The following is a 140,826-nucleotide window of genomic DNA, read 5'->3' on the forward strand; positions in this document are numbered from 1 at the left end:
CAGAACGTACTAAAAGCACTAAACTTTTAGCCATTTTTAACTACGAACTTTCCAGGTTGGTTCATGATCAGAAAATTATTTTCTTAGTTTAAGAAGTAGGGTGTACTTTGTTTGCTAGAAGAGGAATTAATTCTTTGTGACAATATATTTACAGTTTAAACACCTTGTTTTGCAGGTAAATACAGTGAACAAGAAGTAGAATCAAATATTGATCAAAAGTTGTTCCTGCAACGAGACGTGGTTAGATTCTCAAATTAATGTTGGCTAATTCTCAACAAGACAAGAATAGATTAAACTGACGCAGGCACATGTTCTGATCTGTGAAACAAACCGACCACATAGTAGGAATGAAGACTTGACTTGCTACTTCAGGGGTGCCATTCTCAGACGCTTATTTAACCTTTTGTGCTTTCTCACCGTCCGAAATTTGACACGTATCACGTATGCTCATGCGTAGGCAATTGAATGGCATCAGAGTAGTACTGTACGCTTACACATATTTGGTCTTCCACGGTACACGTCGACTCCGCTGAAATTTGATACACCTGTAGTACTAAAATAATGCTAAATATTTGACACCGAGCTGTCACCATGATGCTCATGATGGATAAGATAGGCCATATACTACATAAGCTGTGATTAATTAGTGGGATGCTAACTGGTCACCTGTCACCGTCTTGACCCGACTTCAAGAAGTTGTTAATTCAACAAAGTGAAATTTAGCAGTCTTGAAAAGGAATAAAGTGCGTATATGATATACATTTGAAGTATCTCTTTTGTAGATATTTGAGTATCCTAGTCCTTTACCCTTGAAAGCACACACTTGCATGATTAGTCAGTGAGACTTAGTATCAGAAATCACTAAATCAGCAGCACAAGAGGAAGAGAGAACGCATAAATTTCGATGGATGGAAGCGGCGGTGAGGCGGCGACGGTGAAGCACATCCTCAGGGCGCAGAAGTCGACCAACCAGCTCAAGGTGATGGTGGCCAACCTGCTGCCGCCGGCGATGGCGAAAGGCGGCGGAGCGGGGAGTTCTGCGGGCGTCGTGGAGGTGGAGGTGATCCTGTCGGACATCGCCGACTCGCTGTCTCAAGCGCTCGCGTCTCTGCAGCTCGGCGGCCAGTCCGACGACCGGCGGCGCCTCCCGGCGCCGCTGGAGGTGAGCTTGTTGTCAGGACAGAGTGGAGTGAAGATCGGCGGCCGATCGGTCTCGAGGAGGAGCTCTCAACGGAGGAGGTATATATACATACACACACTTGATGCACCAGAAAACAAACTCATACACAAAAATCATTCTGTTCTGGTCTTGGTTAGTTTGATTGTGTTGAGCTTGTTTTATGCAATTTTATTATTGTTTCTCATCTTTTCTGACTCATGAGGTATCAAAACTCGTACTCCCTCTGTGTTTATATGTTTCAGAGCATTATAAGATGCTCTGATTTATTTTCAATCAAATTTCTGTAAGTTTGGTTAAGCTTATTAAAATAAGAGTAAATTTCACAAAACTACACGTTTTGTGGTTCAAGTTGCAGAAAACCACACACACTTTGACACTTGGCACTTAAGTACATATATTTTGGTAGTGTAGTTTCACAAAACCACACTATCAATGAATGGATTCACCCGTGAGATGACGTGGTTGTTTCACCTAGGACGAGAACATGGCATCCTCAACCCAAATTACTCTTAAAATAATATATAGTACATCTTCAACCCAAATTACATATATTATCAAAATATATTCAATGTTAGGTTTAATGAAATTAATTTGGTGTTATGGGTTATGCTAATTTTTTTATAAAATTAATCAAAATTAAAAATAATTAACAAGAAAAATGTCAAAATGACGTATTATGAAACGGAACAAGTGTTTCAAGGTTCAGTTGAAATTTCAAACGGACAAAAAGAAAATAACTTTCCTGGAATCATCCTCATCCCAAAAGTGTTGGTCTGCTGACCACAAGTTATTTCTACTCTTGAGCCCGTGATATCATGAAAAATGTCACACTTCAATGCCACTAGTTTGACATGAGCTTGTAACTTTATAAGCAGCAGGGCAGATGGTTCATCTCGTACAATTATGCTACAGTATGGAGATCGAGACCCCGGTGATGCCTATCCCTGGAGGAAGTATGGGCAGAAGGGCATCCTTGGCACAAGATTTCCAAGGTAACTCAACAAAATTCAAATCAAGGTAGTCTTTTTGGGATCATTTCGATTGGTTGGGGAAGATCTTTCCGATCAAATATGCAAATTTTATTTTTCTTTGAGGGATGAAATGTCTGTTTCTCTTTCTCCCAGAGTTTTGAGCTGAAGGTCTGAATTCTGAAACTCTTACAGGAACTACTACAGGTGCGGCCAGATATTGGGCTGCACGGCGAGGAAGCAGGTGCAGCAATCCGACGACGACCCATCCCGGGTGGAGATCACCTACATCGGCGCGCACACCTGCGGCGGCGACCGGCCGTCGTCGCCGGCGGCCACCAACCCCGCCGACGGCCCGCGTTGCGACGCAGCAACCAGTAGTCACCGTCTTCTGCCGTCAGCTCTGCAGCAGAAGCTGGAGGAACATGTCCCGGCGTGGTCGTCGGACGACGTGATGATGATGGCCTGCACGCCCTCGTGGGTGTTCATACCCTCGCCGGCGTGCTCGCAGTCGGAGCTTCTGTCGGAGGCGGCGGTTCCGGAGCTGCGGCGAGTGCGGCAGGATGCTTTTTCGCCGGATGATCCGGTGGATGTGGAGGTGGAGGAGCACAAGAAGCCGTGCGACGCCGACGACGAGTTCCTCGCCTTCCACCTCCACGACTCCGTAGTGCCAGATTTCATGTAGCAATCGCAGGAGAATTAGCTCTTCTGATCCTTGTCACCGTTTAGTCAGTCAGCGCTGTCCTACTGAAAATATATTGAGGTGCATTGTAAAATGCCTAAGATAGCATGTATATATCCTTCAACAGAAAATCTATCGCACGGCGTCCAAAACGTTTTCTCCGCCACGGCTTACAGCTTGCGGCTACTCACAGCTTCCTTCCTCTCTCTCTGCTTTTTCCCCTCAATTCACAGCCAAGGTTATCAGGATCAGGATACTAGTTAGTATCGTTTTGCTCAAAGTAATATCGTATCGTAGGGTCGTATCGTAGTATCGGGATATTATGAGATTTTCTTTTTTAAGTTTAATTAATATTTATATTAATTATATGTAGCCATTCTATATAAAAAATATAGTAATGATATATGTCATGCAAACATAGGCATTTATTAAGAGAAACCACGTTGGTTTCGATATATTTAACTGATTTTATATAAATTTGAGCATATTTATTTACATTATTTTCATACCATGTTATTTTAAATAATATTTTGTAGTATCGTAGGAATCGTAGAATCGGAATACCACCTAAAATTTTATAGGATCGTGTACTAATGAATAGTAGGATCGAGATACTATGAAAATTAGGATACTAGGTGGGATCGGTATTATTTCGGCTTGGTAGGATTATAGTATCGTAAGATACTACGATACGTATTGGGATACCGACAACCTTGTTCACAGCGCTCGCCGGCGTGCGCAGCCGCTCCCCTCCCTCCCTCCGCCTCCCCACGCCGGGGAGCCTGCGCCGCCGCTCCTCTTCCTCCCTCCATCCCCCACGCCGGCGGTGCTGCGGCGCCGCTCCCATCACATCCTTCCCCCGATCGGAATCGGCTCCTCCCCTCGGCGCACTCCACTCTGGCCGATTCCTCCATCCTCCACGCCGGCAGGGCTGCATCATCGTTTGGCTCCCTTCGTTTCTTTCCGCTGGTACCCGTCGTGCTCCGGCTGATTTCTCCCCTCTCCCCACGCTGATGGCGCTGCATCGGTGGCGAGATCCTTCGCGCGCAATCCCCTCTCGTGCAGCAGACTCAAAACTACAGGTATCTGATTCATCTTAATTTCTAAGTCCCATTTCCTATGTCTTCTCGCACCCCAACTTTGCAACTTACTGATTCAGCTCCATGTCTACATTTGTGTTATAGGGTTTACAGGTAGTGAGGCTGAAGCGGATGGGGGGAGTCATGTTTGATACCTGAGCTGTTAAAATTAACAGGTTGGTTACTCATCTCATGAAACTTTTTTGTTTGTGGTTGGAATCTATTTTTTGTGATGCGCTTGTACACTATTGACACACATACATTTTGTTTCCAGCAATTTTTTTTAGGAGTTGATACCTAAGATGCACTACTTTATTGTACTAGGTATCAGGTAGATTACAGACATACATTGTGTTTTGATTTTTCTGGTTTGATAAGAGGGGAGATGAGATGCATGAACTGCATCTACTCACTGCTTACTAGTATTGGTTTCACCAAAATTTATCTGACAGACCAATATTTTTGCCCAGTTTACATGGTCCCGGGGATACTAGTGTACTATAAACATATATCTTGCACACAATATATACTACTCTGAAGCATTGCACTAGAGGAAGCTATTGAAATGAAGCGATAAATGTACCTTCTATTACTCTGTATAGTGATAAATAGACATTTTTTTTTGTTGATACCATGGGAGGAATGGCATCTACTGATTTTTTTTAACTTGATTTTGCAACATGCATCACTATAAATCTGACATTGGATAGAGTAACAATGATTGAAAGCGGACTAATTGTCATGTTTTCCTTTATTTGTTTTGGTGCACAGAGTCTATATGGCTACATATTCAGATAATTCAGATTTGGTACATTTTGCGCCTAGTGGTCCAAGGCACTCACCACGGGTTAAGAAATCCAACCAATGTAATGCTGGAGAACAGAGGAAGAAATGTAACTCGAAACCTTGTACCAAGCTTAAATTCCTACCAGATAAATCAAATGCCATAAGTGGCAGCAACAAAAGGAAGAAGATGGAAACTGAAACGGAGGTATCATATTTTTTTCAATTGTCTTCTTTGTGATTAAGCTTTTTTTTTTTTACTATTCCTCTTTTTCATTGTCTTTTTACTAGGTATCATTCTTTTTCTTTTCATTCTTTCTTCCATATGGTTTCAGAGTAGCAATCTCCATGTTGCCCTTGACACACGAACAAACAGTAGCCCTTTTGGATTTGGTGACATCTTCACAGTTGAGTATCCTGAATCGCCTCACCAAGATACATTGTAAGTATCAACAAGTTTTTTTTTGATTTATCTCACTCACAGTCACATCCTTTTCTGTACATGTTTTTTTTTTACTTCACACTTTCATTTTTTATGTAGACACGACTGCGGGTTCTGTGTTACGAGGATGCTCGAGTGTCACAATGACAGGAGTCTTGTTGGATATACGATGGTACTGGTTTTTTTCTACCAAAAATCGGTTGTTTGTTCCATCTCTAGAGAAATGCTCATTGGTTCTCATATTGTTTCATTTTTTCCCCAGAGAGACACCATGAAATACCGCAAGCAGGTATGCCATAGGTTGATTTACCATCGCTTCAACGACCTACATCCACGTCGCGCCATCTAAAGCTAGTGATGGTGTTTGTTTTAAAATGTAAAGGCAACTCCATAGTGCTTTTGAACCATGTACTGACCTCCGCCCCCCCCCCCCCCCCCCCCAAACAACCAAGCCAACTATCTGGTGGTACCACCATTTTTTTTGTTTTAAATCATGTGAATATGTGAACAAATGTCACCATGTAATGGCTACTACAGTGTCACCATGTGAAATACATCCAGACTTATTTTTCATTTGCAGCACTCAACTTTTTTTATGCCTGTTGTGTGATAACTTTTTTAAAAAATATATACCGTGAATTTAAACCATGAAATCGAAATGTCAATAAGTATCTGAGGGGTTGGTACCTAAAATGTTTTTTTCCCTCGTATTTGAAAGGTATCAGGGTCTTGGTACCTCACAAAATGGGGTTGGTACCTACAAGCATCGGAGGCTTTGATTGGTACCTCCCAGTGAAAGTATCATGACATGGTACCTTGGTACCTCACACAATGGGGTTTGGTACCTAGTACCAAGTACCACACCTGAACCTAGGGTTACTATGAGACACCTGGTACCTGCTACCAGCACCTCGTCTAAACTAGGTAACAGACCTGGTACCTCAAAGAAAACCCAGGTATCAGGTATAAACCTAGGAACCAGACATGGCACCTCACAGGATAGGGGTACCAGCCTCACAAATACAAGTACCAGGGTCTGGTGCCTAGCAACAACCAAGGTACCAGACCTGGTACCTCACATAAAACCTAGGTACAAGGTCTAAACCTAGGAACCAGACATGGTTCCTCACAGGATAGGGGTACCAGCCTCACACAATACAATATAGGTACCAGGGTCTGGTGCCTAGAAACAACCTAGGTATCAGGTCTGGTACCTCACAAAAAACCAAGGTACCAGGTCTTAACCCAGGCACCAGACCTGATATCTTACAGCACATGGTCACTATAGGTATCATGATTGGTACCACACAGTCATGACCAATTCAGTACATGTATCAGTCATGACCAGCTCAGTACATCTCACAACAAGGTACCAAGATCACCTCACATTACAAGTATCAGATACATCTTCCTTGCCACTCTGTTGTTCTTTGATACTTCTTTCACCAAGGAAATCACTCCCTTCATTTGCTATCTTTTCTATCATTCTTCCAGCGGATCCAACCGAGGAGTCCATTTTTTAACTGAAACTGCAACTGCATGAATAATTCACACATTTTTTTCAGTAATTTTTTGGCCCCACACATAACAAGCAGAACACAAACCATTATAGCTTGAAAAAAAATAGAGACATGCTGATACCTACACTAGAGACAAGCTGATACCTAAACTAGAGAAAAAAAACTTATGCCCAAAAACTAGAGAAGATGATACATGTCTGGGAGGACGAAGGAGCACTCCTGCTCGGAGTGAGGCGTGCCGGGTTCTGGCTGGGGCCGCTTGGAGTAGTTGCGGCGTCACGGAGCGTCGCCGGTGAGGTATCGCACACCTCCGCGTGCGATACCGAGCGGGGTTCTGGCTTGGGGGAGTCCCTACTTGGAGTAGTTGCTAGCGGTGCCGGCGAGGTATCGAGGGTTCGGGGCCTCGATACGGGGCGGAGGAAGAAGCACTCCTGCTCGGAGTAGTTGCGGCGTCGCGGAGCGTCGCCGGCAAGGTATTGCGCGCAGAGGCGCGCGATACTGAGCTGGGTTCTGGCTGGGGCCGCTTAGAGTAGTTGCGGCGGCGCTCCGCGCCGCTAGCGAGGTATCGCGCGTAGCTGGGTTCTGGTTGGGGTTGCTCTGAGTAGTTGCGTATCAGCCAGGTTCTGGATGGGGAATCGAGCAGAGTTGGCCTTGGTCGGAAAAACGACGAAGTCTGGTATTAAATCTGTCGGGGTGGTTTTGTTAATTATCCCGTGACTACTGCGTTGCAACAGAATCCCGTACGGTAGCTGCCCTCATCCTTCAAATGAAGTACACGTATAGTCATCTTGCTGCCATGGGACACTTGGCATACCATTGAAAAAATAATTAGGTACGTAGTACTTTCTCTGTTTTATATGATAAGACTTTCTAGCATTGCCCATATTCTAAGGGCGAAGCCAGGATGAATGGTCACCGGGGTCAGTATTAACTAGGGTTTATGTTTTCGACCAAAACCAACCAAAAATCATGTAATTTGATGTTTCGACGTGGGACAAAAAGTATATTCTGAGTGAAATTTTGAATGTTTTTTAGAATTCACGGCAAAACTATATCAAAACTTATTAAAATTTGGTGAAAAATATCGTATCGCTACATTGGAATCCAACACTAACTCGGAAATGTCATCTAGTTTGTAATTAATGATCTAAGACTATACAAAATACAAGACAAAATAATGACAATACATTATGATAAAATGAAATGACTACAAATTTGTTAGAAACTATACATTATTAATTTGTAAAAGACACCAAATGAACCAAAGATTATCAAAACCACTAATTCTTGCCTTTCGTTCTGCTAGAAAAAAGATGATATAAGATGTCAAGATGTGCAGCGCTGGTGCGGGACAAAGTGCTCGAAGGAATACGATGGCGCAACAAGAGAATTTGTGGAGTTATTTTTGGACCCAAATCTCAATCCTATATGTATATTGGGCTGATGTATAAATCATAAGTGCTCGCTAATTTTTTATTTGTTGTTTGTTAGTATCATTCCTAGTCACTAATTGGGCTTTGACAGAACAATCAGCAATATCATAAGGGTCTAGTTTTTCTCTTCGCTGGGGTCATAGATGGTAAAATAAAGAGGGGTAGGAGAGGTTCGCAAAACATCGTTCGAGTCAACTTATCCCTATGAATGGCTGTAGCTTCGCCCCTGCCATATTCAGCAATGTTAGAAAGTCTTATAATATGAAATGGAGGAAGTATAACCATATAAATCGAAGTACTTGTGCTGGGTCGAAGACTCGACCTAAATGGATAGGTTCCACCAAAAGAAACATAACCGTCGGTAAAATGCACTCATGCTCACGCTGTGTGGATGCAAAACTGAACAACTCTTAACTCTGTCGAACATCTACAAATAACTGAAGAACAGAGAAAACAGTATGTGTGAGCAGAGTTTGCACTGCATATACTAGCGGGCTGATTCGCTTCAGATCGTATCTTCCAGCCAGCTGCTGCAAGTATACAGAATCCAGAAGAAAATTAACGTGCAGATACTACGTGCAACTAGCAAAGCAAATTTCAAAGTTACGAATCCAAAGGAACGCTTTTGGCACTGAAGATTATCAGCTCATAATCTGACAACCAACTGAGTTATTCGCTGCACACATATACAGTGACTAGCTGAGTGCCCGTGCGTTACAACGGAGAAAATAATTCACACCTAACTACGACTCAATATATAAATGATGCAAAATTGTGAAAAATGCAAAAGAGAAAGGAACAGCTTACGCCTAAATCTCTTATTCTAACATGAACATAGAAGAGAGAGAGAACCATGCATGACACTAGCTGTTTCTGAATTTTATCAGAGTCCACGAATTCCGTAGCAATTTGGCTGTCGATCAATGCAGCTTCCTGAATTCTTTTGTTATTGTTCAGAGAGTAAGCAAAGAACATGGAGTGATCTCCGGTCAGCACCATGGCGCCACCGATCACTTCTTGGCCGTCTCCTCGGCTGCCGCCTTGTTCGCCTGCGCATCCGCCGCCGCCGCGGCCGTCACCGGCGGACCAGCCGCGGCCTCCTTCTCGCCGCCGGCCGCCTTCTTCTCAATCTCTCCGGCTGCCTTCTCTGCCTCGCCGTCCTTGTTGGCGTCCGTGTCGCCGCCGGTGTCCTTCGCCGGCTGCGGCGGAGGAGGCGCCATGTGCGGCGGCGGGGTCTGCTTGAGCTTCATGAGGACCTGGCGCATCCGGGAGAGGTCGGTGGGCTTGCCGGGCTTGGGGCCCTGGACGACCACCACGCCGGGCTGCTTCGCCTTGGCGTTGGCCTCCGCCGACTGCTTCTCCCTCCTCTTGCCCCGCTTCTCCAGCCCCGGGATCTCGTGCGGCACCATCTCCGCGATCGCCTTCCAGTACTGCTTCTCCGCCTCCCCGTGGAACTTCTCCTGCTTCGCCAAGAACAGCTGCACCATCCATGGCGATGATGGCGGGTCAGTCTGATAGTTCACGAGTTGTATGATGTGCAGCTCATCAATGGCGGAGAAGAAGATGGTGACCGACCAACCTTCTCCCGGTCTCTGTTCTGAGCCCGGTTGGTGTCGCCGTTGAGCTTGCGCTTCTCGGCGAAGGATAGCTTGAACTCGTCGGCTTCCGCGATGATCTCGCCGCGCCGCTCCCTCTCCTTCCGCTCCTTCTCCTCCAGCATCAGCGCGTTTTGGCTGCAGAATTAAACCCATCGATTTCTTGATTTCTTTTTCGATCAAGCTTTGGGGGAGGCGGCAGATCAGATCAAGAAATGCGCGCGAATTGATGCTTTTTGGGAGATTATGGGATGATCGGAGTGGAGCACACTCACCGGCGCCACTCACGCCGGAGGATGCCCTCCTCCTTCATGGCCTCCGGCGGCGGCAGGACGGGCCCGTCGTCGCCGTCTCCGGCGCCGGCGAAGAGGTCGTCGTCGATGCCACCGCCGTCGCCGACCACCACGCTGCCACCCATGACGTCGCCGATCTGGTCCACGTGGCCATTCATCACGTCCCCCGACCCGCCGTACCCGTACGCGGCGCCGCCGTTCGAGCTCGAGCCCAGGGGCATGCCGGCGCCGACGCCGCCGTCGGTCCCGGCGCCGGCGCCAGCCAGGTCGTCCTCGGAGGCGGCGGTGCCGAAGGACAAGTAGGACGTGGCGAAGCGGTGGCCACGGCGCAGGGCGCCGAGGCCGCCCTGGGCGCCGTCGGCGGCGGGGTCGAAGGGAGCGGGAGGGAGCACGTCGTCGTCGTCGGCGTCGCCGTCGCCGGCGACGGCCGCGACGGAGTCGAAGGATGACATGGCGATGGCGCACGCGCGCGGTAGGATGGGATAGCGGCTTAGCGGATCTTTGGGAGGTTTTTTTGGATCCGACAAGAGTGTTGGAGAGGAAGAGGGAGGTACCGTTATTTTCTTAGAGACATTGCTCGGTTAAGTTTGACCGTTATTTTCTCGTTTTGACATTTTTTTTACATAATAATTTTTTTTGGCTTTTACTTAAAAAAACTACGACATAATTTTATGAATGAATAATGATTACAAAATTACATCTTATAACTTAAGTATAACTTAAGGAAAACTAATTACAGTGTATTGTATAAACTTTGCCCATCCTTTTTATTTCCCTAAGTTTTACTCTTTCCATTGCATACTTTGGATCACTTCCATACCCTTTTGTTAGTTGACCATAACTTTTTATGAAAAGTAATACAACATATTTGCTGTAAAAGAAATCTATTTATACGATACATAAATAATTTTTAATAACAAATAAATAATACTAGTTTAGTCATTTCTACAAATAAATAATATATCGCATAATAAACTCATATATACTATTTAAAATGTTAGTTGTGGTAATATCCATTTCCACACCATCCTTACCAGGCTACCACTGACATGTGGGCTCCATAATCTATACTATTATATTATATTATATTATATTATAATGAGTCATCTCCCGTTTCATTATTCGCTCTCCCCAAATTTCAAAATCACCTACTTGTTCAATAAAAAAAATTATAGTATTGCCTGAACTAAATAAGTGCTTATTAATTGATTTAATAAGATAGAAACTCAATTTGTTTTCTGTTACAATACATTGGCTCTAAGCTAGTAATTATAATATTCTCATATAACAAATTTCTACCCTATAACAATATACTACATAAATTTATATGTTTTTTTATACCAAAATGTAAAATGGACTTTTTGATAGAAATGAATGGTCAGCTTAAGATCAACTGACGAAAAAGGAGTAAGAGAGAAAGAGAGAATCTATTATATTCCACCGAGTTTATCACAAGTCCATGATTTACCACTAACTTTGTCACGTTCTATAATATATCATCAACTTTGGCTTAACTTCTACGATTTACCATTGTCGTCCAGTTAGCCTTCGTTAGTACTGTACAATTTTGTCCAAATGACCAAAATACCCATATGATAAAAACTTTCAAAATTTGGACAAAAATTCTGAAATATCAGATATTAAGTTTTTGGCAAAATTTTGGATTTTTCAATCTTATATTTCTAATATGATATTTTGAATTTTTGTCCAAATTATGGAAGTTTTTTCCTAGGGGTATTTTGGTCATTTGGACAAAATTATATAGTGCTAGGAGGCTAATCGGACGGTGATGGTAAATCGTAGAAGTTAAGCAAAAGTCGATGGCATTTTATAGAATGTGATAAAGTCAGTGGCAAATCGTAGAGCCGTGACAAACTTAGTAGTATATAATGGATTCTCTCTAATAAAGATCAAAACTAAAATTCGAAGATAGACAATGTAATGAGCAAAACCCCACAGTATAAAAGGGATTGAGGAATATTTCAGGAGTATATAGGGAATATTTCAGTTAGCGTGAGTATGCATAACTGTTATTTCTCCCAATAGCTTAGTAGAGCTATATATATTCCTTCTTTTTCGTAAATCAGAAAAGTAGAATCTTCGAAATCATCAGCCCATGAAGTAGAATCTTTGAAATCATCGGCTGATGATTATGTCGATCAAAGTTCACTCGTTTCACCGCCGACTGACGTCTAATCAATGTGGAAGACAACACAAGTAACTGAGCCGTAAATAAATGGTTCGTCCAAGCGAACCCAATCTGATGAGGACACCACCACAAGAGCACTATACTAATAGGGAACCTCCAGTACAACGCCTTTAAATAGATCGAGACATCTAGAATATCATAATCGCTATCCCCGAACATATAGAACAATTTTTTTTTACTTGTAGGGTCTACCGAAGACATGGAAGAGAGACGGGGCATCACAACATCGCCTCTAGGAGGATAAATAGTGCCCACATGTGTCACTGATGTCTCTCCTCAAGTGGTAGCCGGCTCTCCCACAACAGCAATGGTGGCTACCGAACGGATGAATTGGCCGAATTGGCCACAGTAGGAGAAGTCTAGAATGGATAAATTGGCCGAGCTCTCAGTATACTGGTCCTTCAATTGCTAGTCTGGCTAGTCTGAACACGGTTTTCTAAAGAGGCAATTTCGTTCTTACCCCTATTTTAATATCCAACATTAATTTTACCTCTGTTTTTTAGGTTTTTTTATTTCTTTTTTTTTAAGAAGCCAAATTTTACTCCCACTTTGGACTGGAGGATGGATATGGACATGTTGACGGTATTAAATTTTTTATGAAAATACATCCATACCTTTACTTGCTATTACACATTTCACACTTTGTTTGTCAATTGTGCATCTGCCCCCTATTTGTACATGCAGCTAGTAGTTCTGATAAATTAACTTTGACAGAATTTCAACAAAATTTTGTTTCCGGCACCGCGTTCCAGAATAGCACATTCCACCGTCGCCGTGGACAGCTTGAGCTTGCTAAGCATCAACACGAACCATGAAGTCAGAGGCTGGGACAGACGACTTCCAAGAATCAGCCTGCAAACGAATGGTTCCACGTGTTTCAATACCTTTGAATTGAATTTCTTATGACGATTGAGAAGATAGCGCATGCAAGAAAAAATAAATGCAGACATCGTCGTTTTTACAGATATGAACCATCATATTGGTTAGCCTTGTCTAGTGCACAAACCAAAATCAGTTAAACATTCCAGTAAAGTAAAATAAAGATGGCTAAGTTAGAGAACTCATTTCAAATAGAGTGAATAAAAATCGAATCCTCATGTCATTACATCTTAGGAATCAACAAGATACCTATCAAGCACAAGTTCACAACTAAAGAAAACTACTACATTCCCCTGAGAAACCTTATTTTGCTGAGAGGCCAAGACCTGAAACAAATTATTGAGACAGCCTCTAAATGGAATCTGGGACTGAAATTATTGAGGCAAAATAAACGGATCAACTGCAAAAAATGGGAATCCTTAGTTTCCAACTCTTTTCAGACTCCCAGCACGCCCAGATATATACATACAGGCATAGCAGAAATGTATGTACAGATATTCTGAAGCCACAACGTTAGAACAGCTCAAAACCACACTATGTTAGTTGGTGCCCAGAATCATTCTGTTCCAGCCCTACCCAGACTTCTCATTGTGCACCTCGATTGTACCTAAATCAACCTATTTCTAAAGTCTCAGGATTTATCTGGTCCAGGGACCTCGAAATTGCCTGTTCGTTAAGTTGGGCATTCCAGGATTCTGTTGTATCAGGTTTGTCCACTGCATGTTATTCAGAGAACCTACAGATGCTACATGACTGCTTGAACTACTGGGCAGATTCTGGGTGTAACCATATATACTAGGAGCTTGAAGATTTGTGCCTTGAGTTCTAGGAACAAAACTTCCAGACATAGGAACTTGGTTCCTTATTTCAAGGAGCTGGCTAGGGCTGGACCTACCAGATTGCATGTGTAGCGACGATGACGGTAGTCTGTACTGGGCCAAAGCACTGAAGAGGCTTCCATCTGTGTTGCTGCTTCCAACTGGCAAGGCCTGGGGCAAGCAGTTATTTGACTCCATTGCAGGCCAATTATCATGTGGCTGGTGCTCCTGAGGGAAGCGGTTATATCTATGATCCATAGAACCAGAAGAAGCGAAAGAATGCTGTTCAAGGATAGAATTGTTTCCTTTAGTTTGAAAACTCACATCAGAATACAAATTCTTGTGAAGTTCATCATAAAGGACACTGTTGCTCTGATCAACCAACTGTTGCTCCTGCAAGGGACTGGGAAAGTGAGTGGGCTGAGAGAATCGGTTGTTGTCCAAAGAATGCAAATCAGTTGACTGCCCAATGCAATCTGTATGTTCAAGGGAGTAAGGAAGCATTCCAATGTCATTTGCTACTGTCTGGACCTGACCATTGCTTTGCCGGTTTGAACAAGGTTGCATAAATGACGCTGGATTGTCCATTGGGAAGGCAGCCGCAATGGTGACTTGTGACTGCTGCTGACTTAAAATACCATTCTCCATGCAAACTACAGAACCCTGTTGTCCAGCAGGGAGATGTCTATGCCCAATCTGTAAGCCACCTGAACCATTATACACGCTACTATTCTCCAGTGGAAGGTAATAGGAATCATCAGGTTCAGGCAACTCCCATAAATCTTTAACACCTTTTGCTGCTTGACCATTTAGATGTTCTTCCACAGGAATTTGTCCCCCTGAGGTGTTGGAAAGCAATGTGGAACTGTTTGATGGTATCACTGTAGTATTCTCAACCTCTTTCGAATCCATAGTTACATCATTCATCTCTGGATAACTGTTTACTAAAGAAATATCATTTGCACTATGGCCTTTGTCTATCATAATTTTGTATCTGGTGCCTTTCAGGCCCTGATTTTGCTCATGAGCATGCATTGATGGCCCTGTGTAAGTAATGCCCTCAAGACTTTGAGCTTGTGTATTTTGGCTCTCACGAGTGTCAATGGGAGCGGTTGTATAACAGGTAGTCTTGATCTGCTGGCTCTCTGGGCTATGATCAATAATAGTTGTATCTGTATAGCTTATTTCTTTGAAATCTTCAGCTTGAACATCTGGACCATCATTACTGAATTTTGTATTCACGAAATCTTCATTCTGCTCCTCTACGTTGCTGGCACAGAATGAAATGCTTCTATCTGCACAGCTGGTGCCCTTGTAATCTTGGGCTTGCAAATCAGAGTTCTCCCTACCCTGACTATCATGATGGTCAGCAGATGTTTCAATATGCTTGGTTTCATCATCATCACAATCTTGACGAGATGGGCAATGATCATTACCACCTTGCAACATATCTTCAGACAACTGTTCTACCAGAACATCCTGCAAATCAGTGCTGCCGTCATTTTCGCAGGCACCATGTTGACCAAGCTCTTTTGTTATGCCTGCTAACTGGTCTGCCTTCTCATCATAAACAAAAATAAATAAACCATAATCATCTATTGAGTACTCAAACAATTATTTCTTTTCAAAGGAAATTATGTCCGTATAAATAAGTAGAACCCCTACAACTAATCGAGTGTTATTGTGTTAACTTTCTCTAGAAAATGACAAGGTACTACAACATATCAGTAAGAAAACACTGCACAGCAATTTCCCTTCAGTAATGACAATTTTTTAGATCTTCCACAGTAGATCCATTACAAATCAGTATTTTATACACATGGTAACAGAGTTTTAGAATGAACATCATGTCGAATAGTAACTTTGCTGCTGTGTATGATATGATACATGAAAAATACAAGACACATAGTAGTAGGAACAAAGTGATATCATCCACTATATTTTTCATACATTCAAGTAAAATACCTTGATCTGGAAAATCAAAAGACTTTCAAACAAGAATTGAAAGGATTAGTCACAGCGAACCTTTCTCATGATAGATACATTCTTTTCGCCTAGCTCAAGACCAAGTAAATTTCTCAGTTTCTCTGTTGTCACCCTATTGTTCTTAAGGACCTCGAAAGCAGCAGGTATATCATTGCAGGATATGTTCAACCTATATGCAAATAATTTACCATAAGAATCTTGAACCCAAAAACAAGATAAAAATGTTAAAATTAAAATGTTACTAACCAATGTTCACGCAGTCTCCTCTGTTCATCATCTATTAATGTTCCATATGGTTTTACATGGAATTTATCAAGGTTACCAATTACACGAGTAAGATGCTTGGTTTTAATGCCATCACCAGACTGCTTCATGCTCTTAACAAGGTTGTGCTGTGTTCTGCTGATCTGAAAAAGTTAAACAAGCATTGATATCACAGAACATCGAATTATATATTCCATATAGTAAAGTATATTACATATGATTGGTCAAAATTAGATATCTGTTATTTTCTGTAAATATTAGTCAACATTCAGAACTATATAATTGTTTAGATTAGCTACATGCGTTAACTGGAAAGAATCATCAAATATACTTTCTAAAAGCTCTGCGGCAAAATATTATTGTCTTTTTATGCTAAAGAAACAATTTGGCAGTTAGATTGCCATCTATCCAAATTTGTAATCAAATTTACACAGCTCTAGCTGCGGTTAATGTTACACAGTAAAACAAGACTATTAATTCTTCAAAAGAATTGGGAAAGAAGATAAAAATAATTTAGGAACTAAATAAGAGAAAGGGGTTATATATGTGAGATAATGGTAATTAAGCAATTTAAGATTTTTATTATAGAGCTGATATCATTCATTAAGCATTTAATTTTGCTTTGTAATATAATCCTCAAAACTAGAAGAAAAGGAAATAAAATTTTGGGAGCAAAGAAAGCAAATATACAAATAGAAGGTTAGTTTCAGCAATATATACAAGTTTGGCAGCTAAATGTCTTCTTTTTTATTTTAAGATGGGCACTGAAACTAATTGCATGATTTCCATTTGGCTATTACAGAGGTGCGCAAATACAAGACTGAGCTCATTGTTCTTTCTTAATGAAGCTCCAATACTCTCCCAAGAGAGAGAGAGAGAGAGAGAGAGAGAAGCTCAAATAGCCAATGCTGAACAAAAATACTTCATTATGGCTCACATAACATCTTACCTCAATATATGACATAAACTTCGAAACATCACTACTCTGTGCAACCTTCAAGGGCATTTCACTACTGGTAACTTTTGGTCGCGTATCTCCTTGCTTGTGTTTAGCAAGGTTATTATCCCTGCACACACATAACGGATAGAGGTTTTAGCAATTCAGAAGTCCTTTGTTGAAATTAGATAGCATCTCTCTACTTAAATATTTAATCAGATTATGTCTTTTTTTTCCCTTAAAAAAGTCAATTGGTAAAAGAAACATTGATGACTGTTTATACAATTAGAAAACTAAGCTCTTTTAATGCACAACAACGGCAGTAATTGAATATGTCGATATGATTAGCCAGAAAACTAAGGCACTTGGCAATTTTAAAGCACTGAAATGTTAGAACTACACATTGATCGTGTTACTTGGAACACCACTCAAATGTGAAAAAGGATAGTCCAACGGCAATATAATGTATGATTTGAAGAACAGAAGGATGAATAGATGATAATTTTGCAAGTGGAATTTAAAAGGAAATGAGAAACAGTAATTTATCAAGATACAGAATATAGAAGATCAAAAAATTTAAGAAGCATAACCTGAACATTATTTCTGGATCATCAGAACTTAGCCATCTCTTCTTCCATTTCTTCAAGGACTCGACCATGCTGCACAATTATCTTAGCATAAATATCATAGCCAAAATGGTACATTTATAACAGAATTGGATGGTTTGGTATACTTGGAATGGTAGTTATTCAGGTTAACACGATATGCCTTCTCGTCAGCTCTAATTTGCTTCTCCTTATTAAGTAAGGCATCTGGGTGAGTATCACCATAGCAAAGAGAGGAGGACCTGTAATTTAATAATAATTCAATCAGCAATCAACATCTTGCAGAAATTGAGAAGTATAGAAGTCTAGTGAACAATTTTAAAAGACAAAAGAAGTGCAGTGCAATATCATTTGTGAACAACTGAACAAACAGGCAGGCGTTGTCCTGGAGCAGGGCTGTCAGGACGACTGTCCTGGGCCCCGGACCCAAGCCCACATGTGCACCACGAGTTAGTTATGTATCGGTAGCCAGGAGACTAGTAGAGGCCCGTGCAAGCCAATAATTGCTCTCGTTCCGCTTCTGCCGCAAGTTACGAAAAGTTGACAACGCCTTGTTCCCTATTTTTCCAAAATGTACACTGATGCAGCTCCTAATCTCCTGTTTGGTTGCTTTCTTTCACATAATTGATTTGAAGAATTTCAACCCGGCCCATATCTAGTTTTGCAAGATCAACTCCAAAAAGTTGGATCTTTGCTTCATAGTCAAAATAAAACATCGAGGTAAGACAAGATTATTAGATCCAAACATTGTTGCTAAATCGTAAAGCCGAGTCGAGATACCGTCTACCGAATAGGAGACTAGTATTGACTAGTCATTGAGTTGACTATTCTATCATGGTGTTACTACATATATCGATTACTTCTACTGCTAGGATGTTATTACTTGCTGTGCCTAATGGACCCAGTGGAGCTCTCCTCTCATCTCCCTTTCACTCAGTAGGGCCTGATAGGCCAGGTCTCCCAAACGACTCACTGTTGCAGCCTTCACTGCACTCCTTTGCGTCTTCTGTTGCCAGCAAGTCAAGTCGTGCCGCTGAAGTGGTGCTCCATGAAAGACTTTAGGATTGGTCATAGGTAGGACACGAAAACAGTGAATCCAGAATATTCTTGTTATTTTGATTTCCTTGGTATTGCTTTATTTCTATAATACATTTGCACTAATTTTTAATGGTAATGTGTCCTTTTCTCATTTCAGCACTCCTCTCAGAGCGCTTGAGGACTGTCTTATACGTATTTTTCTTTGTTCTATTTCAGTTTATACATGATCAAAATTTAGGTGCTTTTGTTCCTTATTCCTACCAAATCTTGTATTATTGTATGGTATAAATTACTGTATTTAGCTGATGCAATATTCTCTCATGCTCCAGAGTGTATATCCTAGTAGTGTGTAATATTTTTTGAACATTACATTTGTTACTATAATAAAATTACTGTTAGCACCTGCATCATAAACAGGACTTCATGATCCTTGGACAATCATGGTAGTAAACATCTGCTGGAGGGAGGTCGCTTGGTGACAACTTCAACTAGAATGGATGGTGATGTGAGGCAGGGATTCTAGATTAATCTATAATGGAACTGGGGAAGACCAGGGCTCTGTTTAGGGACTTGTTTATTCGTCTTTGTTTGACGGAAAGAGATGCCAGCCCCATTTATAGATGAGTTGACCCACGGGATGCTTATCTCTAAAACTAAGGAAATAGATAACAACTCAATAATATCTCTAAAATAACAACTGAATACTGCTGATACAGTATCAAATGGGAAAATAGTGATTGTTCACATGCATGAACGGTCTATCGATTGTAATTCATGTACGTGACAGACAATGTGTGCAACCACATGCCTAATAGGAATTACGCATGAAATAGGATAAAAATGAACTCTAATGTCAGCAACTAGCCCACTATATCACTTTTAATGGTGTGGATCAACATGTATTGCCTACAAAATATGATGAGTGTAAAGGGAACATTCTGGGGTATCAGTGGCTTTTGGTGTTAGTATGAGCCTTCCAGAATGAGTCATAGTCCCTCAATTTGGTAGCTCTTGAAATCCAATTTAAAGGTTTTGTTTGATATGCAAAAGTACATTTTGACATTATGTTAGCTTATGCATTATTCTATTAATCATATATTCATATTGGAGCTAGTAATTGTTCGGCGTACATAAATACCAGGTAGAATATTTTAGAAAGCTGATCACATTTACGTAACACTTAGAAAGAGAGTTGGCATGTGAGCTGGAGCAACACATCCCAAGCCCCAGCTTTAGCAGGACAAACAATTATATGTTCAACAAAAACACAAAATGAATAAGGGACAAACTGCATGACTTCTATGATGGATGTAAAACATACCTAACTTGTTCCCATGAGAATATGCCAAACAAAATAAAATAAAATATTCAAATGGAGAATCACGCCACATCTATGCAAGGCAAAAAGGAGTTCTACGAGGAAAAGCATATATCCACCTGTTTCAAACCTTATTGATATTTTTTGAACATACACTAGAATGAAGATGAAACAAGTAGGCCCCTACAGAGGCAATTTCTAAAATTGTACTAGAACGCAATAAAAAATGCAGCTAAAATGTCTAGAAGTGCAAATGGAAGTGATCACAGAAATCACATCATAGAGAACTTGCCAGCTGAGGGAAGGATTTCCAAAGTGATAATTTTGGCCTTTAAGCAATAAATGAACATTTTCTTCTGCATCAATCTCAGTTGGAAGAAACTGTATGAGAAACTTTCTGTCAGCTTCTGTCAGACATGTATCCCAAACCTATAATCAATTCACAATTGTCAATATTAATATGTAATAAGAGAATATACCCCTGTAATGGGGCATCAAGATATCAAGATCATTATTCTAAAGCAATTAAAGCTTTAGCACGAAAAGGCAGGCATTGTGAAAAATAGATGGCAAAAGAACAAAGCTTACATACAAAGGATAAACTAATCACACCTTATAGGACAGCACACTTCTCAAGTTCTCCAAGGAAAATGTCTCTGGAGGAATATATGTAACATCAGCCAGCCCTGAATCATGCTTCTGTCTGGAATCTATGAATGGTGCCAAGTCTGACCACAAAATCCCAACTTGTTCCTTTTGGGGAACCACTCTCTTTTGATAGTCATCCCATTTAAGAGCAATTTGAGACTTCAAACTTATATGGCAATTAGAAGACTCAACTTTTGACTTCTTCCAGGTCCTGTTTTGATCTGAGTTAGTAGACCTTATTATACGTTTCTTTTGCTTGCCTGCTGCCATTCTGCAGGTCATCTGATCATAAAATGGAGGTTGTAAATCTTTTTACCAATATATGACTCTAATATTGCCTCTACACTAATGTATGTCCCATGTCAATGAAAAACAGGCTGCACCTGAAATGTACAATAATTTGGTTTGGTTGGTAGCTCAAAGACAATTGGTAACAGGAAAAAATATATATAGATTTTTCAGTCAACTTAACTGTGGACCTAGGTATACCAGTTAAAGACAGAAAGATGATGTAAGAAAGTAAGAAAAAAAAAAGCTTCCCGACCACCCAAAGCTTGTTACAGCAAGTTTGACACACCCAAGCAACAAGACATCCTACAAGGAAGATGATTATCATGCAATATTGTCTAGGTGACACCACACGGCCTCCAGGCACCCGGCCACCCACAGAGAGTTAACTGAGGTGATCGCAAGTTCCCCAAGTTAAGCAACCACTGCAAGCCCTCTGCAGCCTTGTTCCTCCCTCATATACCTTAAACACCTTTTTTGGATAAACATGACAGCATCAAAAGAAAACTAAATTTTACATCTTACTGTTTAGTATTCACGAGTCGTAGCAATTCATAATCCATTTTAGCATTTTAATTTTCTATTTTGCATAAATAGTACTTTATATCACAATTAAAATTTAAGCATGCAATTACATAAGAAAAGTGCCACTTTGAAGGAAAAATACCAAATCAATATATAGAATCACGAAGGATATTTGTCAGTAATGTAAATTATTTCATAAATAAGATTGTGACTGTCCACATGAGCAGTCATGTAATTCCAACGAACGCTAAAAGTTAAGATAAGTTTGTGTGTATTGACCCCGTGATGAGTATAATAACTGTCTAATAAAAATTGACCAGATTTTACACCAAAGAAAATCAAATTTTAAAATTTAAGATAACTAATATGGCTGCAGGCTGCTAGTATCTGAACAAACTGTTCCTACAAAGTTAAGATACCCAAAGGTTTTAACCCAATCCATCGTGTCATTTGGCTGGCATTGCTAACAGGTGTGCCTAATTTAAATTCATAACTTCTCCTATATCTGTGACTCAAGTATTCATCACAGCCAAATGTCATTGTCAGTAGTTCTCCTACTTTCCATATCACTTCCATGTTAAAACAAACTATAGGTTGCAGCCAATCAAAGTGTCAACAAATCTAGGGCCATCAAAGTTTAAACTTTGTCCTTAAGTTGAGAGGGCCTATTGACACAACAGCGGCCAGCAAGGGTGAATCCCCACAATAAATGTGCTCTCCCAAAAGTGCCAGCACCACGAAATCCGGAGCAACATAAAGTCAATATGAACCGCAATCCGTGCCTAGTGTTTGTTCAAGAAATACACGGAACCACAACAATTAGCTGCTACCATTATCGAATTATAACCAAATTCATGGAGTATCCCTCCCCCCAACCCCCCTCTACACGATTCTCCAAGGGTTCCATCACGAACGCAACAGGAACGGACGAGAACCCTACCGCTCCCCCCGAGGGCAAACCGACCGCATCGATCCCTAACGTGTCTACTCCCAAGTCCCAAACCACCCACCCACCCACCCACCTCACCCATCCTTCCATCCATCGGATCTAGGAGGCCAGGACCAGATGCCGCGGAACGCGCGTACACGTACCTCGCGGTCGCTGCGGGAGAGGGCTAAGCCTCTCCTCCTCCCTCGTCGTCGGTGGCGGCGGCGGCGGCGGCGGCGCGGGAGCCTCGGCACCCAGTTCTGCGGCGGGGGGAAACCCTAAACCGGCCGCGCCCCTGAGGGCTGAGGCTGAGGTCTCCGCCGAGAGGAATCTGGGGCGGCGGCGGCGGCGGCGGGGGATGGTGGGGTGGAGGTAAGCAGGGAAAGGCCCTGGATAAAGTAAGGAGCGGGGATAGGGGAGGCGACGCCACACGAGGAGGGAGGAGGGAGGAGGAAGGAGGGAGCCTTTTATGTGGAGCGGTTTTGCGCCCCGATCGGGTAACAAACGGTTATATAGGCTTACCTTCAACTTCAATGTAAAAAAGAGACGCTACAAAACGGAATGCCGTTCGAACGGGACAACATTAATATGATAGTTACGATTCGGTCCCCGTGATTTACGGTGATATCTCCTAAATATCCCAGATCCAAAAATCAAGGCGCAAAACCAGGTTCCTCCTCGGCATCGCGCGCGGAGCGCGCGGTACCTCGTCGGCGTCGATGACGGCCGGCAACCTCGTCGGCGACACCCAGATCCTCGTCGGCATCGCACGCGGAGCGCGTGATACCTCGTCGGCATCGGCGACACCCAGATCCTCCTCGGTATCGCGCGCTACCTCGTCGGTGACACCCAGATCTTCGTCGGCCACGGCCCGCAACATCGTCGGTGACACCCAGATCTTCCTCGGCATCGCACGCTACCGCGCGCGATACCTCATCGGCGACACCCAGATCCTCCTCGGTATCGCGTGCCACCTCGTTGGTGACGGCCGGCAACCTCGTCGACGACACCAAAAACATCCTCGGCATCGCGCGCTACCACGCGCGATACCTCGTCGGCGACGCCAACTACATCCTCGGCTTGCACGGGCGATACCTCATCGGCGCTGACCACAACCAGAACACTCCTCGGCGTTGATAGGTATTTTCATCTAAAATTGATACCTGATACTAGATGTTTTGAAACTTGATACCTAGTACTAGATGTTTTGAAACTTGATACTAGATGTTTTAAAACTGGATACCTTATACTAGATAGATGTTTTAAAACTTGATACCTGATACTTCTGTAGGTAGAAATGCTAAATTTGTATCAAAACTAGTGAAAAAAGAAAACTGGTACTATTGTCTATGGTAATCTTACACTTATGTTTTGTGCTCATTTATCAATGTTTGTGCTCTTGCAAAAAAGCTGATAATTATTTTTGTGGTAATCTGGTACTTCTGATTGTAGAACTGAAAAAAGTTTAATGAAAATTGGTACTAACCTGATAATGGTATGTTTGTCTAATTTAAGCTGTATAGAATTTAATTTTTTTTTTGTTTTGCACTATCAAAATGTGAAGGGGGAGTGGAAAAAAGTATGAGTTCGTCAGTTGGTTCTATTGAAAGATTAATGGAAGATCTTCAAAACATGGGTGCTGGGGCTTGTGTTTCTGCTGAAACAAGTGTGAATGAGCAGGCTACAAGTGTGGGTGAGAATGATACAGATGCTGAAGTTCTGAGGGCAGCACTGCTTGAAGCTGGAATAGTCACAGGACCCACAAGTATTTTGCAAGTTGATGCTGGGGATGGATTTGAAATAGAACCAGTAAATCGAACTGGAGGATCTGAAATGGAGGCCGAAACAAGTGTGAATGAGCAGGCTACAAGTGTGGGTGAGAAGGATATAGATGCTGAAGTTCTGAGGGCAGCACTGCTTGAAGCTGGAATAGTGGCAGGACCCACAAGTATTTTGCAAGTTGATGCTGGGGATGGACTTGAAATAGAACCAACAAATCGAACTGGAGGATCTAAAATGGAGGATGAAACAAGTGTGAATGAGCAGGCTACAAGTGTGGGTGAGAAGGATATAGATGCTGAAGTTCTGAGGGCAGCACTGCTTGAAGCTGGAATAGTGGCAGGACCCACAAGTATTTTGCAAGTTGATGCTGGGGATTGACTTGAAATAGAACCAGCAATTACAACTGAAGGATCTGAAATGGAGGGTGTCCAATCACAACCTATGGTACCATTTGTTGGTATGGAGTTCTTTTCAGAGAAAGAGGCACGGGTGTACTACAATAGGTATGCAAAAAGTTGGGGTTTCGGTACAAAGGTTTCGAGTTGCAAAAGAAGCAATGTCACCAAAGATTACAACAGATATGAGTTCGCTTGCTATTCTGAACGCACAAGTAAGGAGCAGAATGCAAAATCAAGTATTGGAAGCAGATCCAGGAAGTGCAACAGCATACGGAAAACTGATTGTAAGGCGAGAATGGTGGTCGTTAAAAGGGCTAAAAAGTGGGTGGTGACAATAGTAGACTTAGATTACAATCATCCTCCTTTGAGCCCCAATTCTCTAAGGTTCCTAGAATCACACCGTAAAGTGTCGGATGAAGACTATGAGCTAATAGAATTACTGCACAACAACAACATCCCTACTAGAAGAAGCATGTCTGTCCTGTCTGATTTGTTTGGTACCATGCGTAACATTCCATTCACAAAGAAAGATGTTAGCAATCTGAGGACATCGATGAGAAAACGGACTACTACAAACGGAGACATGGCTGAAACAATCAAGTACTTCTAGGAATTGCAAGCAGAAGATCCATCGTTTTTCTATAGCATGGAACTGGACTCGGATAATACAGTTGGTAGCTTATTTTGGGTGGATGGTGCCTCAAAAGAAGCATACAAGAAATTTGGTGATTGCATCGTCTTCGACACAACATACTGCACAAATAAGTATAACCTCCCATTTGCTCCGATAATCGGGGTAAGCAACCATGGCCAGACTGTCCTATTTGGGTGTGTATTCCTGAAAAATGAAAAGGTTGAAACTTTTGAATGAGTGTTTGAAACATTCTTGAAAGCAATGGATGGAAAAGAGCCACAATGCATCATGACTGATCAGGACAAAGCAATGGAGATTGCAATTGCAAAAGTGCTGCGAAGAACTATTCATAGGCGCTGTATGTGGCATGTGCATAGGAATGCTAGTACCAACCTTGGTGTGCTGTTAAACGGCAAGGAAGGGTTTGAAACAGACTTGAAGTCATGCATTGATAATTCTTTGAACGAAGAAGAATTTGATGCAAGTTGGGATGCAATGATTGATAGACATGAGTTGTGTGGGAACAAGTATATGCAACACCTCTATGATAACAGGAAAAAGTGGGTCCCCTATTTTTTCATGGATTACTTCTTCCCATTCATGAGCACCTCCCAAAGGAGTGAGAGCATGAACAAATTATTCAAAGATTTTGTCCACCCAGTTGATTCAATCAGGAATTTCATCTTCCAATATGAGAAACTTGCCCAATCTTGTCTTGACAGGGATGACAATCAGCGGTTTATAACAGTCCAAACAGACCCAAAAATGTGGTCTATCTATCCAATGGAAGAACAAGCCTCAAAGTTCTATACACGTGCAATGTTTGAGGACTTTCAAGAAATGCTATACAGAGCTACCAAATACAAAACAATAAATGGGCCGGAACCTGGATCATATTTTGTGCAGCTAATTTTGGATGATGACAGCAAGAAATTCTTGGTTCATTATGACGTAAACAATGAAACCTACAGTTGTGCCTGCAAAAAATTTCAAAGGGATAAGATACTGTGTGGACATGTTTTAAAAGTGATGACACAATTGAATGTGTATGTGGTACCAGAAAAATATGTGTGATCGCTGGACACTAAGAGGATCCGAACACGCTACAATTACTCTTGTACCAGCACAAAATGATGAAGGAGCAAGCAGGAAGATGAGATATATTTCACTCTGTAAAAAATCAGCAACATTGCCTCACAACATTGCCTTTCCCGGCTGTCAGCACTATGACACCGCGGTCCAAGCATGCGTCGACCAAAGGACCCGCTGGAACATCGAGCTCGATGCCGACGATGAGACCGATCCCCCGGATCTCTTTCACATGGGCGTTTCCACTCAGCTTGGTACTGAGAAGCTGCTTGAAGTTCTCTCCTTTCTTGGCCACCTCTGCTAGGAAGCCAGGTTTCTGGATCTTGTCTAATGTGGTCAATGCAGCCTGGCAAACAAGATGGCCTCCCCCGAATGTGGTACCAACCTTCTCGGTGACCAAGAAAGACTACACCGATGGGGAGACCACCCGCCAATGGCTTTGCCAAGGTCATAATGTCAGGTACTACTCCATAGGCTTCATACGCCCAGAGGTAACCAATGCGGAGACGGAGGCGACCCAGTCGGGGTCGGCGTGGCCGAGCGCGTTGACGGCGATGCCAGCGGCCATGTCGAGGTACTTGCGCCCGTCGGCGTCGTACAGCTTGCAGCCGCGGCCGGCGATGAGGACGACGCGGGAGCGGTTGTACGTCCCGAAGATGTACCTCGCCTCGTCCTCCACCACGGCGCGGCTCGCGGCGGATAGCTCGCGGCGCGCGGCCGCGGCGGGGGCGAGGGGCGCGGAGGTCGGAGGGCGGCGTCGTGGGCGTGGGCGTGGCGAGGCACGCGGTGACGCGCGACGGATGGAGGCGCGCGCCGCCGAGGCCAAGGCCGCCAAGGGCAGCGGGCGGGTTGAGGGCGAGGAAGGATTGGAGCGAGTTCATGGCGGGCGAGGAGAGGAGGATTTGGGTGGAATCGGGCTTGGATGATTTGGGAATTGGAGGGATTAAATACGGGATTGGAATTGGGGGTTAGGTGTCGAATCGGCTGCCTGCTCTGGTCCTCGTGATTGTTTGTGTGGAGGCGGCTATCGCCTATCACGCTTTGGATCAAACAAAAGGTGTTAAGAGGTGTTTTTTTTTCGTTGTTATACCACCACTGTATGTGTAACACCAAACTTACATACTTACAAATGTATTTTCTAACACATGTTAAAAGAGATGAAAAAAATGATGTAATATTCGTGAAATTTAGTTTTTAAATCTTTGTGGCATGCACCCACGTTTCCAGCACCACATCAGCGGCGTCTTTTCCGTGTCCTTTGTTTCAATAAGCTGCTAGTTTTGCTGGCAACGTTTTAATTAGTGAGAATAAATATGATGGCTAAAATTTAATACTCCCTCCGTTTCAGGTTATAAGACGTTTTGACTTTGGTCAAAGTCAAACTGCTTTAAGTTTGACCAAGTTTATAGAAAAAAAATAGCAACATTTTCAACTCAAGATAAATTTATTATGAAAATATATTCAATTATTGATTTGATGAAAGTAACTTAATATTATAAATATTACTATATTTGTCTATAAACTTAGTCAAACTTGAAATAGTTTGACTTTGACAAAAGTAAAAAATATCTTATAACCTGAAATGGAGGGAGTATTAGATTAGAGTAAATATATCTATATATAGCGGTAGTTTGAGTTTCTTTTATACGTCTAATGTTGTATAATTATATCATTTCAAGAGTTATTAATAAAAGATTAAGAACTTATAGTCAGAATTTATCAAATACCAAACAGTGACAATATCATTTTTTTGAGCAGTTGTCTTTTTATCGAGGAACCAATACTTTCTACCAGATTGATGTGTAGGATTTTGATGATATGGATAAGGCTGAAATATGGGGCATCATAGGCCTATCATGTGACTTCAACTAGAATAGAGTTCAATGACTTTACTATTGTGTCTAGGGATGTAAGTGGGTCAGCCGCGAATCCACTTATAGGTAAAAATAAACGGACTCGTGGTTTATTTTAGTCGATAAGTGGGTTTCGCGGGTTAGCCACTTACACTTCTAATTGTGTCACGTAGATAAATGGTTGATAGTGGCGAAACAAAAAACACTGAACTTTATTTGATGGAGAGGATCCACGATACTTATCTTTTTAAATCTTACAAAAACTACAACAAATGTAGTGTAGTTTTAGGGGCTTAGGGGAGGCGATCGAGACCCCTGCTCACCCCCTCCCTAACTTCTCCACCGATAGTTGATGTATCACTTGAGTTAATATGAAGAGAATACATGCGAAATATGCAAAGATTTAACTCGGATGCTACAGATAAGACATAAGACATGATATAAGAGAGTTACTACCTCCATCCCAAAATAATAACATTTGACCGTCCGTCTTATTTGAAAAGTTTATAAAAAAATAAAAAAAAAATAGTGACACATAAAATATTTTTTTTTCATGTTTTATCATCTACTAATAACAATAAAAATACTAATCTAAAAAAAATTCAAATAAAACGAACGGTCAAACGTTTGACATAAATAATGTAAAATTACATTTGTTGACGTTTGATGTTGTCATTCTGGTATTTGCATAGTATGGGGATCGTCGGTGCTAGGGTATACGCGTGACTGAGGTAAAAGAGATGGAGACGAGGACTTTTATACAGGTTCGGGCCCCTGAGCTGTCAGGTAATAACCCTACATCCTGTTGGCCGAAGCAGGAGTTGCTTTTATTCACCATAATCACACCAGTACAATATGTGGGGTAGCCTGTCTAACTGTTGTCGACATGTCGGTCTGAAGGTCTGACTCGTAGTCGACAACAGGGTAGCCTTGCTCCTCGAATCCGTGTCCGGTGAGATCAAAGATAGTGCTTTCGTCCCTCCTGACAGTATCCAGGGACACCGTAGGAGGGGAGCCATGTCTATCCCTGAAGTCGATATCCGGCGGCGTGTCTTGGCGTATATTGGCTTGTATGCTGTGGCTTCTGTTGTTCCGTATATTGTGGTGGTTGTTGACCGAGGTGGATCTTGATCGTGGTGACCGTATTGATCGTGTTGTTCCTCCGTATGTGTTGATTGTGCCCTCTTCTCCTAGAGGGCCTTGTATTTATACCCATAGGTGTCCCCTTGTCCAAGTAGAACTAGGGAAACCAATATGGATACAATCCGAGTAGTCCTTGTCGTTTCCGTGTAGAACTCTGGTTGTCTTTCCTTATCCGGAACTCCCTCGAGGTCAGTTTCCGTATAAGACATGGTATGTGGTGGATCCTGCCGAGATTTAGTCAACTACTAGTAGGATGTCCAGCAGCGTGGGCAGCCTGAGTTATCGGCGATCCTCCCAGATGTTGCGTCTGAGGAACACGCATCGTTGGACAACGCGGATGAAATTTTACCCGCGAGAACGGGGATGGCGACGACTTCCTTAGGTTGGTGGTCTCTTGATCCCTTTTAGCTCCTCTGACTTGATCAGCCGTGTTCCCGAGAGGGAAAAGCAGCTTGACTTAGTCGCTTCCGTATTGAATAGATCTCGAGAACACACTTGCCGACCAAGATCGTCGTATCCAGTACTGGAAGACAAAATTCGAAGTGGCAGAACTCGAGAAAACCATGCTGGAGGTGAAGAAGGAGCAGGCCGTGGAAACGCTCCGAGGTCGTAAGGTGTGGTTCAACTCATACTTGAAGAGTTGTTGCACATCCATGGCCCGAGTTTGTAGAGAGCTCCGAGTACCCCGTGGAGATCCCGAGGAGTCGGCGGCCGGATACATCTCGTAGCTGAACGGGGCCTGCGCTCAACTCGATGGCATCGGCAAGTGCATTGACGAAGCCCTGAAGCAAGAATGCCGTCGATCGAGCCGATATGCCGGAGGGCATGTGTTGGCTTACATACGAGATCGTCGTCCGCAACTGCACCTCGAGTTCCTACATGAAGGGTTTGCTTGTTCTCGGAGAACTCCGGCGGAGATAGAGCACCTGGCGAAGTCGATGGCGCCGCTGGCGGAGAAGGTTTTCCAGTCTATGGACTGGCGTTGGCCTTCCTAGTAGTTTTTGTACCTCTGAATGTAGTGTGTAAGAGTGCCTCCTCAGTTCCCGACTTTAGCTAGTCGTTTGAGTCGTACACTCTCCCTAGCCCCCAGCCTTGTCGTCGGGGAGGTTTTCCCCGGGGACAAGGCTCTTGGACCTTTGACCTGCCTCAGTTAAGAAAGCACTGATCCTAGCCCCCAGCCGTGAAGTTGGAAAGTTAATTTCCGATTACACGGCTTGGTTAATACGCACGGCGAGAACTCTTACACGACCAGGTCTTACATGGTCTTTCGTCTCTGAAGAATCCGACAAGGCCTTATCGGCTCTGGGCGTCCCCAGCCAAAGATCCCTTAGGTTCCTCGGAGGCCTTGTCAGAACGGCGTAAAGGGACAGTAGGATAGGTTTCAACGCTAGGTGTCATCGTGGGAGAAACGCTACATCGCTGGTCGAGGACCAGACAGTAGTCGTAACTCGACCACTTGAAGTGGAAGTAGTGGGAGAGACGCTACATCGCTGGTCGAGGACCAGGAAGTAGTCGTAACTCAACCACTTAAAGCAAATGTACGAGAGATCACTACGATCAACTGGTCGAGAACCGGTGAGTAGGTGTCTCTCGATCATTTGGAGTCGTGGTACGAGGACCGCTACGCTACCGGCCGAAGACCAGTCGTAGCTGTTCCTCAACCATCTGAAGTTAAGGTGCGAGAGATTGCTACGTACTGGTGCGAGAACCAGTGAGCGAGTAGAATTATCTCTCGGACACCAATGGAAGCTGCGGTGTGAGAGATTGCTACGTCCTGATGCGAGAACCAGTGAGCGAGCAGAATTATCTCTCGAACACCAATGGAAGCTGTGGTGTGAGAGATTGCTGCGTCCTGGTGCGAGAACCAGTGAGCGAGCATAATTGTCTCTCGAACACTAATGGAAGCTGTGGTACGAGAGATTACTGCGTCCTGGTGCGAGAACCAGTGAGCGAGCAGAATTGTCTCTCGAACACCAATGGAAGCTGCGGTGTGAGAGATTGCTACATCCTGGTGCGAGAACCAGTGAGCAAGCATAATTGTCTCTCGAACACCAATGGAAGCGCTAGAGTTGGTTTATTGCAAGTGTATCTCATGTGGTCAGCATGACTCACGTACCCAACTTATAGCATATCCGGATGTCCGTTCGCAATCATGTCGGGTGATCAAGCCGACGACATTCGCGAGGAATTATCCGTTAACAACCTTTTCTCGAGTAGTCCAGCCATGGCCGGTGCTATGAGATAGGTCGTCAGTCCTCGTTGGTGGGTCGGGTGCGATAACTCCGCATTTGTCGAGAATGTTCTCGATAATGGAGTGTAATCGACCATAACCTACTCGAGTGCTCAATTGTTCCTGAAAAATATTTTCTAGAAGGCAAGATATATAGCAGATAATATTGAGTATGTACTCAAAGAACTGCCAGGAGCAACAAGCATATGTAAATATCAGGCATTATGTAAACCGTAAACAAGCATGATTTATACAGGAGAAGACAGAGCGAGCCCCCAGCATTAGACCGTAGCTGGCTTAACATCGGGGACGCTTGCACAACGGATATTGTATAAGAAACATGCTATAGGTAAACACAATAAATTACAGATCTGACAATGCTGTATGATCTGAATAGGTATGATAAATTGCATATAAAATATTGCGTACCTTTGTAGATACATGCTGGATGTATCTACGGAATTAGTAAACCGATTTCAAAAATCAATCTACTAAATACCTGATCACGGGCGGCTGTCGATGATCACGGGTGGCGTGATCAATAATTCCCGGAACACGTGATGTCGGGATGGATGTTCTCAGTATGCGTCAGGGGTCCGAAATTTGGATCCTAATCGGGGTGTGAGAACGATCCGAGTCTCAACAAAATCCAGTGAATAGATCGAGATGTTGGTTTTGGTTCCTCGATGGCCGGTGTCCTGAGCAGGCGGCGGCATTACCGAAGGTACCAAAAATCAATTGATGATGTCGCTTCCGAAGAGATGGAGATCGGAGACCTCCTAGTTGATAATATCAAGTCACTGTTCTCCACGGCGGCGACGTCTTGAAGTTTGGTTGATCTCGAGAGATCAAATAGTTGATGACGATGATTCCAATCTCGTCGGGAGACGTACTCCAGTCGGGTTAGATCTCCTCACAGCCGAAGTCGTCGAGTAGTATGTTGTCGGAGAATCCATCTTCTTAAACCCATCTCGTCGAAATCCTAGAGCACCAAAATCCCCCTACCTGGCGTGCCACTGTCGACGTTTGATGTCATCATTCTGGTATTTGCATAGTATGGGGATCGTCGGTGCTAGGGTTACGCGAGACTGAGGTAAAAAAGATGGAGTTGAGGATTTTTATACAGGTTCGGGCCCCTGAGCTGTCAGGTAATAACCCTACATCCTGTTGACCGAAGCCGGAGTTGCTTTTATTCACCATAATCACACCAGTACAATATGTGAGGTAGCCTGTCTAACTATTGTCGACATGTCGGTCTGAAGATCTGACTCGTAGTCGACAACAGGGTAGCCTTGCTCCTCGAATCCGTGTCCGGTGAGATCAAAGATAGTGCTTTTGTCCCTCCAGTATCTGGGGACACCGTAGGAGGAGAGTCATGCCTATCCCTGAAGTCGATATCCGGCGGCGTGTCTTGGCGTATGTTGGCTTGTATGCTGTGGCTTCTGTTGTTCCGTATATTGTGGTGGTTGTTGACCGAGGTGGATCTCGATCGTGGTGACAGTGTTGATCGTGTTGTTCCTCCGTATATGTTGATTGTGCCCTCTCCTCTTAGGGGGCCTTGTATTTATACCCATAGTTGTCCCCTTGTCCAAGTAGAACTAGGGAAACCAATATGGATACAATCCGAGTAGTGCTTGTCGTTTCCATGTAGAACTCTGGTTGTCTTTCCTTATCCGGAACTCCCTCGAGGTCAGTTTCCGTATAAGACATGGTATGTGGTGGATCCTGCCGAGATTTAGTCAAATACTAGTAGGTATGTGGTATCTATAACCATGACAACATTTATTTTAGGACGGAGGGAATAGCAGTTAGTGTTGCCGTGTGCACCCTAGTTTTTAAGATGCCGTGGATGATATAGACACTACTCATAGTATGTTTCGATGGAGAAATTATTATGTGCTTTTCATTATCCTTTTTGTCTTTTTTTTTGCGGGGATTATCCTTTTTGTCTTTAATGCCTAGCTAGTAGCATTGGTATCTTTCTTTACACGCACTTATTTTTTTGGAAGCGTATTTATTTCCAGTAAAACACTATGATAAGATTAAGCACATCTTGGCCCGTTTCTTTACAACACATATGTTCCTCTTGCTTATGGGTCCCACATGTAAGTGAGAGGGAGTAGGTGCGAGTAAGGGAAATGTTCCAAACCAAGGTTGGTGGTTGGTGGTGGGTGGTGGCGTGCGTGCTTTCAGGACAGGAAGACGGGCTTGGTCAGAAGACTAGGACAGAGAGCATGCACGCCGCACACGTTTGTTTTTTGCTTATACATTAACAATGCACAAACTTGATCATGTTCTTGAGACGACGACGACGAAATTTCGTTTATGCAACATCATTCACCAGCTTGTTGATGAAAAATAAATAGAAGATGGGCATAGGCACAGGGAATAATAAGAAGAGCCATGTGATCTAAGAGAGATAAAACAAAGGAAAACCATGCAGTAATATCTGATTACTTGTCATATAACAAAATGACAGGGTGAGTACCTATCAGGATAGCATATATCGATTGATAGAGAGGTCCAAAAGGAAGGCAGCAGGAAACAACCAGTCAAGTCATATAAGTACCGAATAAAAAAGCAGGAAACAACCAGTCAAGTCATATAAGTACCGAATAAAAAGGCACTTTCATGGAGACCACCAAATACACCAGCCATTACATCTGCAAGATATTTCTTTTAGCTGGATGAACTAACTCCACGTGCTTGTCAAATACTTCTTCCAACATTTTCTGGAACCATATATATATAGTTTCCATCATGCACCAGATGGGCTTATTTTTCATACAAAAATCATCAGGAACAAAAGAGGGTCTGGTACAAACAGTGGTTTGTCCCATCTCCCTGTTGACGAGGGAAATCGGAAGTTGTAAAAGGCCCCAACAAAGACAGCACCTACAAAGGCTTCCGAACTCAAATGTTCCAGGAGGCAGAAACAATTGAGTCCGTGAAGCTGAATTGCTGCACGGCGGTTATTTTTCCCTCTTCAGGCTCAAGAAAAAACGGACGGCGGACATTAGCTGCCGAGGCATGGAATAGAATGGACATGAGTTTTTTTTCTGTATGGGGGGAGTACATCTACAGACTGTCCAGTTTTGCTGTGTAAGAGGTTTCTCAGCATCAGTATAACAACTCCTGGAAGACAGGATTGACGCTGCGTTGCCACTTCGTCTCGTACAAATTGAGCAGCCTCTCAGCTGGGGTCACTCCTGCAACAAAGTAGGCTACGAATTATTGTCTGAAAACAGAGTTAAACTCTTCATTTTTATTATCTAGAGCCCAGCAAAACCATGAAAATGTTTATATCATCATCAATGAAAAGAGATGCTGGAATGTTGAAATCTTCACCTGAACTGATCACTGCATCAACCTCTCTTAAGAAACCAACCTCCTTGTACCCTCTTCTTTCTAATCCATTCTGGAATAACAAAAAAAGGAGCATTACAGACAGGCAGATATAATCTGCATGCACTCCGTGTTATAAAAGAATGTACATTCAAGAAAGTTACTAACCTTGGACAACTGCAGAATTTCTTCAGCTAGATCTCTTACATATCCATCCCGGAAGGGTGTCTTCAAACCGGTTACAGGTACCTAATCAAATTAAATACAGTAAGGCCGAGGTGACTCTAGTAGCATGTTGTAACTTCCGAACCTGGGTTACTTTGCTAATTTACAAATTATTCTGACAAAAAAGATTGTATAATTCTGTTAAAACTGGTGTGATTGTAAGGCAAAACAAAAGTTTATTTATGGATCAACAGTATATTATATAACTTGGCAGGGACAGAGAGCACAAATAACTCAAGATACCTTTCGCCTTAGCATTTCTCTTTCTTCATTTGTCCAATCAGAGGTCATGTCCGAAATACTTTGCAGTGATTCCTCATCATACAACAGCCCAACCTGTATACAAGTACCAATTCCAAAACTGGTTCAAAATTCTTCCTATAGAACATGGAAGATATAAATTACTACAGTACCCATGTCCAAACTCTTTGTGTTTACTTCTACTTGACACCAAGACCACACTGCAAAGTGTACAGAAATACGAAAGAAGTGCAAAGGAGTAAGCTAACGAACCCAAAATGCTGGCAAAGCACACAATCTCCTCCATGGGCCACCATCAGCACCTCTCATCTCTAGATATCGCTTCAGCCTGACCTGCAAGCCAAATACAAAAGAACAAATAGTTATTACATTAAGCTTACAGTGTCAACATGCCATGATGATCAGCTATACAAATTTAAGGGCAAACCTCAGGAAATATCGTTGTTAGATGGTTCTCCCAGTCATTCAAAGTAGGCAGATCCCCGGGAGCTTGTGGGAGTTTTCCTACCATAAAATCCTGCAAAACAAATATAAATCAAGTTAGTCTAGTTAATAACCAAGTTCTGTATTCTATAGCCAAAGCTCTACCGCATATAACAGAACAAGCACTAAGGTAACAGAAACAGGAAGAGACCCGAAATGACATTCCAGTACAGTCAATGTACTTCTTATTTCGATAGACAAAATACATCGGGACATCTAATGCATAGTCCACATATCGCTCAAACCTGCATCAAAGAAACAAACTATAATCAGAATTTCAGTAACATGGAAACCTTCATTTCATGTGTAAAATATCTTTGGCCAAAATGAGGTCTTCAATCAAATTGCCAGTGTTCTGGGTGGGGGAAGAGGGTCGAATGGTATGAAATTATATATACTAACCCAAATGAGTCATCGAACACAAAAGGAAGCATCCCTGAGCGGTTGTTGTCAGTATCAGTCCAAATATGGCTGCAGATCATGAATGATGTTGGCAACTTCATACAACAAAACAATGTACTTTTAAAAGCAATAAAGCAATCACCTTCTTAAGCTAAGATACCCATTTGGTTTTCCTTCTTTGAAGGGAGAATTAGCAAATATTGCTGTTGCAATCTGTTAAATGGCAACAATCCATTAAATGAATAAACCAGGTTCATGTGAGAGAGGGCAAAGTAAATGATCAGGGAAGATAACAAAAGTACCCACAGGCTGTAATGCAAGACCAGCGCGGAATTTCCTTATCATATCTTGCTCTGAACTGAAGTCAAGATTAACCTTCATGACTCAAGTAAGTAAAGTTGTTTAGAGAAGTAACAATAAGTTTTCAAGTTTCTTTAAGATGGAATTCCAAAATTAGTACATGAACATATAATTACACTCACCTGAACAGTGCATGTTCGGAACATCATATCAAGCCCAAGAGAGCCAACTTTAGGCATGTAATTCCTCATAATTTCGTACCTTCCCTATAAAGAAAAAAAACTGAAGCATTAAAATTTATAGGAACCCTTCTTGTAAGTTAAGTTAAATATGTACGCGACACTGAATTCATACAAAAACTAAAGCTTTACAAGGTCTAAGGCCAAAACTACCTTGGGCATTATTGGTATGTCACTCAGTGCCCACTTTGGCTGAAAACCAATTCCGAGAAATCCAATCCCCATTTCCTCTCCAACTGCTTTGACCTACAAGAATAGACGTTTCGGATTGGATCAACTGCTGGCAAAAAAAAAAACTTTCGGACTGAAGATATATATGGCATGGCAATGCACAAATCATAACTGAAAATCACATAAAGCAAGAAGTTAATACAGGGATGCAGTGCGCATTACCTGGTAAAGATGTGAATTGACCTCAGCACAAGTTTGATGTAATGTTTCAAGAGGAGCACCACTAAGTTCAAACTGACCACCAGGTTCTAGTGAAATGCTTTGCTTTCCCTGCAACCATATACAAGTACCTCGAATTAAGGAACAAACTAAAATTGTCAGAACAAACTGTAATGTTTTTGTTTGTTTTTCCATTAGAGTTAATTACGGCACTCCAGTGAAGCACATGGAAATTTTCTCCACGTTAATTGTTGGTCTAAGTCATGTAAGGTGGTATTATAGGGGAAATAAGAGCAGAATACTACCTGCTTGAGACCGATAACATTATTTTCTTCAACTATCTTGTCCCAATCAAATCTCTCAGCAAGTCCATTCAGGATGTCACGGATCTGATCGTACTTTATAGGATGCAATGTATCAACTTCAAAACCGAACTTCTCATGTTCTGTGCCAATTCTGTGAAATCAGAAATTTATTTATGGCATAACCAAAATAACTAACTGGAATACTCCATATCAAACAAAGCAGGAGTAAATTGAACAAACAAGATGACATTGCCAATGCCACAAAAACTGAATGCAGGCACCAGCAGAACTTTCATGCCCAACGAATGGTGCTAGCAGATCAGGTAGAAATAACAATCACAGCTAAAATTACCAATAAAAAAATGATCAAACAGTTGCATTAACAACGCATAAGACTAAACAGTTTGTCTGCACAACATTAGAGTACTAGAGCCATATAAACCAGTTCATCAGTCATCAATAGAAAGCCCGAAATCAATCGATTTATAACTAAAACTGCAATTGCGTAGCTAAAGCAGCGAGTTAGGCTATGCCAATAGGAAATTCTCCAATTCCACATTTCCATCGAACCCGATACGATAATGATGTCTCCATGCGAACCATTCTACCAACCCCTAGTTTTTGTAGAGGAAAAAACTACCTACCACTACCACTAGTGAAGCAGTGACAAGCTATCCAATTTCGCGAAAAGAAAAAAAAAACAAACACAAGGGAATCTCCTCTCCTCACCTCCAGTTCTCCTTGGGCTTGCACCCGGAGACGAGGTAGGCCATGAGGTCCTCCTTGGTGAGCGGCTCCGTCATCTGCACCGCCTCCTCCGTCGGTGGGCTCGCTGCCACGGCCCCGCCTCGCCCCCTCCCCCTCCCCGCCGCCGTCGGGACAGCGACCACCGGCCGCCCCCTCCTCCTCCTCCTCCTCCCCGCCGCTCCCCCGTCCGGCGCCACCCGCGCCACCGCGAGCCGCGACGCCACCGCCATCAAATCCGTACACCTAAGAAAAACCTTGAGAATCCAACAAAAAAAAAAAGGGAAAAAATCAGCCGAAAATTGACGCGACAATACGTGGGCTCGGCTCACGAGGCCGCGGAATCGGGCTCACTCACCTCACCTCACCTCCCCTCCCCGCCGGCGAGAGAGGCGCCGCAGCGGCGGCGGCGGCAGCGAGGCGAGTGCGAGTGAGAGACAGCGAGAGGGAGAGGCGAGCGAGAAGATGATAGAGAGGGGGAGGCGAGGCGGCGAGGTTATAAAAGCGGTGGGGTGGGGCCCACACGTCAGTGGCTGGGTGACGCCACGTCAGCTGGGCTCTCCCCTTGAAGTGCGCGCTGTTTTTGCTGCTGCTGTTGATGATGCACGAGGGCAGTCTCAATTCATGGTGTTCATAAATAATGTCTATGATGCCATGTCAATAAGACATCACAATAGAAACTATACTTTACAATCTATGGTTTCTTAAAGTGGGCCATTAATAAATATATCATCTCTTTTCTCTACCATATTTATTCTTCATCTATTAGGAGGGAGCCTTTTATGTGGAGCGGTTTTGCGCCCCAATCCGGGTAACAAACGGTTATAGACTTACCTTCAACTTCAATATCAAAAAAGAGACGCTACAAAACGGAATGCTGTTCGAACGAGACAACATTAATATGGTAGTTACGATTCGGTCCCCGTGATTTACGGTGATATGTCCTAAATATCCCAGATCCAAAAATCAAGGCGCAAAACCAGGTTCCTCCTCGGCATCGCGCGCGATACCTCGTCGGTGTTGGCGACACCCAGATCCTCGTCGGCGACGGCCGGCAACCTCGTCGGCGACACCGAGATCCTTGTCAGCATCGCGCGCGGAGCGCGTGATACCTCGTCGGCGTCGGCGACACCCAGATCCTCCTCGGTATCGCGCGCTACCTCGTCGGTGACACCCAGATCTTCGTCGGCCACGGCCCGCAACATCGTCGGCGACACCCAGATCTTCCTCGGCATCGCGCGCACGATACCTCGTCTGCGACACCCAAATCCTCCTCGGTATCGCGCGCCACCGCGCGCGATACCTCGTCGGCGACGGCCGGCAACCTTGTCGACGACACCAAAAACATCCTCGGCATCGCGCGCTACCACGCGCGATACCTCGTCGGCGACGCCAACTACATCCTCGGCTTGCACGGGCGATACCTCATCGGCGCTGACCACAACCAGAACACTCCTCGGCGTTGATAGGTATTTTGATCTAAACTTGATACCTAATACTAGATGTTTTAAAACTTGATACCTAGTACTAGATGTTTTGAAACTTGATACTTGATACTAGATGTTTTAAAACTGGATACCTTATACTAGATAGATGTTTTAAAACTTGATACCTGATACTTCTGTAAGTAGAAATGCTAAATTTGTATCAAAATTGGTGAAAAAAGAAAGCTGGTACTATTGTCCATGGTAATCTTACACTTATGTTTTGTGCTCATTTATCAATGTTTGTGCTCTTGCAAAAAAGCTGATAACTATATTTTTAGTAATCTGGTACTTCTGATTGTAGAACTGAAAAAAGTTTGATGAAAATTGGTACTAACCTGATAATGGTATGTTTGTCTAATTTAAGCCGTATAGAATTTAATGTTTCTTTTTGTTTTGCACTATCAAAATGTGAAGGGGGAGTGGAAAAAAGTATGAGTTCATCAGTTGGTTCTATTGAAAGAAGAATGGAAGATCTTCAAAACATGGGTGTTGGGGCTTGTGTTTCTGCTGAAACAAGTGTGAATGAGCAGGCTACAAGTGTGGGTGAGAGATGCTGAAGTTCTGAGGGCAGCACTGCTTGAAGCTGGAATAGTCACAGGACCCACAAGTATTTTGCAAGTTGATGCTGGGGATGGATTTGAAATAGAACCAGTAAATCGAACTGGAGGATCTGAAATGGAGGCTGAAACAAGTGTGAATGAGCAGGCTACAAGTGTGGGTGAGAAGGATATAGATGCTGAAGTTCTGAGGGCAGCACTGCTTAAAGCTGGAATAGTGGCAGGACCCACAAGTATTTTGCAAGTTGATGCTGGGGATGGACTTGAAATAGAACCAGCAACTACAACTGAAGGATCTGAAATGGAGGGTGTCCAATCACAACATGTGGTACCATTTGTTGGTATGGAGTTCTTTTCAGAGAAAGAGGCACGCGTGTACTACAATAGGTATGCAAAAAATTGGGGTTTCGGTACAAAGGTTTCGAGTTGCAAAAGAAGCAATGTCACCAAAGATTACAACACATATGAGTTCGCTTGCTATTCTGAACGCACAAGTAAGGAGCAGAATGCAAAATCAAGTATTGGAAGCAGATCCAGGAAGTGCAACAGCATACGGAAAACTGATTGTAAGGCGAGAATGGTGGTTGTTAAAAGGGCTGAAAAGTGGGTGGTGACAATAGTAGACTTAGATCACAATCATCCTCCTTTGAGCCCCAATTCTCTAAGGTTCCTAGAATCACACCGTAACGTGTCGGATGAAGACTATGAGCTAATAGAATTACTGCACAACAACAACATCCCCACTAGAAGAATCATGTCTGTCCTGTCTGATTTGTATGGTACCATGCGTAACATACCATTCACAAAAAAAGATGTTAGCAATCTGAGGACATTGATGAGAAAACGGACTACTACAAACGGAGACATGGCTGAAACCATCAAGTACTTCCAGGAATTGCAAGCAGAAGATCCATCGTTTTTCTATAGCATGGAACTAGACTCGGATAATACGGTTGGTAGCTTATTTTGGGTGGATGGTGCCTCAAAAGAAGCATACAAGAAATTTGGTGATTGCACCGTCTTCGACACAACATACTGCACAAATAAGTATAACCTCCCATTTGCTCCGATAATCGGGGTAAGCAACCATGGCCAGACTGTCCTATTTGGGTGTGTATTCCTAAAAAATGAAAAGGTTGAAACTTTTGAATGAGTGTTTGAAACATTCTTGAAAGCAATGGATGGAAAGAGCCACAATGCATCATGACTGATCAGGACAAAGCAATGGAGATTGCAATTGCAAAAGTGCTGCCAAGAACTATTCATAGGTGCTGTATGTGGCATGTGCATAGGAATGGTAGTACCAACCTTGGTGTGCTGTTAAACGGCAAGGAAGGGTTTGAAATAGACTTGAAGTCATGCATTGATAATTCTTTGAACGAAGAAGAATTTGATGTAAGTTGGGATGCAATGATTGATAGACATGAGTTGTGTGGGAACAAGTATATGCAACACCTCTATGATAACAGGAAAAAGTGGGTCCCCTGTTTTTTCATGGATTACTTCTTCCCATTCATGAGCACCTCCCAAAGGAGTGAGAGCATGAACAAATTATTCAAAGATTTTGTCCATCCAGCTGATTCAATCAGGAATTTCATCTTCCAATATGAGAAACTTGCCCAATCTTGTCTTGACAGGGATGACAATCAGCGGTTTATAATAGTCCAAACAGACCCAAAAATGTGGTCTATCTATCCAATGGAAGAACAAGCCTCAAAGTTCTATACACGTGCAATGTTTGAGGAGTTTCAAGAAATGCTATACAGAGCTACCAAATACAAAACAATAAATGGGGCCGGAACCTGGATCATATTTTGTGCAGCTAATTTTGGATGATGACAGCAAGAAATTCTTGGTTCATTATGACATAAACAATGAAACCTACAGTTGTGCCTGCAAAAAATTTCAAAGGGATAAGATACTGTGTGGACATGTTTTAAAAGTGATGACACAATTGAATGTGTATGTGGTACCAGAAAAATATATGTGTGATCGTTGGACAGTAAGAGGATCCGAACACGCTACAAGTACTCTTGTACCAGCACAAAATGATGAAGGAGCAAGCTGGAAGATGAGATATATTTCACTCTGTAAAAAATCAGCAACAGTTGCGTCTGAAGCCTATAAAACAAAGCAAGGTTATGACCTAGCAAAGAAGACAATTGATGATTTGCAAGCAACACTAGTGATGATGAACTCAATGCCACAAGTGGTAGCAAAGATTCTGTTGCAGATGTGACTAGACTAAAGGATCCTAAAAAGAAAGTTTCGAGGGGTAGACCTAAAAATTCTACTAGATTGAAATCTGTTCTTGATGACACCAGCGGTTCGACAGGCCGTAAAAAGAAAACGCCAAGTGATAGCAGCAAGTTCTAAGAAGAAAAAACTTGATGATACCAGCTATTTGGTGAGCCATGAAAAGATATCATCTAGCAATCAAGGCTCTGCGTGCTAATATGAGGTAACAAAAAATAGTCAATTTTTATTCATGTTTGCATCGCCAAAAAAAAAAGAGAAGAAGATTGATGATTTTGGTACTGTCCTCTTTTTATATGCAGGATTGTGATGATCCCACCAGGTGGTAAAACCCCACAGTTCATGTGATTCTTCAAAAAAAATGAAACATTCCTATGCTTCTACTTTTAAAAAAACAATGGTGTTGTAATATTTGATATACTTTGTTGTGGTGTGGCTAAGAAAATTATGTTATCACTGTGATGAATGTGGGCACAAAAGTGTACTTGTGTTCTGATATGTTGCGTTTATGAATATTTGTGCTATAACATAAGTACATTGTGTTATGACATGTTGCAGTTATGCATATGAATTTGTGCTATGAGCCAAAAAAATTATTTTTCTAACTAAAAAGGATACCTGGTACACCCTGGTTTCATCTAGCTAGTACCAGGTACCAGCAATATGCTCTGCCTGATAAAAAAAGGCATGCTGGTGCCTGGTACAAAATGGGATACCCTGGTACCAGTATGGTACCTGGTACCTGATACCAATATGGTACCATGCAAGTGCCTGGTGTAAAAAAAGGTACCAAGGTGATACCCTGGTACCAGTATGGTACCTCAGTATGGTACCTAGTACCTGATACCAGGGTGATACCTTGGTACCAGTATGGTACCTGGTACCTCGTACTAGTAGTATGGTACCAGGCTGATACCTAGTATCTGGTACCTGATACCAGGGTATTACCCTGGTACACCAGTATGGACCTGATACCAGGGTGTTACGCTGGTAATAGTATGGTACCCGTTACCTAATACTAGTATGGTACCAGGCTGATACCTGGTACCAGTATGGTAGCATGCTAAATGATTAGCTAAAAAAGAATACCATGCTGATACCAGTGTGGTAAGTACCTGATAAATGGCACAGCATGGTGACTTATTGGCAAAAACATCATAGGCATCATAGTTGAATTTTTTTTTAAAAGAAGGGTTGCTGATCTAGAACATCAAGTTGGATGAAAAAGATACCTTTTCAAAGAAATATATGAGTTAGTAAGTTGAAAATCACATGTATTAGTGCAAACTACAAAATGATACTATTTGGCTAGGGAGTGTCAGTCTACAAAACACACTGCTTTAGTTTTAGTGCAAACTGTATCAAGATCAGTGAGGGAACCTATACAAAAGAGTCTACATCCTGGCATTACATCTTGGCACTTTTGCCCCCAAACAACAAAGGATAACAAAAATGACAGTTCTTCAAATGACGCGATGAGGGTGTAGATCATTGAAGCGGTGGTACAACAGCCTGTGGCAAATCATCGCACGGTATTGTCGCATGTCCTTCTGAGGAAGAGAAACATACAAACAGTCAGCTTTTAGAAGCAGAAAAAATGTATGTATAGGGTGAAAAAATTAAAAAAATGTCAAACAAAGGAATAAAATACCGTGTTGTATCTAACAAGAGTCCTGCCGTTGTGACACTCAAGCATCCTCAAAAGGCAGAAACCTTAGTCATGACTACATTGGAACAGAATAGAAAAAAACAGTGTGAAAAAAAATGGTAATTGCATCTGATTTATGTCAAGTATCACATGATTACTAGAAAAAAAATCAAAAACAAATACAGTATACTTACAACCTATCTTGGCTAGGGGACACAGGATACTGGATTTTGAAAAGGCAAAATCCAAGGTGGAGGTGACAGTCTCCGGCGAGGTCAGGTACCAGGCGCACTACACCAAGTGCAAACTCCCGCGACATGCCCGCTCAAGCTGCAGCTTGCGCCGCCGGCGGTGGTGTTCCGGAAGGTCAAGTGCAAGCTTGCCACTGCCGACAAGAACTACTAGTGCTAACCTTGTCGTGGGCATCCCCATGGCTGTGCCTAGCTTTGCTAGTGATTACACGATTGATTTGTTTGTTCCTCTGGTTGAGTTTGTGATTTAATTCCTCTCTGAATTTGTGGTGGATTTGAAGGAATTGTACTATTGTAGTGTTTGATTCAACACGGTTCTTTGATGATTGTGGAAAGGGAATTTCTCCTCTTTTATTTTCTCTCCATCATTCTCTCTCTCTCTACTATTTCTTCAAGCAAGCCTGAGGAAGAGGGAGAGCGCTGGCGCCGGCACGGCGAGGCACGGGCTGGTGCGATGCCTCGGCTGGGACGACGCTGCACGGTCGTGTGCAGGGGCCAGGGCCGGCACGACGAGTCACCGCTCCGCTGCCCCATCTAGAAACAGAGAGGGAGAGAGGGGCTTACATGTGGAGCTCCGCTCGCCTCGCCGGTGTTGTGCCCAGGGTGCTCATCCGCCCGCCAACACCAGGTGATGAATCCGACCGGGTTTGGTTCGACCAGGGACCCAAGTCTAGGATAGATGGTGAGGCACAGGGGCACTCCGGTTATTTTGAAAAAAAAAACTCACCACTTTCAGTCTGGAAATGATAAAATAATACGTCCGGTGTCCTACGGCCAATTGCACAACTTTGATAGTGTCTATGAGCAGTGTCACGTTTTTGCGGTCTCTCAGCTAATTACATGATTTTTGAGTGTCCTGTAGCAAATTTTACCTAATAATAATACGGTGATGATGGTATTTTTGTTAAAAAAAATACATTTCTACTTTTTTTATAAAAGGGAAAGGCATGTGTACTTGAATATGTTTTTTTCAAAAATTCAGTGGTTTTAAAAGCTTTTGTCTAAACCATGGGTACATATGTAAAATTATAAAACAGAAAATGTATCGGTGATAGTATTTTTTTTTGTCAGCTTGTGGACAAATAACTACATATATAGTGTGGTTCTCGAACTATAATTTATCTAAAAACATTTTACTCCAATACGACGTAGATAATATGGTCTATACTATATGGCGTCCTGACTATTCTACCGTTCCTATCACGATGTCTGGATATCGAGGTCGATCTATAGGTGAACGCAGGTCACCATCTACATCGAAGCATCTTCTCTAGTCAATGCGTTGGGGGCACAATTGCAATGCGTACGGGAGGCGGCAAAGTGCCGTGGCCAACGGACCTTTTTATATCTTATTTTGACTTTTTCCTAAGTTAACATTTTTAAGTTTAATCAAGTTTATAAAAAATATAGAAACATTTTTAACACATAACAAACATACTATCAAAATATATTCAATATTAATTTTAATGAAACTAATTTAATAATATTATTTTTTTATAAACCTTAGTCAAACATAAAAAGTAAGTTTGACTTGTAAAGAAATGGAGGGAGTATAAGATACGATAAACTGACTAAAGTATTTTTTTATTTAGATAAATATACACATATGAATTTCGTCCTATATCATTTTCTATGTAAAATTGTGTTTGATAGTAAGTTCCTTTTTTTAAAAAAAATGCATGTATGGCCTCGTTACCTAATAGGTTATTGCTTAGCTAGTATATTATAAATATCAAAATTTTAATCATATATTAAATACATTGGTTACCTTTTAACTATAATGCTTTAAACTAAATTTAGAAAAAGTTCAAATCAATTACAACTCATTGATTAGTTACATTAAAACTGAAAATTAAATTAACAAGATACTAAATTGAGAGCATAAGATGAACACAGCTTCATATCTACGATCATCACAAACCAATTCAGCCAAAATTTTCTTGAATTAACATGGCAGCCATTTTATATTAGAAACTTAGCCTATCAAATAAGAAACTTAGCTCTCAAATTTATTTTAAGATAAACGAAAGAGGCGAAAAAATTTATTTTAACCTAAACTGAAATGGCTAAAAAGTACGAATGAAGGAGTACAATTTAGGGCCTGTTTGTTTTAACTTAGGATGGTTATAATCTGGATTATTATAAGCAAGCTGAAACAAACAGATAGCTTATTATGATATATTATTACAATCTATAAAGCCATATTACTATAATCTAGTAATCCGCTTTAAAGGAGTTTATTTTAGATTATTGAGTGGCTAACAGCTAACAAGCATATAATAATCCAAACAAACAACTAACAGCTTATTTTATGTCGGTTTATTATAATCTAGCTTATAATAATCTGGTTCAATAATCTAGATTACAATAATCTTAAGTTGAAACAAACAGAGCCTTAGTGGGAAAGGTGGTACTAGTTCCCTCAGGGCAAGTCCCAAAGAATGTCACATCGGATTGAGTGATGAGGTAGATAAGAGAAGTGAGAAGAGAGATGATGAGCCACCCCTAAATCAAGTGATAACCTCCACATAAATTTCAAGAATAACGTGAGAGTATTAGAGATATTGGTATTTGTGTACTAGAGTTAACATATTGTATGAGTTGTCTCTTAATTTATCAGTGAATGATATAAATAAATTTAGAGATGGTAGTCGCATCTACCATAGCACTTGCTCTTATGGTTCTAAAGATGAATAAATGTCGCATCCAGCATGAGTAAATTATTTGATACGAATTTTTAAAGAACGCCCTTTCGTTTAGCCAGAAATAAAACAGAATTTGTGAAGCTTTACTTTGACCAGAAACTGTGATACATAGTCATATAACTCAATGTGTGCGTTAAGTCAACTAATAACACACATGACTACCATGCTACCTCCATTTTACCAGCATCTCGTATTAGTGAAGATCTGGTGACAGATTACATCAAGCAAGAGAGATGACCATGTCAGCAGGCAATAGCGCATCATCATACTAGGATACGTGTATTCCATGTTCAGAATCCAATCCAATAATCCGAATAGTGTACAACCCAACCAAGTAATCTCATACAACCTAACGGGATAGTAAACCCCAACCAATTACACCGTAACTAAGGTAATGTGTTAACAAGAACAATGCACTCCACGACCACATGCTCCACCTTGAATCCAACAAGCTCAAGGACCGGATCATCCTGTTCAGCAAGCTCCTTTTAGCTGTAAGTGCCCATGCCAATGTTGGAGCCACCGTACGGGGCACCCCCAGCAGCATCGCGGGACTTGGAGTAGCTAACGTAGTAGAATTCGCTGAGGATGGCTGTGAAGAAGGTGAAGGCCGCACCAGCAGCAAAGACACCTTTGCGCACAGTCTCGCAGGAGACGGACTCGCCAACGAACATCCCCCTGTACCGGGTGTGGTACGCATTCCGGATGGATCCGGCCATCAAGCATGCCTCAGCAATGAGGAAGGTCAACCTGCCAACGATCAGAAAACATCTTATTGAGTAATCATTTTATGGCAAGTACATTTGATTTGACTTATTAATTGGCGTATACCCTAATTTTTCCATATTACAGATTCAGGCAGTAGTAGTTAAATTCAAATAAATGCAGAAATGAGAAGCAAAACTAAACCATTTACCCTATGTACTTTGGTCAATCAAAAACCAATAGATTAGAACATGAAGAAGCACCGGGAAAAGGGAACATAACAAAAACTGTTGAACGGATGCACAGTTGCATATCAGTATATCTTTAAACCATAGGTGTTGAAACATCTGTTCATATTGGAACACCTAGAATATGATGGATATGCAGTTCTGGTTTAAGTATATGTAGTGATGGACACAACAAGCATCGTCAGAGCAGGAAGATGAAGGGAATTAGATTTGATGACATTTGGCTGTAGACTATGACAGGTGTACACTACATGAAGGTTTGGCTAGTCAAGGACACCAAGAAAGCAAGCTTTCAATTGATGTTGACTTCAGAACTTTTTTGGGATATCCCAATTGTTGATTTCAAGGAAGACCATATAACCAAGTTAATTAATTTAACAATTCATTAAAGAAACAACACAAATCAATTATAATTTGTAAAAAGATAATCACAAGTGCATGGCTACTATTAAATACTACTCCCTATGATCCCACAAAACTAGTATAGTAAGCTGTGTCAGGCCAGGTAACATGGTCTCATTACTTTATTTAAAGTCAATGAGCTAATTAATAGCACAGGTACCACCCACGGAACAAGACAGGCTGTGTTCGCTGGAGGGGGGAGTTTGGAACTAAACTCTCCGCACGGAAAACGCAGCAGTCCATTAGCACGTGATTAATTAACTATTAGCTTTTTTTTTCAAAAATGGATCAATATGATTTTTTTAAGCAACTTTCGTATAGAAACTTTTTTTAAAAAAAAAACACACCGTTTAGCAGTTTGAAAAGCGTGCGTGCGGAAAAAGAGAGGGGTGAGTTGGGAAAGGGGGATTCCGAACACACCCAAAATAGTTGTTATCAACGTCTGCGTAATGTTAAATTAAAAAATAAAAAATATTTAGTGCAAGTGTGCACCTACTGTAGGAACACTAGTTCAACTGTTAAATCCTACTCCCCCATTTCATAATGTAAGACTTTCTAGCATTACCTAGATTCATATAGATATTAATGAATCTAGACATATATAGTGTTTAGATTCATTAACATCTATATGAATGTGAGCAATGCTAGAAAGTCTTACATTGTGAAACGGAGGAAGTACCTAGTAGTAGTACAAAGCAACCAGTGACAAGCACTTTGCGCTTTGTGGGGAAAGTAAATTTGAGGCAGTTGGACATATGCAGTGACTCATGTAGCAGTTGGACATATGCAGCCACAAATGTAGGAGTAGCAATTAAACATATGCAGGCCACTCATGTAGAAGTCCAGTAGATCTACCACTTATTCAAGTAAACTATTGCAACTTTGAAAGGATAAATTCTTGAATGGGAGGTACTACCTTAAAATCCCAGAAAAGAATTGTTCAATTGTATACAGAGCTTCCGTGAGACTAATGAAATGCAAAAGCACAGCTTTAGTTCACGTCAAAATTGGAAGTTTGATTGAAATTAGAAAGATGTGAAGGAAAAATTGGAAGTTTGTGTGTAGGAAAGTTTTGATGTGATGGAATAGTTAGAAGTTTGAAGAAAAAGTTGGGAACTAAACCAAGCCTAAGAAAAGTGAACAAGTCTCCCCCACTCTTGGAGTTTTAACTGTTTAGCTTTTGTGACAGAGGAGCTGCCATAAAGTGAGGAATATTTAACCATTTGCCACATTTAGATGTGGCAATTAACTTTTTGCCACTGGACCCACATGTCATAGACACATGTGGACCCACATGTCATTGAGATAGGGGCGGCAAATACTCCCTCTGTACTCGTAAAAGAAGTTGTTTAGGACAGCGACACGGTCTCCAAAACACAACTTTGACTTCTTTTTTCTATAAAAATATTTATTGAAAAGTGATATATATATATATATACTTTTATGAAAGTATTTTTCAAGACAAATCTATTCATATAATTTTTATATTTTCAAACTCAACAACTTGAGAGTTATTTATGATTTATATTCCCAAGGTTTGACTTAAACATTGTCCTAAACGACTTCCTTTATGAGTATGGAGGGAGTAGTTATTTGCCAAATCTAAAAGTGGCAAATAGTTAAAAGCCCCCATAAAGTGAAAGCGGCCTCTTGTGCGAGCTGAAAAAAATAGTAGTACTAATTTCCTCATAAGTGGACAACAAATCACCACTTTGAGTGTGCCACAATTCAATTTGACCCTTCACCAACAATCAGCGGAATGAGGCAGCAGTCATGTGCTTAAAATATATTTTTGATTAGCATGAAAGAGATAGTAAACCTAATAGATCTGAAGGAAGAACCTCTTTGCTTCTGAATAACAGCTGCCCGAACTGATGTCAGTTTTTTCAGACTAAAATTATACTAACTGATTAGGTAGTGAATGAGCAGAACAGCTCAATAGGCCCGGTCCACTGAAGCAAAATGGTTATGAGCTCTAAATTAATAGCCAATCCAGCATAAATAAACCATCCAATAATTGTCCTCTAGATCCTCCCCTCACTAAATGCTTATGTGCAAGCATTTGTTGCAGTAGATCTGCTCAAACCACTAGATCCCATCCCCCATTAATTGCCCACCAACAACCGGATCTGAACTGAAGCTGCGCGTTCTGTGCTCAAACCACAAGTGGTAGATCTAGCTAAAAATTACCGCGGAGATTAAACTACCAGCAACCCAGATCCAGAAGCAAGCAACGAAGAGGCGCGAGATCCCAAAATATGAGTAGAAAGAAAAAAGAGGCAAAGCATTCGTAATGTTGTTTGGTTAATGTGGTGAAGCATTCGATCGAGTAGTAGCAAGCGGAGTGATGGTGATTTACCATGCGAAGAGGAAGAGGATGAGGGCGCAGGCGCGGGATCCGCCGGGCTTGAGGCCGCGGCCGCAGCAGAAGCACTTGCTGGCGAGCATGACGACGGCCTGCGCGGCGGCGAGGAGGAGGAGCGCGCCGACGCCGTAGCCGGTGGCGATGTCGGAGTCGTAGACGCAGTAGTCGTACAGCTTCTCCGAGTCGGGCGTCACCGTCGCCTGCAAAAAAAGCAACCCCCGTACGTACGTCAGCAGACGGCTCCTCCAGAGGCCGGTAGGAGAAAGGAAGGGGGTGAGTGGGAGGGGGGGGGGGGGGGCTTGCCTTGCTGCGGCGCTGCTCGGCGGCGACGGCGAGGCCGAAGGCGATGACGTCGAGGAGGAGGACGGAGGCGAGCACGATGATGGACGCCATTGCTGCCGCTGCTGCTGCGTGAGGTGGTGTGTGGTGTTCGCGGCTGCTCCTCGTGGGGAGTAGTAGTTAAAAGGAGAGGAGAGAGAGAGAGGGGCGCGGCGCTGCGGCTGGTGAGCGTGTCTTTTTTTTTTTTTTTTTGGCTTGGGGAAGAGGGAGATTAGCTGGGTGTGCGTGTCGGTGTGGTAGAGTGGAGAGGCGGTGGCGCGCGGTAGCACATCACCTCACCGATCTGGTGCGGTGGTGACTGGTGAGTGTGGAAGTGGACGGTCTAACCGAGCGAGGGATGGGGTCCACCTGTCGGGGAGTTCTTTATTGATTTTTACGTCGCCTCGGGTTGGTGGCTGCTTTCCGAGTTCCGACGGGGATGGCAGGAGTATGACTTTTTTAGAATTAAATTTTGCTAAATTTAATTAAGTTTATAAAAATAATTAATCTCTACTTTATAAAAATTATTAAGATGTTTGTTATTTTGGTACGTCATTCGAGTATGAGTAGTTTGTTCGTTTTTGAAAATATAGATGTGTATTGAGTCGGTTTTTTGAGTTCGTTTGCTTTCGTAAATACAGAAGTAATTGTATAATAATTCTCTTTAAAAAACTTGCATGCTAACCTAAGACGATCGGACTCTTAATTGCCGCTCATAATTTTCTTAAAAATATATATATCCAAACGAGTTCCCACAGTAGATTTTACCTTAACTAAAACATATAACAATAATAATATTAAAATAGCCTTACCCGTTGCAACGAACGAACATTTGTTCTAGTAATATCTAATATACCAATTTAATTTCATTATATCTAATATTAAATATATTTTAATAATATTTTTATTTTGTGTTGAAAATATTAATATTTTTTCTATAAACTTGATTACTCCTTCGGGCTGATAATATTTATCGTTTTAGATAAGAATGAGATCAAACATTAGAACCTTTGATTATAAATCAGTTTTAAAATATTTGTCTATCAAATATGATGATTACATGTATCGATTAGGCTTAAAAAGTAATGTAATAAAATCATATATATATATATACCAATACTTTTATATTATAATGAAAAATATGATTAAAATTGTTTTTAGAGACTGTGTTCTTGTCCAAATTATTAATTCGGAGCGAGTAAACTCAAACTAGTAGTTTGACTTAAAAAAGATAAAGCAATGCTCGTGATAAATTTGCTCGTGGGATACCTGTGTCAGTGGAGCATGTTGACGATGAATTGAGTTGTTTTTATTTAGTACGGCAATTTTTTCGCAGCAATTTTCTGCGAGCACTTGCGTCCGGCAGCTTTGCGTGCCGCGCCTAGTTTAGTTAGGTCGTTTCGGTGTGCGGCGCACCAGGCTGCGTTTGGTGCGTTGTGGCGGGGCATGGTTGGCCGTGCTCCTCATTAGCTCTCACCGTCTCACCCTCTCACGGGACAATCGCCCAAGCACCACGACGCGTGCCTAGTGCCCTTTACTCTTTCTTTTCTACAGTAATCTACCCTATAATTCACCAACAGTGTGTTACATCCTCATTCCTCATCGATCGGTCAGGATCGCCTCAATCAAATCCAATGCTCCACGTTACTCCCACCTCCCCCATACTCTCTCCCTGCAAACCCCGCCCCTCCCGGATCGCCCCTCTCTCTGCTTCCCAATTCCCATTCCCGTTTCCTCACGCGCAAACACAATCTGCGCTCCCTCTCTCCCGAGCACAGCCGTCGCGCAATCTCCGCTCCCTCTCTCCCATCGCTCCCTCTGTCCCGAGCGCAGCCGCCGCTGCCGCTGATCGATCATCGCCGGTGACCCCCACCCATCCCCTCATGCGCAATCCCTCTCGCCCGGAGCACAGTTCCTTGTCGCGGTGACCGATCCCCCACTACGCCGCCGCCTCCGAACCCCGACGCCGCGTGGCTTCGTACCTACCTCGCCAGCCAACTCGAGATCGACGGCGAGCCCTTCCACCAACAACGGCGCCATCCCCTACTTCGACGGAAGCTGCTCCGTCAACTTCCTCCTCGGCCCTCCCCAACGTCCTCCAGATCAACGCCACCGACGCGTCTCAATCCGACCGCTTCGCCAGACGCCGCCGGTGCCTCTCAATCCGGCAACGCCAGACGCCGCCGATGCCCCACATTGCTTCGGCATACATTTGACCAACGAAGGACATCGCTGTTAACACTGTAATTTGGCTAGTTGGGTTATTTGGTTTGCCAAATTACTGATTAGTTAGTGGTTTGCTTAATTAATTGCTTTCTTTGGAATTTGTGTGTTAAGTTAACAGGTACAGCACGTGGGCTTTGCATGCATGGAGAGGCTTTGTTGCGTCAGGATGTGTATCGTGCAGGAGTTGCATGCATGGCGATGTGTCGTTGGGCTGAGAAGATTTGCTCTGCTTGCATGATAGAGATGGAGGCCCATGCACGGCGCTGCGTTGCTGTTAGATGAGGTTTCCGTGAAGGCATATGTATTTGTTTTTGGTAGAGTTAGAGATAAACTTTTGTTAGATTTGATTCCGTATTCGGCTAGGACGGTAGGAGTAATATGTGTTGCCATATATGGTTGCTAAAAGACCGGAGCACGCCTGTATATATATCAGGTGCATGGCCGATTGGAAGGGACCAATCGAACAAAATCAATCTATTTATTTAGTTTTTCATCTATTTCTGTTTTCTCTTTCCCGTGCTTTTTCTCTCTACTGCCAAGCTCTAGGGTTTGGTGGATCTTCGTCGTTTTACGCTAGAAAACGGTCGGTTCTCCTTCACGAAAGCGAGGAATCTTTGTTGCTTTGCTCGGAAAGCATCCGGTGATCGTCACGTAAGCACGGTCAGTATCGTGTTGCTGCGCAGATCAATTTCGCGCGCCAACAATCGCGCCAACATATATAAATGTTCGTCTGAATATTTATGAATTTGGCTTTCCTCTCTGAATATTTCTGAATTTGGCGATATCATTTCTGGGTTGTTCTGAGTGAATTTTGAATATACTCATTTTTATTTTAATCATGATTGGTTTGCACACTAACTTCGTCATCTGGCAGGAGCATAAGCTACCCAATCAAAAATCGTCGTTAGCCAACGACCTGCTTCTTGGGACCCCTTGCTGTTTACCGCCGACGACGGTTCCTCCTCACTTGTAGGTTCTACTCTTTTTTTCCCCTGTTTCCCTTGTGTGTTTGCTAACTACTATGAACGACATGTCATCTTGGCATATTTCTTGCGGTAAAATGGCTAGCTTTTATTGTACATAGGATTCGTGCCACTGTGTACAGTCCCTGACTCCTACCGGCGGATACGTTCACTCAAGCTTAGCTGGTTTTATGTTGGCAAATAAAATGGGACAGTGATTAAGGTTAGTGCAAACGACGATGACATGTAGTACTTCATTTTACAGGTTGAGGCATAGGTGTTTTTTTTTTTTTGGCAAAAATACCTGTCATATAGCTGGTTTTGGACACCAATTCTGTGGTTGTATGTGTTTAATAGTGTGCCCGTGCATTGCAACGGGAAAACTAATCATTAATCAGGGTTCAGTTTTCGTGATATGAAGGGGATATTTTCATCTTTGTCTTTATATAGGAGAAAAAATTGCCCATGATTTATTTATCTCAATTGCATCATGCACATCATGGCAAGAAATAATGTCTACCTGGAAGCTGCAACATGGCAGTCTTATTATAGTACTAACCTAAAAATTATATAAAGATCAAATAAGTAGGCGTCACCGAAAAATGATCTGGTGAAATGGTGATGTCAAAATCAGTAGGCTTCTATTTAGAAAATGTGGCTACATTCCAAAGTTGCATGAATTCCAGTTTGCTTCATCCAGATAGACCACTTAACTTAATTTACGAAAATTGAGTGACTGAATTTGACCGACTCAAAGCTTATCAAACGTACTGAGTGGGAGAGGAATACAATTTACTTAATTCAGAAGACCGGTTTATTGTGGTGAGCAGCTTTTGTTTTCTTATTTACTATTTCAACCATGCTTAATTGTATTTGTTAATCTTCCAGCAGTGCACTATATTTTGCAATTTCAGTACCCTATTAAGTAGCACACCATTTCAGTACTCGTTAGTCTTCCAGCAGTGCACATTATTTTTCAATTTCAGATGTTAGCTTTACATTGACATGTGTTAGCTCTAAATTGACATTATTCGACAACTTCCAGTACTAAAGTCTTGCTCTGAATTCACATGTGTTATCTATAAATTTCAGATGTTTCATATAGATTGTCCTTGGGATACTAACAGCAACGAACCTTGTTGTTTCTATGGAAAGTTGACACATTTTATTTTATTTTTTGATGCATTTATGACGATCAAATCCCGTGCACTGAACGTTAGAACTTAGAACCATTCAGTGCCTTGTTACGAACAGAGGTGGTGCAATGCATGACATGATCTGCACTTTTATCACTGAAATTGAGGTCTGAATGTTTTAGGTCTGGAGTTGAGTTTGAGTTTTGAATCACAGTTCAGTGACTTCAGTCCTGATGATATTTTCCCAATCCATACATGTTGTATTCCTTGCATCACTAGCCATCATAGCAGAAGGGAATGAGTAACTATAATTTTGGTTGCGGCAAGTATTTCTGAAAGAACCTGTTACCCTGAATAGGATTTAAGTGTACAGCTTAATTAGGTAGAAAAGATACAGAATGCTGTTTAGTACTCCTTACTTGAAGGCCTTTGACGAAGCCATGTCCATATGGTCAAATGTCATCTGTAATATTTCAAATTCAGGATGGTGTGGGATGATGAGCTTCATATTTTAAATTTCCTTTTTATCCCAGAAATACTATTATGTTATTTGTTAGGTTTAATATGGCCAAATTTAAAATATGAGGTTTTTAGCCCTGCACTTCTTAACCTGAACACTCTTGGATATGCATAGAATCTTGTACTAACTTTCTCCATTGCAACTGAAACACTCAGTTTTTTTAGCAGATAAGCATTACGTTGTGAAAAACTGAAAAGATTACAGGTATTTATGGTAAAGTAGAAACCTAAAATAAGATGGAGGAAGGCGACCAGTACAGGTTAGTGCCAAATACAGGGAGTATGCAATGGCCACCAGTAAGGTAGTAACAAATTAAATGTTCACCAGCAGGATAAGGACTAATATCTTATATTCGCGCAAAAAGGACTAATATCTTATACTATTTTGTTGGGTTGCATTAAATAAAGGTTAGTCTTTGGGTAATGAAATGTTTTCTGGTTAACATTCAGTTATTAATATGTCAAACATGCTGGTCTGTGAATGGGATGGAAAACCCTGGTTGATTCTTTTACAACTTATTATGTTTTTAATATGATTGTAGAAACTTGTACTAAATTTTTGTACCGCTTGCTGATTGATAATCTCTATTGGACACTACATAATAGACGCGCCAGTTGGGTCGGTAAATGATTTTCACACAATTTAAGTTCGTATGAAATTTTCCCTATATCTCCCCTTTTATTCATATGAAAAGATAGAAAAAAAATAATAGGATTGTATTCCTGCGCTTTGCTTTTATAGGAAAAATAACAAGGGGTATGATCTCTTGCTAAACTTTCATTTCTTTTTCTTATGGTACTATCAAAGTGTTCCTATCCTGTTTCTTGTGTTTTTATTCCCGTATGATTGGAGAAGCATGCCACTTCAAATCTTCCGTTTTACCCATTTCCCTGTTTTTTCTACCATGTGAATCTTAGAACATAGAATTTTGCAAAAAAAAAAAAATCTATGTTCAAATGGATCATTAAAAAATTGGTGCATATCTACGGTTACTCAAGTACTACCTCAGATTATAAGACTTTCTAGCATTGCTCACGTTTAACTTTTTGCCACTTTTAAGATGTGGCAATTAATTATTTGCCACTCGTGTTCTTTGACATGTGGGCCCTCATATGTCAATGACATGCGGGTCCAGTGACAAATACTTTATCACTACTCGTAAGAGTGGCAAATTCTTAATTATTCCTTATTCTACATAGGCATCAAATGCTTTGTTTTTGTACTTGTTTACACCCGCAACAAATTAATGAAATAACTCATTTACTTTTTAAACATACTTTTAAACGTATATTGCCCTCTATATTGTATACTAAGTGATTATGTAATCAATTCTGGTCCAGATTTATTGTGCCTATATAATATCATATTATTGTACTTTTTGTGAAATATATTTGATTAAGGCATGAATTGAATTAAAGCTTAATTGTACATATCATAAAAAAATTGCTAACATGAAATTTTAAATGTTAATAAAGATAAATAGAATAGTCCCGTAGCGTATAGCACGGGCATATTACTAGTCAAAGTTAGTACGAGATTTAAAAGGTATCACGGATCTGAACAGAGTTCTTATACAGATTTTTAGCACTAGATACGTTATATTTTGTAGTATTAGATTTGTTTTGATGGAAGGTTATCATCAAACTAATAGGATAAGTCCTATAAAAAACTTAATTAGGAGTAGCAACATGTTAATGGAGCACGTTGGCTTTTCGATTCCAAGATCTGAAATATTTTACTACTCCCTCCGTTTCAGGTTACAATACTTTCTAGCATGATGTTAATGAATCTAGGTATGCAACATCTATATGAATGTCCCTGAAAAAAAAAACATCCATATGAATATGGGCAATACTAGAAAGTCTTATAAATGAAACAGAGGTAGTAGTATTTTACGTTATTGTCACTCTAAAAAAAAATTTTCTTGAAAACTCCCATTTTCCCAGACGAACCGTTTTCGCGTGCATCTACGAAAAATTGGCCTCCCATTTTTGCGTGCGGATCCTTAATAGGCCCGCATGTGAAAATCGTGTGGGCCTCTTAAGTAGACCGCACACGAAAATACCTCTCCCTCTTTTCCCTCTCACTCACTTCAAAATTTTCACCTCCTCTCTTTCTTTTTCCTTTTATTCTCCCTCAATCACTCATCTCTCCCTTCTTTTCCTCTCCTCTCCTCCCCTCCCCTCCCCACCGAGCGCACGGGCGTGGGAGGCGCCCGGCTCGCTGCTGCCGCCAACAAGGCGGTAAACGGAAGCAGGCGGGAGGCGGCACGGCGAGCGACCGGCCGATCTGCGCCACGCCAACGACGAGGAGGAGGAGGCGCCCGGGAGCGGTGACGGCGGCCAGTCGCGGTGGCGGTCGGGATCGGAGGGCTCGGAAGCGGCACGGTCAGGAGCGGCGGCGGCACAACGACGGCGATGACAAGGACGACGGTGGCCACATGCGGCAGCAGCTAGCGATTCTAGGGTTAGGGTCGTTAGGGTTTTGGATTTTTTGGATTTTATTTTTTTTGTTTTTTTTGCGTGCGGGCGGTATAATTTGACCGCAGGGGATAATTGATTATCTTGTACGGTCCACTTAACCCGACTGCACGGGAAGATGGATTATCCCGTGCGGTTGGGCCACCCGCACGCGAAAATATGGATTTTCGTAGACACCTAGGTGCAGCTAGGCGGGACCTCCGTACGGGAAAATGCATTTTGACCACACGGAAAAATATTTTGTGTATGTGTACTAGTGTGTAGTACGGCATGAGTATCACTTGCTCTGTTATTAGGAGACATTTCAGATTTTAAATAGACTAGCAAAGTGTTCGTGCGTTGCTACTGGAAAAGTTACAATATATCATATCTAGCTAGAGAAACGTGAAAGGCAAATAAGACCACGATAAAATTAAGTGAGAGGACTGGAGAGACTTAAATTAGTAACTACACCTCACTCATTTAGCTACTTACATCAAACTACACATGAAATATCAATAGTCAAATAAATCGATAACCGATCCGAAAGAGTTAGAGCTATTGATTTTTTTTTTGAAATTATGGACCTTTGTCATAGGTTGGATTTTGAAATTAAGACTTGACACTATTTGGACGACGCAAAGAGCCTAAAGGAAGTCGTTTTGGACAGCGACACGTTCTCCAAAACACAACTTTGACTTCTTGTTTCTATAAAAATATTTATTGAAAAACGATATATGTATACTTTTATGAAAGTATTTTTCAAGACAAATATATTCATATAATTTTTATATTTTCAAACTCAATAACTTGACAGTTATTTATAATTTATATTCCTAAGATTTAACTTAAATATTATTTTAAATGATTTTCTTAACGAGTAGAGAGAGTAGTTTGGTTGAACCAATTTAAATCTTATGGATAGATGCATAGAAACTTTCTCTCGCCTCGATTATCGTATGGACGATATGATAGTCGAGACTCGAGAGTACATCACGGGCTCGCGGTGATTAGCTTTGGCTGCTTGGTGGGAGCAATGAGCTAGGTGGCGAGAGGAGTTTAGGTCACGATGAGGCTTTTATTTGGCAGACTCAGCTCAAGGAAAGTTTTGTGGGCTGTGGGCATCCTATTTGATCAGCACCGATGCGGTCGATCTTTGGATGGATGTTGTCTCTACCAATGGACAAAAAAAATTCTTGAAACTTATCAAATCAAATTGTGATCACGAATTGGATATATACGTGCAGAAAAACTTGACCCAAACTGATTTAGTAACGCACGGAGGACTCCCGCGGGACTCGGGAAGTACGTCAATGCGTGCGTGAAAAAACCCAAAAAGTACATCACCGAAAAACCGATATGAAGAAGAAATTGATGAACGAAGAAAACAAATTTCGCTCTTCATAGAGATAGGATATATAGAACATTGCGGGGTGTCGAAGAGGTTTTTTTTCCGGGACGACTTTTTTTTCCTGGAATCAGATTTTAAATGTTGAGCGAAATGATTTTTTTTCACGAACCTTTTTTTAGGCTGCGTTTTTTCTTGCCATTTTTTTCCCTCGAATCGGATCGCTTTTTTTCTCGTTGCGTGGAACCGGATTTTTGTTTCTCGCGTTACGTTGTGCCAAACTTTTTCTCATGGAATCATAGAAAAATGCTTACGGTCGAACGTCCGATCCAGCGAAAAAGATCGGACCAGACGCACCATATAACACTTGCCCCAAATTAGAACCAACGTACGTGTCGTTTCTTTTTCAACAACCAATGCATTTCTCTCTTTCATCAGTTAGCTGACATACTACTTGTTGTTCATGCATGTAGCTTTTTAACAAGTTTCAAATGTTTTTTTCCAAATAACCATATATTAAAACTGTGATTCGATTCCACTATTATATTTATTGTAGTTAAATCTTTATAACAAGATCCGATATGACTATATTCCAATCAAAACATTTTTTGTAGCAATAAATCTTTGTTTATGTTTCAATTATTTTATTTAGATGTTTCAATAAGTATTTCATAATGTTTCACTAGTTTATTTGTAAATATCACATAGCATGTTTTAAGAATGTTTTAGTTGGTAATTTGTGATGTTTCAATGCTTATAGCTTGATATTTCAGACGTGGTATAAAAAGTATTAGGTATTTGTAAAATATAATACATGTTGCATATGATATTTTTTCTATGTTTCATTCATTATGACTCAAAGTTTCATATATTCATTGATGGTGTTGCGGTCCGTATATTATTAAATGTTGTATCTTCTGGAACATTTCATGTAATGAGTAGAACAATGAAACATATTTTTGGTGAAACAATATCCCATTGTTTGACAAATATTTTTTCATCCTTTTTAAATTTTTTTATGGACACGTCTTTTTGTTTTTGCTGGATTTTTTTTATTGTGACTCGGTATTTTTTCCCGTGGTGTAGAAATCGGATGATTTTTTTCTGCATTTTTTGGGATTCTTTTTCCGGCTTATTTTTCGTTGCCTACCAATGAGACGTTTTTTTCGCTGTTTTTTTATTTTCTTTACATATGCGTTGTTTTGTTTTTTCATGGCTTTTTTCCGCCACTGTTATTTTTGCGATGATTACGAATCGTACTTTTTTTGCTGTTCTTTTGGACGGCGTTTTTTTTCCTTGTATTTTTTCCGAACTTTTGTTTCGCCTTTTTTTTCGATGGTGTTTTATTATTTGGACTGTCTAGCCAACATTCGGCTGATAAAAACAAAAAAAAAAACAGCAGGCTGCTCTATAGCAAATCCCTTATTTTTTGCGTGACTTTTTTTCCGCTCTTTTTTTATTATGGACGACGGAAATATTTTATACTTTTTAAGTAAGTAGAAAAAATGCCCGTGCGTTGTAACATGTGAATTATATTTTAATTTTATTATATTTATACGGTTTAGCTAAATGAAATTCATCGTGGGAATTCGCTTAGATATTTTTTTTAGAAAATCATGAGCTGTAATTAGGCGTACGACTTTCATCTCAATTTAGCATGCGAGTTTTATTACATAGATTTCTTATACGACTTCTTTTGCATTTTTAAAAGTAAACGAAGTTAAAATTCAACTCAAACACGGATATGTATTTTCAAAAGCGAACGAATTTAAAAACCGACTCAAATACGGTTGACGTATTAAAATACTGACAAAAACAACTTCAATTTTTATAATAGATTTTTATAATAGTAGAGATAGAGAACAGACGTAGAGATTTATGCATGAGTACTTCATCGTATATGCGTCTAAATTTGTACTGATAGATAGACCAAAACATCTTAAAAAAGCTATATCTACTCGCTCCGTCATATAATATAAAGGATTTTGATTTTTTCTTGTACTATTTGACCACTCGTCTTATTCAAAAAAATTTGTGCAAATATAAAAAATAAAATGTTGTGTTTAAAATACTTTGAATAATAAAGTAAGTCACAAATAAAATAAATAATAATTTCATTTTTTTTATAAGACAGAATAGTTAAATAGTATAAGAAAAAGTTAAAATCTTTTATGTTATGGGACGAAATGTGGGTTTGGTGGTTTCGGTGTGCGCGCCGCGCACCCGGCTGCCGGCCTGCGTTGTCGGCCGTTGCTGTCCCATGCCCCGTTCCCATGCCGCGCCCGGTGATGACGCTTGGTGGCGTCGTGAAACGCAAAGGAAAATCTCGGTACGGACAGCTCGGCCCTGTACTACAAAAACAATCACCAAATCGGGCCCGGCCACACATAAGAGCGTCCTAATAAGCTCGCGGGCTTAGCACAAACAATAACAATGTTGATGTTATTATGCTACCACTAATTAATGTCGCATGTTAATATATATGCCTTTGTAGTTTGTCCTCGTATATCACCACCACATTTTATATATATTCGTCTCGTTGGACAATCAGTGTGCTATGTGCATTTGTGTGTGTTGCACATGTTTGACAACGATCGATCGCTTGCACGCACTGTTCATCACTGTTGCGTGAGAGGATCAGAGGACTCGACCAAAAGGGATGTTCAAGCTTTGGCAACCGGCTCACGTATCAAGTGCGTCAGACCATATCTGTCTCGTTTCCTTTCCTAACCTTTCTTTTTTTTTTCCCTGAAGGGTGTGCTTTCTGTGAAATCAGTAGAGGATGTAAACCATGGTTATATTCTTAATTTCTGTTTGGTATTATCGTAGATTATGATAATTTCGAACCATGTGAAACAACTTTTATTTAAAACTATGTTACATACTACTCTCCGTCTACAAATTTTGTACAGGGACTATAATATTTTTATGATCTCTCCATAAAATAAAGAAAATTATTTCAGGTACTTCCTCGAACTGATCGCTTGGCACAATTAAACCCTAAATTTTTTGGATAATTTTACCCTATTCTCGGTAATCCACTTTACTTCTTATTGATATTTCTTTTTTTCCTCCTTAAATTTGTATTTAAAGTTTCAGTCTTTTTATTCCCCCTATCTCCGTGTTGATGAGGTGACTCAAAAACGACTCATGCTTTCTCTCGGCTGACCCTTTCCTCCTCCAGTTCTGACGGCTATTAGTCACCGATTAGGAGGGAGGAGCAACCGTGGTCGGGCTTGTTCCGTGGTTGGCTTAATCTTGTTTCCCTTTCTTGTTCAAATTGAAGGACTTTTCAATGTCCACCTCCTTCATCACGGTTGTGGCTAGTTGTGGTTGGAACTTCCAAACTTCTCTCCGGCATCTACCATCCGGTCGACCGCTAACTACTACTAGGTGTGCCACCAACGCTTGCCACAGAGAGAGCAGTATATGTGCACCAGATGTGATGTCAGTCCTCCATTTTTACAAGAAGAAGGTTGTCCCAAATGATATGAACTTCTTCAATGAGTATTCCTCAATCGCCTTCCCCAAGAGGAGGGAGCTATGCAGAGACCGAGGGTAGTCTTAGAATGATTGTATCCTTTGATGTAATTATCTAAGATCAATAAAACTCTCTTTGTCAAAAAAAAAAAAAAGAGGAGGGAGCTATTGGTGGCGGAGAGAGGTGCAAATATCATGTGAAGGGCAGGCTGAACGATGGTGCTAGTCAAAGTGACGGAAGTGGGCAGTGCACTAGGCGGAGATACATACTTTCCATGGTTTATTATTGGATGACAATTTTGTATGGTTCTAGCATCATAGTTTGACTATGTAATCTAGGTAGTTCACAAATGATATCTAGAACTAAAACTTGCAATTTGTGATATTAATAAAGAGGCAATGGTTTTCGTTAATCTCTATTGAGCTTTCATAGCTATTTTTCATGTTAAACTAGGGGGATTGCCTTGCGCAAAACTGCAGTTTTGCCCGTTGCTAGATAATTCACATAGAGTTAGATTTAATATGTAACTCCAAAATTTTATTTATATAGGTACCATTATATGTGAAATTATATTTGAATTTCATATATGATTCTTAGGTTCTATTTTATAAGCTCTAGATTTCATATACAACTCTTAAATTCTATTTCTGCAGATATAATTGTATTTTATATAGAACAATATCAATTGATCTACACTTTTACAATCCGAACCCACCATGATCTAACGGTTAAGATATTTTTCTTTTTCTCCAAATAATTATGTGACAATTTCTGGTTTTCAAAATGAACGTGGTGCCTTCTTTCAAGTCTGTCTTAGTAAAATATTATAATAGATAGATACTCCCTTCCTTTCAGGTTATAAGACATTTTGACTTTGGTCAAAGTCAAATTGCTTTAAGTTTGACCAAGTTTATAGAAAAAAGTAATAACATTTTCAACCCAACACAAATTTATTATGAAAATATATTCAATTATTGATTTGATGAAACTAATTTAGTATTATAAATATTACTATATTTGTCTATAAACTTAGTTAAACTTGTAACAGTTTGTCAAAACATCTTATAACCTGAAACGGAGGGAGCAGATCATAATGTCCTTATCTGTCTTTATCTAGGCCTAAAGTTCTTCTTAGCAGTAAGTCTTCAGATGGAGGAAAAAAAAACATCACGTAGCAATTTTTTTTGCCATGTTTTAGGTTCCTCTCTGTTCTTCTCATAGATTATCTTGCAATGAGACATTTGCCTTTTATTTGAGGTCCAATTTATGAGGCTCTTGGATTGAGGGTTTACTTATGTTCTTTTGCCATATTGTAAGCATGTAAGTGCTGGCGTTAATTACTTATGTTCCTTTGGTCATATAGCTGCATTATACATTTCTTTCAAATCCATAATTGTGGTTTGAGTAAAATGCACCTGCGGTCCTTAAATTTGTCAGTAAGTTTCACTTAGGTCCACGAACTTGCATAGTGCACATCGAGGTCTCTAAACTTGGTTTATTGTATCATTCCGGTCCAAAGCCGTGTTTGACCGTGGTCTTGCCTACGTGGCACGCCACGTGAACGATGACATGGAATTTTTTTTAAAAAATTCTCCCTTCTTCTTTCTTTTTTCACCACTGCGACAACCCCTCCCCTCGTGCCGCCTCTCACCACCGAGAAAAAAGAAGGAAGAAGGGAGAAAATAAAAAAAAATTACATGTCATTGTCCACGTGGCGTGCCACGTAGACAAGACCACAGTCAAACGCGGTTTTGGACCGGGATATACAATAAACCAAGTTTAGAGACCTTGATATGCACTTTGCAAGTTCGTGGACCTAAGTGAAACCTCGAAACAAGTTTAAATACCGCTGGTGTATTTTACTCTTGTGGTTTTATCCATACGTGCTTGTGCTGCAGTCCATTTTGCTGGTGTAGTGATATTAGGGGGGCCATGCATTAGAGTTTTGGCTTTTAATTTGTACGAAATATGGTGAAGAACTTTAGATCTCTCTCTGTGGAGTATTGTATTAGCTGCAATAATTTCAAACTTTAGGGATCTCAATTCTTGTTTTGGCATTAGAAATTTGAACTGTGCACCTGTCATTTTGCTGGTTTCTTTTCCTCTCAGGGCAGGAGGATCATCCCCACTGACAACCAGAGCACGGCGTCAGTATGCTTGACCAATCAATTAATGATGGATGCCACTGACAACCGGACCACGGCGTCTTCGACACCACCATGATTTCTGACTGGTTATTGGGTTAAGCTTCGTTATGTCATCTCCTAATTTTTTTATGTCCACGTTTGCTTAGAGCAAGTTTAATAGTATAGCCGACTACTAACTCTAATTTATCTATAGCCAACCTAATAGCTCATTCATACAATAGTTACATACTACACTATTAATACCTGGTCCCACTTATCATACACACAGCGTGTCTTAGAGTCCGTGCTACAGCTGGCTATAAATCTGTAGTCCGCTGCTCTTCTCTCTTTTTATTTATCTCCTTAAAATATATTTGCAGCTGGCTTATAATTTGCTATTGTACCTGCTCTTTCGATGGTTTATCATTCTCCAGATCTATGAACTGGTTCTTGATCATTTGATCATTATGTGCTTGAAATTTTACACATTTGGTCCTGAGTCTGTATTAAATGTGTAAAATTTCAAGTGATAAGGTCTTCTCCAGTGTCATGATCAGTTTGCTGATCGTCACATTATCAATTAGTCCCCTTTAATTAATCCAAGCGTGAAGCATGCATGCTTACGTGGAACAATTAATTATATATAAGCCTTGCGGACTTGCACAAACAAAGATGTATATAGAGGCATAAGTACATAGTACTCCCTCCGTCGAAAAAAAAACAAACCCTGGGTTTTCGTGTCCAACATTTGACTGTCCGTTTTATTTAAAAAAATTATAAAAAAAAATTAAAAAATACAAGTCACGCATAAAGTATTAATCATGTTTTATCATCTAACAACAACAAAAATACTAATTATAAAAAAATTTAATATAAAGCGGACAGTCAAAAGTTAGATACGAAAACCTAAGGTTTATTTTTTTTTTGGACGGAGGGAGTATATAGTAGGAGAAGAGGAGCAAGACTAATTTGAGAGGACACAACTCTGAACTGTCTTACTCAAGCTCAGCAAGATAGATATCGATGGCAAAGGAGTGCGGCAGCAGCATTGTGATCGTCGGGGTGGTGAAGGTGAAGGTGGTGCGAGGGACCAATCTTGCCGTCCGTGATGTCTTCAGCAGCGATCCCTACGTCGTCCTCAAGCTCGGCAACCAGGTGATCTCTTTCACTCTTTCGACCTGCTAATTAAGCTTGCTAGTACGTACTATTGCCGAGTTATTACTGAAGGACCGTTCAGATTATAGTCAAAATAAATCTTACTAAAATTTGGTAATCTTGCTAAATACTGCATCAATTTAGTTTTTTACCAAACTCTAGTAAATACATAGGAAATCCTGTCAAAACTTGACAATATTACCAAATTAAAAAAATGGTATTGCTAAAATTTGGTAAGGTTTATTTTGGCTACAATTTGAACATGCCATGAGATTATTAAAAATTGCTCCGTATTTCGAACGAATTTGTACCAAATTAACTGAAATATGTTCAAATGGATCATCTGAAACCTCCGGGGTATAACATTAGCTAAGTGAAAGGAATTGATTTGCGAGATGTGCATACGTATACGTGCCATTAAAGATTTACTGGATTTGTAAAATAACATTACTATTCGACTATTCACAAACATGCCATTACAATTTCGATGAAACACCTTCCACGCCACGTTATACGCTGGAATCGCGTCTGTAGCCGTTTTTTGTGCACTGTATTTTCGTATGGACTGGAATGCCCCCAGCATATGTTGAAGAGGGACCTCATCTATTCGGTTTGACCAAACCGAGTCCCTGGAAATTAAATCACCACTCCCTGGAGTGGCCTCGGTACAGGGGCTATTATTCAAGTTGGACCATTGCAAATGCTCTTAGGTAGAGGCTTTATCATAACAATTTATGGTGTTCATCGATTGATTTGGACCAACTTAAGCTGCCGAATGGTGCGGTCGTGACTCGGTCAGAGCTAAAATATGTAGTTTTCGCTGCCAATGCATGCATTCATATTGGTTGTTTCAAATGCTTAATTAGTTGCATTATTATCTCATGACACATCGATGTGAATGTACTGACAACAATCGAGATAACTGCTACACGAGTTGGGAATTGAAAGATTAGTTACTGGAGTATATGGGTAGTCACAAATGATGCGGCATTGACGTACATCGAGTTGGTTTTTTTAGATAATGGAATAGAAAATCCCGGTCTTTGCTCAACGAGTTACAACTAATTATTACAGAGTAGCATACAAAATAAAAAGTTTCTCACACAAAAAAGAAGACACCTACCAACCCAAGATAAGGAGTACACAATTATTGAATTCTGTTTGTGAATTTTCATTCAAAATTGGTAAACAGTTACATAACCGTTGCCTCAAGATTACGACATCGAGTTGGTTTGGGGGCAAAAACTAATAGTTGGTAACAAACTACCTGTTTGGCGTGCAATTCGGTACGTAGAGAAATACGAAAATGCAGTCATATTGTTTAGCTATACGCGTAACAACAGTCATATCTTGGAAAGAGCAGTGTCATGAGTACTTCGAAAATTCTTACGACATCCTTGCCAACGAGGAACGAAGTTCTCAACCATTTAATTTAATTAATTAAAAATCATAGCAAATCAAGATTCAATCATAATTTTTTACGAGAAACAACAGGATTATTAAAATAAATATAAAAAAATGATATTTACAATTTTATTTATGAAGGATTAAAAAAAGAAAAGAATTTTGTGAACAAAGGATCGATTCAATCGTAAGTTCATAGTGTGCTGAATTAGTACGAGGGATGAGCGGATCTTTATAGTTCTGGCTTAGTTGTAGGCCAGAAGGCGACCGCTCTTGTATAGCGGCCGGGGGCCAGGTTGTGCTAGGTTTCAGTTGTGTGGTGCTGTCGTGATCAGTAGGTGGTTGGCTCATGGGTGCAGTTGCCTAGTTGGATGATTTTTTCTTGTTTCTTTTTTTTTATAGCTTCCAAGGCTTTAGTTATATATATATATTTTCTAATTTGTCAATAGAATCTTCGGTCTGGTGTTGATCGTTAAAAAAAAATTTGCCATATGTAACAAGTTATTATGGCATTGTATGTTTTGGATTGAGCGTATCGTTTATACATCAATTTTGCTATATATTTGTCGACAAATTTTCTCCTAAAAATTTGACTGATATAATTATAAGTATAATCGTAGTGTAATTGCACTGTAACTTACATATATCTATAATATAATGTAACATGTATGTAACTTTCACATAATTTTAAACCGTTAGATTTGTTTCAAGATTTATTTAAGTGAAGGAGAAAAAAAGTCACTGACAATGGAAACCTGACTGCAGGAGGTGAGAACTCGTACAGTGAGGAAAAACACCAATCCAGTGTGGAACGAGGACCTGACGCTCATCGTTCAAGATCTCAACCATCTCCTCGTCACTCTCGTTCGTACCTTCCAATCCTCCATCGATCGATCGATGTACTCCATTGTGTTCTCCTAGCTAGGCTAGAGCTCAATTAATCTCCGCTTGCTTGCTTATTTGCTCAGGAGGTCTACGACCGTGACACGTTCGTCGACGACCCCATGGGCGCGGCGTTCTTCGAGCTCCGGCCGCTGGTGGAGGCGGCCGCGGCGAGCAGCCGCCGCCGTACCCCCTCCGGCGTTGACAGTAAAGAGGACGGCACCGCCGTGGTCCCAAGGAGCGGGAGCTCCGTTGTGTGGTCGGCGTCGGAGGGGAAGGCGGCGCAGGGCCTGGTGCTGAGGCTCGCCGGCGTCGAGTCCGGCGAGGTGGAGCTGCAGCTGGAACTGGAATGGCACGGCGGCGCGGCTGGCGACACCTCAATGATCGATCGATTGATTGATCGTAACTCGTAAAGGCCTGAATTAAGACAGAATAAATCGACTGAGCTAGCTCAAGCTTGTAAGATCGAGTTCAGTCAGTACCTCTGGTTCGATCGAAAATTTAGTTTCTCGTTTCGATTTCAAGAAACAAAGCAGCTCAAGGATCTTGCATGCTTGTATTACTATTGAAGCGATTGTTGAGACAAGTTTGTCCAATGCTTTGTGATTTCTGGTAAATTGGATTATTAAAAGTTTTATTGCATGATTAGCTATATTTATAGCACCATCTTTTAAGAAAAAAAATAGGCTGTTCATTTTTTACATTCTAATTTACATACACATTATAAATACACTGTAAATTTTGTAAGTTTCAATATTTACATTTGTAATCTATACTAATAATATAAAAAAGATAGTAGTGGTGGCGAATATATCACTGCCACTCAATTATTATACGGTACCCATAAAAAATAAGATAAAACTTTACATGGCCCGTATGCCTAACTCAACAGATACCTTCAAATTAATAGAAAAAATAGCGTGATGATGATATATTAAATAATAAAAATAATTTATATATACTAATCCGTTACGACACACATGTATTATGCTACTTTTTCTAATGCACAATGTATAAGAGAATTAGGATTGGAACTAATCTATCTATCTATTATATTATTAAAACAGCCTTGAAAGGAGACACCACGTTCGCTGTGGGGGCTAGAAATTCCCACATTAATCGGAGAAAAGGAAAAAAAAGAAAAGGAGAGTCCAAGTAGAAGTATAATTTAAAAATAGCTGAAATTCGGAATTAAAAATAAGCAATATGGAAAGAGGAGTCCATATAGGAACCCAATACAACATTAATCAAAATTCGAAATAAAAATAAAATATAATTCAAAATTAGAAAAGGAAAGTAGAGTCCAAGTAGAAATACAATTTAAAAATAGCTAAATTCGGAATTAAAATAAGTAATATTGAAAGAAGTTTCTATATAAGAACCCAATACAAGATTAATCAAAATTCGAAATAAAAATAAAATAAAATCCAAAATTAGAAAAGGAAAGGAGAGTTCAAGTAGAAATACAATCTAAAAATAGCTGAAATTCGGAATTAAAAATAAGCAATATGGAAAGAGGAGTCCATATAGGAACCCAATACGAGATTAATCAAAATTCGAGATAAAAATAAAATAAAATCCAAAATTAGAAAAGGAAAGAAGAGTCCAAATAGAAATACAATTTAAAAATAGCTGAAATTCAGAATTAAAAATAAGCAACATTGAAAGAAGTTACCATATAAGAACCCAATACGAGATTAATCAAAATTCAAAATAAAAATAAAATAAAATCCAAAATTAGAAAAGGAAATGAGAGTCCAAGTAGGAATACAATTTAAAAATAGCTGAAATTAGGAACTAAAAATAAGGAATATTAAAAGAAGAGTCCATATAAGAACCCAATACGGTATTAACTATTTTTTTTAAAAAAAACTAAAATTAGAAAAAGAAAAATAAGATTTCAGTTAGGAATACAATTTATAAATAACTAACATTTGTGATAAAAATAAAGATTATTGAAATAAAATACTATCTAAAACACATGACGAGATAAATTAAGTAACATGCCTATAAAGGAGTAGAGTGGTGGCGGTTGATACGACATATAAAAATTGTTAATGAAACACCAAATAGAATCCTAATGACGATTAAAAGGAGAAACGTTAGGCAGGCTATGAAGCAAACGAGTAAGACGGTTGCCAGGACTTCTAGAAAGTAAAAAAAATAAACCCCATTGATAATCATATTCGATTTTTAAAATCTCAATGACAATAAAAAGGAGAAGCAGTGGGCGGGGTGTATAAGAGTATAGTTGCAGAGCCACCGACGGGACGGGACTTCTAGAAAATAAAAAATGAATTCCAACGACAGTTATGTTCAATTTTTAGAATCACAATGACAATAAAGAGTAGGCGGTGGACGGGCTGTAGAGGGGCATAGTGGCATCGTTTGATGGAACTTCTAAAAATTATAAAAATTAAAACTACAAGTCAAATACTTAAAGGTTCGAAAATTTTAAAAAGTAAAGAAAACAATAATAATCATGTTCAATTTTAAAATCTCAAAATCTCAATGACAATAAAGAAGGGAGGCAGCGGGCGAGCTGTAGAGGAGTACAATGGCAAAGCCGCTGACGGTTTTGCGGGACTTCTAGAAAGTAAAAATGAACCCAAACGATAATTATGTTCGATTTTTAAAATCTCAATGACAATAAAGAGAATATACAGTGGACGGGCCATAGAGGAGTATAATGGCAACGTTTGACGGGACGTCTAGAAATTATAAAAACAAAACCCAACGTGACAATAAGTTCTAAAAACTATAAGATCCAATTTTTAAAGTATCCAAGGAGAACGAATAGAAATAGTGGTAGATCAACATGACAATAAATTCTAAAAACTATAAGATCCAATTTTTAAAGGTTCCAAGGAGAATGAATAGAAATAGTGGTAGATAGAGCAAACAAATAACGAAGAAGATTGCATAAGGGGTAGCAACTGGTGTGACTTTTAAAAAAACTATGAAACATGGGGATGATAAGGTTTGGTCTTTCAAACTCTTAAGACAATGAGATAGTTATTTAATAAATTTAGAGTAAAATCATACTTAAAAAATATATGATTTTGTTTGTGTGCTAGCTGCGCAATTGCGCGGGCCACCAAGCTAGTTTATTATTTACTTAAAAGATAAAAGAACTGATAGAAAAGATAGAGGCATACTTATACGTAGAACAGGGTAAAATTGACTAAAATTAAGTGAAAAATATAGCACCATAATTTTAACAATGATGTTACAATTTCACATAGTTGCCCAAGAATAAAAAAAGAGGGGGAAATATTGAGAGGGCCTTGGGCAGTCGGGCTATCTATGAGCTAGGCTAGGCCAAGGGCGGCCCAGTGTGTGATATAAAGTTGGAATAAATCTATTTTGCCTCCCCAATCTCTTAATCCTGTATCGCTCCACCGCAAAGCCAGGTATAATGCCTCCACCATCTTCAATAATCAGTGCAAATTAACTTCTCGGTGGTTTGGAACGCGGTTTTTGTCAACAGCGCCCATATGTAAGTGAAATATGATAAAACATATGTGGTGGGCCCCACATGTCAATTTCCTTTTCTCCTTCTCCACCTCCCCCCTCTCTCTCCTCGTATTCTTCTCTATTGCAGAGGATGAGTTGGTGCCAGCACTCACAAAGGCGGTGCATGGCATGGTCACCCCGATCTCTAGGTCTGATCGGCCAGCGCTGGCACCATTGCCTCTAGGACGAGCATGCATGCGCACGCCAGGTTGGTGGGGGATCTTAGTGCCCGTTTGTCCAAGGGGAGCACCTCGGAGACCACGTCCATGACAAATCTCGCCTGATTGATGCAACGCTTGAGCACGTTAGGGAGCTCTTCATGGAGTGCGTCCACCTCCTTGCGCGCGCCTCGCGACCCGCGGAAGTGAAGAACCCCGCCAAGTCCATGCTAGCGCGGAGTGACCTAAGTCACTTAGCAATTCCATCGGTGGAGCCGGTCCTCGCGCGAAGCTCTTGGACAGGGAATCGAGCTGCAAGAGCGCGAGATGGAGCCGTCGATGGAGGCCTCCTGGAGGTAAAGCGCCTCGAGCCTATAGTTTCTGATGTGGAATACTTCTTTGTCGTGTAGTAGCTCGTAGTGAAAAGCTGCCATGGATTCGATGACGAGAAATTCATCAGAGGAATAGAAAAACAAAGAGAGAGGAAGAATGTTGCTTGCCTTGATGGCCTTTTCTATTGCTTCCTTTGCACCGCCTCCTCCTTAGTGTCATCGAGCTGGTGCGCGACGCTGCACTTTTCCCAGTCCTTCGCATGTTGAAGAACATGCACTTGGTGCGGGCCACGGAGCGTCTCGAAGCGAGCCGAGAGGCAGTGCTCCAGGGAACTGAAGTGCTCCGTGAGTTGCTGATACATGCGCGTGCAGGTCATGAGCAAGAGGAGATGACGTTGTGCTTGCGCTCCCTGCACCGCCTTTGCGAGTGCCAGCGCCAATGCATCCTCCGCAGCAGAGAAGAATGCAAGGAGAGAGAAAGAGAGAGGTGAGGAAGGAGAAAAGAAATTGACATGTGAGGTCCCTGCATATGTTTTGTCATATCTCACTAACATGTGGACCTCACATGCAGAAAACCGCTTCCCAAACAACTAAGGAGTTGATTTACACTGGTTTTCAAAAATAGGGAGATCTTATACCCGATTTTACTGTTGAGGATTGTGACTCAAGCAAGAGGGTAAAATAGGCTTATCCTATACAAAGGGCCTGTTTGGGAGAGCTTCTAATAGCTGCAGCTTCTTTTACAATCTCCAACTGCTAGAAGTTCCTCCAAACAGTTCAAATTTTCACCTAGATTCTGAGAATCTGTAATTGTAGAATTCAGAAAATAAACTAGCTAGAAGCTGGATTTCCTGGCTTCTCCCGATTCTCACCCCGCTGTTTCTCCGAATCTTAAACTCCCCAAACAGACCCAAAGTTTAGGCACAGCCCGGCCCGCTTTTGGGCCTTGCGCCTTCCGGGCCTCTCGTAAAATGCATTGGGCCGGTCCATGTCTCAGTTCTATCCGTCAACAAACCTACAATTAATACTCCGGGCCTGCACGGCTTGGACCCGGTCAAGCCTCACCACGGTCCACGCAGCAGCGGGCAGCGAGGAGGAGAAGATGCCGCCGCCCGTGCCGCCGGAGGAGCGGCGGAAGCCTTCGCCGGCGGAGTCCCGCCAGTGGACGCAGCGCTTCTTCCAGGTCCTCGGCGCCGGGGACCCCCTCCCTGCCCCCGCGGAGCTCCCCGCCGCCTACTCCGCGCTCGTCCGCGGCGTCCTCTCCTCCGCCGCCGTCTCCTCCTCCGCCTCCCCGCGCGTCTCCTGCACGCTCACCGTCTCCCCCGCCGCCGTCGTGAGCTCCCCCCCCCACCCCCACATCTCCTCCTCCGCTGAATCCTATCCTATTCCTACCCTAGCGTCGTGATGACGTCGTCGCTGCTCGATCCGCGACTTGCAGAACGGGTACAACACGCTCCACGGCGGCATGGTGGCGGCCGTGGCGGAGGCCGTCGGGATGGCGTGCGCGCGCGCCGCGGCCGGCGACAAGGAGATGTTCCTCGGCGAGCTCAGCACCGCCTATCTCTCCGCCGCCCGACTCAATGTGAGCACACACACAACATCGACCTCCTCCCAACCCCAACAGGCGAACCTACGTTTTTCTTTTTTCAGAAAAAAAATTGCATCGTTAAATAAAATTTGTTTCACTTATTGGATTATTCCTATCTTGGGTATTGGAGGGAAATTGATTACAGCGACCGATCTGTGGTTGGGGTAATTGGTGCTGGGTAATCTAGCAAGAGATGAGCTTTGTTTTCTTTAGGATTGTAATCTGGAAACAGCTAGTCCACCATCTGAGATGAAGTAGTTTATCTAGGACTGGTGGTAAATATATTTCAGGACTGCAAGAGGGTGGGTGATCCAGCTGTAGAAGGTGTATTTATTTCTAGGATGAATCAAAATCATCCAAACAGGGAAACAACTGTTCTAAACAGATGGTGAAATGAACATAGTTTATTCTTTTGTCACTTAAATAGTTCCAGTGATATATTTGAACCCTTTGCTATTCTCTTGATATATATGCATGTAATAATTTACCAATGAAAGCTGATTTTGCACAGGAACAATCCAGATTACAGAATTCAGTCCTTCTGGACATGGTGCCAGTTTAATAATGTGCAGACATTCCACAGCATAAAAATGTCATTGCACTACCACTTTACCGCACTGTGTTGCTAGCCTGGTGCCCAAACTCACAACATCATATACCCTGTATGAAAGCACAAATTAACCATTTCAACCACAACATACAAATGCAACTCCTCGTTTTCAGAAACTTCCATTTTATTAGAGGTTTAGAGTGAAGTGTGTATTCTTTTCCCTGATGTTCCCGTTGTTTGTTGATGCAGTCCGAAGTGGAAGTTGAAGCGCAGATACTCAGGAAGGGCAGATCCGTGGTGGTTACTACGGTTGAGTTTAGGCTCAAGGATACCAAGAAGCTCTGCTATTCATCTCGAGCCACCATCTACATCATGCCTGTGGTGAGCCTGTGAAAAACCACATGGTACGTGGATGACCAAGTGTTTGTTTACACAACAATTACTGTGTAGTATATATATGTGCATATATAGCAAATCTATATATGCCACATTCACAAACATAGATGAGAACATTATCATATGCCTATCCAGCAACCTTCCAAAGCTCAGATGCCTTGAAAGGCTTCCCTTTAAGTTCCGCATCCTTGTTATTTTCACTTGGAACTTCAGCCAACAATGAATGTATGTTAGTCAGGACATCCAGACAAGAAGTATATAAAAGATTAAACCATGCGAGCTAGTATATGATACAGTTCTGTTTTCACGCTTTGACCTTCAAGTCTTATTGCTCCGCAGTATTCATCCATGTCCTATTTAAACTGTGGTTTCCGTTGAATCAGATTCCTCGCAATTCAGATCCCAGCATACTCTTGTTCACGTTCGTGAGGTTTTTACGGAATAAATTAAATCTTAAAATGCTGATATTTAGGACACTTTCTTGCAGCAATAAATAGATATTTATCCAGTTTATACATGCCCACATACGCCAGTTTATACACGGCATCTCCCAGATGTTGGGCCATATATTTTCCTGTTCTATTCACTGCATTTCGTTCGTCATCCTGAGCTTCTAAACGGTACGATTTTTGTAAAACCTATATTTATATATAAATTTCTTAGAAAATTGTTTTAAATTTATTCACCCTTAAATAATTATCATAAATCATTCCACTATTCAGCCACTGCTTGCCTAGACGTCATATATTCTGTCAGAGTAACAATGTCACCCAAATACTCTTACATGTCCAACCATACCATTGCCACCTCTATTGACACGCCGACGGCATAACCATGATACTGTCTTATTGGGTCATCTATCTAGCTGTATATCCCTGCTGCATTTGTTGCATTTTGCATTCCACTGCCTGGACACCATTCTGTCTGTCAGAGGCACAAATTCTCTGAATTCTATCATGTCTTTTAACGATTTATGGTAGTTCCTTCGGCCCTCGGCATGAATAGGCCTGTACCCCCTCCATTTCATATTATAAGATATTTTAACCTTTTCATAATCAAACTTATTTAAGTTTGACTAAGTTTATAAAAGAATTAGCAATATCTATAATACTAAAATAGTTTCATTAAATCTAATATTGAATATATTTTGATAGTATGTTTGTTTTGGGTTAAAAATGTTACTATACTTTCTTAGAAACTTAGTCTTAAAAATGTTTGACTAGAAAAAAAAAAAGACAGTGTAGGGAGTAGAATTCATACATGTCCAAGCAGACCATTGCTTTCTAGTTACTGGAAGAAGGCACGGATACACATGCCATCATATACATGCATAGCACATACACGCAATGACAATGCAAGATTTTAATACAATGGGGTTGAAATGGGATATGATATCCATGACAATGCAAGATTTTAATACAATGGGATTGAAATGGGATATGATATCCATGTGGCCAAATACTCAGTTGGCCAGACCATTATAATTTAAGTTTTGATCCTGTGGTTGAATATTTTGAATGGACAAATCATTGAAGTATGGTACTTATAATTGGTTAGTTTGGTTAGCTAGTTAAGTTCGACAATTGAAAAGATTAGTTGCTACTTAGCTGAGTAATTGGAAGCTGACGTGGTCACATGAGCTTGCTTCATTAATATTCAGACATTCAGTTGATGGCAACAAAGTAAATCACGTAATTGAATTAAGAGTAGGAAATTTACATGATTTCTTTGTTAGTTACATAGAGAGAATACTCAGATAAGCCAGGGAACAGGGCAGCGGTGCCCTGTAAAAGGTGCAGTGGACACATCAATTTATACTTCCTCCCTATAAATCACCAATACAAGTGCATGACTTTCTTTTTCCGATTGATAATCTGTGGCTGGTCAGAGAAAACATGCCGAATAGCTATATTTATATTTTGAGTAAAGTTCATCACCGGTCCCTAAACTTGTACCGCTGTGTCATCCCGGTCCTTAAACTCCGCTGTGTCATCTCCGTCCCTAAACTCGCAAATCGACCGTTCAGGTCCTCAAACTTCTCCGACTGTGTCATCCTGGTCCCTAAACTTACAGATCACTCGTTTAGGTCCTCCAACCTGTTCAGTTATGTCACCCTGGTTCCTAAACTTGAATGTAAATATCATCTGGGTTAAATATGACTGTCTAAAGACTTTATATTTAAAAATAATTCATAACTTTTCCATGTGAAATCTAATGAAGACAAACTTTATATTAAACTTGTAGCCCTCGACCCGATCTATACAACTTTGTAGTTGATTTTTTTTATTTTAAGTCATTTTTTGGTCCCAAAATGTAATTTTAAAATTAAAATTCAAAATCTATAAACATGCAACAATATTTTGGGACCCTAAACATTTTTAATTCAAAAACTTTTCAACTAGAAAGTTGTAGGTCGCGTCGAGGGCTACAATTTTGATATAAAGTTTGTCTTCATTAGAGTTCACATGAAAAAGTTATGAATTATTTTTTGATATAAAGTTTTTAGACCGTCCTGTTTAGGGACCGGGGTAACACATCTGAACAAGTTGGAGGATCTAAACGAGTGATCTGCAAGTTTAGGGACCGGGATGACACAGTCGAACAAGTTTGAGAACCTGAACGGTCGATTTGCGAGTTTAGGGACCGGGATGACACAACGGTACAAGTTTAGAGACCGGTGATGGACTCTACTCAAAATATAAATATAGCTATTCGACATGTTTTCTCTGACCAGCCACAGATTATCAATCGGAAAAAGAAAGTCATGCACTTGTATTGGTGATTTTAACATGCTAGCTGTCACAAATCTCAGCACCTCGGTACTCGGGTGGTCGAGTATAATGAATCTGAGCGCTTTTGGACTGATTGATCGGGTCTATGATACTGTTTGGGAAACTTAAGATTATGATTATGAGAATTTGTTGGCTGACAGTCAGTTTATGAGAGTATGAAAGAGCTGAGTTTTTTGCTTATGGTTTCTAGTTAGTTTTCTGGATTGTACAATTATATATTCGTAGAATCTAGATCACAATTGAGAAGCTACAGAATTCTCTTAAATAGTTCCTATATACTATGGTAATACTCCTGTAGCTAGTGATCCTGATCCCGGCGCACTGAATCAACTCGAATTAGCGAATTTCTCTCAACATACTCGAAAGAGAGAGAGATTTGGCGAAACATAATGACTTGTTTCTCTATTTTCTTTCTTTTACTTAGGCCGTGTTTAGTTGCTTGTCAAAAATTTTTTTTGACGTATACGGATACAAATTTAAAGTATTAAACGTAGACTAATAACAAAACAAATTACAGATTCCAACGATAAACTGTGAGACGAATCTTTTAAGCCTAATTAATCCATCATTAGTACATGTGGGTTACTGTAGCATTTATAGCTAATTATGACGTAATTAGGCTCAAAAGATTCATCTCGCGATTTACAGGCGGACTGTACAATTAGTTTTTCTTTTTGTCCATATTTGATGCACCATACATGTGTCCAAACATTTGATGTGACAGAAAAGTTGGAAGTTTGAATAAAAAAGTTAGAATCTAAACACAGCCTTATTGTAAGTAAAATGAGTGGCTGACGATTGTGCCCCTCGATAAAAAACATCCTGTACCATCCCACACGATCGATCGTGACAAGTATGGAGAAAAGAAACAGCGCAATAAATTTGTCCGCTGAAAGCACACATCTCAGGATCATAAGCGAAAAGCGCCCTCTCCCCACGTAGTGCAGCCACGTGGCGCGCGCGGAAAGGGGAGATAGCGGAGCACGTGGGTATGCGACAGTTTTTCCTTTTTCTCGTGTTTTAAGGTATTTTTAGTTTTTACTAGAAAACTACCCGTGCGTTGCAACGGGGTAAAAACGTTTTTTATTCTATACATTATACTCCCTTTGGTTTGGGACCGAAGGCTCATTCCTTCCTTTCTAGCTCCAGTCCTAACCTAGTCCACTACCTCCCTCTACTCAACCTATCTTCGGCTCAGCCCACAAGTGGAACTGTATGCCCAGCTCGAACAATCTCGTGCCTGTACCATAATGCCGATCCTCCCATCAAATTCGATACTCCGGTCAAGCTCGGATAGTAGCCGATCCTCCCATCAAATTCTGTAATCCAGTCAAGCTTATATAGTCTCGTGTCCGTACGATGACGGAGCCGATCCTCTCCATCAAATCTGGTCCAATCTTTCTCGATCTCCAAAATTTAATCTGGTTGAGCTTGTATAGTCTGCATAGTCCTGTGCCCGTGCGATGACAGAGCCGATCCTCTCCATCAAATCCGGTCCAATCTTTCTCGATCTCCAAAATTTAATTCGTTTGAGCTAGCATAGTCCTGTGCCCGTGCGATGACAGAGCCGATCCTCTCCATCAAATCCGGACAGAGCCAATCCTCTCCATCAAATCCGGTCCAATCTTTCTCGATCTCCAAAATTTAATCCGGTTGAGCTCACATAATCTCGTGTCTGTACGATGATAGAGCCGATCCTCTCCATCAAATCCAGTCGAATCTTTCTTGATCTCCAAAATTGTTGAGGGATTTTAATCCACTCGATCTCCTTTTTCTTTTTTTTATTAAAATCTCTAAAATTGTTGAGGGAAAATGATGAGAGAGTAGTGAGGAATTAGTTTTTGCAATTAATTGGAGAAAGAAACACATGGGGAGGCAAAACAACATGGCGGTGACGCTGGGTTTGACACGACGAAATAAACCGCAAAAAAAAGCGACAAAAGAAAAAAAAGGGAAAACGGTGAAAAAAAAGAAAATCGGCGAAAAGAAAATAAAACGGAAAAAAACGAAAAAAAGGAAATGGAAACGAAAAAAAAAGGAGACGGACAGCGAAAGGAAAATAAAACCGAAAAAAGGAAAAAAAAAAGAAACAGACGGAAATTGTTGGCAGAAGCCTTATGTATTTTTTAATTATATGTAGTATACATACGTATATAAAGTTTGTACATATGTATATATTTTTTATACATCAAAAGTGTATGCGTATAAATACATATATATTGTATATATATGTGTTGTACTTTACATATGCGTATAAAAATTTATACATATGTATATAAAGTATATACTACGTATACACGTAGAGAGGAGAGACCAGGGTTTTAAATTTCGAAAATGACATTTCTGCCGCAGGTGGGTGATAGAACCGAAATTTCGGAAATTTTGGAAAAATTTCGTATGAAATTTTTTAAATTTTTGACAGATTTTGAATAAAATTTGACCAAATTCACAAAAAATTAAAAAAAAAACGAAATTTTTGGTCGAGATGTTAGGATTTCGGTGAGGGGCGAAATTTCTGAAATTTCAAGCCCTGGGTGACACTGGAGGGGGGAAATCCACTGCGCGGGAGTGCAACTACCCGTGTAGTATCCCCCACACAATGTCTTATAAGTCGGACTCACTCAAGAATAGTGAAAAAGAAACAACGACTGAAAACCTATGCGGTACAGTAACTTTGAACATTGAAGAAATCAAGAAAATGCCAACAACTCCCATTACACAAATATAAGTATTTCTAAGATAAATATAAGTATTTTTAGGTTATTTAGTACATGGTAGGGATTAATAGTTAGAAGAAAATATTTTAGGTTGCGTTCTGTAGCTGGTGAGAGAAGTTTTCTCTAGTTCTCTATGTGCACGCTTCCTCTTCCTTAATTACTAAACAATGTGTTTTGCAAAAAACAATCTATAGGAAAGTTGCTTTAAAAATCACATTAATTTGTTTTTAAAATTTAAAATAGTTAATACTCAATTAATAACACACTAATGGTTCACTTCATTTTACATATGTTCTCAATCTTCCATTTTCATGTCAAATCAAACATAGCCAGTGTCCGTTGTCAAGGAGATATGTTAGGGCATTAGGGGGTGAGAGATGGTTAAAGTGCGACAGTGTTTGGAGGTAAAATATGAAAAAGATATAAATAAGAAGTGATTTGATGTGATAAGTAATACCGTATATATTTTTTATATTTGTGAATAAATTCCAAATACTTTAAAATATAGGTACAGCCATATGGCGGATTCCCTACAAAAGAGAGAATACTCAGATAGGCCAGGGTACAGGGGTTCCCTATAAAGGTATGGCGCATTAAAGACGCACAATCGACACAAATCAAATTTATACTTCTCCAAATTAAAATATGAGAAAAATCAAAGAATTGCACAAACGTCCTAATCCAAGAAATACCATCGATGAACCCAACTTGAAAATGTCATCGTACAAACGCTTTTGTCACAGAAATACTGTCACCGTTAGATTTCCGTTAATAAAATTCCACTAAGTGCTATAAAAGACTATTTTACCTATATGAATTGTTGAAAACCAATTAAAACTTTTGCTCTTTCCATCAACTTACAATAATTTAGAGCAACCTACAAATTGTAAGCTGACGGAAAAAGAAAAACTTTTAATTAACTTTTAACAATTTGTTGAGATAGAATCGTCTTTTTATAGCACTTAATTAAGCATTGCTGACGGAAACCTAACGGCGATTGTATGGTTATTGTACTTGATGTGATTTGATGATATAAGTAGTACTGTATAATTTTTTAATATTTGTGAATAAATTCCAAATACTTTGAAATACAGATACAGGTAGAGTTATTTGTTTTTAACTTTCAGGTACAGGTAGAGTAGATTCGATTTGATGATGTGAGGCTGAGATCCAAAGAACAGCCCTATTTTTTTTTTGTCTAGTGATAAGCCTCCGCAGCCCTCGGTCCTATATATATCCATGCATGGTACGGTAATAATCAAGGAAGCAGCAAGCTAGCTAAAGCTAGCCCAGTCATGGAGAAAGAGCAGCAAGCCGGCCATGGCAAGCTCCCTCACGAGCAGCTGTTGCTGCAAGCCAGCACGGAGCTCATGAACCTCAGCCTGGGCTACGCCAGGTCCATGGCCCTCGGGTGCGCCGCCAAGCTCGGCGTCGCCGACGCTATCCACCGCGCCGGCGGCCGCGCCACCCTCCACGACCTGCACGCCGCGCTGTCCCTCCACCCGACCAAGCTCCCCTTCCTGCGCCGCGTCATGCGCGTGCTGGTCGCCTCGGGCGTCTTCGCGCAGGTCGAGGAGGAGGAGGAGGAGGATCACTACCGCCTCACGCCCGTGTCGTCCCTGCTCGTCACCGCCGGCGACGGCGGAGGCAGGAGCCTCCTGCCGCTGGTGCTCTTCCAGCTCTCGCCGCTATGCGTGACGCCGGCGACGAGCATGGCCGAGTGGCTCAGGAGCGGCGGCGAGGAGGAGACGGCGTTCGAGATGGTGCACGGCGTGGGATTGTGGGGCGCCTGCAGCCGCGCCCCGGATCTCGGTGAGCTCTTCAACGACGCCATGGCGGCTGACTCGCGGTTTATCATGGACATGGCCATCAACGGCTCGGGCCGCCAGGTGTTCGACAAGATCACCTCGATGGTGGATGTCGCGGGTGGCACCGGCGCGGCGGCCAGGGCGGTGGCCGCCGCGTTCCCGCATATCAAGTGCACCGTGCTGGACCTTCCTCACGTGATCGATTCCATCCCGGCTGATCATGGCGATGTTGTTCAGTTTGTTGCAGGTGATATGATGGATTTCATCCCCAAAGCAGATGCCCTCCTGCTTAAGGTCAGTTATATCCAATATATATAATGTAGTGTTGCTGACAACTTTTCATGGCGGACGCAGCTTCAAAATATAGATGGGGCGGAGAATGGAAATGTTCACTCGATAAAAGCAATCAAACACAACACATATCGTATTTATAGTTTAATCACATAACTGCCTCGATCATTATTTGTGGTGTGCGTGCATTATGAAGAGACGGACTAATTTGTTGGACGTTCACACCTACACCTTGTCATACCTAATTTTGATGGCCAATGACTACTATAAGAGGGTAGAGGGTTCTTGGGGATGTAGAGCGACACGGGTTGTAGCTGGATCGGTCGATCCACCCTGCCTAATGGGTAGATCCGCCCCTGTTTTCATGTATTGGATAGCAAGCTAAGTTAGTACAAAATTTAAGATATTTTAGATTATAACATTAATTCTTGATGATTACAGTTTGTGCTACATGATTGGAGTGATGAGGACTGCATAAAGATACTAAAACGATGCAAGGAAGCAATTATTCCTTCTAGAGCTGCAAGAGGAAAGATCATCATTATAGATGTTGTAGTTGGATCTGCTTCTGAAGCAATATGCCAAGGAACCCAACAATTGTTTGATCTGATTATTTCGGTTCTAACACCAGGGAAGGAAAGGGACGAGGAAGAGTGGCGCAAGATATTCAAGGAGGCAGGATTCACTAAATACAAGATTAGCCCAGTGTTAGGTTTTCGATCCATTATCGAAGTATTTCTATAGGTTTCCCAGTATATGGGAACTCCACTTTATATATATTCTTGCACTCTTGGGTGTGGTTGTCTTCTTTTATCATTGTCTTATGCTTCATGGACGCGCTATATATCGTTATTTTCTCTGTAATATATATGCGAGGATGTCCTTTCCCCTTTTTTTCAAGAAATCTACTAGCTAAATACCCGTGCTTTGCTACGAATTAAAGTAAATTATATGTATGCTAATATTGTTTAGAATAAATTAATTGTGATGTTTTTGCACATTTTTGTTCTTGTTGATGTTTTTGTATGATAAACTTGTATTATAGGAATAATTGTTAAGAACTATTTTGTAATATTAAAGCACATGAAGTAGTAATTGGTTAAAAAAACATGTAGGAGTAGTTGGTTAAAAAAAATCTATACAAGAGTTATTGGAGTGACCTATTCACTGCCGCCACCATTGCCTTTTTTTAAAAGGAGCCTACAACTAATATTAAAGTAAATCATGCCCTTTTCCATCTCCTTATAAAATTATCTTTTTACCCTTTCTATCTAAGTACATGTATCAATACTTAAATATTTTTTACGTGATACCTTTTATTCTAGAGCATTATATCTTTACTATTTCTGAAGTGCAAACACCGTAAAACTTCTCTTTATTCATTTCAAATGGAGAGTCTTTTGTTTGGTACCTTGGAATATAATGGCCCTGCTCGAATCTCCAACAAAAGTTGGATAAACTTTTGGATAAAAGTGGCACGCTCTTCAAACTGCTAAACGTGTGTTTCGTGCGAAAACTTTTTATATGAAAGTTGTTCTAGAATATCGGATTAATCCATTTTCAAGTTTATAATAATTAAAACTCAATTAATCACACGTTATTACCACCTCAGTTTACGTGAAACACTTGATTTTTATCTTTATCTTCAGAAGATTCAAACACCACCAATATCGTAATCAGGACATCGCGGTCATGTCCACATTATGAAGATTTGTGAAATCTGAAATCGGAACTTTACCTCAAGTGGATCAGTCTCCCCATCAAGCTCGACCATAACAAGAGCATTCATGCTGCATAACAATAGATAAGCTCGAATTTATATGATTAATTAACTTAATTGATGATATACATGTTACATTTTATAAAAAGCATACCTTATCTGTAAGGTAGTGTACCAAGGATGCGTGCACGCTCGTATTTTGTCATATACATTGATGTTTTCTGTGGGCGAGCCGTCTTTTTCATATTCCTTGTCATATACAGCATCCTCAATGTTACTATTTCTGGAATACAAACACTGTAAAGATTCTCTTTATTCATTTCAAGTGGAGAGTCTTTTGTTTGATACCTTAGAAGATAATGTCATAATCAGGACATCGCGGTCGTGTCCACATTATGAAGATTTGTGAAATCTGAAATCGGAACTTTACCTCAAGTGGATCAGTCTCCCCATCAAGCTCGACCATAACAAGAGCATTCATGCTGCATAACAATAGATAAGCTCGAATTTATATGATTAATTAACTTAATTGATGATATACAGGTTACATTTTATAAAAAGCATACCTTATCTGCAAGGCAGTGTACCAAGGATGCGTGCACGCTCGTATTTTGTCATATACATTGATGTTTTCTGTGGGCGAGCCGTCTTTTTCATATTCCTTGTCATATACAGCATCCTCATTGTTACTATTTCTAGAATACAAACACTGTAAAGATTCTATTTATTCATTTCAAGTGGAGAGTCTTTTGTTTGATACCTTAGAAGAAAATGTCATAATCAAGACATCGCGGTCGTGTCCACATTATGAAGATTTGTTTTTTTCCGTACCTTTTGTCTTCAGCTTTTGTGATTAATGAATTCTCTGATGAAAATGTATTTGCAATAATGTACATTAAAGGAGAATGGTAGAGCATGAATACATAGTTTGCAGTAAGATTTTTGTAACAAGCATATCCTATTTGCCACAATTACCCTTCCTTGAATATTCCTTGTTATGTAAAGACAACATATCTTACTACAGATATATGTATACTTTCTTTTGTGATTATATGAAAGATCCCCAACACCCGCATATATTGCATAGACACAAAAGTGTGCCCTCTTTTAAAAAAGGCTCGAGAGGGGATGATAGGAATAAAACCCTGAACCACACCAAGTTTCTACGAAAAATAACTCAGTTACATGTGTGGATATTGGCTTAATTATGATACCTTTGAGGATAATGCGGCCACAACTTCACCAATACAAAACAAAAAAAGTTGTTTCCTAGCCACACAAACATAAGATTTATTCTTAAAAAAAGAACGTCATGTGTTTGTTTCCCTATTCTATGAAAAAGTTCACACAAAGTATATACCATTTATTTTGTGCACAAAATAAAACCAGGTCTTAGCAAACTGTCACGTCAGTGTATACACATTCATCACAACCAAAAATGGGCATGTCAGCCAACATCTCTACGCATGTAGTGACAAATGAGAAAGCTGTTAGAATAATTGGGCTAGGCCCGATTTATTCTATTAAATCTCAAAGGCCCATAATAAGTGTTAAGGATAATAATACCACCTCAGGAATTAAGCGAGGAGTATCTCAACTTAAATAGGGAGTTATTGGAGGCTCCCTGTTGACCGGTTGAGGTGGGAATCGGAAAGCCACACGCGCGCGCCAGGCCAGGGCGAGGCTGGCGTGCATGCGTGCCGTCACGTCTCTATCCTGTTTGCAACCACGATCCCACGTTCCCACGACTGCCACCGTAACGGCGCGTGCACGATCCCACGATGTGTGTGCGGCAACTGGCTAGTCCGATCAGAACGATTCGCTCCCACGACTGCCTCCGTAACGGCGCGTGCACGATCCCATGATCCCACGACGCGTGTGCAGAATCTCTCCTGCTATATGTGCGTGTCGTCACGTCTCTATCCTGTTTGCAACCACGATCCCACGTTCCCACGACTGCCTCCATAACGGCGCGTGCACGATCCCACGATCCCACGACGTGTGTGCGGCAACTGGCTAGTCCGATCAGAACGATTCGCTCCCACGACTGCCTCGGTAACGGCGCGTGCACGATCCCACGATCCCACGACTCGTGTGCAGCAACTGGCGGAATCTCTCCTGCTATATAAGGAGGCCGCTAGTCCGATCAGAACGATTCGCATGCTTTCCTCTCCCTGGTGTTCTTCCTCCTCCGCGCGCGCCTGCTGCTTCTGTTTTCGCTTCCTCGCTTCTGATCGCTTGCACGCACGAGAGATCGGAAGGAGCAGGGCCTCCGAAACCACACCTTCGCCTGAGATCTGCACCGGGTAGGCAGGTGATCAGGTTTTTGGGGAGTGCTTCCCGCACGACTGCCCCGCACGACTGCTCTGTTCGTTGTTGTCTCGTCGTCCACCATGTCTACGCCTGGACACCTGGAGCCGGAGCTGCCGCCGGTGCCGGTGCTGCTGTCTCTGGAGATGGCACGCCGGGAGCCGGAGCTGTTGCGAACGTCAACACCAACGGAGGCAATTCTGCCTTACAATCCAGCGGAGGGCCATTCTCGGGGTATGTCCTTCTCTTGCTGTTAACTCATTCGTTCATACCGCTGTTAGTCGTATTAGTCGCAAGTCACTTGCGTCCTTGGTATGTGCATGATGCTTATGATACCTTAAGCATGCTACTGGTTATGCTACATGTTGTCACTAGATCACCCCACATTGTTCATGCCATGATTATTGTCTTAATATTTTGGATTAAAATATGCCGATATATGACCATATTTCCAGCAATCCAAAAACCTGATAGGTCATTTTCGGTAGTTGGCTTTGCTGCTGCACTGAAACCATATGCATTTGATGGTTCAAACTATAAGAGGTGGAAAACACGTGCACTATTGTGGTTGACAGCGATGCAATGCTTCTATGTTTCACGGGGCAAATGAAGTGAATCACCTCTCTCTCCCAAGGAAGAGGCTAAGTTCGAGGCTTCGGATTGCCTGTTCCGTGGAGCATTGATCAGTGTACTCGCTGACAACATAGTGGACGTGTACATGCACATGCCTTCCGGGAAGGACATGTGGGATGCACTTGAGGCCAAGTTCGGAGTTTTCGACGCCGGCAGTGAGCTGTATGTCATAGAGCAGTTCTATGACTACAAGATGGTCGATGACCGTTCTGTAGTAGAACAAGCTCATGAGATTCAGATGCTGGCTAAGGAACTTGAGAACAACAACTGTAAGTTGCCGGACAAGTTTGTGGCGGGTGGCATTATTGCCAAATTGCCACCTTCTTGGTCGGACTTTGCCACTTCTCTAAAGCACAAGAGACAAGAGTTCAGTGTTTCTGATCTCATTGGCTCTATGGGTGTTGAGGAGAAGGCGAGGGCAAAGGACAACCGGGGCAAAAAGGTTGAGGGAGGTTCTAGTGCCAATATGGTACAGAAGAAGAACCCTCATGCATCCCACAACAACAAGAAAGTCAAGCCTGATGTCAAACCCAAGGCTGCAACCAACTTTAAGAAGAAAGGCAAGGGAAAGGCAAAGGGAAGCTGCTTTGTGTGTGGCAAGTCTGGGCATTGGGCCAAGGACTGTCCTGAGCGCAAAGACAGGAAGTCTTCCAACATGGTTATTAGCGAGGGCGGAGGAACATCGGGGTACGGTAAAATATTACCTACAGTTCTCTCTGTTTTTCACTCACCTGATTGGTGGGTGGATACTGGCGCTAATATTCATGTATGTGCTGGCATTTCTCTGTTTTCTTCTTATTAGGTCGGGAGAGGTTCCTCCTTATTGATGGGAAACGGGTCGCTTGCGACTGTTCATGGTGTTGGTACGGTCGATCTGAAGTTTACTTCGGGAAAGACCGTGCAGCTGAAGAACGTGCAGCATGTCCCTTCAATAAAGAAGAATCTTGTTAGCGGCTCTCTATTGTGTAGAGAAGGTTTTAGACTTGTGTTTGAATCCAATAAATGTGTCGTATCTAAATATGAAACTTTTGTTGGAAAAGGTTATGACAGCGGAGGCTTGTTCCGCTTTTCTTTGAATGACATGTGTAATAATCATAATGTTGTGAACCATATTAGCGAGAATGATGAGTCTAATGTGTGGCATTCGCGACTCTGTCATGTGAATTTTGGTTATATGACGCGCTTAGCTAACATGAGTTTAATTCCAAAATTCACTTTGGTCAAAGGTTCTAAGTGTCATACTTGTGTTCAATCGAAACAACCTCGCAAGCCTCACAAGGTATCTGAGGTGAGGAATTTGGCACCTCTAGAACTTGTTCATTCCGATTTGTGCGAATGAACGGCGTGTTGACTAAAGGGGGAAAGAAATATTTCATGACACTGATAGATGATTGCACTAGATTTTGTTATGTGTATCTATTGAAAACAAAAGATGAAGCATTGCATTACTTTAAGACCTATAAAGTTGAGGTAGAAACCAACTTGAAAGGAAAATCAAACGGTTGAGGTCTGATAGAGGTGGGGAGTATTTTTCCAATGAGTTTGCATCCTTTTGCGAAGAGTTTGGAATTATTCATGAGAGGACGCCTCCCTATTCACCTCAATCAAATGGGGTGGCCGAAAGAAAGAACCGTACTCTAACTGAGATGGTGAATGCCATGTTAGACACTGCGGGGCTTTCCAAGGAATGGTGGGGTGAGGCAGTTTTGACTGCGTGTCATGTCCTGAATAAAATTCCAATGAAGCATAAGGAAGTGACACCATTCGAGGAATGGGAAAGGAAGAAATTAAATCTCTCATACCTACGAACATGGGGCTGTTTGGCCAAGGTAAATGTACCTATAGCCAAAAAGCGAAAACTTAGACCAAATACTGTTGATTCACAGTGTGGGTTATAGATTCTTAATAGTAAACTCTGGAGTACCCGATATGCATGTTGGTACAATTATTGAGTCTAGAGATGCTGCATTCTTTGAGAATGAATTTCCCATGAAACATACACCTAGCACTTCTAGTCAAGAAACTGTCATGCCCCATGAGCACTTTGCACCGATAGAACACAATGATCAAACGCCTGAGGAAAATCCTGAGGAGGACAACATTGTAGATACTCGTAAGAGTAAGAGATAAAGGGTTGCAAAATCCTTTGGAGATGACTACGTTGTATACCTCGTGGATGACACCCCAAGAACCATAGAAGAGGCATATTCATCTCCTGACGCTGACTACTGGAAGGAAGCAGTACGCAGTGAGATGGACTCGATTATGTCTAATGATACTTGGGAAGTCGTTGAGCGTCCATATGGGTGCAAGCCTGTAGGATGCAAATGGGTTTTCAAGAAAAAGCTTAGGCCTGATGGTACAATTGAAAAGTACAAGGCAAGGCTTGTGGCCAAGGGTTATACCCAAAAGGAAGGCGAGGATTTTTTCGACACATACTCACCAGTTGCTCGCTTGACCACGATTCGAGTACTACTTGCTCTGGCGGCCTCTCATGGTCTTCTCGTCCATCAGATGGACGTTAAGACAACTTTCCTAAACGGAGAGCTGGAGGAGGAGATCTATATGGATCAACCAGACGGGTATGTACTAGAAGGTCAGGAGGGAATGGTGTGTAAACTGTTGAAATCCTTGTATGGCCTTAAGCAAGCACCTAAGCAATGGCATGGGAAGTTTGACACCACGCTTACATCTGTAGGCTTTGTTGTGAACGAAGCTGACAAATGTGTGTACTATCGCTATGGTAGGGGAGAAGGAGTGATCTTGTGCTTATATGTCGATGACATATTGATCTTTGGGACCAGCCTCAATGTGATTGAGGAGGTCAAGGACTATATGTCAAAGAGTTTTGAAATGAAGGATTTGAGAGAGGCTGATGTTATTCTTAAGGGAAAAGTCCATTTTACACCCTCTAACTTTTATGTTTGTCTAAAATGCACCCCTAAATTACAAAAGCGGATATAATACACCTTCCAACTATTAAAATCGGACACTTTAACCCCTTAAGCTGTTTTTATGGTGGTTTTGGTACACTTGGATGCCAGCTGTATAAATACTCCACGTCAGCAATTATTTGGGTGAAAGTAAGATGTTTCTCCCTTCGGGTGCCTTGCGAGCGGCGACAACTAACATAACGGCGCCGTGAAGTGTAGCAATCAGCAGCCACGCGCGCGGCTTGCCGAAGGCAGCGGCGGCGGCACGGAGAAGGAGCAGCCGCGTGCAGCGCGCGGTTGCCGGCGGAAACGACGGCGCTGGGAAGGAGTAGCTCCGCACGGGGAGGAGGCAGCAGCAAGCAGTTGGGTTGCAGAGACTTGTCGAAGCTTTCATCAACCACTTCTGCACCTTCATGTTGTGTTTCAGAATGTTCTATATACAGTAGCATGGTGTGTGTTGAAAAACAGCAGTAGCAAGCAAGATGAACAATCTATCTTGACTGAATTGTTGGCGTCGGTGCCGAGCTTGACGGCGAGCCCGCCCCTTTGGCCAAGGAAGAAGAGGGGATCGGCAACAAGCTCGACAGAGACCGCACCTTTGGCCAAGCTCAGGAGAATACGTGCTGGCGGTGAGCTTGCCCTCCTTATCTGAGCTCGAGGAAGCATGCGAGAGCTCTGGCCACTGAGTCTCCGACGAGTTCTCCTAGAAAAATATTGGAGGGAGAAGGTATAGGAAAGGAGGGGGAAAGGAAGAAAGAGAGGGAGAGGAAGGAAGAAGATGGGCCAGTCCCCCACCCCACCCCCGCGACCATGGTGTAGAGCCTTGCCGTCGACCGGGCAATGACAGCCGCCGCAGCTCGCAAGGCAAACCCCGCCGAACGTACAAACATCTGGCATCCACGTGTACCAAAATCACCATAAAAACAACTTAAGGGGTTAAAGTGTCCGGTTTTAATAATTGGAGGGTGTATTATATCCGGTTTTGTAATTCGAGGGTGTATTCTAGACAAACACAAAAGTTAGAGGGTGCAAAATGGACTTTTCTCTATTCTTAACATTAAGCTACAAAGAGGAGATGAGGGTGGGATTACACTTGTGCAATCCCACTATGTGGACAAGGTTTTGAGTCGCTTTGGATATAGTGACTGCAAGCCAGCTCCTACTCCTTATGATCCTAGCGTGCTATTAAGAAAAAACCGAAGAATAGCAAGGGATCAACTGAGATACTCTCAAATCATTGGTTCATTGATGTACTTGGCTAGTGCAACGAGGCCTGACATCTCATTTGCTGTAAGCAAGCTGAGCCGGTTTGTCTCAAATCCGGGAGATGATTATTGGCAGGCTCTGGAAAGAGTAATGCGCTATCTAAAGGGCACTATGAGCTATGGAATTCACTATACCGGGTATCCAAAAGTACTAGAAGGGTATAGTGACTCAAACTGGATATCTGATGCTGATGAGATAAAAGCCACAAGTGGATATGTGTTCACACTTGGAGGTGGCACTGTTTCCTGGAAGTCTTGCAAGCAGACCATCTTAACGAGGTTAACAATGGAAGCAGAACTTACGGCACTAGATACTGCGACAGTTGAGGCCGAGTGGCTTCGTGAACTCCTGATGGATTTGCCGATGGTTGAAAAACCAGTGCCAGCTATCCTAATGAACTGTGATAATCAAACAGTGATTATTAAAGTGAACAGTTCAAAGGACAATATGAAGTCATCTAGGCATATCAAGAGAAGACTGAAATCTGTCAGAAAGCAGAAAAACTCCGGAGTGATAGCATTGGACTATGTCCAAACTGCTAGAAATCTGGCAGATCAGTTTACCAAGGGGCTACCACGTAATGTGATAGACAGTGCATCGAGGGAAATGGGCTTGATACCCACCTAAGGTTGCACAATAGTGGAAACCTGTCCATTGTGATCGGAGATCCCGTGAATTTGGATGGCGAAACAAACTATTGTGTGACTGAGAGAAGAGACCCTTGAAAAAGGCTCATTTTCATGATGTATTTCTCTTCTTTTCTGCATGGTAGGATGGCTCATGCTTTAATGTGATCCGAGTGGCTTTTCCAAGCAGCGATGTTGACCTGCAGAACATCTCAGAAGGAACACACCTATATGAGTTCGACTACTAGTCACAGTCTATGAGATTTGGGCGATCTCTAGATAGTCATGAAAGGCCTAGAGTTTGACTTATATGCTCCAAACAGAGGGGATGCGAACGGTAGCCCAGTACCAGTCAAGGGTTTGAGTGAAACCTGATCATACAAGACTGACAATTCAAGACATAGTCCATTGTTCAGTTGTGGTCTGATGTAGCTCATTTCCTAGGTGGAAGTTCAACTTAACAGCCTCCACCAAAACACTGGTATATCAAACAGGCACAACCTTGAGAACATTTGTTATGAGCTTTGAAATTTGGTGGGGATTGTTAGAATAATTGGGCTAGACCCGATTTATTCTATTAAATCTCAAAGGCCCATAATAAGTGTTAAGAATAATAATACCACCTCAGGAATTAAGCGAGGAGTATCTCAACTTAAATAGGGAGTTATTGGAGGCTCCCTGTTAACCGGTTGCGCTAGGAATCGGAAAGCCACACGCGCGCGCCGGGCCAGGGCGAGGGCTGGGCGAGGCGTGGCTGGCGGGCGTGCGTGCCGTCTGGCGGAACTCTCCTGCTATATAAGGAGGCTGCTAGTCCGATCAGAACGATTCGCTTGCTTTCCTCTCCCTGGTGTTTTTCCTCCTCCGCGCGCGCCTGCTACTTCTGTTTTCGCTTCCTCGCTTCTGATCGCTTGCGTGCACGAGAGATCGGAAGGAGCAGGGCCTTCGGAACCACACCTTCGCCTGAGATCTGCACCGGGTAGGCGGATGATCAGGTTTTTGGGGAGTGCTTCCCGCACGACTGCTTTGTTCGTTGTTGTCTCGTCGTCCACCATGTCTGCCCTGGAACCGATGGCGCGCCTGGAGTCGGAGCTGCCGCCGGCGCCGGTGCTGCTGTCTCTGGAGATGGCACGCCGGAAGCCGGAGCCGTTGCGAACGTCAACACCAACGGAGGCAATTCTGCCTCACAATCCAGCGGAGGGCCATTCTCGGGGTAGGTCCTTCTCCTGCTGTTAACTCATTCGTTCATACCGTTGTTAGTCGTGTTAGTCGCAAGTCAGTTGCGTCCTTGGTATGTGCATGATGCTTATGATACCTTAAGCATGCTACTGGTTATGCTACATGTTGTCACTAGATCACCCCACATTGTTCATGCCATGATTATTGTCTTAATATTTTGGATTAAAATATGCCGATATATGATCATATTTTCAACAAAAACAATATGTGCCCGGATAGCTACTTCTAGTGTTAAATTTTGTCTCAAAATATAACTACTTTTCTACTCACTTCCTCGTCTCAATCAACGATATTCATCTCTCATTAATTTCTTCACTTACTACTCATCTCAACCAATTACAACCATTCCCATTTAATTCCATCCTATCTCCAACTTCAAAATAAAATGCTTATATTTCAAAATAAAATGCTTATATTATAAGACAGAGGGAGTAACTCCCATTGTACGTTAATAGGTGGTGACAGGATAGACGACTGGTGTTGCCTTACCTCTCACTCCAATTTCAGTAACATTTCAATTTTTCCTAAAAAAAACTAAAGAACTTCAAGCTATCTAAATTTCAACAATTCCCATTTAATTCCATCCTATCTCCAACTTCAAAATAAAATGCTTATATTTCAAAATAAAATGCTTATATTATAAGACAGAGGGAGTAACTCCCATTGTACGTTAATAGGTGGTGACAGGATAGACGACTGGTGTTGCCTTACCTCTCACTCCAATTTCAGTAACATTTCAATTTTTCCTAAAAAAAACTTGTTTGGAGAGAAATTTAACTCAAATCTCCCCGCCCAGGGAATTAAAATAAAACAAGATGCGCGGGCGTGCCAGTGTACTAAGTACACAAAAATAAAATGGACAAAGGAAAATGTATTTTATTATAATTCTCAAGGAATTACGAAATACAAAATCCTTAGTCAAATGCGCTCCACAGCCCAATGGCGAGGTGGATCTGACTTGGCGATTATGTTCTCCTGGTTCCCGGGGTCTCGGAAAACACCCGGTTAATTACTCTCGCGGGTTAAACCCGCGAGAAACCTCCGATTAAGCTGCGCTGGTCGTTGTCGTCAGTCTTCGCTTCACGTTCTCCCATGCATGATTGTGATGGTGGTGATGATGTAGATGTGTGTAGGCGCCGGCAGCAGTCCACGGCCTCATCGGTCTGTGCATCGGTGTTGGTGATGTGGCCTTCACATAGACTCCGCCTGCCCTGCCGTTCAGCCTCGTTGGTGGAGGTAAAGATGGTGCTTATAATGGAGACTAGCATGGCATTGGTCATCGGTAGATATGCCAAGCTTGTCGTCACTGGCGATGGGGTAGCATTGCCCTTCTAATCTCCACGGCACTGGCCGACCATCGTCATGGTACAAGTGTTAGCCTTCTGATCGCTACAGCACATACTTAGTATTGGGCGGTTTTTTTAGGGGATGTTAGGGGCGTAGCCTAGCCTGAGAACAATGAGACACGTTCCAGGAACTGGGTGGCCCTCTTGTATATGCGCCGACAATCAGAGCCAAAACCCAAATTATGTTGGGTCGCCTCCGATTGTAGTGGCTTGACTCGGGAGTGCGCCGACAACGGCCACGAAGAAGCCATCATGTGTATGGGGCGCTGCAAAGTGACAAAGACACCGGTGGGGATGCCGAGCTCATGATCACTGGACGGTGAGGTGAGGATTCATGTGGGGATGACGCCAGTGGTGGCGACGAGTCAGAGCACTTCGCCGCCAGCAGTCGAGCAGCAGACAGTGGTGCATATGCATAAATATATATATACAAGGACTTCTCATTGAACGGCTGAGAGCGAGCGTGATGTCGTCGTCGTTAGCATGTGGATGACTCCGGTAGTGATGACGGATGCGAGGTCATCATCAGCCCGCGGAGATGCCAGGCACGTTCATGACAACAGCCGGCGGCTCCAAACTTGCACGTTGTCGACGAATGCACGATTGGCGCCGACAACGACGACAAGGCCAGGCTTGTCATCAGCGGAGAAAACAATTGGAGCGGGCGACGATGACCAGGAATAGGTTCGCCATCGGTGGCAGCCACGAGGTAAATGTATGCCAATGATCGATGACGAAGATGAGGATACTTCCGGTTTGTGGACGAGATCGCATCACCGGCGTCAATCACAATCATGAAGATGCCCCGGCCGTGCGGGTCTGAGAGTATGACCGGCCACGGCGATGGCGACGGGTCGGCAATCATAGTCGATGGCAGTGCACATATAAAGATTTTGTCATCGAGTGGTCAAGGCCGGTGAGCGTGACACTGTAGTTGTTGGTATGAGGATGATCCCGACGTGCCGAAGCGAAAACATCGTGGACGGACGGCACGACGAACTCGGCCAGCTGAAGTGAAGGGATCATAGATGGACTTGGCGACGGCGTGCGGGCACCAAGCGGTGGCGCTCCGATGCTCTTCTCGGGCGACAAGCCGATGAGTGTGAAGAAGATAGTAGTGTCGACGAGGGCGAACAGACGTCACCGGCATCACGGAGAAGAAGCCGCGACCGGCAAGGTGACGATGTCCAAGCATCTCGGCGACATCGCTGCGTCATGCAGGAACGTCGTCTCAACCTCGACGGAGACTTGCGGACGATGTCAACGGATCAGTTGGCCCGGCAACTATGGCGATGGCAGTGTATCTCCGGCGTCTTCCCCGCTGAGGAAACATTGTCCCGGCATGCATGCACTGAAATAGAACAGAGGGATGACAAGAAAATAGGCTAGTTACCCATGGGCCATGGCAGTGAATTGGGGTGGCATCGTCTAGCTTCTCCCGGTGATCATCTCCTCCTTAGCGTGCCTCCTCCGCGCACGCGCCTCCTCGCCGGACGTCAAGGTGTTGCGGCCAACGTCGCCGCTCGCCGAGCGCACGCGTTCCCGCCGGACGCCGAGATACTCCGGCCAAAATGGCGTGTGCCTCTCTCTGTGTGTCTTCCGTATGTGTGTGTTCTACTGCCAGGGCTCGGCACAGCGCAGCGCCTGAAGGCGGTGGTGGCGGCGATGGCCACGGTGTGAGCTTGCAGGCTCTCTTGGCTCCCTGCCTCTGCTGCCTCCGTCTGTCTCTCTGCTGCCCCCCTCTCGTGTGTCTCTTCTGGCCTTTTATAAAGAGACGAGGCAGTGCATGGATTGATCAGTGCAAGGAATCGCTGAGAATCCTTGCCATTTTATTTGCCTCACTACCATTTGTGTGCAGCCAGGAAGTTTCCTGTTGATTAATATAGAAAATGGTGTGATACTTTTCCATCTCACAATGATACTGTGATGGTGTGTTTCCATTAAACAATGATACGTTTAAATTCTATCATCAATGGGATATGTATTTCCATTCTGTTATAGACATGCTATCTACCAGCTTACAGTGGCTAGCCAATAACATGATTCTACGATTTGCACCATTCTTCCATATGTAACATTTCTTCTGATCGATATCCATCCTGCTCACTGTGTTTTTCCTCCGAGCGTACCGCGACGATGGCTCCTTTCCATATCGCCGCGATACAGATCAATTTCCTTCCTCGTATATGTACATGCGTACACACTGGCAAAGAATTTTCGTATGTTTCCATGCAAGCAGGTCATTCATTTCCATGCAAGCAACGCTGGGTAATCAGCTGCTGCCAAACAACGTGATTATTGCCCTCTAATGACAATGCTACGGTGCATGTTTTCCAACAAATAATTGATCATTGCTTTTTTTCCTTTCATTAGTGATATCACTTATAGCCATACTGCCATTATTCGACGATCTGTTCCGTATACATATATATTATTATATCTTGGCTGTTACACCATTTTAAAATAATACATGTACGTGTCAGTATATATGTGTCTGTACACTAGGCAATAGAGCAGATGTTGACGCGTGCCACATAATATTAATACATATGCCCTCATGTACGCCAGGTTGTACCATTAGTGATAATTAATCACTAATTTTATTATTATACTGTCATTTCTGGGATTAATATTTTGACACACCCTATTTCTTATAAAATAAAAAAGTGTACAAAATATCATCGAACAAAACTAAAGAACTTCAAGCTATCTAAATTTCAACAAAATTACTTAACAAACACAGTGCAAAGCAGCCTTAAAAAAAGGCTCAAGATAACAATACCCTTATTTCAGTGTTTAGCAAATTAACTTTGGTCACTATTATATATATTACAAAAGATAATACCGCTATGTTCCAAAAGGGGTACTATTATATACTCCCTCCATCGATCTCCATCGATCTACTTTTGATAGTCATATTTCTAAATCTGAAAAATTTATTTTTGATAGGCATATTTCAATCCAACAACTTATCATCTTAATGGCTTTCTTGGATTTAATGCGTGACCCTCCATTCTTCCACACAAGATTAGCTACATGGACATCGAGAAATGTAAATATTAATGAATCGCTTGTTTACGAGGAATGACTAGCTAGTAGCATGTTTAAATTGATGATAAATAGAATCACTTATCCTTGATCTGTGTGCTAAGATAAAATATAACCATCAAAAGTAGATGGAAGGAGTATTACAGAAGATAATACCGCTATGTTCAAAAAGGGTACAGCCTGGTCAAAGCCCCCACCCCCAACTCAAAATGTAGGTTTGTCTGGTTTTAGTTCGACGCGGTAAATAATGTGACATATACATGGCATTAGGCTGACAAAGCCACCGCCACGCCCCCTGCCCCCTAGTATGAAATTAATAAAGTTAGCGAGCATGCGTGTGTGTATGTGTATATCGCTAGCTAGCACAAACACACAATGATGCTTTCCTCCTCTCTTATCCACCCTTTCTCGTTGATGCTTTCCTCCTCTCCTATCCACCCTTTCTCATATGCCGTCAATGTCGGCATATCGATGCCAAGGAACTTGAGCATGTAGCTAGTGATTTGTGGCAAAGGTCACAAATTTCCAACCACGACCCAAGCAAGGGTCAAGGCACGAAGACACCACCTATCATCCGGCATTTGTGAAGTGCACCAGCGGTCCCTAAACTTGTCCGGGTGTGTCATCTGGGTCCCTGAACTCTCAAAATACATTTTTAGGTCCCCGAACTGTCTTGGGTGTTATATAGGTCCATCCGATGACGTGGCATGCCACGGAGGCGCCTACGTGTCGGTGGGGACCCCACATGTCATTCATATGTATAAAAATAAAATTAAAAAACATATTTTCTCCTCTCTACCTCCGCGTCGAGCTCCGCCGCCTCCACTCACCGGCATGCGCGCGCCGGCCTACGTGCGTCGGCTCCGTCGGCTCCGCCATGTTGGCCTCCTCGCCGCAGGCGATGCCGCACCCGCCTCGGCCCGGGCAGCCTCAGATGGCCCTCCGCGTCGAGCTCCGCCGCCTCCGCCGGTTGCAGCGGCTTCTGTGCACGGCCTCCGCACTGCAAGCGACGCCGCACTCGCCTCGCCCGAGGCCGTTTCCTCGGCACCTCCGCTGTCGACGTCACGACCTCGCGTAGCTCGCCGCCGCCACCACCACGTGCGACTCCGCCGGTCACGCGCGGCTACGTCACCTCCCCACCCAGGCGCGACACGGCGAACCCCTCATGCGAATGCATGTGGGTCCCCACCGAGGCGCCGGCGCGGCAAGGCGGCGTTGCCGCGCGCGGCCAGCTGTTAACGACCAAATTTGGTAATCTGAGTATCGGGGATAAAGATTAGATCGAAGCGGAATCGAAGATGAAGATCGTTTCGGAAACAGAGTAAGAATCGGCTGGAGTCCAAATCGGCTACGACAAGGGTTGGTTGAGTTCAAGTCAGACTTGATAAGCCGATACAGCCGATTCCGACAATATGACTCAGTGTGCATCATCGGGTTGAGTTAATGTGCTTCACATGAATTGCCACATACGGATTGAGTCCTAAGAAGGCAATTGTATCTATTAATTAGGATATTTTATGTAATTTTCTTAGAGATATGTTTGGGCAAAAGTCTGCCACAAAGACTTATGGTATCTTAGAATTTGTTAGAGATAAGAGTTATGTCCGAGATGGACATATCTTGTAATTCTCGGGTATAAATAGACCCCGAACCCCATGTAATCGAATTAACACACGTTCAATACAATCTTGGCGCATTGCCACCCTTTTTGCTTTTGTTTTATTTCGACGTATTCTTGCTTTCGGGTTAAGCTGCATCGGTTTTGATCTTCAACAAGAGGTAAAACTTGTTATGGCGGCTTGCGTTCTCGGGATTAGTGCTTCCATCTTTATGATACTCTAATTTTGTTTATGTAATTCGTCGAGTTATCATATATCTTACATAATCTCCGGCAATATCGTTATCTAACCTACAATCGGCTAACATCTGCCAGTAGAGGGCAGCCGATTAGGTTAAATACTGATGTTGGCTTAGATTATATAAGGTATCTACCACTCTATGACACTTTCAATGGCTTGATTGTCTAGATATTGTCTTTCTTTTCATACTTATAGCTGCATCAGTTAAGTTTGATTTTATGAGTCGTGAGTAGAATCTCAATCTCTAGCCTACTTCTTGGTTGTCGATTAGGGTAGTATCGGGGTTTCAGCCGATCTTACCTGATTTAACCATCTTTTCCTCATACGCTTTATTGACATGTTAAATCTGCCCTTTATGTTAAGATCTTGTCGCATTTAAATATATTAGGCTTTTGTTTGGTATATTTCACTTGCTTTAATATATTAACATAGAGTGGTATCGGAGTATTAGCCGATACATGCTAGATCTATCTGATCGGCTATGCTATGAACATATATGATCTCTTGTTAGTATATATTTCGATCTAAGTGATTTATATTGTCTCGGCATGGCGACCGATCTATCCCAATCACTTGATTCAAGTATATATCGACATAAGGATTGCATATCTTAATATCTACAGCCGATCGAGTAGATTTAGTTCTTTCTTACCTATTAATGACTGCCGATCGATGCATTTATGACATCGGCTCAAAGATAAATGATATGTCATCGGCACCTAGCCGATCGGCTATCGTTTATAGGTTTAACCGCGGTTTCTTTGTCCTTCTTTCTTGTTGATTGCAGGATCAAATCAACTGGCATGCTCATACACCCAAAGACAAGTTTTGGACCTGCACTGGAGTTAAGCAGATCTCCCAGGCCTCGTGTTTTCACGTCAACACCAGCAGATCGCGGCGACCGAGCGAGACCACAGTGGCGGTCCCGGAGGCGGAGTCGTCCGGGGCCTTGACGCAGACGCGGAGGTGATGCGGCGGAAGGTGGCTCGCACGAGGCCACGCGTGTCTGGCGTCATGGCGGAGTTCAGCGGAATCGTGCGAGGCCACGATAGTACCTCTCGGAGGCGGAGCCGCGGTAGACCTTGCTCATGACGTTAGAACCGGCTCCGAGCACCACAGCCAACCGGGGGAAACCGCGGCAGCGGAGCGAAGCTAACGAGGAGGCGGCCTCGCGCGAGCACGCAGGCATGGCTGCAGGTTGCCTCGCTCCTGCACCTTGCCACATGAATAGGGCCATGCACTGCATGCATCTATCCACACGTGCTACCAAGCAAAGGCTGCGGAGTTGCGTGGTGCCACCAGAGGGTGCCGGTTGCCGCTCATGGCGGCGCCGCTAGGAGCTCGCGCAGGCGGACATAAGCGGACTCGGCTGCGGTCGACGCGGAGGTGGCTCCGCACGGCATTGGTTGGTGGCGGAGGCCAGCGAGTAGTTGCGGCAGTCTGGCCACCGTGTCACGTGGAGGGGTTCGCCGTGTCGCGCCTGGGCGGGGAGCCGGGGAGGCGACGTAACCGCGCGCGGCCGGCGGAGTCGCACGTGGCGGCGGCGGCGGCGTGCCACGCGAGGTCGCGACGTCGACAGCGGAGGTGCCGAGGAAACGGCCTCGGGCGAGGCGAGTACGGCGTCGCTTGCGGCGCGGAGGCCAGTGCACGGAAGCCGGTGCAACTGGTGGAGGCGGTGGAGCTCGATGTGGAGGGCCGGCTGAGGCTGCCCAGGCCGAGGCGGGTGCGGCATCGCCCGCGGCGAGGAGGCCAGCATGACGGAGCCGACGCACGTAGGCCGACGCGCGCATGCCGGTGAGCGGAGGCGGTGGAGCTCGACGCGGAGTAGAGAGGAGAAAATATGGTTTTTAATTTTATTTTTATATATATGACTGACATGTGGGGTCCCCACCGACACGTAGGTGCCACTGTGGAATGCCACGTCATCGGATGGACCTATATTAACACCCAAGACAAGTTTAGGGACTCAAAAATACATCTTGAGAGTTCAAGGACCTAGATGACACACCCGGACAAGTTTAGGGACCGCTGCTGCACTTCACTCTTTCTAATAAAATGAAAAGTCTAATATAAATTGTACACGATAAAACGTAGCAACGGGGCAAACTATCATGTCAGCATGTGCATATTATTCATCACAACCAAAAACTGACACGTCAGGCCAACATCTATTGACTGGGCAAGTGTATTTTGTTGTCAGCTAGCAGTATTATTATTAACTAATTTTTACGACGCAATGCATAAGTGTTATGCAAAATCATATGGACCTGTTCGTATAGGGTGCACAGACGGAAGTACACCAGACCAGAGTTTCAGTTGCATATATACTTCCCCATCCAAAAAAAACAGCTCAAAACTCAACTTAGAAAGTGATATGACCCCTCCTATTACAACGATTCTAGATAACCCTTTGTCCAGATTCATTGTAACATTAGAGATCACATTCTCTTCTAGGTTGAGCTTTTTTTTTAGACGGAGGAAGTACACTAGACCATAATCTAAGTACACCAGACCAGAGTTTCAGTTGCATACCAGAATCTATGGCAAATAAATGAGCACCTCGCAACCTCTCATCAGCCATCAAACAATCATCCAAGACAACCAAATTCAAATCAAATGAAGGCAGGCGCAAACAAACCAAAAGTTTCCCTAAACGGCTAAACCAGTACCATGAAGTATGAACTCACAAAGTCACAATGAAGGGCATGTTTCTCATAGTGTAAAGTTAGTCAGAAAAATAGGTCAACAAAACATATCAAATTAAGTCAAAATTTACATGTAAGTCATTCAAAATATCAAACAGTTCAAAGACGACTATTAAAATGTAAGTGATTGAGCATGATCACAATAATCTGAAAAAGTCCATGAAACCAGACAATTATAGTTCCAAAGTACAGCGCAATCATATGCGGCCACATAACTGTGCATTACATCAACCTTCTGTCATAGAAAGTATCATGTTAACTTGCCCCAAAAAACTAAAAGCTTTGGCCATACTACATCAAACATAGGTATCCAGTTATTTAGCCCCCACCAACTTGCCGTTTCCAGGAGTCCTCTACAATGAGCTCATCAACTCCCCAGTCCTCATAGCTATTTCAAAACAAAAAAAAATAACAGTCAGCCTACAAAGAATGTCGAGTTGCCTGGTTAAAGTTTCTAATTTTGTCATCTCAATATCTCACCTTCCATCAGGTAAATACCGCCTGATTGTGAAAGGGATCTTGCGTGCTCTCAATTCTTTCATGGCAATCTGAAATTTCATCATCAGATGAAGATAATTAACATTTTTATTTTCAAATGAAACTTGACCCCTCCAAAAAAAGAAAATCAAAGGGCTCCACAACTTTGTTTTATTTTTGGTTGTGCAATGTTGTTTGATGGCTACTTTGATGATTTTATACAAAAGTATGAGCCATTTAAATCCATAGTCCAACCCAATAAAACAACATGTTTTATCAGAGATACGATAAAGTATCAGACATAAAAAAATTAATGAAAAAAAGGCAATCAAAAGAATACTTCAAACAACGAGTATAAGGTTCCAGGGAAAGATAGTAAAACAGAGGCCACAATGATGTTCATAAACCATGTTAATTTGTAAAATCTACTATGTACCAACTACCGCCTAGGGCGTTACTAGCACCCTGTTCTTTACAATTGCATGGGGACACATTTATACTTCAAAAGGCATATTTACTATCATGGAAACACGTTTACAGCCATGGGATGCATTTACTACTTTGCAGGAATGTGTTCACAGTTGTTGGGGACAGGCAGTACTGCGCCCAGGGTGTCAATAAGTTACAACAATAAACTTATAGCCATTTCTCATATTTTCATACACAAGACTTATCAGTCAGCTTAATTTCTATTATCCTTACAGATTCAAACTATAGTTGGTAACTATTGCAGAGCAATTAGAAATACACAACTGGTGCTGTAGCTTATGAACATGTAAACCAATGCAACGTACACCAGAACGAAAAGCAACTGTTAAATACCTAAGAACATGATGAAACCACATGATAAATGCCAAATTGAACTAACAAAATGGCGTAGTTATAAGATTCAGCATGAGAAAGAAAGGTTGTAGTTCGCACAATATATTAGAATGAAAAGAATATATCACTATCTAAATGACTCAAACTATCATGAAACTGCTACAAAATACTTCCCACAGTATAATTAGGTTTTCAACTAAGTTGACAGGATCACATCAATGACAACTCTCAGAATCATATTGTAAAGACAAACTCCATAGTTCCATCAACATGTGCACATCATCAGCCAGTTAAACATCGCCACTCCCATCAAAACAATAAAAGTACTAGTATGTTATATACATAGCATGAGAAGGCAGTCACATAAATATTAACTATTTTTTCTAGCTCCGCCCCTCACTCTGGTCTTACCTTGTACGTGCTACATAGAAATGAAGAGCTCAAGGAAATATAGAAGGTGACATTTTGTGCAGACTTGTATTAATTGAAGTGAAGTCTATGTCTAGAAAACTGAAATCGGAACTTTACCTCAAGTGGATCAGTCTCCCCTTCAAGCTCGACCATAACAGGAGCATTCATGCTGCATAACAATAGATAAGCTCGAATTTTACTTAATTGATATGATTAATTAACTTAATTGATGATATATGAATTACATTTTATAAAAGCATACCTTATCTGCAAGGCACGTGTACCAAGAATGCGTGCACGCTCGTATTTTGTCATATACTTTGATGTTTTCCGTGGACGAGCCGTCTTTTCCTGCTCCTTGTCATCTTCAGCCCCAACCACATCATCCACAGCATCCTCATTGTTATTCTCAGGCTCTTCCTCAGCTCCTTCCTGTTCAGAAAAGGTAAATAAGCCACATAGCTCTTCCTGATAAAGTAAAGTCCAGAAATAAATAACAAAGCAGCAGCTCTGTACCTCAATCTCAGGTTCTGGGGGCTCATCCTCGTACCTGTAAAAAAAAGTACCAAGCATCTTTAGTTCATAAATTTATATAATACTAAAATGATTCTGCAGCCATATATAATAGGTGACACTAAGCATAACCAAAAAAAAAAAAAGAACATAACAATCAGCAAAGATAGGTATTTTTCAAGCAACATATCTACAATGTCTCATCAAGCTAGACATGAACTTAAAACTATACTCCCTCTGTTCTATATTGATCATCATATACGTTGAAAAAGCTAACTCTAAAAAGCAACCAGCACCTTGAAAAAGTTCCATTATTTTGATCCATCAATTAAAATAGTTGGGACCAATTCTTAATTGATACAAAAGATGTGGATTATACTTAAGCCAAGAAACATCAAACATCAACATCTTATCCCAACAAAGACAAATATCATAATGTGCATTCTCATTCCAGAAGGATGCTGGGTGAGCTAAACACAAGAGTCCATCTAATGGCTAGGAATGCTCAAACCCCACATAATTCATGGACACCTGGTCACCTAGAAATCAGCATAGTTTCTTACATTCCGTATTAAACCTGATTGACCATAAACCTGGCAACAGCTGCACCATTTAGCCATCCCATTAAAGACTAAGAAAAAACCCACCTTTTAACAAGCACATAAGCAATCAAGCATGGGATTTACTGAAGAATTAAAGAAGTCACCCGACGATCAGCAGCCAAACATCAGAATGAGGCATGATGATTTGAGAAAGAGAGGAAAAAAAAAACGATGTGTCAATCAAAGCTCAAAGACCCATTCATCTCCCAAAAAAACATCATACCCCCTCGTAATCCATGCCAATGAGAGAGAATAGACCAAATACTGGCCTAAAGAAAAACTCCGTACTGCCACCAAACCAGCAGCTAGAGGCAGAGCCCTCCCTTGAGAAAGGAGAGCTCCCCCCACGAATCCCCCATCAATGAACGTGCCCGTAACCCACCCACGAAGATATCGGACTCCCTCCTAACCCCCCCTCTCCGCCCGCGCCCCCGAACGTACCAGTAAACCTAAGCTAGGTGCGAAACTGTAACGGCGGAAGCGAGCGAGGGAGGGTGGGGGAGAGGCGAACCCCATGTCCATGTCGTTGTAGTCGTCCTCCGCCATGGCGCTCGCTCCTCCTCCGCCGCCGCCGCCTCGGCGCTCGCTTCGCTAGGGCTTCCGAAGGCGGCGATGAGGGGAGGGTAGTGGAAGAGGAGGAAGGAAACTGGAGAAGGCGGCGTTTGGTCGGGTCGGGAATGTGTGTATGTGTAGCAAAATCCAAGGGCTGCGCTGTGCATTTGGGCCGCTCGACCTGATCTCTGGCGGTCTGGCCCTCTGTCGCCGTAGGATTAAGTTCACTTTGACTCCCTTTACTAGTTACTCTGAATCCGATTCTTACCCTTAAACCGTAATACGGATATCTCGACCCTCCAACTATTAAAACCCGGTGTAATTTTACACCCTCGATGGTTTTGGAGGGTGGTTTCGCTGACGTGAAGTCTACGTGGCAAGGTTGACGTTGATGTGGCGCTTAGGTAGCATTAAAAATAAAAACATATACGTGGGACCCATTTGTCATTAACACAAATTTTTCCGACGCCCACATGTCATACACACTCTCTCTCTCTCCTTCTTCCTCCTCCCCCTCCCCCTTCTCTCTCTTTCAATCCCCTTCGGCCGTTGGAGCGAGAGGATGGGCGCTGGAATAGCGGCAATGACGGTGGGCGGGCGAGAGCCGGAGTGACGGGGCGGCTCTCCTTGGATGTTAGGATCTCTAGGAAATCGCATGGCAAAGGAGGGAGAGGAGCATCGGGCCCATCCATCACGAAGCACGACAGCTCGAGCTCGCAGAACCCATCTAGGCAGGAGGTGGAGGCAGAGGTGAAGGCGAAGAGCTGCCAATCCCCTAGCCCATCTCCAACAGTGGCGACACACCATTCCCCGTTCCCCGTTTCCCCAGCGGCACGCCAATTCACCATCACCCTCTCCGCACTGACGGCACACCATTCCCCTCTCTGGCGGCAAAGGAGGGGCCACCGGCAGTGTCGTCAGTAAAGCCGGCGACGGAGTAAAGGCCTTCCTTGTGCCCCTCCATCGAGCAGCGCCCAGCTGCCGCCCGCTACTGCCCTCTCCTCCACCTTTGCCACAGCACTGCTTGCCAACGAGCGGCGCCCTACTGCTGCTCGCTGTTGCCCTCTCCTCCACCTTTGCCACAGCACTGCTTGCCAACGAGCGGCGCCCTACTGCTGCTCGCTGTTGCCCTCTCCTCCACCTCCCGCCCTCACCGCCCAACTGCACAAGGAAGAGAGAATGGAGAAGATAAGGAAGGTGAGGGAGGAGAGGATGACAAGTGGGCCTACATTTTTTTTAATGACAAATGTATCCCACATATATGTTTTTAATAGTAGAGATCAGCTGTTAAGATTGTTGTGAATTTTTTTGGAAATGGTGGTGAATATACATATGCGATGGGAAAAAATCGATATGTCAGATTTAAAATTAGACATGGAAGCTAAGGTCTAATTCTTTTCAATTAATTGCAATTTAAAAAGAATTCAACTAATCACATGTACGTACAACCGAAGCCGTTGGCTCATCATACTCACACGAGCCTTCAAAGTTCGTCGCCACGCACGCGCACAGTCGCCGCTCTGGAAGCGGAAGGTCGCGCACCATGGCGGCCACGGGGTGGTTTCTAGCGGCAGCAGTAGCCGCCATGGCCGTCGTCGCCTGCTTCGCTGCGACGTCGTCATCGTCGTCGTCGCAGCTGCACTGCGGCACGGTGACGTCGCTGCTGTCGGGCTGCGCGGCGTTCGTCCGCGGGCACGGCGGCGGCGCCCAGCTGCCGTCGCCGGGCACGCCGTGCTGCGACGGGGTGGCCGGGCTGTACGCCGTGGCCGCCGACTCCGCGGACAACTGGCGCGCCGTGTGCCGCTGCATGGCGAGGCTGGTGCGGCGGCACAGCTCCAACGCGTCCGCCATCGCGCTGCTGCCCGGCGTCTGCGGCGTCGTCTCGCCCTGGACGTTCGCCGCGGGGAACACCAATAGTAATCGTCCCTACTGCAGAAGGTATGGAAGAAATCAGGTTGATTTTAAATGGATTCGTTCAATTTGGTTGCATTGAGAATAATTGAGATTTGAGAGAAGTATATTTTACAACAATGTTAGTTTTGGTTTTTGAAGCTGATTAATATCGGTTTTCATTCCCTTTTTGCAGCCTCCCCTGACAGGCATGAGAATTTGGTTAAGAATTGTGAGCAAACACGCGCCGATCGATCATGTAGAGAATAAATTTAGTTAGGTTCGGAGTTATCATATCTTGTTGTTGGGCATAGTTACGTTTACGTGTGATTTCTTTTCTCTCGAATCAATAACATATTCATGCTCAATGTAAATATGCAATTCTTGGATTTGATCGGTTAAAAGAGCATAGTTAGCAGACAGAGCAAAACGTATAGATTGCCATGCCATATAGGCATCCTGGTTTCAAATGTCGATATTGAAAAAAAAAATATTGGTACTAATAAACAGGAATATTAGATATATCGGAGTTATATTGATGATTTGGAAAAACAATAGGATAAAAATTATAAAAAGGGCTCAAACTGTTTAGAAAATTACACAGATTGTATCTACAAAATTTTGATATAAATAATTATATTGGGATTTGCTAACTGGCTGCCTGCTGATTTATTTTTAGTTGTCAGCCGAATTTTTGTCCATCCGATTCTGCCCAAGATTCGTGCGTCCAATCTTCACCACGGCCCACTTGAGAAAATCTGGCCCGGCCCATCTCTTCGCGCAAAATCACACATCCGGTCTCGGCCCATCTCTCTGTGGGCTGTTCTAGCACTCTCGGCCCATCTCTCTGTGGGCCACACCAGTGAAGTATCCATTTTTGTTTCCCATCTATCTACTAGAAACGATTTGGGCAAAATTATGATGTGTGCTTTTGCTTGTTTGTGGCTGAAATTACATTCTGAAAATTTTATGGACATGCAATCCTATTAGAACCGGTTTTGTCTTGTTTTGTTGTATACTTGTAGGGTTTGTTCAGTATTGTAGCTCTAGTTTCCTTTGTCAGATCTGGTCACTTGTGTGGGTAGATGTCCATGCTGGGTTACCCAGTGCTGCAAATTTTGTACAGATTACAATTTAGGGTGTGTTTAGTTGACGTTAAAATTAAAATTTTGTTTAAAATTGGAACGATGTGACGGAAAAGTTTGAAGTTTGTGTGTGTAGAAAATTTTTGATGTGATGGAAAAGTTGAAAGTTTGAAGAAAAAGTTTAGAAATAAACTCGGCCTTAGAGTTTTCCTCACAAGACCCTGTACTAGTGTTGTGGTAGAAGTACTCTCTCCGTTTCGAAATGTTTGACGCCGTTGACTTTTTAAAACATGTTTGACCGTTCATCTTATTCAAAAAAAATTTAAGTAATTATTAATTCTTTTCCTATCATTTGATTCATTGTTAAATATATTTTTATGTAGGCATATAATTTTACATATTTCACAAAAGTTTTTGAATAAAACGAACGGTCAAACATGTGCTAAAAAGTCAACGATGTAAAACATTTCGAAATGGAGGGAGTACCTCGAAGAGGCGAGCCCGGAAGCCACTCGTTTATTTTTACCTGCATCAACCAACAGCATACCCCCAACGAAACTGAAGGCGATGCTATTGCTACACTGCAAGTTTTTTATTTGTTTTTGTCACTATTTTAAAATTTTCAAAGAAGTGGTTGTCATTTTGTATTTTTTTTATTTTGTTTTTGTAATTTTTTGAATTTTTCAACATATAGAGAGAGCAAACCTGATCCTTTTCCTTCCCACCTGGCTCCTGGCTCCTGGCTCCTGCCTATTGCACTTGACCACTTGCGATATGACCGAAGTGTCTATACTTTTGGTCGTTGATTTCTATTTTTGTTTCTTTTATGTAAGATGTAATAAAAGAATTATCGGTATAAAGGAAAAGAGTGAGACAAATCGTGCAAATTGACTCCTGGATGATAGAATCAAGCCGACATAGTTTTGGATCTTATTTAATTAGTACTTGTTTATTTGGGAATATTCGGGAAGTAATTATATGGGTGTGATGCAAGAAAGAGAGATCTCGCCTCATCGCATCAGTTCATTGTTAATTACCACATGAGGGGAAATTAAAGGGAGATTATGGTTAGTCTCACTTCCTTTTTTTTTTCTCGAATGCACCCATTGTTGATCAGACTTGAGAAATCGAAGATTTTTATCAGGGTAGGGCGTGCCAAATTACACCGACAGGAAAAACTGCTCAGCATCTTTCGATTTCTCAAGTCTGATCAACAATTACGCCGCAAATTGCGTTTGGTTTTCAGTTACTGTATTAATTATTATAATTACTCTGTAAAACGGAGCTTGTGTGCGTGCTAGCTCGTGAAATAATCGTCGTTGCGTGTTGTTCCCAACCCCCTGCCACGTGATGATACGGTTGCACCTAACGGTCAGATAGATCGGTTACGTAGCAATTGTGTTCGCTATCTCTTTTTATTAGCATGATTTTTAAACTATTAAATATTTCGTGCTCAAGATTTTAAACTATTAAATAGTATATTTTATATAGAACTCTTGTAATATAGAAGTATCAAATAATTTCTTTAAATTTATAATAATTAAAACTCAATTAATCATATGCCATTGGCTTTCTAGCTCGTCACGTGTTTTCTTACTTCGTCATGTTCATCATTTACGAACACCATAAATCGTACAATTTCAGCGGTCTTTTTGAGCACACAAAGTAAATTATTCTTATATGCTCTTTGTTCTGAATCCACTGTGCCCACAGAAATGACACAATGTTAATTAATTGAATTTTTACCTGAGGCACGCGTGAAATATGTGTCCTATTGTATTTGACAATGAATCAATTTTCGGGAATGGAACTATTCAAATATTAAAAAACTTGTAAGATTTCCTCAATTTTTTTAAAAAAATTCTAAGAGGCTTTTGTACTTACAAATTACAATCTTTAGTGGTTCTTTTATATAAATGAAAGTCCACATGCACATAAGGCTGTTTCTTTTTTTTCATCAACCCAACTCAACTCCCTTGTTTTTCATGCCCACACTTTATAAACTACTAAACGATATATTTTTTTTCGAAAAATTTCTAAAGATCCTATTGATCTTTTTTTAAAATAGCTATTACTTAATTAATCATACGCTAATAAATCACTCTATTTTATATGCGTGAGGACTAGTACCCATCCCTTTTAGCCGAACACAATTTATGTTCAATGGCAATCAAGTTCCTTTTATATTGTCCGTATCTATATAGTAATATAACGTATATAGTTCATCCCACTAATAATATTTCTCTGCATTCACAATTAACCACGTCGTCAAATTTGCACTGCCACTATATATTGCTTTCCTCTCCAACACAGCTCCACCAAGGCCATTTCAATTGCATAGCCATGCATTCGACACGCTCACACTTGCTGTTGCCCCATCAATTGCACTAGAAAAATGAAAACGATCTTTGGCTTCTTCAATTACTCCGTACCACCGCGGCACTAGCTACTGGTTCGATTTAGGCCCTGTTTAGATCCTATTTTAAAATTTTTCACCCCGTCACATCAAACATTTAAATGCCTACATTAAGTATTAAATATAGACAAAAAAAATAACTAATTACACAGATTGCGATTAATTTGTGAGACGAATCTTTTAAGCCTAATTGCTCCATGATTTATCAATGTGGTGCTGCAGTAAACATTTGCTAATGACGGATTAATTAGGCTTAATAAATTCATCTCATGGTTTACTGACGAATTCTGTAATTAGTTTTTTATTAGTACCCGAACACTCCATGCGACATACTATATAATACCCGATATGACACGCTAAAACTTTACACCTTGGATCTAATCATCTAAACACCCCCTTAATATATGTTGGACGAAACTGTTGAGGAGCCAGGAAGTCTACCACTCCATTACTGGTTGCTTGCATGCTCTACCGGTAAAACAAATCTGCATATTCATTCAGCGAGCAAAGCATGTTATTTTCACCTTCATCATTGTCATACCTAATCACCACCGGTAATTCAACAAAGTAGACGCACAAGGTGTTAGGTGTTAGCGTGGCAATTCAACAAGTTCATACTCTTTCCATATTCATTTTCTTTTCCCGTAGCAACAAGTGGGGCATCTAATTAATTCAATCTTCTAGTCTGTTTGCACATGAACACCCTGTTGTGACAAATCAACCTACCGGATCTATCCGTACACCTACTTCTGTTCAGTTGTGCCCTTTTGACAGTTGTCACATTTTCACTGTCTTATTGATGATGCTTGCTAGCTTGTCGCCTAAATTTGCAGGAGGTTGTCTTAAAGAAAAAAAAACCTTTCAAATGCAGTCGAGTGATGTTGAATACGGATTCATATGTATAGTTTTTCCCCATAATAGGAACTGAATACGATAAGTAACAAAAATAATAGGAATCATCAATTGAAACGAATGTGTTTGAACTGAGTATATGTAGAAATCGCTCCAAACAAAATGATGCTCAACATCATATTGATACTGGTTTAGGTGAAGTAGACCGATATTTATGTCCAGATAAAAGGTAAATGCGTTAAGAAACATATACATTTCAATAGAAAACAAATAGTGATCCAAGAGTAGTGTATGATTTTTTTAGTTGTTTTTGCCATTTATGGAGGTTTTCCCATCTTTCAAAAGTGGATGTCTTGTGAAATATCAAATTGGAGTTGCATTATTATATGGAGTACTGTTTGTGCATACTTAAAACTACTTACATATTTTTTACTAACAAATTCCTCAACCGTTTGATTTACTTAATTGAAAGTTATAGGAGGAAAAAGATTCAACCACAGTTTGCAATATCAACGTTTCCAATATGACTAGTGACCGCTTTCTAACAAATATACTTTGTCCGGTTATAAATATTTGACGATATGATTTGATCGAACTTTTGAAACTTTAACCATCAATAATTCCTAGAACGCTTAGTTCAAAACGAAGGAAAATAATATGCACAGATTTGCCCAGAAAAGTACGATTTTTTTAACTTTTGTAAAATAGAATTTACGATCAAAGTTGTGGGCCGGGGGATATGAGAACGGCTGGGTCCCCATCTCCCTTGGGTCACTGGGGCACTATGGAACACATCTAGACATACAATATCTATATCTTCAAGACACTAAGATCAGTACATGTGATGAGAACACCCCTGGCTCCAGGGGGTGCCCCAAGTAGGTGAGGTGCCCCGGTACCAAGGACGACCAGGCACAATGGCCACCCAGAGGTGAAGCCCAACAATCTTCAGATCCCGAGCACTCTTCATATCCCGGGAGGGGGCCTGAGCTTGTCCCGTGCCCCAGGAACCACATGAGGAGCGCAACTACTTTAAGGAGAAGCTGACAGGACTAGGGGTAGCTTTAACCACTCCCTTGCATTAATGACGATATGATGTACGCCTTGTACGCATCCCGTTGACAACATGGGGAACGTAAGGGTGTCTATATCGTATGTCACGAAGGAGGGCCCACAAAATAGTAGGGGCGAAGGTGCTTTTTTCACTTCGGCGCTCCTCTTCCGTTAGTCAACAAGAGAGAACATTCCCCTCAGTCGGATTGAGGGACATCAACAAAGACCAACCATGACAAATTTAATGGAGTAGAGCCTACTCCCGCATATATATATCGACATTGTAGACACCCCTAGGGGATAAAAAGAGAATCGATGCCAACGGAAAGAGGGTTCACATTCCAGCAAGCTAGCATACGCCCTTATATTTTCAGTTTCATGCATTGTAACTCTATTCCACCATCCATCCATAATCCAAGCACAGGAGTAGTGGATTACACACCCGTGCGACCAGAACCTGTATAATCCATGGGGTTAATCCCTTGCACGTGATTTGGACCATGGCTTGAAACCATCTCCTGGGTGAATCTTTTAAGGGGGAGTGCTCACTTCCCCGTTAGGGAAGTTCCATACTCCGACAAAATCTTCAAAAGTTTAACCAAATCTTTGTCCTAAACATTTTTTAAGGGCCTTATATATATGACTAAAGGGAGTAAAAAAGATTCACCCCAACGAAGTTTTCTCATGTGTTTAATTCTCTCTTTTTTAAAAAAAAAGTCAAACCAACATTTGCTAAAATAATTGTAATTTGGATCACCATGGATTTTACAAATTTATAATCTATTACCACAAATTTCAAATTTAGCAACATGACAACTCAAACTTAACAATTTTGGACCTACACACTCCGTAGAAAAAAAAGAAAAAAAATCCTTAATGTGAATCTAAAAAATGATTGATTTGTAGTTAGAGGTTGATTCTTTTTTATAGGGTTAATTGGATACATGCCACTGCAAATGTGACAAATCAAAAAAAATGCCAGTACTATTTACGTTATTAGCTGGATGGCACCGGAAATTTTTAAAATTGGAACTATGCCACTACATGACTCTTTCCATCCTCCCTGTCCTCTCTCACGCCACCATCCTCACCGTCACGCTGCCCTCATCCTACCACCACCGCCGCGGCCGACCTCGCGCTGCCTCCTTCGTTGACGACGACGGCAGGGGCAACGACGCGCCGACCAGCGGAGCACGGCGGTGGCAGCATGCGGGATGGCTTGGCGGCGGCTCCGGACTCCGACGAGTCGGCGGCGGTTTGATTCCCTCCAAGACCTGGCGTGCATGCGGATGGTTCTCGTTAGTGAGGTCACAAGGATGGTTCATGCACAAGGAATCGACACGAAGCTCACCGAAGCAATAGGAATCGAAGATTGTGGCCGTCGGTTGGAGTTGAGGAAGAAGACGCCGATCTCCCTCCTTGGTGCACCGATCCATATGGTTCTTGGGGCATCTTGAAGAGGACATCGGGGCTAGGCTACCGGCGAAGGAGCTTGGCTTGGTTAGGTTCACATTGGCCGGAATGGCGACGATGTCATGGAGGCGGTGTTCGGTGCACGCTCCCGAGCCGCGGTGGCGTGGTCGCGTTCGCGATCATCCATAGCATGAAAATGGGCAAGGTTAGCGGGGATGGAACCGGTGTGGTGAGGAGATGATGGAACAAGGAAAAGATGAAGGCATCCACGGAGACATTGGAGAATGGAGACATTGGAGCGCTCTCTCCCTCGACTTGCTCGGTTCGGGAATGGAGTAGGATATAGGACGACACGACTGGGAGGAGATGAAGGCAAGCCTCCCCGTGCGTGCGCTGCTGGGGCCAAGCTCGTGGAGCCCCATCTCGCTCCTCATGCTCCTCTCCCGGCGGCGACGCTATGCGGCGTGAGAGAGGACGGGGAGGACAGAAAGAGTAACGGGGAGGACGGAAAGAGCGACGAAGTGATATGGTTTCAATTTTAAAAATTTTCAGTGGCATCCAGCTGATAACACGAATAGTAGTGATATTTTTTTTAATTTGCCATATTTGCAGAATTTGCCATATTTGCAGTGACATGGATCCAATTAACCCTTTTTGTAGGGGAGTACACACAACGACACATTTTGCTATCTTCATAATAAATTGAGTTGTGAACATCATTTAAATACTATAAATAATTGCACCCATTGCTCCTCCTCTCGTGAAGTTCCTCTCTAATATAAATAGTTGTTGCCATTGATTATTTTCCTTGTCAAAGTTACAGCCACGTTTAGAACCCGTGATTCCTTTTCGAATATTTACGTGTACATAACAAATTCCTGTAAAATTTCCACAAATATCTTACTATCAAATCTGGTGTGACCTGTCATCTGAAAAAAGAAAAAACTGCCGTGACCTGAAATGACAAGTGGACAAAAGACGTGATAAATAAACCCTGCCTAAATGGGAATTAAACAACAGCCAGCCAGCCAAGCCAGCCAGCGCTGGATGACTAGTCCACAACACCACGAGAGCACGAGCAAAAAAAACCCAACTAATTTTCTTTTCTTCTCCTCAAGAAATTGATCAGAAAGAGAGACAAGAGAAGAGCTAGGGTTTCATCTCATCTCCAGCCATGGCGTCCGCCGCCTCCCCGCCGCGCTCCGGCGACGCCTCCCCGTCCTCCCCTCTCCTCCCTTCCCCGACGTCCCCCGACCGCCGCAGCGGCGGCGGCGGCGGCGGAGGCCTGCTTCCGGGGCTGCGCGGCGCGGCGCGGTTCCTGGGCCGCACGGGGAGCCGCCGCCTGATGCGGGAGCCGTCGGTGGCGGTGCGGGAGACGGCGGCGGAGCACCTCGAGGAGCGCCAGACCGACTGGGCCTACTCCAAGCCCGTCGTCGTGCTCGACGTGCTCTGGAACCTCGCCTTCGTCGCCGTCGCCGCCGCCGTCCTCGCCGCCTCGCTCCCGGAGTCCCCCTCGGTGCCGCTCCGCGTCTGGCTCGCCGGTTACGTGCTCCAGTGCCTCTTCCACGTCCTCTGCGTCACCGTCGAGTACAGGCGGCGCCGGGAGGCGCGCGGCGGCGGCTTTGGGGCGGACCAGGGGGCTGCGGCTGATGGGGATTTCAAGCTCAGGTGAGGGTTTGCTCGGATCAACCCCCCAAACACTTCGTAATCCTAGTAGATATGTGCTATTAAAAGTATCTCGAACTTATGCATGCCACTCTGGAATCAAGTCGATGTAACAGTTTTTTTTTTTCCCGTTGATTCATCATTGCTATAATTATCGTATTCCCATGTCAATTATGAATTCTGTTGGTTTTATATTTTTTATTCATTTCTGTCTTTGAAGTGCTGGTGCAGCCTGTAGTATTAGTTTTCGATTTACCTTCAATTCAACTAATAGTTTGGCAAATGCTACTGTGTCCACTTATATGGTAAATTCTTTCTTGGATTTTTAACAACAAATTTATTTGATGTGGCAATTCGTCTTTCGTAATGCCTTCAACTCATCATCCTTGAGTACATTACATTGCTCAAACGAAGATTATTCTATTACTTTTTCACTTTTTTAGAACTATTCTTATGTGATCTTTCAGTGTGCTGTTGATACTATTGCATTTGCAATTTTAAAGTGGGCATTGTTAGGCAATGAATTTGTGGCATATGTTAGTATAGGATAACTGCAAATTGAATGGGCAAGAATGAATTCCATTTTCTTTGCATTGGGCTGTGGACACTGGACCCTATGGGAGAGTTATGAGATAATGGGTCGAGCCCTGTTTTTTGTGATCTATTTACCACCCATGACATTGAGTTGAGTTGGTGTTTGAAATTGGCAACATGGAAGTACGAACTATGTCTGAATCAGGCAAATGGTATGTATGGAAATTCTATTGATTTATAATTAGATGCTAAAAGGGTATCATCAACTACTTTTACTATCAGTAGATTTATGCTATTGATTTGTTTGCCATGTTCAACATTGTCATTTTCTCATTTTCCGTAAACTTGCATTAGGAGTTGGTTGCTTAAATACTTAAACTTAATTGTGTTTCTGTAAACTTAGTGTTTTATGTATATATTGTTCAGTATTGTGAAGCACCTGGAGTCCGCAAACACGATGTTTTCTTTCATATGGTGGATCATTGGGTTCTACTGGATATCTGCAGGTGGCCAAGCTTTGTCCCATGATGCTCCTCAACTTTACTGGTATGCACTTAGTAGCTGTGGCATGTGAATGATAGTATGTATTATCATTAGTGGCTGTTGTCTAAGATGTTTATCTTATTGCCCATTATTTTGCAGGCTCTCCATTGTGTTTCTGGCATTTGATGTTTTCTTTGTAGTCTTCTGTGTTGCCTTGGCCTGTGTGATTGGCATTGCTGTCTGTTGCTGCCTGCCTTGCATTATTGCTATCTTATATGCTGTAACTGATCAGGTATGCCAGTTCTTGTTTAGGACAGATATATTCTTCAAATGGTTGTGATGAGATTTAGATGATCATATGATCCTGTCTCTGCTTTGTGTTCTAGATACATTTTCTTCAAAAACAATTTTTCAAATGCAATTGCTTATGTTCTATTTGTGCAATTTAAGCATTATTACTATATTACACATACATCGCTTCTACTTTTGTCTACAGTTCATTTTATATCTCTTAAAGACATCCATGTCTTGAAAGAAAGAATAACCTCTTCTGCTGTGGTATAAATACTTTTTAGTAGAAGTATTACTTCAGAGTGGTTTTGCATGCAATGACCTGCTATCAACATCGTTTTGAACTCTTTTAAAGGTAGTTTTGTTTCTTTTCTCACTATGGCAGTTACTTATCACTCATTATTTCTGAATGTTCCATGCTAAATATGATTTTCAAAAGTCTGGAACTGTTCTTGTTAATCAGTTATCTCCCCTTGACATAAGCCTAATAAAACAGTATGTGGACTGATACATCCAGAAATAATCATCTCATTCATTGCACTGAGACTATTTGTTTGTTTTTAAGCAGGAAGGAGCATCTGAAGAGGACATCAACAACCTGTCCAAATTCAAATTTCGGACAATGGGTGATGCAGACAAGCTGGTTGCTGGAATTGCAGCACCTGTGGGTGGAGTAATGACTGAGTGTGGCACCAATCCTCCTGTTGAACACTTCCTTTCTGCTGAGGATGCTGTAAGTTTTCAGTTTCCCCCCTGAAATTCTGTTAGCACAACTGTATTGTTATTCTCACTACATAGCTTGTCATGGATACTTTGGAATGTCATGGCACTTGCCTTTGTTTATTGGACGTCAAGGATCTAATTTGTAACCACCGAATACTTCTGTACCAAGAGTGCTGCTTGAAATTTGTTCATTTAATCTTCACAAAATCATAGAAGCATTTCTTAGCAGCTAGGCATGTTAATGCGAAAAAATTGTATCGATTGATGCCTATCTATTGTTCATAAACTCACTAACCATATTTAATACTCCCCCCGTCCCAAAATATAACAATCGAGTACTGGTTTGGACAACAACTAGTACTATGAATATGGTGAGGCCAGATGTCCTGGATTCATAGTACACTCACCATATTCATAGTACTAGGTTGTGTCTAATACAGTACTAGATTGCTAAATCCCTCGTGCACTTTATACAAACTGCAGAAGATAAACATGGTTGTTTCAGGTATAAATTTGTTTAGAGCTTGAGATTTTGTTTTACCCCAACATAACAGTCTGTGACTAACCCCAGCCAGTGTCATTAGTCTAACCTAGCAGGCTAACTCTAGTTTAGTTTAGTAGCTTAGTTATCCCAGTTGGAATTATGTGAAGTAGGTGACTTAACAGATGGTGAAGACTCTGTGACTTGGTCAAGTATTAACATGGTAGATTGTGATATTTTTTAAGCCCATTTAGGTATGCCTGAATTAAGGAAGCTGAACAGGCTTGTGGAATTGAAGCCATATGTATATTACTCTGTTAAGAAAAACTGTGGACAAATCACACGGTCCCCTTGCTGCTGTTGAAATCTATAATAGTATAATATGTAACTAACAATTAATTTCTTGGATCTTAATTTGATACCATACCAAACTGTACAAGTGCTATACGGCACTTCAAGTACTTTACCAAAACATAGCTTGGAACTGCTCTGGGGAAAAAAACTTGGAATGGAGCAAGTTCCTGTTAAGATATCTGAAATTGTATATGCATCCTGTAGTACTTTCCAATTCCAGCTTTTAGTCAAATTGTTACCTCATTTAGTTTGCCTTTCACCTGAGGAAAAAAAAAACTAGTTTAAGCTGGCCCTCCATACTGATGCTGGATATCGCAAAATTGACTTGAAAGATGGAGCAATGCCAATAATTTCATGGATGGCCAAAGTTATTGAAACAAATACAACTAGTGCCATTTTAAGAGGTATTGTATCTTATCGATCATTAACCCACTCTTGTACCTGTCAAATGCAGGAGTGCTGCATCTGCTTGTGCCCCTATGAAGACGGTGCGGAACTTCGAGAACTCCCCTGCAATCATCATTTCCACTGTACCTGCATAGACAAGTGGCTTCACATTAATGCAACATGTCCCCTGTGCAAGTTCAACATCATCAAGAGCAACCTTGGTCCAGAAGACGTCTAGGTTTCACAGGACGAGCAATCTGTTGAAGGATTGATATGCTCCAGTTGCGTTCTTTAGCTATGGGTTCCTTCAGGTGTAAGTATGGGGTATAGGTGATGCACAGCTGGTTGATCAGTATTCGCTCCTGAATGAAATGTTTTAGCAGTTTCTTGATGCCGGTAGAGATGTACATTCCTTCTCTCTAAGTCAATTGTGTCGCAGATTCTCATTTTAGCCTTGTAGGAAGTATTTGCATTGAGGATTCTCATGTACGTTGTGTTAGCAAGTGTTGAATAAATACATGGAAATGCAGAGGTTTGTAAGAAGAAAAATGGTTGTGGAATTGGAGCTTTGTTAACAGCACATGCTGTCTCCTTAATATGCAGTAGACGCACATTCTACCCCTTTGGTGCTTGATACCCTTGTCTGCAATCCTGTTGAAGCAAATTTTGCACTTTGTTCGATGATGTTTAAGCGACAGCTGGAAATTAGAAAGGCAGAGTATGACGGTAAGCAACGCAGCCTTAATCTTTCACCGTCTCAAATCAGAGCAATTCGATATTTCCAGCAAGCTGTGTAATTACTGCTTAGGGGGTACAAACTGCGAATTTGGCTGATAATTACAGCGTTTAACTTATTCCGTCAATGCAATGGTACCCAATATACTCTACATGTTAAACGTGTAAATTGTACACCACAAATACAGTTATTGCTACCAATCCATGCAATTGATATTCACAGGCTCGCCACGGGCATGATGTAGAAGGTGGCTCGAGACGTGTAGCAGAGCTTATTGGTGCCCTTGAGCCTAAACTCAACCGTAGTAACCACCACGGATCTGCCCTTCCTGAGTATCTGCGCTTCGACTTCCACTTCAGACTGTATCAACAGAAAGAGAACATGGGCATCAGGAAATACACACTTGAGATCTAAAAGCCCCCCAACAAGATGTACCTAACACACACTTGAGCTCTACCAGGAAATACTACTCCCTCGTATCCTTTTTACTTATCTCAAGGCATCGACTGAGTATCTAACACACATGTTGTACCATTGTTTTTCTAATCATATATCTATAAAAAATATTAAAAAGATAATTACATGAATGACTAGTCTAATAATCTCATTTTCGCATGTCAAAATCTTAATATTTTTAAATATACATACAGTTCATATATTGACTTTAAGATTTTGAGGTTTAATTGCACGCACGTATACTGGTATCTAAAAAAGAGCAGTCTGTTTTTTATGTTGTGCCTTGAATTGTTTGTGCTTTATTGCATGATATATGATGGTGCGAGTTTTACAATGCTATCTTTTGCTGTGAATGGCTAATACACATTAAAGGAAACACGATGCATTCAAACCCAGCAGGTCTGAATTCTGAAATTATGCAACATCAGCATCCATTGGCTGGTAGGTTATATCAGGGTTCAAAATTCCGGAACAAAATTTCTGAAATTTCGGTTCCGTCGGATCCTCACCTTCCCAATATGATATTATTTCAATCGAAATTTTTTATTTTTTATGTGAATTTGGCAATATTTTGTTCAAAATTTTGGACCGAAATTTCTAAAATTTCGGTATATCGGCACCCTCCGATACAAATGCCGAAAATGAAAGATTGAACCCTGGGTTATGTCCTTATCAAGCCAGTGTGTGATGTTCATTTCATCGTCTGTTTTGGTGACAAATGTTGCAGGCAAGTACTTTATTACTATATCTGTTGAAAAATGTGCTTGCTTGTGTGTAGATGATTTAGTTCATACTAGAAACAAAGTTCCCTCCCCTGTTCTAGAGCTGGATCATTTACCCTCTTGCAGTGTTGAAATATATTTACCACTAGTATCTTGTACAACATCTTCATCCTAGAAGTGAGGCTAAAACTGTTTCCAGCTTCCATTCCGAAAAATAGCGCCTATTTATTGGGAGATTATTCAGCATCAAATTTGCCCCCAATTCCCCATGTAGGAAGCATCCAATAAGTGCAAGAAATTTGTCTTGAGGATGAAATTTTTTTCTGAAAAAATAAATAAATAAACAGGTTCGCCAGTTGGGTGAGGGAAGTGTGTGCTCACATTGAGGCGGGCGGCGGAGAGATAGGCGGCGCTGAGCTCGCCGAGGAACATCTCCTTGTCGCCCGCCGCGGCGCGCGCGCACGCCATCCCGACGGCCTCCGCCACGGCCGCCACCATGCCGCCGTGGAGCGTGTTGTACGCATTCTGCAAGTCGCGGAATCGAGCAGCGACGACGTCATCACGACACGCTAGGGCAGGAATAGGATAGGATTCAGCGGAGGAGGAGATGTGGAGGGGTGGGGGGCGCGCTCACGACGGCGGCGGGGGAGACGGTGAGCGTGCAGGAGACGCGCGGCGAGGCCGGGGTGGCGGGGACGACGGAGACGGCGGCGGAGGAGAGGACGCCGCGGACGAGCGCGAAGTAGGCGGCGGGGAGCTCCGCGGCGGCCGGGAGGGTCCCGTCCACGCCGAGGCCGCGGAGGAAGCGCCGCGTCCACTGACGAGACTCCGCGAGCGACGGCGACCGGCGCTCCATCGGCGGCGCCATCTCCTGATCTCCTCCCTTCCCTCGCGTTTTTGCTTGGTTGGTTTGCATTAACTGCATGGGTAGGTGACAGTTTGAGGAATCGGAGCAGAGAATTGGGCCGGCCCAACGCAACGGCCATCGCCGCCTTCGTGGCTTTGCGACGGTGGGTAAAACGGGACAGCATTAGTAAATAGTACTCCATCCATTCTAAAATAGATAACCACCCCTAACCTAAAGACCAAGAAAATAATTATTATCATCTTGCAGTTTGAATCATCCTAATAAATACAATGCATGCATCCAATAGAATTAGAGAATATGAGAGTGGATGTTTTAAAAAAGTAATAATTTAATGGAGAAGAGATCATAGTTAATAGTCTATATGCATGTATGCCTTATATTATGGATTGTACCTTATATTATATTATGGAATGGAGGAAGTAATATTACAAGAAAATTAATGGATTGCCACTTCTAACGGTGCGCTTCGACAAAATAATACTCTAAAATATCAGATTACGTTACCTATTTTATGGAGGAGACTCGCGCCCAATGGGAGGGGATCAAAATCGGGCGCTGACGTCAGTCAGCGCCCGATTTACGTGTAAAACTATTTTAAATTGATTTTTCTCTTAAATTACTTATCTAAATAATGATTCGATTGCACCATTAAATTCGTTGCAATTAAATCAAACAAGACTACACATAGATGTATTCTGACGAAAAAATTTTTAGCTTATTATTGAATTATTTTTAAATGTTGCACGATGTTCCACCAAGTATATCGGAATTGTTTCACTAAGTAGATCGAAAATGTTTCACTCGTTTAAATCAGGTGTTGTTTCACCTTATATAAAAACAATGTTTCAGCAAATAGCGAAAGAATGTTTCAGTTCACTGCAATATTAGATCTATACATAGTGAAACATTGTGAGTATACTAGGTGAAACATTTTTGGTGGAACAAAAAATAAAACGAATTCGAGGGTTTCCAAAATATGTGGGTGATTTTATGCAATGGAGTATTTCAGTTCACTGCAACATTAGATGTATACATAGTGAAACATTGTGAGTGCACTAGATGAAATATTTTTGGTGGAACAAAAAATAAACCAAATTCCCTTAATAAAAGGTTTCTAAAATATGTGGGTGGTTTGTTGCAATGGAGTATTTCAGTTCACTGCAACATTAGATCTATATATAGTGAAACATTGTGAGTGCACTAGATAAAATATTTTTGGTGGAACAAAAAATAAACCAAATTCCTTTAATAGAGGGTTTCCAAAATATGTGGGTGATTTGTTGCAATGGAGTTGTGTGTCTGGATAAGTGGCAGGTGGGGACATGTGACATGTGGTGGGGGCCAGAGGGAGCTGGTGCGCACGTGATGGGGTGAGGGGGGAGCGACCTATTTTTTCCCCTCCCCCGGGCGACCGAGAACGAGCATTCTCGCTATTTTATTCTCTCTCTTTTTACGATTATTTTGATTTTTTTTAGTTTCTTGTCCATAAGAGGCCATGCGAGAAATAATGCTTTCTCACCTTTCTCCTTGACCTCACTCCTAGGCATCTCGAACTAGAGCTACCTTTTTTAGGCTACGAAAAATCTTAAAATATATTTTTAGTCTAAACCTGAAACGGATAATAATACGGATCCAAATTTACAATATATATTTAATACTCCTACCATCCTTACCAAAAGTCAAATATAACTTTTATCATGCTAGGGATTTAAACTCGAGAATTCTCCTTCACTTGTACTTATGCATACCAACTCACCTGCAAGTCAATCTTTTTAGCAGATGGATATGTTTCCTTTTAAGCATTTCTAATCGAGATTTGAATCATAAATTTGAGTATATAAAATAATTCAAATGAAAAAAGTTGTCAACTATAAAATCATAAAACTTATCGAGATCTATAATTTTCGTATAAACTTTGTCACAATCTGTCATGAAAAAAATCAAGACAACATATCCGAAACTAGCACTAATGTAATTAGGGCCATCAGTGCCAGATTATAAAAAATACCAAGCACTGATGTGAGTGGCATTAGTATCACGTATTTGTTGACGAAAAATCCGTGCTCGGCCGATAATGCCTGATCTGTGTTAGCACGAACTAAGTCGACGAACACAACGGTCTGGGAGATCTGCTTAGCTCCAGTACAGATTCAAAATTGATGAGATGCGGGCGTGCCAGTTAGTTTGATCATGCTACTAACAATATATATAAATAACAGATCCAAGAGTTGATCGGCTGACAAGGCGATGGAATAGTTGCGACCAATGCCGATACTAGCCGATCTCGAAACCAGCTGATGTTGATAGGGTTTTGAACAATCGGCTATATATCGAATGCATATTCTGATACTTGAGCAAATAACGATATATAGACAATCCGCTGATGATAATAAAAACAATGATATAATCCAATAGAAACCAATCGGCTAATAATGATATGATAGAATAAGTGAACCGATGGTTAAAGCATACATCGGCTGGAAGTCCGATATCATAAAATCCAAATGATTAGATAAATAATAAAACCTTTGTCGCAATGGGATAAATCCAACTTGTATGCAATCCTTGTAAGCCGATGCAACGTCCAAATAACTCATCGGCTAAAACCCCGATGAAACCCTTATTATAATCAAAGACATGTTAGCTTTTATAATTCTATGCACGACTAGGAATGATGCATCGCAAAGTATGCTAAGAAGAATAAAGTCTAAACAATAAAGCCTTTGACTAATTTTTAGGGTGCTGGATACCTTAGTTAATATAATCTAGCAAGATAATTTAGCCGATACCAGCATAAACCCTAAAACGAATCTCAGCCGATATGATCAAATTAAGATGTTAAACTAGATTAACTAAGTTATATGATAAATAAGTAGACAAATATACCAACCGAATTAGAGCGATCCAAGAGGTCGAATCGATGCAGCCTTGAACAACACCAATATAGCCGATACAATTGCCAGGACCGGCGAAACATAGGACTTACCCCTTCGCCGAAGATCGAAAACCGATGCAGCCCTGTATCAGGTGCCAAGTTCCGCAGGTGATAAGTAAAAACCTCGGAAAAGAGAGTAGCGAAGCGGCGAGAGTAATTGTATTAATATATGAGATAGTTTACAATGACCACGGGTGTACATATTTATACCTATGGGTAGATACTAGTCCTTTTTTTTGACAAGAAAAAAATTTCCTAAAGATAAAAGAAAAACATAAAGTTCTTATTGGACACTAAACACACTTCCCTAAAAATAAAAAGGAAACCAACAGATTCTTCCTAATAAATAGATAAACTACCATGCCGCATCCTCCTTGAGCTCGGTCTCTTCTGGATAAACTTAGTTTAATTGATTAATTTCCTTAACTGAATCTACAAAGAAGCTGACTATTATATTGGTGACGATATTTTCCATCGGCCGATTTCAAGATGCTGAAACCGATAGTGACTCTGAGCCGATGATGACTTACCAAATTGTTACGTTAACGGTATTCTAATTAATCACCCGGCACTGACGTCTTTTCCTGCCAACAGGCCAACCCATCCCCATTCCAATCGGTTTAAACCGACATTGATTGGTTAATCATCCATGCCAGATATTCTTATAAACCAGCAATGATATCTTCTCATCAGTGCCATCTAAGCATGAAAACGTCCAGGTCCATATACTACAACATCAATATTGATGTTTGAATAGCATTCACTGTCTGTTCTTCGCTTCAACCAACAACGATGTATAATTTTTTTCAGCGAAACCAACAACGATTATTTTTGGCTGAAAAGAACAACTGTATTGACATGTCTATATGTCACTCATCCATGCAAGTATGTCTATGTGTAGCTTAGGCATACCAAAGTTAATAAACTTATTCTCCCCAGTGGTAAACATGTAGGGCCAATCGTAAAAGTGGCAACCAGAAAGTGGCAAGTAGTCAAATATCCCTGAGTAAATGCATGCTTCGTCGATAGATTGTCATCTGAGTGAAATCATGACTTCTTTTTTTTTTTTCTCACTACACCATCGCAAGGAATTGAGGGTGGCGGTTGAAGATTTAATTGTTGCAAAGTACTTAGACACTCAGTTATGATTAATGAAGAAAATACACCTTTTATCACCAAGGCTGCAAAAAATAGAAGGCGAAGAAATCCTTTCATTCGCTAGGCGGCACTACTGGAAAACTGATCTTTGCTCGGTCGCCCCAAAACCACAATAGTCCCGGTTACAAAAAGAACCGAGACTAAAGATGATCTTTAGTCCCGGTTTAAAACCCCATAGCCATTCTACGATCTTTAGTCCCGGTTCATCCACTGTCAGTCGCTTGGGCGGGATCTTTAGTCCCGGTTCGTTACGAACCGGGACTAAAGATCACCACTTTAGTCGGGGAGTAAAGATCTCCTAGATCAAATCACGCGTAGTATATAATCCCTATACCCTATCCTCTCCCCCACAACCGGCCTCAATCTCCTCAACAACCGACCTCTCCTCTCCTCAGATTCATCTCCCTCTCCTCCTCCCCCTCCTCCCCTTCCTCCTTCTATCCCGGCCCTCTCCTCCCCCTCCTTCCTTCCCATCCGATGCTCAGCGAGGGCCGCCTCCTCCCCCTCCTCCCTTCCCGTGCCCAGGGCCGCACGCGGCAGGCGGCTGGCGGGCCCGTGCCCGGCGGGGCCGCATGCAGCAGGCGGCCGCACACGGGCCGAGTAGCGAGCGGCGGCAGGCGGCGCTACCGGCATCCATTCTTTTTTCTTTTTTTTTTACAATTTGTGATTCACTGAGATGTATAATTTTGTGATTTGTTGTATGGATCTGAGATGTATAATATGTGATGTATTTGGTTTGTGTGTAATTTTTTTAATATTTGTGATGTATTTGATTTGTGTGTACAAGTAACTTAAGATTTGTGATGTGAATGTTTTGGGATGTTACTTTGATTTGGGGTTTGATTTGGGAATATGTATCCCACTCGATTTGGGAGAAAATACATGGATTAAACTCTGGCTAAAAAACAATGAAAAAAAAAGGAGACCTAATGGGATTGCCGCTGCCCTCTCTCTTTAGTCTCGGTTGGTGTTACCAACCGGGACTAAAGATAGGTATATTTAGTCCTGGTTGGTTATTTCAACCTGGACTAAAGATGGGTATCTTTAGTCCTGGATTGCTAGTCCCGGTTGGAAAACCGGGACTAAAGGGGTTACCAACCGGGAGTATAAATGGTTTCTCCACCAATGCGGGAATACAAATCTTCATCACTAATATGACTTTAGAGACAAATATTAATACACAAAGTAATTATGCAAGAGAGCTATATACTCCTTCTGTTTCTAAATGTTTGACACCGTTGACTTTTTAGCACATGTTTAACCATTCGTCTTATTCAAAAACTTTTGTGAAATATGTAAAACTATATGTATACATTTAAGTATTTTTTCAATGAATCAAATGATATGAAAAGAATTAATAATTACTTAAATTTTTTAAATAAGATGAACGGTCAAATATATTTAAAAAAGTTAACGGCGTTATTCAATTCCCGTATTATGAGATTGCCCTATGGAAAGACTTCGATAATGGATCGAATACCTAACACAGGGCTTATCTTGTAGTCAGTGAATCCTGCCTCCTTGAATACCTTGCACCATTCTTTCTCACCTCTCTGCATGCCTGGTAATGTAGTCGAAATAAGCAGATCAAACAACAGTTGGGTTCCATGGCACATTGCTTGGGTGGAGGATCCAACCACAACATCTATGACAATGACCTTCCCTCCTGCTTCTCTGGAAGGAATTGCCTCCTTGCATCGTTTTAGTATCTTCATGCAGTCCTCATCACTCCAATCGTGTAGGACAAACTGCAATCAAGAATGTTGTTAATTACCATCTAAAAATGTGGTAACTAAGCTAGTTAATTTGATATATACCCTGTACATCAGAAGATGTCAATACACATACTTTTGAGCGCTTTTCAACGCAAAACCGGTTGGATTATATGACCATTAGGCATGTTCAAAGGTATTTCTATTTAGAGACTATCCTCATACAACAATTGAGTAAACAAAATACTCTCAATAAATGCACCGAGTCAATTTTTGTATTATCTACTCCCTCTGTCGGAGGGTGATCCTCTCTAGCGGGAGGCTGTGAGACCCCCCTTTGTGAGCTCGGCCGGGGGACCAGGTGCAATACTGAGGAACGTGTTCTCGCGCGAGCGAGGTGAATCTCCGGGAATCAAGCTCACAAGGTGGAAGGCGAGAGAGTGAGAGAGAGGGTTTATACAGGTTCGGGCCGTTATCAAGCGTAATACACTACTCATGTCTGTGTGATGACCTTCGTATGGTTACAAAGATTTAAGATCCTCGGAGTACAAGCTAGGGCTTGGCCAGCCTCTTCCCAGAATCTGGTTTTTCTAAGAGATGTCCCTTTACTCGTAGGGCAGGGTCCTCCTTTTATAGACGAAGGGGATACCACATGCATCGCCCCTACGCTCTCCCCGCGGGATAGGGGCCCACATTGCCTACATAAAAAGCGTCTTGTGCCTTGGGCCGGAAGCGATCCATGCGGCTAACCTTGGGTGGCCCGCACCGAAACTTTACAGCTGACACGGGGGACATCCCCCATCATTCCCTATTAAATGTTTGGCGACTTCGTGGGCACACACACATTGGGCGGACCAACCTGCAGGACCCGCCCCTGTGCATGATGGGACAAGGCATACCTGCCCCCACGCCGTCTGACACAAACCGGGACGTGGGTGGACTGCCGCATGTCCCATCCGTCCATCAGCGGGTCACAGACCGGTCAAAAAGCGGCCACAGGCGCACGTCGAGCGATCTGTGGCGCACGCCGAGCCACGCCGCATAAAACGCGGCGGGGGCAGTTGCAATGCCGCTCATAAATGCGCCTGGCGGATGGCGCTCCCGCCTGCTCAAGCCCCCACATGGGCCTTGGGGCGATCCAACCCCTCGGGCCCGAGGGGTGTGACGGGGCACCCCGAGCCCGAGGGGAGAGGAAGAAAGCGGCCGCTCTCTTTCCGAGGGCGTGGCCCATTCGGGGGGACTGGGCCCACCGTATGCGCCACACAAGAAGGGCTTTCTTTCCCCCTAAACCAGGGACCCCCAGGGGCTTTCTTTCCCCCCTGATATTATGACTTTTTTCTATAAAGTTAGTGAAACTTAGAGCAGTTTGACTTTGACCAAAGTCAAAACGTTTTATAACCTGAAATTAAGGGAGTAGTTAACAACTTGAGCCTGCTACTAATTGCCGTGCTATTAGTTGTCATCGTACATACCTTTACCGGAGGATCAAGGGTGAATAGCCAATACGGTCCCTGAAGTTTTACTTCGGGCTCAGTTTAGTCCTCGATGTTTTAAATCGACCAAGCAAGTCCACCAAATTAATCATTTGGGTTAATATAGTCCTTGGACCTAAAAAAATGCCACGTGAGCATGCCAAGTCATTCTCGCATGCAGCGGTATGAATGATATGAGCATTCCACTCTTATATACCATATAGAAAAGAAATAAAAGACAAAAAAAAATAACAGGCTAGCCTAGACCCAGCATTGTTGCGGATGGGTGGCCGACAAAGGAATTTACGCGAACCGTGCTTGGCTGAGCAATCATAAGTGACAATTATAAAACGATCATACACGTGTGAACCATTTTATCTTCTTTTTTTTTTCTTTCTTTTCTATATGGTATATAAGGGTAGAATAGTCATTTCATTCATACCATTGCATACGAGGATGACTTGGCATGGTCACATGGGACTTTTTGTGGGTCCAAGGACTATATTGACCCAGATGATTAATTTGGAGGACTTTTTAATTTGAACGATTTGAAACCTGAAAGACTAAACTGAGCCCGAAGCGAAATTTCAGGGACCGTATTAGCTATTTGCCCAAGGATCAATGATTTAGATCTCCAGCTTCACCACTCTATAAATGTTTAACCGTCATTTAGGAACATCCAAGCATGCATGCCATGTTACTTTTTTGACACACGTCTTAATTTTATGGTATCTCTTATATAGTATACATCTGTAAATATTAAGGACCGCAAAATGTCCATAGAGAGAACACTTCGGTGTCCAAACCACAAATAGTGTCACAAATTAAAAGGCTAGAAAAAAAAATACTCATTTGTGGTCTAGCAAATCCTTTTCACAGTTGTATTGTGTGGTTGGCAATTCATTATATAATCCCGCCATTTTTAAATATGTATCACTGTCAATGTTTTAAACATGACATTTGACTATTCATATTACATAGAAAGTATGTAGATATTATTTACTTTGTTGTGATTTATTTTATATTAAAGATACTTTAAACCCGACTTATATTTTTATACATTTGTACTACATTGAATTAAAACATATTTACACTAAATTTTAAATAAGACGAATGATCATATTTATATTAATTCAAAAGTTTATTAGCATCGTTATTAAAAACGGAGGGAGCACATTTCATATAACTCACCTTGAGCAGGAGTGCATCAGCTCGGGGGATGAAATCCATCATATCTCCTGCAACAAACTTAACAACATCGCGGCCGCGATGGTCCGCCGGAATGGAATCGATCACGTGAGGAAGGTCCAGCACGGTGCACTTGATATGCGGGAACGCGGCGGCCACCACCCTCGCCGCCGTGCCGGTGCCACCTGCGACGTCCACAAGAGAGGTGATCTTGTCGAACACCTGGCGGCCCGCGCCACGGATGGCCACGTCCATGATGAACGCCGAGTCGGCCGCCATGGCGTCGTTGAACAGCTCGCCGAGCTCCGGGTCTCGGCTGCAGACGGTCCACAGCCCCGGGCCGTGCGTCATCTCGAACGGCGTCTCCTCCTCGCCGCTCGTGAGCCACTCGGCCATGCTCGTGGCCGGCGTCACACAGAGCGGCGGCGAGAGCTGGAGGAGCACGAACGGCAGCAGGTTCCTCCCGCCGCTGCCGGCCGTGGCGGTGACGAGCAGGGACGACACGGGCGTGAGGCGGTAGATATCATCGTCGTCCTCCTCCTCGTCATGCGCGAAGACGCCCGAGGCGACCAGCACGCGCATGACGCGGCGCAGGAACGGGAGCTTGCTCGGGTGGAGGGACAGCGCGGCGCGCAGGTCGTCCATGGTGGCGCGGCCGCCGGCGTGGTGGATGGCGTCGGCGACGCCGAGCTTGGCAGCACAGCCCAGGGCCATGGACCTGATGTAGCCCAGGTTGTGGTTCATGAGCTCCGTGCTGGCTTGCAGTAGCTGCTCGTGCTCCATAACTTGGCTACTTGGGCGAGCTTGGTTCACTACAATATCTATAAGCTAAAAAATTACGGGTAAGAATGGGCGTTTGGTTACCCGTCTCACTCTCCTCACATAATTATATTACCACATAGAAGGGTGTGCGTGTGTGCGTTTATAGGGATAAGAGTGCGCATGTTATGAGCGTCTATATTTTTTTAAAAAAAAAGTTGACACTAATCTACTTGGGTGAGTTGGTTTGTATGGTTCCCAACTTCCACTTCCTCATTAAACGGTGCAATTTTTGTAAAAAAAAATTACATGAAAAATATTTTAAAAAACATATTAATCCATTTTAAATTTTTTAACAATTACTTAATTAATTATGTGCTAATTTATTGTTTTTTTGTGTATGAGAGATTAGTTCCAACTCACACCGAAAAATATGATCTTAGACTCCGACCACAGGACGTACTGATAGTACAATATGCCAACGTCAATGGAGTTACACGACTTTTCCACATACAGTATTAGACATTTGGACACTTGCAGATAGCAACCAAAACCATCGCTTTGGGGTGCTAGATGTCATCGTATCTGATACTGATTGTTTTAGGATCGGTACATCATCATACCCTTGTCTAGAAGGTAGGGGCGACGAGCGCAGCTAGGGATCCTTCCGAAAATTGCGGGCCACGCACCTCCTACTTTTCCACCGCCCACTACTTCCTGCCACGTATCCATCTAAGATTAAATAAGAGTAACTGGCTATGGTTATATCTGTTCTATACGACGAGTTTTTTTTCCACAAAACACACGCCATTTTTTATTGTTTGAACACATATGAATACACATGTATACCATATTCTTATAAGCACTTTCAGAAGGACGCGACTAGACTACACGTGCTAGCGTAATACCTCTAACCAGCGATGCGCTACTTTTTTTTTTTTAAAAAAGGTTCATTCTTTTCCCCACGTGAGTGTGTCATGCTAAAAAAGACATGCGAACGTACACTCATTAGTACTAAGCAGAGCCCACGTTATTTAAAAAAAATAGTATGATATCCTGTCTTTCCTCATGTACATCCTTCCATAAAAGACACAAGCAATTTTTTCACCATTGCATTAATATTTTTTAAAAACCACATGTATCTTTTATTGTTTTAAATATTCGTTTGAATTATCATACTCCACTTAAAATTTGTGACAAATAAAGTCTATTAAATATGTTCTAATTATTTTAAATTTTTATTTTTGTTCTTAGCTCCGACAGCAGCATATTTACTTCAAGTACCATGAAGAATTACTTTTCTAAAGCAGTGGAATTAATTCTAGTATCGTGAAGAATTACTTTCCTATAACAGTGTATTAACCGTAAAGAGTTACTTCCTTGTAGAGTGTAGCTACTTCTAATATAGCAAAGAAATTACTTCTATATATTTTTATGAGTTACTTTTATAGCAGTATAGTTGCCTCTTATATCATTGAGAGTTACTTCTATTTTTTTCGTAATTACTTCCCTACAGTATAGTTACTTCTAATATTATAAAGAGTTACTTCTTATATAAAATAAAAATAATATAGTGATTACCTCAAATAAGAAAATCCTTGTTTTTTACTTGTTAATCTTCTCTACAATTTATTTGTGAATTTACTTCACATAGTTCCTTAATTATTTTAAACTCAACCCCTATGTAACTAATTTAATGTTATTTTATGAAAAGTTAATTCCTTTCAGAATTGAGTTACTTCTATAATGTGAGCAAATTACTTTTAAATATTTGAATATATTAAATATTGTACTCATCTTGTCATACATTTTAAGTAGAGTAAGTGTTAACAGTAAAATTTGGTAAGCCCCGAAGTCATTATCGGCCGATGGGAATTATCAAGTCATCAATAGTCGGATTATTGCTATATTCGGTTAAGGAAATTAATCTACCAAAGGAAGTTTATCCAGAAGAGACCGAGTTCAAGTAGGATGCGGCATAGTAGTTTATCTATTAATTAGGAATAGTTTGTTAATTTCCTTTTATCTTTAGGAAAGTGTGTTTAGTGTCCGTTAAGGACTTTATCTTTTCCTTTTTTATCTTTAGGAAAGTTTCTTTCTTATCCAGGAAGGACTAGTATTTACCCATAGATATAAATATGTGCACTCGGGTCATTATGAACTATCTCTACGATCAATACAAATTTGGCGCATCGCCATACCTTTTACTTTTCTATTTTTTCGACGAGTTTATACTTGTCATGGTTGCTTTGCATCGGCGGGGCTAGGGCTTCGACACTCTGATCTCGTCAATGTAAGCACATATTTATCATATATATTAGTTAATCTAGTTTGGTAGTTGAATTTACTTGTATCGGCTAAGATTCGTTTTAGGGTTTGTGCCAGCATCGGCTAAAATGTTGTACTAGATTAAATTAGCTAGGGTATCTAGCACCCTGAAAATCAATCAAGGGCTTGATTTTCTAGATATTATGTTTCCTTTTATACTTTGCGCTGCATCAGCCCTAGTTGTGCTTAGAACCATAAGCTCTAGCCTGCTTTTTGATTGCCAATACGGATTTCATTGGAGTTTCAGCCGATGAGGTATCTAGACGTTGCATCGGCTTATAACGATTACATATAAGTTGGATTTAGCCGATCGTAACGATTATATAATCGTTTGGATTTTATGATATCGGACCTCTAGTCGATGTCTGCTTTAACCTTCAGATCAATATTTATTCTATCATATCATTATTAGTTGATTGGTTCAATGGATTATATAATATTGTTATTTATCCTCATCAGCCGATTGTCTCTATATCATTTATTTACTCAAGCATCAGACTCTGCATTGGACATACATCCGATTGATCAAAACCCTATTAGCATCGGCATTGGCTAGTATCGACATCGACTGGAATTACTCCATTAGCTTGTCAGCCGATCGGCTCATTGATTTACTATTTGTATATCTTGTCAGTTGCAGGATCAAACTGACTGGTACGCTCGTATCTCATCAACTTTTGGACCTACACTAGAGCTTAGCAGATCTCCCAGGCTGTTGTGTTCGTCGACTTAGTTCGTGCCCACACGGTTCTGGCACCATTGGCCAAATGCAGATTTTTGGAAAGGGGACTGTCTAGCCAATAGACAGCTGAAAATTTTTATGGTTTCAGCCGGATTTTTCCACCACACGATAAAACACGTGTCATGATCTGCCGCCTGCCGCCCACCTCTCGCGCGTCAGAGAGCCTGACGCTGTTTTGTACGGGTTCTTTCAGACTCTAAGCTTTGTCCCATTTGTTTGGCACACAACAAGTCCGGCAAAACATAATCTTTAGCAAGAAAAACAAGGGCAGCTCAAAGTACCAACAGTGCAACATGAATACCTCTGCCTCTGTCTCCTTATCCTACCAAAACACAGCATCCTTATTCCATAGCAACCAACAGCAATGAAGATCGATCATATGCACACAACAAGCATACACACAAAAATCTATGGCCTTGTTTAGTTTTAAACTTCCAACTTTTCCATCACATCAAAACTTTCCTACACACATAAACTTTCAACTTTTTCATTACATCGTTCCAATTTCAACCAAACTTTCAATTTTAGCGTGAACTAAACACAACCTATATTGGTTTGCTGGTAGCGTTCTGCAGGCTGCTCCAGTCAATCCCAGCAATGCCAATCCGCAACATCCTCTCCCAAACGATCTTCTTTGACCTCCGTTGTTCTGTAGTTTAGAGCATAAGTAATATTGTCAACTCAGATGTGTTGCATTCTAAAGTCCAAAACCTGAAACATACCTGAAAACTTACTTTTCTCTGTTGATCTTTTATATGTTTGGAGCTAGTACTCAATGTGTCAAAGGTTGATAACTTTTTATTGTAAAACTAGGATCGTGGTGAGCGTCAGGGTCCAAGAATAACATCCCAGTTGTGCGACATCATGCCCCCATTGAACACTAGGGCCAGAAGAAAAAAGATCCAAGTATTACTGCAATATAGTAATAGTTATAATGGGTAAATTTGATCCATGTCATTGAGAAATTGTCGTATTGAAAAAAATGGCATTACTATTTGTGAAATGTACCGAATGCCCCTGAAATATCCTAAAATTTGAACCGTGCCATTATCACCAAGATTTTCCAAACCCATTCCATCATGATCTCACCGAAGCATCTCGTTGTCTTCTTCGTCAAGCCTAACGAGCAGCAGGCCAGCAGCCGGAGCATTTCGTCATGGATAAACTCGTCAGCGAGGCGCGGGTGGGCGGCCTCGACGGCAAGGCAGCAGCGACCAAACAACACGTGCATTTTGAAAGTGAACAAACAATTACACAGTTATGTGTTTCACAATATTTTTTGGCTTGATTAATATGTAGCAAAAATTTTAAATTATTTGTTTATTATGGAATTAAAAAAAATGTAATTTCATAATATGTAGCATATTAAAAAAAACTCTCTGGTGCCCTCGCGTCGCCCTCGCACGGCGGCTCGGGGGCGAAACCCTAGCCGCCGCCGCCCCTCCCCCTCCCTCCTCCTTGCTTCGCCGCCGCCGGAGCTCATCGCCGGCAATTCCGGGCGACGCGCTGGGATGGCGGCAGCGGGGCCATCTCTCTTGGCTCCATCTCGCCCTGGCGCGGGCGTGGCGACAATGGCGGCTGGGCGGCGAGGTCGCGGCGGCGGGACGGTGAGGTCGCGGCGACGGCGTGGTGGTGGGGCTCTCTGCGGCGTCGGCGGCGCGGCGGTGGGGCTCCGCGCGGCTCCGGCGATGGCGTCGCCAGCTCCGGTCGCCCCGCCAGATCTGGCCGGGGTGACGACGGCGGCGCGGCGGTGGGGTTTTGCGCGGCCGGCGACGGGCTCGGTCGATGCCGGCGCCCTCGGGCGTTGGCAGGTGGCCTGCAGCTCCCGTGCGGTTTCGTCGGCGAAGACGGCATCGGGTCGGCGGTGGCTCGCATCCGGTCGGCGGCGGCTCGTTCGGTCGGCCGGCGGAGCGTGCCCCAGCGCCGACTGCCGCGTGGTCCTGGCCGGGGGCAGCAGACCTGCTGCGGCTTTTGCCGGCGGCGGGGACGGCGCATCCATCCTCCTGTTCCTCCAGATCCGGTTCTCTCCTTCTTCAGTGGTTGTTCTTCCTGTGCTCTCTGGCGGTGCGGCACCCGCTCCTTTCTTCTCAGGTGCTCCTCCCTTATTAGGCTAGGCTGCTTCCAGTCGATGCCGGGGAGCTCCTTGGTAGGGGTGGCGTGCGGATTTTCGGCGTCCTGTTCGCTGGTCGTCAGCCGCGCTGTTAGTTTGCTGCAGCTGGGTTCCTGGGTGTGAGGTGGTCTCTGGTCAAGCTGCAGGGTGATTGGCTGTTGAGGCGGAGTCGGAGCTGCTTGTCTTGCAAGCTCGGCAACGATGACCCTCAATGAACGTCCCGGCAATGCGGCGAGGGTTTGGAAGTGGAGCATTTTGAGAGAGCCTCGGGTGAAAACCTTGCCTAGTGCTATCCTAGGTTGATGATATCGACGCTTGCGGGCGCCGTTTCCTCCTTGGAGGTATTGTCATGCTGGCTCTCTCTTCCTTCAGGTGAAAACCGGGTTCCTTTCGGAACGGGCGTTGACAGCATCCTTGATGTTGCTCCCTTGTTGAAGGTTTCGCTCAAAAGGTTTATGCTCCACTAGAGGATGTTTAGTGGTTCTGGAGACCTCGTTTGCATTATGTTGTTGAAGCTGCTTGCCTTTTGGTAAGCTTGGTAACGACGACTTTTGTGAGGTCTCTTTAGTTGTTTCTTTTCCTTTTCTGTATAGGTTTTTGCCGGTTTTCCGTTTAATTAACCGTGCTTGTTTGGTTTTTGGGCCCGGTTTCTCTTATTAACTGGGCCAATTCTCTTCTTCTATAAATTCCGACAGGAGAAACTCCTGTCATCGGTTCCTCAAAAAATAATATGTAGCATATTGATCAAGATAATTTCACTTCAATTTGCCACTACACCTAAAACAAAATTACAAATGGGACGCACAAAACTACATTTTTTTGAAAAAAAAATAAAAGTGACAAAAAAAATACAAAACTACAAAATACAAAATATGAACTACTTCATTAATATGTAGCAAAATTTGGCCATCACTGCACTGGCAAGCAAATAACTATAGTAGCTTTTTGCAGAAACAAGAAAGAGGAACACCTTGAGGCTTGGCACGACGGTGCGCCCCTGCTATCGAAGAGCTCCTACAGCGTGAGTGACTGCGACGTCTCGCTGCCCTCCAAAAACGTCGCACCGTGCTCGTCGAGGTCCCTTGTCATCCAACCATACAGCTCCACCCGCCGCGACGACACGGAGCCACCTAAAACAAACAAACATGACCAAAAAAAAAAACTTCAGCGTTTGTTGTAATTTTTTAAAATAAAATTTAAAAAATTGACAAAATTAAAAAACAATAATAATTTCACATTAATTTGCCAGTACACCTAAAACAAAATTACAAAATGGACGCAAAAAACCACTATTTTTGAAAAAAAAATTAAAAACTGACAAAAACACACACAAATATGACAAAAACAAAAGGAACAAACTAAATTACAAAAATTATAAAAAGTAACAAAAAAAACAAAATACAGATTACAAAAATTTTAAAACTGATTAATATATAGCAAAATCTGGAAGTTCTCCAAAAGTATGAAAGGCTGGAGGGCTTTGTACCAACCATTCTAGTGTGGTTGGATTCTGTTCAACAGCCCAAGGATTTTCCGCACATCTTTTGTTCTTTCGATAGAAGTCTGGTTTGCAGCATCGGCCAAACAGCTGACTCTTCTTTTTCGGATAAGATTTTCTAACTATTCATTCATAGCGGACGACCCTCCTCGGGTTTGTTATTTTCCTTCCAAGCCTCCGGTGTGCTATCTACCAACGAAACGCAGAATAGAAGATCCTGGAAACCCAGGAAGAGCGAATTCACTTTTCAGAAATATGTTCATTTGAAAGTGAACACGGAAAATAGGATTGGGGCTATGAATTGCTCTCTTTATGAAAGACCTCCATCTGTTTACTTTTGTGGTTGGTTACTAGCGATATCATGAGCATTTATCTCATTCTCCTGAGTAGACTACTTTTCTTCTATATCTAATCCTTTTAAGAAGTAATCGAACGGGTGGGGAAAGACCATCAAGTTCTTCGATATGATATGGTTTTTTATAAACCCACAAGGAAGTATTTGGATCTTTTAAGGCCAATCTTTTTCTTGCCCTTGTGCTTAGCGGTGGTGCTAGGCATCGGTTGGCTATTAAGGATTAAGCTTCGATCCGATACATCTACTGCACGATCCTTTGGAGCCGGGGGCTGGATAAAACACAGAACTAAATCGACTTCCTTACCAGCATGTCTGGGATTCCTGTGGTTCTTACTGCCCTGGTGAATATGTAGGTACGAATGACTATCAAAGAAAGTGAGACCTATAGGTTGGATTTTACTCTCGAGCTCCTTCAATCGATAGAGAATCCGTATCGGTTGTCGATATCAGTTATAGATGGTTGCCGTTCGGGGGTGCTTAGGACCAGAGGTACTTACATGCAGACCGGAGAGGAGGAGGAAAACTTAAAATGTCGTCTTTTGCGACATAACCAGGGCCCTCTTGCCCAAATTGAAACGTTAAATCCACGATGCGATGTCCATCTTTTTCATTTCATAATTTCCTGGAAAAAAAGAATTAACTAATGAATCAAACTTATCTTTATGGAAGATTCGGGAATATCTACACGAGTACTCATTTTGCAAACATAGCAGAAAATCTTCCAAAGAAATGGACATATTGATTTTATCCATTTTTGCTCTTGGGGCGTTGAACATGATAAAGGTGGAATGTCAGAGCAATTCAAATTATGTATGTAAGGCCCGTTGAAGTCCCCGAGAAAGAGTCTAAATAGGGCTATAAGTAGGCCGTTTGCTATTGCAATAAGGGCTGCTCGCCTTTCCTTTTGATGGCTTGGCTTCCTATCGCTCCTATGTAGTGGTCGGCCTTAAAAGTATCTTTGGACCCTACCATACCATCATGCATGCCTATGTTATAGTGCGTTAAGCTTCGCCAGAAGCAAGCAAGATGATGAAGCGAAGCTTCGTAGACAAGGCTCGTTCCGTGCTTGACTTACGAGCTCGTGTAGTAAGGCCTCGCCCTACTTCAATAAGGGCTTCTTATGCACTCCACCCGTAAACGAGCGTTAGAGCTTTTTGAGCGAGCGAGCGAAGCCTTCCTGGAGCTTCCCCCTTCCCTCACCCGAGAATTGCATTTCTGCTTCAGCTTCCCCGGTTTAGTTGGTTTGGAGGATTAATTGATTGGATACCCAATCCGCATAATCTTTCAAAGTCACCGCTTCTACGACGATAGGCGTAAAGGCATGATTAGTTCCACAAATCTCACTGCACTGACCATAGTAAACTCCTTCTCGTTGTACCGAGATGGAGGTAAGATTTGAACGACCAGGTACAACATCACATTTGACACCTGAGGAAGGTACAGCCCAACTATGAGGTACATCAGCGGGTGTTACAACCATACGTAGATGAGTTTTGGCTGGTACAACCACTCTATTGTCAACTTCTAATAAACGTGATTGACCCAATTCTGGATCATCTTCTAGAATTGTATAACTGTCAAAAGTGAGTGACTGTTCATCGGAACTGTTATAGTCCGAATACTCATAAGGTTGGGTCGACGCCCGCCTCGCTCCAAACTTTACTTGCAAGTTTCCCCGCAAAAAGCTCTCCATGCCTACTCTTATTTATAAAGAGCACTATTCTTCTTTAGTTAGGTAGTTCTCCTCCCTCTATGAGACCGTAAGACCCCGGTGGAATCGAAGGCCTGCTTACTAATAGGCAAGAGGGGACCCTTTCTCGCCCAGCCCTACCTACATCAGTGAAGCTGGAACCGAGGAAGACAATGTTCAACACACATGAGACAAAATGAAGGTATGGGATGGCCAGTTCACCACGGAAAGCGAATTCGATCCTTTAGTAGTCTTCTTTGTTCGAAAAATGCGCAGTGGAAAGGGATGCTAGTCGGCTTTGGCGAAGTTGTAGGCCCCAATAGATCAGATCAAGAGTGATTCTTCACCTATCCTGTCAGGGGCCAAGTCGAAGGCTCGAGT

The 140,826-nt window shown here is 42.1% G+C and overlaps 13 protein-coding genes and 1 pseudogene across 17 annotated transcripts; 6 read left to right on the forward strand and 8 right to left on the reverse strand.

Moving 5' to 3' along the window:
* Nucleotides 1-834: 834 nt before the first annotated feature.
* Nucleotides 835-2,975, forward strand: LOC127780645 (WRKY transcription factor WRKY51-like). Its single transcript, XM_052307580.1, has 3 exons — nucleotides 835-1,239; nucleotides 2,056-2,172; nucleotides 2,344-2,975. The coding sequence occupies exons 1-3, from the start codon at nucleotides 905-907 to the stop codon at nucleotides 2,831-2,833; spliced, it is 942 nt and encodes a 313-aa protein (XP_052163540.1). The 5' UTR covers nucleotides 835-904; the 3' UTR covers nucleotides 2,834-2,975.
* Nucleotides 2,976-8,690: 5,715 nt separating this feature from the next.
* Nucleotides 8,691-10,513, reverse strand: LOC127780080 (clathrin light chain 3). The gene is made up of 3 exons (XM_052307033.1): nucleotides 9,958-10,513; nucleotides 9,667-9,820; nucleotides 8,691-9,565 (listed from the first exon to the last, which is right to left on the reverse strand). The coding sequence occupies exons 1-3, from the start codon at nucleotides 10,425-10,427 to the stop codon at nucleotides 9,098-9,100; spliced, it is 1,092 nt and encodes a 363-aa protein (XP_052162993.1). The 5' UTR covers nucleotides 10,428-10,513; the 3' UTR covers nucleotides 8,691-9,097.
* A 2,225-nt stretch (nucleotides 10,514-12,738) lies between these two features.
* On the reverse strand, nucleotides 12,739-22,876 carry LOC127779078 (uncharacterized). 4 transcript variants are annotated; one of them, XM_052305768.1, is made up of 10 exons: nucleotides 22,583-22,876; nucleotides 20,642-21,060; nucleotides 20,322-20,458; nucleotides 17,802-17,915; nucleotides 17,659-17,727; nucleotides 17,081-17,198; nucleotides 16,114-16,274; nucleotides 15,907-16,036; nucleotides 13,959-15,438; nucleotides 12,739-13,036 (listed from the first exon to the last, which is right to left on the reverse strand). In XM_052305768.1, the coding sequence occupies exons 2-10, from the start codon at nucleotides 20,957-20,959 to the stop codon at nucleotides 13,032-13,034; spliced, it is 2,532 nt and encodes an 843-aa protein (XP_052161728.1). In that variant the 5' UTR covers nucleotides 20,960-21,060; nucleotides 22,583-22,876; the 3' UTR covers nucleotides 12,739-13,031. The 4 variants fall into 4 exon arrangements, with proteins under 4 accessions (XP_052161728.1, XP_052161726.1, XP_052161727.1 ...); XM_052305766.1 differs by lacking the exon at nucleotides 12,739-13,036 and having other exon boundaries at nucleotides 13,087-15,438; nucleotides 20,642-20,959; XM_052305767.1 differs by lacking the exon at nucleotides 12,739-13,036 and having other exon boundaries at nucleotides 13,087-15,360.
* Nucleotides 22,877-26,412: 3,536 nt separating this feature from the next.
* LOC127780218 (acetylornithine aminotransferase, mitochondrial-like) lies at nucleotides 26,413-27,202 on the reverse strand (annotated as a pseudogene).
* Nucleotides 27,203-34,092: 6,890 nt separating this feature from the next.
* Nucleotides 34,093-38,715, reverse strand: LOC127780619 (glutamate--cysteine ligase B, chloroplastic). The gene is made up of 16 exons (XM_052307548.1): nucleotides 38,600-38,715; nucleotides 38,227-38,498; nucleotides 37,498-37,648; nucleotides 37,196-37,303; nucleotides 36,956-37,048; nucleotides 36,746-36,829; nucleotides 36,570-36,638; nucleotides 36,406-36,476; nucleotides 36,264-36,332; nucleotides 36,013-36,106; nucleotides 35,806-35,895; nucleotides 35,631-35,711; nucleotides 35,361-35,453; nucleotides 35,061-35,141; nucleotides 34,896-34,965; nucleotides 34,093-34,756 (listed from the first exon to the last, which is right to left on the reverse strand). Exons 2-16 carry the CDS (start codon nucleotides 38,472-38,474, stop codon nucleotides 34,668-34,670), a joined length of 1,491 nt encoding a protein of 496 aa, XP_052163508.1. The 5' UTR covers nucleotides 38,475-38,498; nucleotides 38,600-38,715; the 3' UTR covers nucleotides 34,093-34,667.
* Nucleotides 38,716-47,387: 8,672 nt separating this feature from the next.
* Nucleotides 47,388-51,381, reverse strand: LOC127779861 (uncharacterized). The gene is made up of 3 exons (XM_052306783.1): nucleotides 51,169-51,381; nucleotides 50,860-51,065; nucleotides 47,388-47,895 (listed from the first exon to the last, which is right to left on the reverse strand). The coding sequence occupies exons 1-3, from the start codon at nucleotides 51,256-51,258 to the stop codon at nucleotides 47,634-47,636; spliced, it is 558 nt and encodes a 185-aa protein (XP_052162743.1). The 5' UTR covers nucleotides 51,259-51,381; the 3' UTR covers nucleotides 47,388-47,633.
* Nucleotides 51,382-66,427: 15,046 nt separating this feature from the next.
* On the forward strand, nucleotides 66,428-69,521 carry LOC127780701 (GTPase activating protein 1-like). Its single transcript, XM_052307655.1, has 3 exons — nucleotides 66,428-66,596; nucleotides 68,766-68,864; nucleotides 68,969-69,521. Exons 1-3 carry the CDS (start codon nucleotides 66,465-66,467, stop codon nucleotides 69,293-69,295), a joined length of 558 nt encoding a protein of 185 aa, XP_052163615.1. The 5' UTR covers nucleotides 66,428-66,464; the 3' UTR covers nucleotides 69,296-69,521.
* Nucleotides 69,522-73,935: 4,414 nt separating this feature from the next.
* LOC127778699 (uncharacterized) lies at nucleotides 73,936-75,729 on the forward strand. Its single transcript, XM_052305321.1, has 3 exons — nucleotides 73,936-74,221; nucleotides 74,327-74,470; nucleotides 75,276-75,729. Exons 1-3 carry the CDS (start codon nucleotides 73,991-73,993, stop codon nucleotides 75,417-75,419), a joined length of 519 nt encoding a protein of 172 aa, XP_052161281.1. The 5' UTR covers nucleotides 73,936-73,990; the 3' UTR covers nucleotides 75,420-75,729.
* Nucleotides 75,730-82,210: 6,481 nt separating this feature from the next.
* On the forward strand, nucleotides 82,211-83,860 carry LOC127780474 (5-pentadecatrienyl resorcinol O-methyltransferase-like). The gene is made up of 2 exons (XM_052307388.1): nucleotides 82,211-83,033; nucleotides 83,472-83,860. The coding sequence occupies exons 1-2, from the start codon at nucleotides 82,227-82,229 to the stop codon at nucleotides 83,772-83,774; spliced, it is 1,110 nt and encodes a 369-aa protein (XP_052163348.1). The 5' UTR covers nucleotides 82,211-82,226; the 3' UTR covers nucleotides 83,775-83,860.
* An 18,964-nt stretch (nucleotides 83,861-102,824) lies between these two features.
* LOC127778541 (DNA-directed RNA polymerases II, IV and V subunit 6A-like) lies at nucleotides 102,825-106,199 on the reverse strand. Its single transcript, XM_052305161.1, has 6 exons — nucleotides 106,049-106,199; nucleotides 104,939-104,972; nucleotides 104,685-104,854; nucleotides 104,540-104,591; nucleotides 103,193-103,260; nucleotides 102,825-103,100 (listed from the first exon to the last, which is right to left on the reverse strand). The coding sequence occupies exons 1-6, from the start codon at nucleotides 106,081-106,083 to the stop codon at nucleotides 103,031-103,033; spliced, it is 429 nt and encodes a 142-aa protein (XP_052161121.1). The 5' UTR covers nucleotides 106,084-106,199; the 3' UTR covers nucleotides 102,825-103,030.
* Nucleotides 106,200-107,632: 1,433 nt separating this feature from the next.
* Nucleotides 107,633-108,185, forward strand: LOC127780219 (non-specific lipid-transfer protein Cw18-like). The gene is made up of 2 exons (XM_052307155.1): nucleotides 107,633-108,027; nucleotides 108,176-108,185. The coding sequence occupies exons 1-2, from the start codon at nucleotides 107,633-107,635 to the stop codon at nucleotides 108,183-108,185; spliced, it is 405 nt and encodes a 134-aa protein (XP_052163115.1).
* Nucleotides 108,186-115,853: 7,668 nt separating this feature from the next.
* On the forward strand, nucleotides 115,854-120,350 carry LOC127779859 (E3 ubiquitin-protein ligase At1g12760-like). 2 transcript variants are annotated; one of them, XM_052306781.1, is made up of 5 exons: nucleotides 115,854-116,466; nucleotides 117,424-117,543; nucleotides 117,640-117,772; nucleotides 118,340-118,504; nucleotides 119,784-120,350. In XM_052306781.1, exons 1-5 carry the CDS (start codon nucleotides 115,973-115,975, stop codon nucleotides 119,952-119,954), a joined length of 1,083 nt encoding a protein of 360 aa, XP_052162741.1. In that variant the 5' UTR covers nucleotides 115,854-115,972; the 3' UTR covers nucleotides 119,955-120,350. The 2 variants fall into 2 exon arrangements, with proteins under 2 accessions (XP_052162741.1, XP_052162740.1); XM_052306780.1 differs by having other exon boundaries at nucleotides 115,856-116,466; nucleotides 118,337-118,504.
* A 113-nt stretch (nucleotides 120,351-120,463) lies between these two features.
* On the reverse strand, nucleotides 120,464-122,623 carry LOC127779860 (uncharacterized). The gene is made up of 3 exons (XM_052306782.1): nucleotides 122,265-122,623; nucleotides 122,012-122,155; nucleotides 120,464-120,812 (listed from the first exon to the last, which is right to left on the reverse strand). The coding sequence occupies exons 1-3, from the start codon at nucleotides 122,553-122,555 to the stop codon at nucleotides 120,669-120,671; spliced, it is 579 nt and encodes a 192-aa protein (XP_052162742.1). The 5' UTR covers nucleotides 122,556-122,623; the 3' UTR covers nucleotides 120,464-120,668.
* Nucleotides 122,624-127,992: 5,369 nt separating this feature from the next.
* On the reverse strand, nucleotides 127,993-131,816 carry LOC127778805 (5-pentadecatrienyl resorcinol O-methyltransferase-like). Its single transcript, XM_052305432.1, has 2 exons — nucleotides 130,967-131,816; nucleotides 127,993-128,339 (listed from the first exon to the last, which is right to left on the reverse strand). The coding sequence occupies exons 1-2, from the start codon at nucleotides 131,744-131,746 to the stop codon at nucleotides 128,040-128,042; spliced, it is 1,080 nt and encodes a 359-aa protein (XP_052161392.1). The 5' UTR covers nucleotides 131,747-131,816; the 3' UTR covers nucleotides 127,993-128,039.
* Nucleotides 131,817-140,826: the final 9,010 nt, after the last annotated feature.

The sequence above is a fragment of the Oryza glaberrima genome, chromosome 7 (genome assembly GCF_000147395.1).
Source record: "Oryza glaberrima chromosome 7, OglaRS2, whole genome shotgun sequence".
Taxonomy (NCBI): Eukaryota; Viridiplantae; Streptophyta; class Magnoliopsida; order Poales; family Poaceae; genus Oryza; species Oryza glaberrima.

Coding starts and splice junctions, on each gene's coding strand:
- LOC127780645 (XM_052307580.1), top strand. CDS start 905: ATGGATGGAAGCGGCGGTGAGGCGGCGACGGTGAAGCACATCCTCAGG. Junction 1,240..2,055: donor AGGAGCTCTCAACGGAGGAG/GTATATATACAT, acceptor CTTTATAAGCAG/CAGGGCAGATGGTTCATCTC. Junction 2,173..2,343: donor CTTGGCACAAGATTTCCAAG/GTAACTCAACAA, acceptor AAACTCTTACAG/GAACTACTACAGGTGCGGCC.
- LOC127780080 (XM_052307033.1), bottom strand. CDS start 10,427: ATGTCATCCTTCGACTCCGTCGCGGCCGTCGCCGGCGACGGCGACGCC. Junction 9,821..9,957: donor CTCCGGCGTGAGTGGCGCCG/GTGAGTGTGCTC, acceptor TTAATTCTGCAG/CCAAAACGCGCTGATGCTGG. Junction 9,566..9,666: donor AGAACAGAGACCGGGAGAAG/GTTGGTCGGTCA, acceptor TGGATGGTGCAG/CTGTTCTTGGCGAAGCAGGA.
- LOC127779078 (XM_052305766.1), bottom strand. CDS start 20,959: ATGACCTGCAGAATGGCAGCAGGCAAGCAAAAGAAACGTATAATAAGG. Junction 17,199..17,658: donor GATCCAGAAATAATGTTCAG/GTTATGCTTCTT, acceptor ATGTGTGTGCAG/GGATAATAACCTTGCTAAAC. Junction 15,439..15,906: donor ATGTATCTATCATGAGAAAG/GTTCGCTGTGAC, acceptor TATGATGAGAAG/GCAGACCAGTTAGCAGGCAT.
- LOC127780619 (XM_052307548.1), bottom strand. CDS start 38,474: ATGGCGGTGGCGTCGCGGCTCGCGGTGGCGCGGGTGGCGCCGGACGGG. Junction 37,649..38,226: donor AAGCCCAAGGAGAACTGGAG/GTGAGGAGAGGA, acceptor CTGATTTCACAG/AATTGGCACAGAACATGAGA. Junction 36,477..36,569: donor CTGGTCTTGCATTACAGCCT/GTGGGTACTTTT, acceptor GCCATTTAACAG/ATTGCAACAGCAATATTTGC.
- LOC127779861 (XM_052306783.1), bottom strand. CDS start 51,258: ATGGCGTCCATCATCGTGCTCGCCTCCGTCCTCCTCCTCGACGTCATC. Junction 51,066..51,168: donor CCGAGCAGCGCCGCAGCAAG/GCAAGCCCCCCC, acceptor CTTTTTTTGCAG/GCGACGGTGACGCCCGACTC. Junction 47,896..50,859: donor ATCCTCTTCCTCTTCGCATG/GTAAATCACCAT, acceptor GATCGTTGGCAG/GTTGACCTTCCTCATTGCTG.
- LOC127780701 (XM_052307655.1), top strand. CDS start 66,465: ATGGCAAAGGAGTGCGGCAGCAGCATTGTGATCGTCGGGGTGGTGAAG. Junction 66,597..68,765: donor TCCTCAAGCTCGGCAACCAG/GTGATCTCTTTC, acceptor ACCTGACTGCAG/GAGGTGAGAACTCGTACAGT. Junction 68,865..68,968: donor ACCATCTCCTCGTCACTCTC/GTTCGTACCTTC, acceptor TTATTTGCTCAG/GAGGTCTACGACCGTGACAC.
- LOC127778699 (XM_052305321.1), top strand. CDS start 73,991: ATGCCGCCGCCCGTGCCGCCGGAGGAGCGGCGGAAGCCTTCGCCGGCG. Junction 74,222..74,326: donor CCGTCTCCCCCGCCGCCGTC/GTGAGCTCCCCC, acceptor CGCGACTTGCAG/AACGGGTACAACACGCTCCA. Junction 74,471..75,275: donor TCTCCGCCGCCCGACTCAAT/GTGAGCACACAC, acceptor TTGTTGATGCAG/TCCGAAGTGGAAGTTGAAGC.
- LOC127780474 (XM_052307388.1), top strand. CDS start 82,227: ATGGAGAAAGAGCAGCAAGCCGGCCATGGCAAGCTCCCTCACGAGCAG. Junction 83,034..83,471: donor CAGATGCCCTCCTGCTTAAG/GTCAGTTATATC, acceptor TGATGATTACAG/TTTGTGCTACATGATTGGAG.
- LOC127778541 (XM_052305161.1), bottom strand. CDS start 106,083: ATGGCGGAGGACGACTACAACGACATGGACATGGG. Junction 104,973..106,048: donor TACAACGACATGGACATGGG/GTTCGCCTCTCC, acceptor TTTTTTTTACAG/GTACGAGGATGAGCCCCCAG. Junction 104,592..104,684: donor ACACGTGCCTTGCAGATAAG/GTATGCTTTTAT, acceptor ATTGTTATGCAG/CATGAATGCTCCTGTTATGG.
- LOC127780219 (XM_052307155.1), top strand. CDS start 107,633: ATGGCGGCCACGGGGTGGTTTCTAGCGGCAGCAGTAGCCGCCATGGCC.
- LOC127779859 (XM_052306780.1), top strand. CDS start 115,973: ATGGCGTCCGCCGCCTCCCCGCCGCGCTCCGGCGACGCCTCCCCGTCC. Junction 116,467..117,423: donor GATGGGGATTTCAAGCTCAG/GTGAGGGTTTGC, acceptor TATATTGTTCAG/TATTGTGAAGCACCTGGAGT. Junction 118,505..119,783: donor TCCTTTCTGCTGAGGATGCT/GTAAGTTTTCAG, acceptor TGTCAAATGCAG/GAGTGCTGCATCTGCTTGTG.
- LOC127779860 (XM_052306782.1), bottom strand. CDS start 122,555: ATGCAGTTAATGCAAACCAACCAAGCAAAAACGCGAGGGAAGGGAGGA. Junction 122,156..122,264: donor CCGTCTCCCCCGCCGCCGTC/GTGAGCGCGCCC, acceptor CGCGACTTGCAG/AATGCGTACAACACGCTCCA. Junction 120,813..122,011: donor TCTCCGCCGCCCGCCTCAAT/GTGAGCACACAC, acceptor CTGTTGATACAG/TCTGAAGTGGAAGTCGAAGC.
- LOC127778805 (XM_052305432.1), bottom strand. CDS start 131,746: ATGGAGCACGAGCAGCTACTGCAAGCCAGCACGGAGCTCATGAACCAC. Junction 128,340..130,966: donor CTGATGCACTCCTGCTCAAG/GTGAGTTATATG, acceptor TCTTGATTGCAG/TTTGTCCTACACGATTGGAG.